The 128,099-nt window shown below is 45.9% G+C and overlaps 9 protein-coding genes and 1 long non-coding RNA gene across 27 annotated transcripts in view; 6 read left to right on the top strand and 4 right to left on the bottom strand.

The window, feature by feature from the left end:
- LOC107138725 (aspartyl aminopeptidase) overlaps window positions 1-7,483 on the top strand; it is an 11,961-nt gene extending 4,478 nt beyond the window's left edge. Inside the window, exons 9-15 of one of the 2 annotated variants that reach the window (XM_015481433.2) lie at window positions 261-338; window positions 1,273-1,356; window positions 2,375-2,535; window positions 2,876-2,915; window positions 3,021-3,122; window positions 6,835-7,002; window positions 7,338-7,483. In XM_015481433.2, coding sequence (XP_015336919.1) covers window positions 261-338; window positions 1,273-1,356; window positions 2,375-2,535; window positions 2,876-2,915; window positions 3,021-3,122; window positions 6,835-7,002; window positions 7,338-7,388 — 684 coding nt within the window. In that variant the 3' untranslated portion in view covers window positions 7,389-7,483. The remainder of the gene's footprint in view (window positions 1-260; window positions 339-1,272; window positions 1,357-2,374; window positions 2,536-2,875; window positions 2,916-3,020; window positions 3,123-6,834; window positions 7,003-7,337) is intronic. The other variant, XM_048808591.1, reaches the window with a different exon arrangement.
- A 32,198-nt stretch (window positions 7,484-39,681) lies between these two features.
- Window positions 39,682-77,457, top strand: Ptprn (protein tyrosine phosphatase receptor type N). The gene is made up of 23 exons (XM_015481429.2): window positions 39,682-39,885; window positions 60,343-60,393; window positions 60,605-60,718; window positions 64,703-64,799; window positions 65,770-66,028; window positions 66,113-66,467; window positions 66,871-67,005; window positions 67,601-67,635; window positions 68,276-68,550; window positions 68,746-68,832; window positions 69,174-69,253; window positions 69,448-69,512; window positions 70,127-70,345; window positions 70,786-70,986; window positions 71,086-71,233; window positions 71,396-71,469; window positions 71,699-71,776; window positions 71,886-72,005; window positions 73,025-73,191; window positions 75,579-75,632; window positions 76,243-76,307; window positions 76,513-76,586; window positions 76,814-77,457. Exons 1-23 carry the CDS (start codon window positions 39,780-39,782, stop codon window positions 76,883-76,885), a joined length of 2,931 nt encoding a protein of 976 aa, XP_015336915.2. The 5' UTR covers window positions 39,682-39,779; the 3' UTR covers window positions 76,886-77,457.
- LOC125618248 lies at window positions 43,638-45,609 on the top strand. Its single transcript, XR_007349509.1, has 2 exons — window positions 43,638-43,830; window positions 45,454-45,609. It is a non-coding gene; the product is annotated as an uncharacterized LOC125618248 (long non-coding RNA).
- A 1,540-nt stretch (window positions 77,458-78,997) lies between the features above and the next one.
- On the bottom strand, window positions 78,998-86,251 carry Dnajb2 (DnaJ heat shock protein family (Hsp40) member B2). Of its 3 annotated transcripts, XM_048808588.1 has the most exons (11): window positions 86,115-86,251; window positions 85,666-85,765; window positions 85,020-85,129; window positions 83,839-83,892; window positions 83,552-83,674; window positions 82,604-82,696; window positions 82,288-82,390; window positions 82,078-82,148; window positions 81,025-81,231; window positions 80,103-80,130; window positions 78,998-79,893 (listed from the first exon to the last, which is right to left on the bottom strand). In XM_048808588.1, exons 2-11 carry the CDS (start codon window positions 85,728-85,730, stop codon window positions 79,779-79,781), a joined length of 969 nt encoding a protein of 322 aa, XP_048664545.1. In that variant the 5' UTR covers window positions 85,731-85,765; window positions 86,115-86,251; the 3' UTR covers window positions 78,998-79,778. The 3 variants fall into 3 exon arrangements, with proteins under 3 accessions (XP_048664545.1, XP_015336918.1, XP_015336917.1); XM_015481432.2 differs by lacking the exon at window positions 80,103-80,130 and having other exon boundaries at window positions 86,115-86,250; XM_015481431.2 differs by lacking the exon at window positions 78,998-79,893 and having other exon boundaries at window positions 80,103-81,231.
- Window positions 86,252-93,064: 6,813 nt separating this feature from the next.
- On the bottom strand, window positions 93,065-97,859 carry LOC107138722 (tubulin alpha-1D chain). 3 transcript variants are annotated; one of them, XM_048808586.1, is made up of 4 exons: window positions 97,721-97,852; window positions 95,286-95,508; window positions 94,812-94,960; window positions 93,065-94,098 (listed from the first exon to the last, which is right to left on the bottom strand). In XM_048808586.1, exons 1-4 carry the CDS (start codon window positions 97,721-97,723, stop codon window positions 93,115-93,117), a joined length of 1,359 nt encoding a protein of 452 aa, XP_048664543.1. In that variant the 5' UTR covers window positions 97,724-97,852; the 3' UTR covers window positions 93,065-93,114. The 3 variants fall into 3 exon arrangements, with proteins under 3 accessions (XP_048664543.1, XP_015336914.2, XP_048664544.1); XM_015481428.2 differs by having other exon boundaries at window positions 97,676-97,738; XM_048808587.1 differs by lacking the exon at window positions 95,286-95,508 and having other exon boundaries at window positions 97,721-97,859.
- Window positions 97,860-104,209: 6,350 nt separating this feature from the next.
- LOC107138719 (tubulin alpha-4A chain) lies at window positions 104,210-107,900 on the top strand. Its single transcript, XM_015481421.2, has 4 exons — window positions 104,210-104,355; window positions 105,995-106,217; window positions 106,514-106,662; window positions 106,858-107,900. The coding sequence occupies exons 1-4, from the start codon at window positions 104,353-104,355 to the stop codon at window positions 107,827-107,829; spliced, it is 1,347 nt and encodes a 448-aa protein (XP_015336907.1). The 5' UTR covers window positions 104,210-104,352; the 3' UTR covers window positions 107,830-107,900.
- A 1,423-nt stretch (window positions 107,901-109,323) lies between these two features.
- On the bottom strand, window positions 109,324-113,126 carry Stk16 (serine/threonine kinase 16). Of its 4 annotated transcripts, none has more exons than XM_015481424.2 (8): window positions 112,675-113,126; window positions 112,122-112,361; window positions 111,354-111,573; window positions 110,962-111,095; window positions 110,671-110,791; window positions 110,452-110,547; window positions 109,906-110,027; window positions 109,324-109,793 (listed from the first exon to the last, which is right to left on the bottom strand). In XM_015481424.2, exons 2-8 carry the CDS (start codon window positions 112,205-112,207, stop codon window positions 109,655-109,657), a joined length of 918 nt encoding a protein of 305 aa, XP_015336910.1. In that variant the 5' UTR covers window positions 112,208-112,361; window positions 112,675-113,126; the 3' UTR covers window positions 109,324-109,654. The 4 variants fall into 4 exon arrangements, with proteins under 4 accessions (XP_015336910.1, XP_015336911.1, XP_048664547.1 ...); XM_015481425.2 differs by lacking the exon at window positions 112,675-113,126 and adding an exon at window positions 112,525-112,668; XM_048808590.1 differs by lacking the exon at window positions 109,906-110,027 and having other exon boundaries at window positions 110,452-110,567.
- On the top strand, window positions 112,794-123,233 carry Glb1l (galactosidase beta 1 like). 5 transcript variants are annotated; one of them, XM_015481420.2, is made up of 18 exons: window positions 112,794-112,844; window positions 113,514-113,609; window positions 114,165-114,303; window positions 114,442-114,608; window positions 114,849-114,999; window positions 115,176-115,236; window positions 119,762-119,856; window positions 119,952-120,126; window positions 120,215-120,273; window positions 120,376-120,497; window positions 120,589-120,629; window positions 120,829-120,947; window positions 121,240-121,314; window positions 121,433-121,522; window positions 121,657-121,770; window positions 122,076-122,207; window positions 122,426-122,641; window positions 122,825-123,233. In XM_015481420.2, exons 3-18 carry the CDS (start codon window positions 114,235-114,237, stop codon window positions 123,086-123,088), a joined length of 1,950 nt encoding a protein of 649 aa, XP_015336906.1. In that variant the 5' UTR covers window positions 112,794-112,844; window positions 113,514-113,609; window positions 114,165-114,234; the 3' UTR covers window positions 123,089-123,233. The 5 variants fall into 5 exon arrangements, with proteins under 5 accessions (XP_015336906.1, XP_048664542.1, XP_015336905.1 ...); XM_048808585.1 differs by having other exon boundaries at window positions 112,799-112,844; window positions 114,177-114,303; XM_015481419.2 differs by having other exon boundaries at window positions 112,824-112,960; window positions 114,177-114,303.
- Atg9a (autophagy related 9A) overlaps window positions 119,714-128,099 on the top strand; it is a 20,078-nt gene continuing 11,692 nt past the window's right edge. The window contains exon 1 of the mRNA XM_015481413.2: window positions 119,714-119,720. The gene's annotated coding sequence lies outside the window, so the exon portion shown is untranslated. The remainder of the gene's footprint in view (window positions 119,721-128,099) is intronic.
- The window catches only part of Ankzf1 (ankyrin repeat and zinc finger peptidyl tRNA hydrolase 1), a 7,794-nt gene continuing 2,888 nt past the window's right edge, over window positions 123,194-128,099 (bottom strand). For 4 of the 6 annotated variants that reach the window (XM_015481416.2, XM_015481414.2, XM_015481415.2 and 1 more), the window contains exons 3-14: window positions 127,713-127,825; window positions 127,383-127,485; window positions 127,086-127,273; window positions 126,562-126,674; window positions 126,323-126,470; window positions 125,848-126,076; window positions 125,496-125,657; window positions 124,507-124,990; window positions 124,237-124,348; window positions 123,937-124,104; window positions 123,722-123,807; window positions 123,194-123,521 (exon numbers count right to left, since the gene is read on the bottom strand). In XM_015481416.2, coding sequence (XP_015336902.1) covers window positions 123,398-123,521; window positions 123,722-123,807; window positions 123,937-124,104; window positions 124,237-124,348; window positions 124,507-124,990; window positions 125,496-125,657; window positions 125,848-126,076; window positions 126,323-126,470; window positions 126,562-126,674; window positions 127,086-127,273; window positions 127,383-127,485; window positions 127,713-127,825 — 2,030 coding nt within the window. In that variant the 3' untranslated portion in view covers window positions 123,194-123,397. Of the gene's footprint in view, window positions 123,808-123,936; window positions 124,105-124,236; window positions 124,349-124,506; window positions 124,991-125,495; window positions 125,658-125,847; window positions 126,077-126,322; window positions 126,471-126,561; window positions 126,675-127,085; window positions 127,274-127,382; window positions 127,486-127,712; window positions 127,826-128,099 lie in introns of all 6 variants that reach the window. The other 2 variants (XM_048808581.1, XM_048808583.1) reach the window with 2 other exon arrangements.

Here is a 128,099-nt window from a genome sequence, read left to right as displayed (position 1 = left end):
CCCCCACCCCTCCGACCATTTTTCCCTTTTCTTGTCCCACTAGAAGAGGTCAGGGAGTACAGCGCTTCCCTTCTAGGCAGCCCTGCCCTATCCTGCGTTCTCTGCTGAATCTGCATAGCAAGGAGAACAGTGCCCTAAGCTGGGGCCAGGGAATAGTTGCATAAGAACCTGAGGAGGCTGGCTCAGCTCAGGCCCTCGGGAGCAGAAGCCAGTGAGTCAGGGAGGAGACTTAGGTCAGGCTGCCTGTCCTGTGTGTCTAGGTCCTGGGTGGAGCCTACGATGAGTTCATCTTTGCCCCTCGGCTGGACAATCTGCACAGCTGCTTCTGTGCCCTGCAGGTGAGGAACTGGGGTATTCCAGGCACTCACACTCCACAACAGTTGGGGGGATGATCTCGAGCTCCAACAGGTGGTAAGAGAGGCCCTGGCCGTGCTCTCAGTCTGCTGAAGTAGACCACAGGGAGGGGCCCAAAGACTGTACCCCTGGCATCCTTACCCATGGCCCCTGTCCTTGCACTGGCCTGGAGTCAGGGGCTGAGGTAAGGGGAAGCTGAATAAATTCCTATTTAGGGTGCTGTGGTATCTTCTCCTAACTCTGTTTCTGCTGCTTTCCCTCAAGTTAATAACCCTTCCAGGCAATATCATCCGCCTCCTTCCACTTCCCCATCATGTTCCTGGCTTGAGCCCACTTAGCCTTCTCTCCATTACTTGGGATCTTGGTGGGGCTGTCTTTCTTCCTTCTGGTCTCCTTCATTTTACCTATCTTTATTTCATCCCAGTCAGGCCTCTTTCTTTCCTCTTGCCCTCACTCCTACCTCTGCCCTCTTCAACCCTTCCTTCTCTGCCCATCCTGTGACTGGAGACCAGAGGCAGATCTGCGGACTGCATCCGCTTCTGCAGCCAGACAGCCGGGGGTCATGATCACCCCTCCGGACTTCAGTTTGTTAACTGAGGCCGAGCAGTTTACGGGGTTTCCATGTGTTGTGAAGCTCAAAGTCACTATGATCTTACCTCCTTCTCTCTACCTTCGACATCCTCTTCCTGCCTTTTGTGGGGGAAGGGTGGGAGCACCCTGATGATGGTTTCTCCATCCTGGTTGGAAAGTTTGCCACCACTCCTTCTGCCAGGCCCTAAGAGAGGAGGCCAGTGGGAGTCTAACTCATTTCCCTCAGAGGGAACATGGACAACGGAGTGTCGCCTCCCAAATTCTGGTGGGCTAAGCTGGGGAAGAAGGAATGGCAAGAATGATGCACTTGTTTTCTTGCCCATCCAGGCCTTGATTGATTCCTGTGCAGCCCCTTCCTCCCTGGCCATGGAGCCCAACGTGCGCATGATCACACTCTATGATAATGAAGAGGTATGTGGAGAGCTTGAGGAAGGGCCCCTCTGTGGAGTCTTTGGCAGCCAGTTTGTGCCATACACCTATCTACCATGATCCAGGGCTATTCTGGAGACCTCAGAAATGGGGGTGGGGGTGCTGCCCATGATTCTTTAGCACTTGGTGTCCCCTACTGGCTCAGCAGATATCTGCTTCTTCCAGTGTGACCCATCTTCCACATCCCTCTGTGCCAATTGACAAGCTCATTACTCAACTGGGCTCATTCTGCTCAATTCATCCTTGCAGCCCAAGGAGTCAGTAAATAGTAGGTCTTTGTGCTGCATGTGTGTGTTAGGCTGCAATTGGAGATGCTGTAGTAGAAATTGACAGTGAGATAATTCTCTCCTATGTAACTGTCCAACAGTGTTAGCATTTCAGGACAGATCTCTGCCATCCCACACACCTGGCTTCCATATCAGGATTCAGGGTAGCAGTTTGAACTTTTACCATCATCTCTACATTGTTAGCAGGAAGGGAGGAGGGTAGAGAGGGGATGGATGCCTGTGCCCTGCAAGGTGGGCATTCATCACTGCTTATGAGCATGGAACTAGCATGGCCATATTAAGCTGCAAGGGAGGCTGGGAATGTCATTTGTAGCTAGGTAGTTAGATGCTTAGTTACAGCTTGGGTGTTCTGTTATAAAAGATAACTATGGATAGTTAGCAGTCTCTGTCATATGCATAAAGGGATGTTGATCACTGTGCTGGGGTGCCTCTGTTGAGCCCCAGATGTAAGTGGTAGGGGAGAGAGAAGTCAGTACAGAAAACCCATCAGTAAGTGCTATTTCTAGCCTATAAGTGACTGGAAACTAGTTTGGCCCCAGCCCACTATCAGGAATTCAGTAATGATCCAGGGTTGGAGACGTTGCTGAGGACCCCCTTAACCCACCCAGTAACTTAAGCAGGTCCTGGGCTAATGTGGATGTTGGACTTCTCTTGTTGGCCACCTGGCTCAGGCCCATGTCCAGACTCCCAGAGTCAGGTCTCTGTGTCCCCAGGTGGGCTCAGAGAGTGCCCAGGGAGCACAGTCTCTGCTGACAGAACTGGTGCTGCGACGGATCTCATCCTCATCCCAGCACCTGACAGCCTTCGAGGAAGCCATTCCCAAGTCCTTCATGATCAGTGCAGACATGGCCCATGCTGTGCATCCCAACTACATGTGAGTCTCCTGTACAGACAGTCCTCACACAGAGACCCAGGCTCAGCCCTGGATGTCCTGTCCCCCTCCCCTTCCCCTTCCTCATCCTCATTCTGCCTGGAGGTGCTCCAAGGGGGTCAAAGTCATTCGATGCCTAACCCAGGTGTGTTGAATAGGCTTTATTACAAACTCCTTTCCCTCTATGCTAGAGGCTGCATGGTAAGCTGTGTTTAGAGTGACTCTGAGGTCCTACTGAGTGAGATAGAAAGAATGATGTGATCCCTTCTCTGCCCCAGGAAGGGTGGTGGGTGTTGACAGGCCCACTGCTGTGCGCCATCCTGGCCCTTATTGTTTCTTACAGGGACAAGCATGAGGAGAACCACCGGCCTTTATTTCACAAGGTGAGATGCTCTCTTCTTTGAGATGCGGGGCCCTGGCTGGCCCTGGGCCTCATCTCATTCCTTCTGAGCATACCACCATCTCTGCTTCCCCCTGACTCTCCCCAGGGCCCTGTAATCAAGGTGAACAGCAAGCAGCGCTATTCCTCCAATGCAGTTTCAGAGGCTCTGATCCGAGAGGTGGCCAACAGTGTTGGGGTGCCCCTGCAGGTAAGGGCAGGCCCTGCCTGGGAAGGTGTGATGGAGGGAGCAGGGTAGGGACACAAGTCAGTGGGCCCCCAAAGAGCAGGGCTCTTGGTACATGGCTTTTGGTGGAGGGGTATCCCAGTACGTGGCAGAATGGGAGTTTTGGATACAGACCGTGCTGGCTTTGCTATGGAGCTAGCCTTGTGAATTTGGACTGGTCTCCTAGGCTGGCTGAGTCTCAGTTCCCACGTATAAAGTGGGGGTGATAATGATGCCTACTTTGTTAAATTTTTATGAGGCTTAAAGGTTCAGTATGCTTCTGGCACATTGTGGATTAGTCTTGCCTTTTTCCCCACAGCATCCTCACTTCCCGTGTCTCTCTTATACACCCTTACTTCCTCCTGGGGCTTGGGTAGCCTGAGACCCCAACTACTCATTTTCCCTCTTCCCTTAAATCATCCATCTAGTCCTTTTTTTCTCAGAGAGAGAGAGAGAGAGAGAGAGAGAGAGAGAGAGAGAGAGTGTGTGTGTGTATACATACACATATATTTCCATATATTTTTTATCTATCTGTGTGTCAGGGACCAAGCTCAGTGCAGGACAGTGACAAATATAGCAAGCAAGTTTCAGTGAAATCAGGACTAGGACCCTGGCATTCTGACTCCCAGCTCAGTGCTGCAGTGTCCCTACCCTGTCCCATGGAGAGCAGGTGATTTCATTCTCAGGAAGGCCTGTTAGAGGAAGTGATGTTCAACTACTAGGAAAAGCAGCTCTGGGTGGGTCTGGGGAAGAGCATCCAAGGCAGAGGGAGCAAGTTGAAAGTCGACAGGGGACAAAAATGAGCTTGGTCTAGTAGGAGAGAAAGCCAGGGGAGAGCAAGAGTAGTGGAGAGAAGCCCACCTCAGCTAGTCATGCAGGGCTTCAGGGGCTATGGAAGGGCATTTGGGTTTTATTCTAAGGCAGTGCAAAGACACTGGGAGATTTTTCTCTTGTAGCTTATGCAGAAGCAGGACATATATACTTTAGAAAATTAGAAAATATCAATTTTTCTTTTCCTTTTATGACTATCAGAATCATGAAGTTTCATTGATTTTTTTTGTGATCCAGTCCACTATAATTATAATATTTGATGTTCAAATTGTCAGAAACAATAATACGTGAATCCCCAGAGATCTATACATATTCTGCCAGTTGTTTTTCTATACATGAACTAACACACATTTTAAAAATGAAATTGTATTGGATCTATATTTGTTGCTACCTGTTTTCACTCCATATCTCTACCTTCCCATTTCGGTAAAGTTTTGTTTCAATCAATTTACTTCTCATCCTCAAAATATTCTTTACAACTGTTTGGTCCACCCTGGTTTCAAGTTCAAGACCAGGTATTATATATGGCTTATATGTCACTTAAATATTTTCTAATCTAGCATAGCCCCCTTACCCCCACCCCACCCTTATAAAAAAAATAATATTGGCTTGTTGAAGAAATCAAGCCGATTCATGAGGTGATACCTCATGTAATGTCTCACTTTCTGGATTTGTTTTTCTTGCTTCTTCATGTTGTCATGCTTATGCTTCTAAACCCTGAATTTTCTATAAACTGGAATTTATATCTAAAGACTTAATGATATCAAGACATCATGGCCACGTCCCCTTCATATTGTACCACACACATAATATCTGGGTTCACCCTGAGCGATACTAGGATTCACCACTGGACTGAGGGCACTCTCTAATCTTCCTGTCACACGGTGGTTTTCTTCCCCTGACTGTATAATAGTTGTATAAGCTGTGAGTTCCCCATCAGACAGCTAATGGTTTTAACACCAATTGACAATCCTTGTCTAAATCAATAATTACATTGGAATTTACTGAAAAATGACACACACACACACACACACACACCCATACCCCCACACACACATCCATACACACCCACCTTTCTTTCATCTCTGGAGCCCCTCTCCCTTATCAATTAGGGCTATTTGCTTATTGTGAAGTTTAATTCCTACTGAGAAGACAGGATAAATGCTCATTCTTTCCCACTAATAAGCTCTTTTCAAGGTGAGGTGTCATCCCAAATGTCACCTTCATGAATGGTGACAAGGGTTTCTTTTCCTTTTATGACTATCAGAATCATGAAGTTTCATTGATTTTTTTGTGATCCAGTCCACTATAATTATAATATTTGATGTTCAAATTGTCATAACTTTGACCAGTGGGAGCCTTTTCAATGTAACTCCTGTGCCCATCTGATATGACTCTTGAAATTTTCCTTACTTTTTTATTTTTAAAATACCTTTATTTTTATTTATTTATTTTTATGTAGTGCTGAGGATCAAACCCAGTGCCTCACACATGCTCCACCACTATGCTACAGCCCCAGCCCCATCCTTATTTCTTGACATAAGAAATTTTAGACTCTTGAGTTTGAGGATGTAGTTCAACAGTAGAGTACACGCTTAGCATACATGAAGTCCTGGGTTCAATCTCTAGCACACACACACAAAGGAAAAACAAAAAACTAAATAATAGGCTCATCTTGTGAAGTTAGCTCCCCTGACTTAGTTGCTTTGGGTGAAAAATGGTATTAGAGACTAAGGTCCGGGTGCGCACCAAGAGTTCATTGTTGGATGGAGGAAAGGAGATGGTTTTTTCTTTTCTTTCCTTCTTTCTTCTCTTTCATTTTATTTTTTGATATTGAGGATTGAACCCAAAGGTGCTTTACCACTGAACTACATCTCCAGTCCATTTTTAATTTTTTTTTATTTTGAGACAGAGTCTTGCTAGGTTGCTGAGGCTGGCTTTGAACATGCAGTCCTTCTGCCTCTGCCTCCCAAGTCCCTGGATTACAATATGCCACCGCATATGGCAAGGAGACAGTTCTTAGAGATCACTTCCATGAAAAGAGCTAGAAAAATAGATGTATTTTACAAGTCATAAGTTAATACTGTAATTCTTACTCAAAAATTAAAATAGCTATCACTTAGTGTATTGATCTTATAATTCTGTTCTCTCTTACGCTGAAAATCTTTTTTGGTTTATTTGTTTGAAATTTGGTCCCCCTATATTGCCCAGGCTGGTCTCAAACTCTTGGGCTCAAGCAGTCGTCCTGCTTTAGCCTCCTGAGTAGCTGGCACCACAGGCATGCACCTAACATACCTGGTTGAAATTTTCCTACTTGTGGTGATGGGGCTGTAACCCAGGCCCTCAGGCATAGTGTGTGCTCTATCCCTGAGCTACATTGCCAGCCTTCTGAATATGTTGGTGTATCTAGCATTATATTATGATTTCCTTATGTTTTCTTCTTTAACATATACGAAGAAAATAGTTTCAGAATGGTAACAGCTTATTTTTTAAATGCTAAAACTACTGAGTGATTTTTCTTTTGTGTGTGTGGGGGGTGATGGTATACATGAATGTGACAAGGATAGGTAGTTTTTAAATCCCCTGCCTGCTCTGTGGGGAATGGAATATGGGAGGTAAGATGATGGTAACTGAAGTGAGGGTGGTGGCAGTGCAAATAGAATGGGACCAATTCAGAATAGCTTGTCCTCTGGGGTCTGCCATTTAGTATTGGCTTTGTGATTTCACACTGGTAACTTTCATGCTCCAAGGGGCAGAAGTGAACCATCTCTCAGGCCCTTCCAACCCTGTAGTTCTAAGGTGGCTTCCTCCTTGGCCTTAGTGAGCATATAGTGCACATGGCTCACGACCTTCCTCCTCTCTCCAGGACTTCATGGTCCGCAATGACGTCTCCTGTGGTACCACCATTGGCCCTATCTTGGCTTCTCGGCTGGGGCTGCGGGTGCTGGACTTAGGCAGCCCCCAGCTGGCCATGCACTCCATCCGGGAGACAGCCTGCACCACAGGAGTGCTCCAGACCCTGACCCTCTTCAAGGTACTCCCACCCACAAGGTCTCTGGGCTCCTTCCCCTTCTAGTGCCTGGATTGGTTGCTGGGGCAGCAGCACTAAATGGCTGGCCTAGGTGATAGGGACTGGTTGCCATGGTGCTACCACATAGGGAAACAGTGTCCTCCTACTTCTCAAGGCTCAGGGACCCTGACCATTCCCTGAAGAAAACAAGGGGATGGGGAGTGGATGAGGTATGAGAAGGGACAGCTTTCAAGCACAGGTGAAGTCTCTTGCTGGGGCTAATGTTGTTAGGAGGTGAGGATGGGGTCCTCCATCTGGTCACTCACTAATTCCAAATCCCATGTTGCCTCTTGTTGTAGGGCTTCTTTGAGCTGTTCCCCACTCTGAGCCGTAAACTCGTAGTGGATTGAAGGCTCTTGACAAGACTTCTCTTCTACCCCTTTTACCAGAGAGAGAAAGTCTCAGCTGAGCTGAAGCTGGATTATTAAAGTGGATTTTTCACTCACGCTATGCTATGTTGTGCTTATTCAGAGACTGTAGGGGTAAGGGTTGAGCTTGGCATTGTTAGACCACGACGCAAGAAAAGACCACTGACTCCAATTAAAATCAAATTAAAGCAAGCTTATTATTTCGACCGGCCGGGCTGCCTTGCCCATCAAAATCGTGGGAGCCAAGGACAGCAGCGAGGCTTCTTTGTGGCCCAGTTTTATAGCCCAAAAAGTTACACAAAGGGGGGTTACAGATAACAACACTCTGAGGAGCATAACACAAGTTTACATTTTTGCTGGCCCCGGCATCAGAATTTATGGAGATCTTAGAGACTCAGAGAGTGTCGTTATCCGGCCAGGGAAGGCCAGAATTTATGAGGCGTCACTAAGGTTTAGGAAAGGGTTGTTATATGGTCAGGGAAAACCGGACATGGGTGAGTTCAGGGCACGGGCAGGCATTCCAATCAGCTTTACAACATCAACTAATGGCCAGGCCATACAGACATCCTGATATTTTTACAGAAAACAGAAATGAATCCTTCATAACTTGTGACAAGCTGGCTTCTGATCTAATGAGATAACTAGGCTAGGTATATCAGCATGAACCTCTGGGACCAGAGCACAGGGTGGCTTGGGATGCAGGTAGAGGAGGCCATGGCTCCTGGGAGCTGCTAAGAGTCCTGTTTAAAACCTCTTTTCTGTATCTTAGGCACATGCCTAAAGTAGTGGGTGAAGGCCAATGGGTCACAATTAGAAGGTCACTTCTCTTACCCCAGCCCTCCCGTCCCCTGGACTATGGCTTCAGTGCTCTCCCCTTCTTTCATTCCCAGGGTAGTCTGGGAGCACAGCTCTGCCCTCTAGGGTCTCTGGGATTAGCATTAGGCTTCTTCTGAGCTGCACTGGGCTGCCTAGGCTGTTCCCCACCCTCCCCAACCCCTTCCAGGAGCTGCAAGAAGTTCTAGGAACCTATGTTTATCATCCTTCTCCTCTTCTTAGTCCCTGCTATCACTTGACAGCACACTATCAGGAAAAAGGATTATCCCCAAAGAAATTAAGTCAAAGTCTGCTTATAAACCAACCCCCCTGGGCTGGGGTTGTGGCTCATAGGTAGAGCGCTAGCTTACCATGCCTGAGGCACTAGATTCGATCCTCAGCACCACACAAAAATAAAATAAAGATATTTTGTCCACCTATAACTAAAAATAAATATATTTTTAAAGAAACCAACCTCCCTCTGCCTCCCAAATAATTGTACTAACTTGTGTTCTTCTGATTTTTTTTGATACCTGTAAAAATTTTTATATAGGCCAGGCATAGTAGTACACACTTGTAATCCCAGCGGCTCAGGAGGCTGAGACAGGAAGACCTCAAGTTCAAAGCCAGTCTCAGCAACAAGGCCTTAAGCAATTCAGTGAGACCCTGTCTCTAATAAAATATAAAAAAGGGCTGGGGATATGGCTTAGTGGAAAAAGCAACACTGGGTTCAATCCCTGATTAAAAAAAAAAAAAATAAAAATGTTTTTTTCTATATAAATACGAACACTTAAGTTTTCTAAAATAATATGGTATGGAGATATTTTCATATCACTACATATGTGTTAGACAGTTTTTTTGGTGCTATGACAAAATACCTAAGAAAAATAAAAGGAAAGATTCACGTTGGCTCATGGTTTCAGAGGTTGCAGTCTCTCCTCTGCTGGCTCCGGTATTTTTAGCCAGAGGTGAGGCGGAACACCCTGGCAGAGAAGGGCATGGCAGAGGAGCTAAGGGCTGCTCATCTCATGGCAGCAAAGAAACCTAGGAAGGGTCCTGGGACAAAATACACCCTTCAAAGGCAGGTTCCCAGTGACCCACTTCCTCCAGCTGGGCCCTACCTCCTAACAGCCTAGTCAGCTGTGAACTCAATAGATAATCCACTGACGGGGTCACAGCCCTCATGACCCAATCACTTCCAAAAGCCCTACCTCTGAACACTGCTGCATTGGAGAATGAACCTTTGGGAACATTCCAGATCCAAACCATAGTAACATATGAGTTTAATTTAGCAATGGTGAAAAGAATTAAAATCCATCTAATTTCCTCAGTAAAAGCAAAAACAAAGTACACTATGAAACATCATTAGGGTGTGGCTGTTGAGATGCTAAACATGAAGAGATCATAATCACAGTGTTGAGTAGAGGTGATTGCAGCACTATCCATAGAGCATGTTGGGATTTGTGCAAAACCCACTGACCCACAAAATGTATCTTGTAAATATGCAAATATGCATGTAGATATATAGGGTAAACACCTGATAAAATGCGCAAAAACAAACTGCAGCGTGATTTTCTGGGCTGGGAGTGACAAAAGGGCCTTACCCTTTTTGTAGTTATTTCCTTTTGTACAGTAGAATGTGTTCATACATTACATATGAAATAAAATTTTTATCTTAAATCAATATCCTTATAATTGCTGCTCAGTATTGCCTTGTACAAAGGTACCATTACTCCTTCAGTCCTTAATGGACATTTTTTTCCTCCACTTGTTTACAATTCTAAACAACACTGGGATGATTATGTTTATACATACACCATTGTGCACTTTGCTTTCTTTTTTTCCTTGGGATAAAAGGGACTTAAGCAATCAAAGTTATGCACATTTGAAATATCAGTAACTATTGTCATTTTCCCTGAGAATTGGAAATCTTGGAATGAAGAATCAGCCCCAACACTTAGGCTCAGCACCCCCAAACCAGAATTTCCCATTACAAGGGGCCTTACACTTCTCAACGCACCTTCATACTGAGCTTTTTGGATTCTCACAGAGGTTTTTTTTAAGAGGTTAGGATTTGGCCATAGTAAATTTAACCTATTTAAGGAACTCCAAGAAGTTAGGTTGACTTGTGTAAAACAAGATCAGGCACACCACCATGCTTGCCTTTTCCATCCCACCAGCTACTTTGAAGGACAGCTAAACACTATCTTGGACTAGTCATATTCATTTATACCTATTTGGTTAGATCAGAAAACCCCAGTGAGACAGACGTGCATATTTTCCCATCATAAATTTTCTCTTTCATCCAGCAAACATTTATGGAGTCCTGGACCCGTTCCATCCCCAGTGGAATTATCCTTAATAAATAAAGATGAAACTGAATTTTTTTATTTAAATAAAAACAGAAATTTTTCAATCAGCAGACACTGAAGGATATTCTAAAGGTCAGAAGGCCTTTGACTCTGCACGTGAAGAAATCGATCTATCTTATTCTTAAGTAAGTTAAGGACATACATCACAAGTGCTAGGACAATCACTAAAATCATTTAAAAAGAGTATATAGATTCTGTGATGGTTTAAATTGTGATCTGCCCACCAAGGATGTTGAAATCCTAGTATATGTCAATGCCAACTTTATTTGGAAACAGGGTCTTTGCAAATGATTGAGTTAAGGTGGCATCATCAGAGTGGACCCTAATCCAAGTCGAATGTGTCCCTATAAAAATGGGAAATTTGGGCACAGACATGCACAGAGGGAAGATATGAGGACACATGGATTATGCCATGTAAAAACAGGAGTGGAGTGTGTTCAAACGAAGCAATGCAAAGCCTGCTGGCGAACCATCACCACCAGAAGCCAGAAAATGGCAAGGGAGAGTGTGCTCACGGGTTCAAAGGGAGCCTGGCCTTCTGACATTTTGATTTTCTTCTTTTAACCTCCATCACTGTGAGACAATACATTTCGGTTGTTTTAAGCATCCATTTTTCTAATACTTTGTTATAGCAGCCTGTTGAGAGCCACAGTTTAGTCGGAATGATGCCTGGCATTTTGCTAGAGGGAATGGTTGAAAGGTGACCCTGCTCCGGGATTAGGGCGGCTCAAGGATTAGGGCAGATCCTGGGGGCGGGAATAGGGCGGATCCTGCTGGGATTAGGGCGGATCCTGCTGTGGGCGCCCACTACTTTGGAGTTCCCGTTGAGTTCTCGCAGGGGTTCCCGGAGAATTGGCGTGGAGCCCAGTGGAGGGAGTGTATTCCTGGAAAGTGTGTAGAGTGCCGGTGAGAGTTCAGGAATAAAGAGTTGCTGTTTGAACCTACAAGGCTTTGTGGCAGCTTGGTTATTTGTGCCCAGCCAGACTGTGGCAGCAGCCTAAGAAAACTAATACTACTTCAAATTAACTGAGTGGAAAATGGAATAATAAAAAATAATCAGTCCATTCTGCAACTTCAAATGGTTTAGCAAAACCATATACATATATATGTGTGTGCAATATACATAAAGTAAAATTTGTTGACACAAGTTGAGAAGTACTGACTATAGGTGGGGACATTATGGGTGTTCATTGTACTCTTTCAATTTTTTTTCTATGGTTGAACACTTCTGTGCTAAAAGTATACGGATACATTTTAAAAATTCAAAGCAGAGAAGGGAAAAAATGAGAAAAAAAATGGGTAGGTGAAGCAAGAGAGAGCACTTAATAAAATGATCTACTGAGACCAAAATATATCTAGTTAAACATTAAGGATAGGTGGACTAATTATTCCCTAAAGCTGCTACTTAAAAAAAGAATAGGTAGGCCAGGCACAGGTGGCTCACACCTGTAATCCCAGCAATTCTGGCCGCTGAGGTAGGAAGATTGAAAGCTCAAGGCTCGGCAACTTAGCAAGACCCTGTCTCAAAAAATAAAAAGAACTGGGGATGTAGCTCCGTGGTAGAGTGTTCCTAGATTCCATAGAAAAATAGGTGGACTAAATATTTTAGTCAAAATAAAAATGTTGTCAGACTGAATAATTAAAAAATTCTGTTTTTATAAGAGATACACCCAAACCAAAAAGGTTGACAAAGCATCATTATGGATTTGTTTGATCTGTTTCTGGGGTGTAGGATTGGGGTTTAGGAGGTAGGATTGGTAAGAATATAACAGGAAGAGTGAAAGAGGAATCAAGAGAAGGAGGCTAGCAGGGGTACTCCTGGTGTAACCAGGCCTGCAGGGACCTTGGTGGTGGCCTTCCTGGACCTGGCTATTGTCTCTAGATGGAAGTGGGCCAGGAGAGCCATGCGTTGGTAGATGGGGGCCACAGCACAGTCTCCTGATCTGTTTCTGAATGTCATGAATCTCATATATGCAAACTTACAGATTTTTTTAACCTATTTTTTTTATCAACATACTACTTTGGAAATATCTCCATACTGTTGCATGTGGAAATATTTTTTTTCTCTTTTTATTACTGAATTCCCTCATGTGAATATACCACAATTTGCTTAGCCATTCTTCTACTGACAGGATTTGAGTTGTTTATAAAACCTGGATATTATGAATAAAGCACCTATAAACATTCTTAGACAAGTACATTTAGGGAAAAAAATTTATTCCTCACGGATATATATCTAGAAGTGAAATTGCCGGATCATAAGGTAAATGCATGCTTATCTTTCCAATTACTACACACTTTTACAAAGTGACTATACCATTTCATGCATGCACATCATTTCAGAATACAAGTCTTTTGTACGTGTATATTCAACATAAAAGTTGATAATAACAGGATGAATAGTCCAATAAAAAGTGGCAACATGTTTGAATGGCAGCTTCACATACAAGAACATCCAAATGGCTCAAAATTAGTCATCAGAAAATGTCTATTGGGGACTGGGGTTGTGGCTCAGTGGTAGAGCACTTGCCTAGCATGTGTGAGAAACTGGGTTCGATTCTCAGCTCCACATATTAATAAATAAAATAAAGGTCCATTGACAACTAAAAAATATTAAAAAGAAAATGCCTATTGGACTGGGGATGTAGCTCAATGGTAAAGTGCATGCCTAACATGGAGAATTATGCTAATAGAGTTTTAAAACTTTTATTTGTTTGCTTTTTATGTTTTTATTAGTGTATCATAGTTATACATAATAGAGGGGTTTATTTTGACGTATTTATAAATGCATCTAACATAATTTGCTCCTTTTCAATCTCTAGTACTTCACCTTTCCCTTCCCTCTTCCCTCTCCCAATCCTCTTCTTCTACTGGTTTCCTTCTAATTGTTTATTATTTATTTATTTATTTTTTAGTTGTAGTTGGACACAATGCCTTTATTTGATTTATTTATTTATTTATTTATTTATTTATGGTGCTGAGAATCGAACCCAGGGCTTCGCATGTGCTAGGTGAGTGCTCTACCACTGAGCCACAACCCCAACCCCTGTTTATTTGTTTTTAATTAGTGCATTAACATTATACATAAATTGAGAAAACATTCAACCCTCGACTTCCTATTTTCGTGTTGCCCTGTTTTACTTGTCCACTGGCCTAGAAGAAATCAGCACACCAGGTGCTGGACACCCCTTACTAGTTTTTCACAAACATGTATCCAGATAGTGGTTTGTAGAAATATGTAAACAAGGCCTCTGGCCTTGATCTGGGCTTCACAGAGATGTCTACATTTCTAAGATAAGAGAAGTTACCAATTAGGCTCCATGGCTGGCAGAGGGAGGAAAGAAAGGAGAGAAGAAGCTCTCCTCAGGTGCTGTCCTTGAGGATTAACTTGCCCAGAACAGTGAAAGAAAAAAAGCTGCTTTTATGTGAACTTCTGCAGACTGTGAACTTCTGAGCCCCTCCCCTTATAACTGGGTATAAAATTCTGAAACTATGTGAACTCAGGGTTCAGGGGATTGATTGATGACAGCAAAAGCTGTGCCCTCTGAACCTGGCTGCAGCCAAATAAAACTGTTTCCTGCTATCTGCCTTGCTTTTTCTGCCCCTACAACAGTGTAAACTGTTGAAGGTGTTTGTAGAAGACATTGTGGGTAACCTCCTGTACCCCTCACTTTTACCCCTTTAGTGCCCTCAATCCCACCGCCAACTGCACCTATCTGTAGTTCTTTGCCTAAGGGCCTCCTTTTGTTGTTTTCCACTCTGGAAAACATTTGGAAGTGCCGGAGCCAGCTCTAACCAGTGACTGGTTAGACTTGGTCTGAATCTCCCAGCTTCCTCACATCCTGGGTATGACAACTCTGAGATGTGTGGTTCACACTGGCTCCCAGAGTCTCTCCAGGAGAGAAGCTCCAGAGTTCAGCCTAGTAACACTTCCCTGTATTGTGATACAGCAAAAGGGAACCTTAGCAGTTTCAGAGCTGACAGGCTATGATTTTGCACACAGCAGCTCTGCATACTGACATTTAACCAGAGAGGCTTGCAGTGACTGTTAAAGATAACTGCAGCAGCAGAAGCAGGAAACAAAGCAATGAGAACAGAACAATGCCCCTTTGGGCTTTATGCAGTACAAGTCCCTAAGCTGTAAGAGCCAAGAGTTCCTAAGTTGTCACAAGCTTTTACCCATATAAGGAATGTAGACTGCACCCTCCAATAGAATTTTACCAACTCTCTTGCCTTGTTGTACCCCAAACTTGCTCATGTATAAAAGTTAAAGCCCTGCTGTGCTTGGAGCTCAGACTTTGGGAATTATCCCTCTGGGACAGTGCCACTAATAAAGTGTTGCTTCCAGATCTCAGTGTCCTGACTCTCATTTTTCACTACAGTATTGGTTACCTTTCCTTCCTAATTTCTTTTCCCCACTTCCCTACCAGTGTTTTCCTTTACTACCCAAGTAAAATTCTCCTGCTCAGACCAGGTCTGTTTTTGAGAGGTAGACAAAGATGTCTGATGGAACAGGTTTTGCCTTAGTTCAAAACCACGGATCTACAATACAAAGGCAACAAAAGGACCATAAGAATAAAGAGTCGGAAAGAAAAGAGAAAAACTTCCTTTTGATATGAACTATTATGTAGAAAAACCCAAAGATATATTATTCAAATTAATAAGAGAGTTTATCAAGACAGCTACTTGAAAAATCAATTCTATTTATATTTACCAGCAATGAATGGTTAGAAAATGACATTTTAAAAAGGTTTGCTTCTACCAAGCATAAAAATTAATTATCTGTGAATAAATATAAAAGATATGCAAGATCTCTACAGAGAATATTAGGTCCAAGTAATTTAAAAGGTAAGTTTTCTTCATGGATGTCAAACTCATAAAAATATTAATTATCTTCCAAATTGATATATAGATTCAATTCAATCCTAATAAAAATGTCAACAAGTTCTTTCTTCTTCTTTGCTTTTCATTTTTGTGACTCATACATAATACATACACACATACATATATTATATATTTAATATATGCATATATACATACGATATAGAAATGTTCAAGATGCTTTGGAATAAGTCAACTGTCCAGTCTTCTCTCAAAGCTTATTGCTAAGCTATAGTAATCAAGACAGTATAGTATTGGTTTAAAGATATAACCTGACCAATAGAACAGAACAGAGACACATGAATAGCTGACACTTGATTTATGAGAAAGTGGCAATTCAGGTAGTTTTTTTTAATAAAATGGCTATGAAAATTGGATATCTATATAGAAAATGAAACTGACTTAGTGTAGTAGCTCATGCCTATAATCTCAGGGAATTGGGAGACAGAGGCAGGAGAATCCCAAGTTCTAGGCCAGTCTAGGAAATTTAGTAAGAATCTGTCTCAAAATGAAAAATAAAAAGACTAGAGATATAGCTCAGTGGTAGAGTGTGGCCTTGGGTTCAGTCCCCCAACACCTCAAAAAAAATTTTATTGGGCTGGGGATATAGTTCACTTGGTACAGTGCTTGCCCAAGGCCCTGGGTTCAATCCCCAGCACCAAAAAAAAAAAAATTAACCATAATAAGACACCATTAAAACTCATCATAATAGGTAAAAGTTTTAAATCTGATCATACCAACTATTGTGAGGATGTGAGAAAATAGGGACTCTTATACGTGAGAGAAAATGTAGGTTGGCAAGAACTGGGGACATGAGTTTGGCATTATACCCATTTACCCAGGCATTCTGCTCTAAGTATACATCCTCTATAAATGCATTTGCATGTGCACCCAGAAATATGTGCAAAAAAATGTTCATAACATCACTGTTTTTAACAGTTCCAAACTGGAAACAACCCAAGTGTCCATAAATACCACAGTGGACACCAGTAGAGACACCAGTTTTGTGGGGCCTGACACACAACTTGGTGGAACCCTCTTTAAGTAGAAGAATAAAAAATGATAAATACAAAATTTAGTATGAAAGCAAATATTTGATTAAAATGAGACAAAGTATTTAAGGAAGAAGTAACACCCATTCTTCACAAACCCTTCAAAAAAGCAAAAGAGGATGGAACACTTCCCAGCTTATTCCATGAAACCAATATTATCTTAATACCACAAAGATGTCTTTGTCTGAACAAAGACATCTCAAGAAAAGAAAAATGAAGGAATTCATTACTTATGAATATCAACTCCAAAATTCTCAACAAAACTGAATCCAGCCACAGTAAAAAGGATTATACACCCTGACAAAGTGGGATTTGTCCCAGGAATGCAATGCTGGTTCAACATATAAAAATCAATCAGTATAATATATCATCAGTATAATAACCAGGAGTGGTGGCATACACCTATAATTCCAGCAACTCTGGAGGCTGAGGCAGGATGACCACAAGTCCAAGGCCAGCCTCAACAACTTAGGCCCTAAGCAACTTAGAGAGACCCTGTCTCAAAACAAGAAATAAAAAGATCCTGGGTGTAGCTTAGTGGTTAAGATCCCTGAGTTCAATCCCCAGCACCAATATATAGATATAAGCATATATACAATATACCATGTTAATAGAATAAAGGACACAACCACATGATCATCCTAATAGACATAGAAAAACACTTGACACAATCCAATACCTTTTCATGATAAAAATATTCAACAGTCAGAAATAGAGGGAAACTTCCTCAGCCCGAGAAAGGGCATCCATGAAAAACATACAACTAACATACTACTTAATGGTGAAAGATTGAAAGTGTTACCTCTAAGATCAGAAACAAGATAAGGATGGTACCTGCTCTTGCTACTTCTTCCAACATTATACTGGAAGTTCTATCTGTTAGGTCGGTGGCAACTTAGTGGCAACTTAGAACAAAGCAGCCCGCGCTGCTTTGAACATCAATCAGATGCCAGCGGAAATGCCTGTCAATCAGCCAGATCTCCTGACTAACGCCTGTCAATCAGCAGGACCCCCTGGTCAATCCTGGAGTTCAGCCAACTCCCCTGACCAACTCCAAGGGGGCAAGGGACCCTAGAGACACCTTTTCCTGTCCCAAGCCCTTCCCTTCCTGCTGTAAGCCCCATAAAAGTCCAGTCCGGTCGAGCTTCCACGCGGTTTCTCCTCAGACCCTTCCCCTGTCCCCTCTGTGGGTCTGATCGAGTTCCGCCCGGGAGTGATATCTCAGTAAAACCTGTTCAGCGGCCCTTTTAAATCTGCCTCCTTTGGTTGCTGCCTGCCCAGCCTGATCTTACACTATCCAGGGCAATCAGGCAAGAAAAAGGCATAACCGAATGAAAAACTATATCCTAACAAGTTACTTTTGCAAATCCTACAATTTTTTTAAATCACATAAATATATTGATGGGGTTTGTCTCAGAGCCTTCGAAGGGATCTGTGAAAATGAGGACCCTTACCAGAACAGGTGAGTCTATGTCTGCAGAAAGTAGACTAGTAGTTGCCTAGGGCTGGTAGGAGAGTTGGAGGTGGGTGGGAGCTTGATGGCCAAAAATATAAGGTTTCTTTGTGGGGGGTAATAAAGATATCCTAGGGGTTAGGGGTTTAGCTGAGTGGTAGAGCATTTGTGTAGCACACACAAGGCCTTGGGTTCAATCCCCAGCAGATAAAGCACACCCATACAGACACACACACACACAAATGCAAATGTTTTGAAGTTTAAGGGGAAAAAAAAGGACCTCTAAAATTGAAGTTTTATTAGTTTCTCAGTACACCCAACTCTGAATTGCAATCTGATTATATAAGACTATATAACAATTAAAATGAATGAAATATATTTGACATTGTGGGTGAGTCTTTAAAATATAATGTAGAATGAAATATGTCTGCAGAAAATAATGCAGAACTGTGTGTAGTGGGTTGAATAGTGTCCACCTGAAACATTAGAATGTGCCCTATTCTGGAAACAGTGTCTTTGCAGATGTAATTAGTAAGGGATCTTGAGACGAAACCATCCTGGATTTAGGGATGACTAGTATCTTTATAAAAGAACAGAGAGGGAGATTTGGACACCCAGAGACAGGGAAGAAAGACATGTGGGGATGGAGGCAGAGGGCGGGGTGAAGCTGCCACAAGCCAAGGAATACCAAGAGGCACCAGAAGCTGGGAGAGGCAAGAAAGGATCCTCCGTAAAGCCTTCGGAGGGTGCTTGGCTCTGCTGACACCCTGACTTCAGACTTCTGCCCTCCAGAATCATGGCAATACAAATGCTATTGTCTTAAGTCACCAAGCTTGTAATAATTTATTGTGACAACCCTAGAAAACAAATACACTATAATTACACTTCTATATACTGCACTCTAGAAATGTGTACTTATGTTTCAAAACAAGATAAGGAAGAATGTTATGACCATGAAATCAGGACAGTGATTAGTTCTGGGAGACAGGCATGGAAGGGAATAGCTTGGAAGGAACAGGAGGCATTTCCAGAATATTAGTGGGATTAGATTGCCTCGTATAAGGGAGGAAAAATATCTTTTCCTTCACTCTCATCTTAGGTTCATTACCTGGAACTCCTGTTACAAAAGACAATTAACAAGAAAAAGCATACTAATGTATTTAATGCGAGTTTTATGTGACACAGGGAAAGAAATGAAAATTTGAAGAAGCAGTTAAACTTGAGGGTTTTAATAGTAGTTTCAATGAACAGGGAGAGCTGTGAAAAGCTATGTTGGGGACATAAAGAACATGAACAAAAAACTTAGCAAATCCTGTTTATTCAGATTCTTCTTGCTGGGTCTTTGGAGATAAGAAAGCTCCTTTCCTCCAGGCACAGGGAGAACACCTTGCACATGAGGGCCTAATCACCTCCTTGAGAGAAGAGAGATACCAGAGAGACCACCCCCACCTGCTGTTCCCCAGATTCCTTCAGCTTAAAGCATGCAGGGAGCCAGAGTGTGGGGTATTGTGTCCTGAACAGTATGACATGGAGAGTATGATGTGGGTGCTCACACTCTAATAATCTGTTGAGCTATAATTTTATATTTCATCCACTTTGTTCATCTGCATTACTTTTCACAGAGGTTTTAAAAAAAAAAGTTAAGAGGAAATCAGATAGGCCTCTAAACACAAAAGCTGGCATCAGAAACATTTTAAACAGAAAGATAGGGTGGGGAGCAGCTTCTGAGATGATTGAATTAGTTTAAAAAAAAAAAAAAAAAGTCCTCTTCCTGCCCAATAAGGCCCAGAGGCCTGGGATCAGCCCTAGGCAGAGAAGAGAGGAGGTCAATAGGGCTCTCTAGCAGAATTCCCTTTCCCTGGCCTATCTCCCCTTCTCTCCCCCAGGCCTGCCTCCAGGGGCTGCTGCTCCCTAGGAACTCTCAACCTGTACAGAGGTGGAGCCTTCTCTACTCCCTCATTGCTCACCCCCAAGAAGAGTTGAAAAGTTCAAATAAAAATTAACAACAACAAAAGCCTTAGTAAAGGAGAGCCAAATGCAGATCCATTTACCCTGGAGGCAAAGGAGAGTTTGTCCCAGGCTCTGGGTCCAACCCATCCACATGCTACTCCAGGAACCAAGGGATTCTCTGGGTCTCTCCATTCCTGGCTTCAGGCTTTCCTCCACACAAGTAGGTAACATTTCTAAGCTTGTTGTGTACCAGCACACTTTCATACACATGAATGCAACATGCACAAGCTCATGCACACACATCCATAAACATGCATGTTCATACCACACATACTCACAGGCATGTATACATACATGCCCACATACACTCTCAATGCTTGGAAACAAAAAAATCACATACACATACCCACATATACAGCTGCATATGCATATTAACTTATCATGTACATACTGCAAATACACCTATATAAACACAGGCATATATACATTTAAATTCATATGCACATACTCATGGTCTATTTGACTAATAGAACATGGCAGAAAGGGTGGCATGTGACTTCCATGACTGGGTTATTTAAAACACCATGTGGTTTCTGCCTTGTTCTCTTTCTCTCTGGGGTTATTCACTCTGGAGGAAACCAGCTGTCATGAGGACACTTGATCAGCCATATGGGAAGATGTGACAAGGAACAAGGAACTGAGATTGAGAAACTGATGTGACTCCATTTTTGAGAAACCAGCTTCTACCTCAAGTCCTGTCTGAAAGGAGGGGGCGTGACCCTTGTCCTTGGAAAAACCCACAGAGCCCTCCTAGGCACATAGTCACCCCGACCTGAGATAGGGAAAATACCTGAAATGCCAGGTGACCCTCCCAGTAGTTTTGGTGATTGATAACAGGATTAGGCAACCCTGCAGTTTAACATATACACTCTTGCAACCCCTCGCAGCCTAAACCAATCAGTTCAAACATATCCACCACTTGAACTAACCAATCACCCCTACCCGACTTGTTCCTGCCAACGAATGTGCTAATCAATGTTAAGCGTTGTTATTTGATTTTCCCACGGTATAAAATGATTTGCTGTGTGATGTTGTGACACATAGAGTATCCCCCAAAACCTATAAAATCTCACTGAAAAAAGGACCGGGACTCACTCCTCAGGACCGCTGTGTAGGAAATGGTTGTGAGTCCAGCTTGCAATAAAGACTCTTGTGTGATTGCATTGGATTCAGCTCCTGGAGGTCTATTGGGGTCCCACGAATCTGGCATTACAAGACCTCCTACCAAAAGCTAGCACCAACTTATCAGGAGGGTAAGGTAAGCCATTTTGGAAGGAGATTCCCACAGCCCCAGTTGAGCCTTCAGATCATTGTGGCTTCTTGCTGCAGTCTGGCTGGGCACAAAATCACGAGCCACTCAAGCAGGAACAAACTTTATTTTTTGAAACTGCCGCCAATGTCCAGTACGCCCCCGGGAAGATTTTTCCATCCACCCACGCCGCCTCCTCCCGGAACCGCCAGAGAGAGCTCCTCCCCCGGAACTCCCTCCTACTGTACTTCCCCAACCAATGGGAACTCTCCAGGAGTCCAGTAGCAGGAGTCCAATATCCATATGAATGCAAATCTTAACATAATCATATCATCTCAATGGCTAGCTGGAGTCACCTTTCAACCAAAAATGCCATGCATCATATACTTGGCTCTTAGCAGCTTCTGTCCACATCTTGACTGCTGTTCCATGGTAGAACTTCAGCCAGAAGCACCCAGCTAAGCTAATCCTAGATTCCTGACCCTCAGAAACTATTAAGATGATAAATGTTTGTTATTCTTAAGCTGCTAAATTGGGGGAATTTGTTACACAGCAATAGAGCAGTAGAAAATGAATACAAATATATTGCATATACTCAGACACACAGACACACACACCATATCCATATACTCAAATACATCCCCCACGTACCCACAAGTCTACAGCTACACACACATATAAACAAACACAAATATACTTGCTTGCAATACACATCGATACGCAGGCATACATGTGCACACACATGCACGAGCCCTGAGAATCCACCCCCAAAGAGTCCCGAGACTCTTCCACATCTAGGTACCCCCTTGAGCTTCCCTCAGAGTCTTATACATCTCTGGGGAGATGTTATCCAGGAGATTCCTGCCAGGGTGATTATGTCCCTGAGGGAAGACTTGCTTCCTAACAGAAGGCCATGGCCTGGGTCTTGTAGACTCAACACCATGAAACCAACTCCCACTGGGTATCCAAGAAGAAGCACCAGAATGACAGTCCACCCTGGCCTCCGTGTCTCCCAGCCAAGACGACCCACAGACAGAAAGCTCCAGAGGAACCTGTGAGGCCAAGGCTTTGGTGGGTCAGATTCAAGGTGTGCCCTTCCCCATCAGGGTAGGCAGCTTCTGTTCTCTGGGAGTAGCTGGGCTGTCTCACCCCTTCTCCTTGCTGAGCTGTGGAGCAGGACTCCTGGGTTCTGCTCCTGATTCTCCACCAGGGCTCTTGCCCCTCTGGGTTTCACACATGCGTGGGACATGATGGAGGTGTTTGAATCCCTAGGACACTGAAGCTGAAGCGAAGCAGAATTTGACTCACAATGTGTTTGAACAACACAAGGCTATTTTCACGTCCATCATTTCAGTTCATGTGCCCAGTCACTTAATAAGGTGCCCACTTAAGGGATGAGAGAACAGAGGTAGAGATATCTGGTAGCCATCTCAGGACCCAAGTCTGATTCATTTATTCAACAAATACTTACTGAGCCAGATAATGAGGGTATGATAATAAAGTAAACACATGTCCCCATGGAACTTCCACGTGAGAGGGAAGACACAAACAAGTAAACAAGGGAATAAGTCAGTGTAAACACTAAGAGTCAAGAAGGCATTGACATGATAATGATTCATAGGGACAAGAAACTATCTGAGGAAGTAGAATTTTAATATAACAAACAGTGATAGAGTGGTGGAGAGAAGAAGGGGGAAAGATCTTCAGAAGAGCTCAGGTGTTCAAAGAATGGAAAGAAGGCTGGAACATGGAGAAGAAGACAGAGAGGAGACCAGGATGGAGAGGGAAGCAAGGCTAGACTGTGCTTGGATTTGTAGGTAGAGGTCCAAGATTTAGTGATAATTCAGAATTGTTAAGAAAATTCACAGCGGAGTGTAAAGCAAAGAAGTAACACGCTTTTAATTGATATTCCAGGAAGCATTGCCTGGTGCTTGATAGATTATAGTGAGGCAAGAGTCACACAACAAATATTCAACAAGTATTGGTTGAGCACCTACAGTATGCCAGACATGATTCTAGGCTCCTAGATGATCCCCCCAAGCTTCTAGTTATTCCGTAACTGTAAAGATGCCATCATAGTAACAGGTGAAAGATGGTGGCTTGTACAAAGGTGGTGGTACTTGGTCTGAAAAATATGGACTGATAGGAGAAAATTTTAGCAGGAAAAATCATTACAACTTGGAGGAAGTACCAATGACAGAAAAGGTAAGTTAACAAGAACTGTAAAAGCTAATAACACACACCAAGGGCCCATCACCTGCCATTTAATCATATATTTAAATGCTTCACAGTTTTGAATTTATTAATCCTAAGAACTCCTGGCACTAGACACTCAGACTCCTTAATACTATCAGCCCCAGCTTACAGATGAGGAAACTGGGGCACAGAGAAGCTAAAAAGCTGCCTTCAGATTGGTGGATATGACCCCGGGCAATCTCAGCTTAGCACAACACCTTAACAAGTAAGGGACTGTTTCTCAAGACTGACTCCCAGGTGCCATTGGCAATATGCAGTTCTTGACTGTATCAAGCCCCCTTCCCCTTCTTTAATCCTCGGTGATAAGAAGAGGATGTGGTAGAGGTAAGGCATGTGGATGTAGTGGAGCCTTGTCCGCTTGGGATTCTAGAGAGGAGTCCACTATTTTCAGGAGACAGGCCACTCTTAAAAGCAGTACTCTGACCCCAAGGCAGGGAAGAGCCAAAGTTGGGGCCTTGTCACCATCAACCTAGAGATTTTATCACCCCCTCTCTGGGTTCCAGCCAGGCAGGTGCAGTGGCCACAGTGAGTTGGGGGCCTCAGAGATGCGTCTTTGTGTTTTCCTCTGGGACTAATTCCCATGATGGGGAGGAGACCTGGGAGAAGGACCAACGGCATCTTGAGAGGCGTGGTGGTGGGGCAGTGGGTGCCCGAGGCTTGGAAACTCTGGAAAAAGTGTGCGGTAGGGAGAGAAAGTTAGAGGGCGTCTTGGAGGCAGAGGTTAAAACAGAAGAGGGGGTGGGAGGCAAGAGAAGCCAGTTTAAGCGAAGATTAGGGGTTCAGCAGCAGGAATGGAGGGGAACTTCAGAGTGTTCCAAGGGACCTGGAGCCCAGCCCTGAGGCCTTGGGAGAAGCAGACGTGCTGGGAAGCCACGACCAAGGCAGAAAGAGCCAGGCCCGCCTACATCCAGTTCTGACCTCGGGATGAGTCCTGACTGGGCCCAGGGCTTCCTCTTCAGCCTGGGAGCTGCACCTACTTGAGAGAGGGGCCAGGGGAATAGCAGTACAGGATGAGGCCAGAGTTCTAGACTTCACAATACCCACCATCCCCAGGAAGGACACGGGGATATCACACCTGTTCGGAGGTCTGGGACCTTTCACCTTCTTCCATCTCACCTGGCTTTGGAGTCAACTCCAGACCAAGCCCCCTCCATCCTGCCCTGGGTCTCAGCACTGGTGACAGCAGGGGTGGTGCCCTTGACCATTCAGTCCAGGGACCATTGTCTCAGATTCTACTCACTCCCAAAGCTCTGTCTCCTACAGTAGGGTGCTGGGGTGGTGCTCTCTCATTTCTCTTTTTGTTTATAAATTGTCTTTATTTTTTACAATTAATTTTCACTCATGTGAAGAGACACTGATTTTCCATTTATGTGTGGCAGTTTATTGCGGTACTGTGGATTGAACCCAGGCCCTTGTGCATGCTAGGCAAGTGTTCTACCACTGAGCTACATCCTCAGCCCTAAAAATAATTTTACTTTATATTACTTAGAGAGTAAATCAATAACAGCACAATGGCACAAGAAAAGCCAAAAAATCCTGTGGGCTGCCTGAAATTTGGGAAGAACTGTTAAGCTATAATGCTTGCGTTTATTTAAATAAAGTTATTAGTGATTTTTAAATAACACATTATTGAGATATAATTCATATATCAAATTGTTGTTACCATGCAGGAACAAGAGGCTAGTTCATGTTCCACGTATAGGAGTCAAATTGGCGGGAAAATAGGTTTATTCAAAGCCAAGTTTGAAGGAAGATAGAGGAGACTTTTCCGCCCCCTGTCAAATCATCTTCAGAGGATAAGGAAAACTTGAGTTTAAAGCTTGTTTGAAGAGGGAGGCATTGAAGAAAGGGGGCTGGTGTTGGCTGAATGAGGATTGACAGGGTTCCACTGAGTGCAGACCCTGGTGGAGAACCTTCTGGAAGAGTGGGATCAGAAGGAACAGTGCATTCCACACAGAGCCAGCCTAGCTCTGCTGCTACCCAGGTGTGACCTTAAACACATTTTTTAAGCTCTTCAAATTCTTCTCTGTATGGGTGAAATAGACGTGGTAATAATGCCCACTCTCCCCAGCTGCAAGGAGGATTAAAGACAATGTAGGAAAATGCCTGTCCGTGATTCCAGACTGAAGGTAACTTCTTCATTTTCCCACTGGAGGGCGCCCCCACTTTCTCTGTCTCTCACAGTCACCCTTTCATAGATTTCAGCAATTGTGGCGTGCAGGCGCTGGAGGCCCCCAGTGGCCTCTTGTTCTCTAAGAGCAAGCATAGGCACAGCCCTCGGAAAGAAATCTAATTCAGAGATTTCCAGTGTTTGAAAATACTTACGTGTTCTGTTTTGCTAACAGAATCTTAGGTAGAACACAACCCTAATCTCCACCTCACTCATGCTTACATATAGATGCACACACATAATATATGCATATGTGTGTATTTATATACAGTCAGTCCTCCATGTCTGCAGGGTCTGCATCTGTGGATTCCACTAACTGCAGATTGAACATAGGCCTACAATGGATTCTTTTATACAGAACATGTACTTTTTTTTCTTGCCATTATTCCCTAAATGGTATAATATAACAGCTATTTACATAGTATTTATACTGTATTAGATATTATATGTACTCTAGAGATGATTTAAAGTGCATAAAATCTATGCTATGCTAGATAAAGAACTTAAACATCCCTAGATTTTGGTATCTGTGGACAGGCCCTTCCACTCAGTCCCTTGAGGGTCCTGAGGGGTGACTGAATCTATCTATCTATATCTATCTATCTATCTATCTATCTATCTATCTATCTATCATCTATTCCTATCCATATATACATATCTGTATCTGTACTTGGAGAAAGAAAGAGTCACTCTCCTTAAATGACGCTCAGAGTCCCTCACAGTCAGCTCCACTTTGCTTGTCTCCATGGACATGAATAAGTCACCTGGGCAAGGCTCTCAGGCATCTCCTTGGGACCTCTGAGCCTTTTGGAGCCCAGATTAAAAACTGCCTACCTGGTACTCCCAGCCATCTTTATAGAAGGAAAATGAGGTCAAGTGTGGAGCCAGGATGGACTCTGGTCCCCTGACTCCCAGACTTTCCTCACCACAGCCTACCCTCCTCTCAGGACCCCAAGAGAGGCCTGGTTTGCACAGTAGACCCTTGTGCTCTAAGGAATGTCTGAGGAGTTAACATTTGAACTCAGACTTATATGACTAGAAGGCAGCCAAAGGAAGACCTGGAGCAAGAGTCCCAGGGCAAAGAGACTTTTTTTTTTTTTTTCAAGTACTGGGGATCAAATCCAGGGTCTCACACATGCCAGTCAAGTGTTCTAGCACCGAGCTATATCCCCACCCCTTTTTAAAAAAATTTTTGTTTTATTTTGAGATAGAGTCTCTCTCAATTGCCAAGGTTGGTTTTGACCTTGTCATCGTCCAGCCTGAGACTCCTGCGTCACTTACGTTACAGGTAAGCACAATTCAATACAATTGCTATCAGGTGAGATTCCAGGCACATTCCAGGAACAAACAGCATAGGCCCATGGTAGGAGATGGGCTTGGAGAGAAGTCCAGGGCTACTCAGGGCTTATGGCTCATGCACAGGAGGTTGGATTTTATTTAAAGTACACAGGGAAATCCCTTGGAAATTTTTAAGGATGGGAGCCAAACAACAGAATAAACATTTTATAAAGATACACTGATGCTTCCGGAAAATGGATTATGAAGTGGACAAGAGTGGAAATAGGAAACATATCTGGGGCTATTAAGTTGCCCAGGTGGGACCTGGATCTTGGACTGAGATGATGGCAGCATAACAGGGAAAGCTCCTATCTGGACTCCGTCTAGTGCAACCTGCTCCTTGGAGGTGCTCAGCCTCTTAGCCATTTCAGAGAAACTGGTCCCCATCCCTGTCACCATGGCAGCAGGGCTTCTTAGCTTAGATTGGTTGCTGAGCCACATTATTAGCTCTGTGACTGACCCATGATGGGAACTGGTTGCCATGGTTTTGTCAAATATGCAAACTAGGAACTGCCATTCTTCTCTAGGCTCAGGGGACCTGATCAGTCCCTAATGCATCTAATGGAAAAATCCTGGGGAGGAGGTGGGATTAGAGACAGCGGGTTAGGGAAGGGCCTGAGTCACTTGTTTCAGGAGTTATTCAGATCAAGACTGCTATTGAAATTTGTTCTGTATTTGGTGAGGGAGACCAAAGAGAAGGAGTAGTAACCCCTGCATTGGTATATTAATTGAAAACCCCTTGTTTCTTCCCATCTTAGGATTTCTTTGCTACCACACCTCTGAGTCACAACTTCATTGCTGTTTAAAACTGAATTGGAAGGTTCCCATCCCTCATACTTTCCCTGATGCTCTTGAGGAGGGCAATTGCAGGTCAACCCAAGTATGGATTATTGAAGTTGGTTTTCAAGCCAACTCTTTTCACAGATTTGTCTGGAGGCAGGATGGGTGGGCTTTGGGTGACCATAGCCTCCAAAGTAAGAGGGGCAGGTGCAAAACATAGGAAAGATGGGAATGAGGTACAAAGAGCACAGTCTCTGATTGCCTAAAGCCCTGGTTTCAGATGCCTTTCTCCTTCCTCTGGTCATTTCTAATGCAAGTGAATGGTACAATGGATTCACATCTGGAATGACAGCCAGACCACTACCTTCTTCAAATGCATCTTAACTGCTCTTCATTCCCCTTGTGGAAGAAAATCCTTTCGTCCAGACCCCAAGTCAGGCAGGCCAGGACCCTGCTCTGCCCCTACTAAGGTCCTTGGTACCCACTCAGCTCTAGGATCCCCTACAGGGCGGTCATACCAGCCCCAATCCAAGAATCCACAGAGAATTCTGCAACCACAAGTTATGCACATTTAATATTTGGTACCTTGATCAATTGTCTCTGGAGAAGAAGAGTACACTGAGGAATGAGAGACCAGTGCTCAGTCCAGCCAAACTCCAGCATGTTCCCTGCTTCTGTATTTCTCAAAGCATGGTCGTATTCAGCTCATCTGATCCTAACTAAAGGAAGCACATGGGTGTTTCCAGCCCACCCACTTATAGAATGTGGGGAAATTAAGAGACACTCTTTTGGTATACAAATACTGCCAATACATGTCCTCTCCCCTGCATTCTTACTAGTAAGGACATAGCTAAACATAATGTTCAACTAATCATATTTAATCATACCTGGTTCTCATCAACGATTTGGACCCTGACTGTGTCGTACCCTTTTCCCATGATATAGATTCTCTTTTATTCAGCATATATGTACTTCATTTTACTTGGACATTACAATACATGGTTCCTGCCTCAAGGTAAGTGAAGACCAGTTAGGAAAGAATGACACACATCCAGCACATCATGCAATAGCCACACAGATGCCCTGCCTCATATCCTGTAGTCTAACAAAAAGTTGGTACATGCTTAACACCTCCTACCTCAAGCCCTGAGAATGCCAGGAGAATCCATACAACTGGGCATCAAATGGTCCTCAAATATCTGGTATTTCACAGCACCAGAGGCAATACCTAACATGTTAGATTGACAGCCAGAGTCTCACTGAGGTTTCTTCTTCCTGCCCAGGAGGGTTTAAGCCACCCTAAAATTTAAAATCTCAAATAATTAGTGAATAACAAAACACAAATACTCAGAAATATATTTACAAAAGGCAAAGCTCCTGATTTGCCCTTTTGTAAATAAAATATATAAATATATATTCCATGGGTTCTGGAACTAGACAAAGACAAAATGGCTCCAGTAGTTTATTTGAAGGGGTACGTCAAAGTCACGGATAAAGTTTTAAGGGTAGAGTCTTGCTTGGTGATGTCTTACTGTCAGCACGTTGATTGACGTCTTGGCAGGTGACACCCATCTTGGGTGCTATGTAGGCTGTGGCAGAGTGGGATAGAGATTCACATTATCCCTGGGCAAATAACCAGAGGAAAGGTCCATTGGTCATTCCCAGATATCAGATGTCTCTATCCATGAGGCTTCCATGCACGGTGACCCACATGCAACCCATGGACAACTCCTGACAGTTAAGGACTAAGTTAGTGGATAAATATCCTTCTCTTGGTGAGATAAGGCAAGTTTTACATGGATCCTCAAAGATCCCAGCAAGATTGATTCCCAATGACCCACAGCAGTGACCTGCTCACCAACATTCTGCTTATTGGCTTTTCTCCTTCTTTTCTCTCACTGTCCCCTCCCTCCACTTGTACTTTCAAGGATAATCTGACACCTAGACCACCTGTACTGAATCTTCGCCTCAAGTTTCCTCTTAGATAAATCCAAATGAAAACACATGGTTTTCTATACTATTATGGTTTGGATGTGAGGTATCCCCCAAAAGCTCATGTATGGGATAGTGCATGAAGGCTTAGAGGAGAAATGATTAGGTTGTAAGAACCTTAATCCAATCAGTGAATCAATCCCCTGGTAGGGATTAACTGAGTAGTAACTGAAGGCAGGTAGGGTGTCTTTCTGTATTGTGATGAGACAGAAGTCTTGACTATAGTGACTCCATTTTGTTTAGTAACTCCATTTTGTGAAAGAGCCATGCCAACTAGAAAGGTCATGACTGGGGCAAGTTGTTTTTTTCCTTTTGTTGTGGAAACCCTCAAGAACTTGGAACTATCTATCTGGGCTTCTCTTTCTGTAACTGGAGTAACTGGGCTTATTCTGATTGGCTAAGCCTCCTGCCACCTGACTGCAATCTCCCACTTCTTTGACTTGGCTTGCTTGCATTGGCTAAAACCCCAAATGTCCCTTTTGTGGTTTTTGACTTAAATATGAGGCCAAACTGAAGGGTACATGCCACTCTGACCATCTTGCTTTTAGAGAGGAGAGTGTCTGCCGCTGGCCAGCAATAAAGGCTTAATTGGAATGGCAATGTGTGATCTGAGAGTTATTTGAGGGTCTCAGTATTGGTATAACAGTATATATTTTGTATCTGGTGAGTGGGGTCTCTCTCTCTCTCTGCTTTCTGATCATCATGTGAGCTGCCTCCGTCCACCACACTCTCCCATCACTATGTCCTGCCTCACCTTGAGCCCCAAGGAATGGAGCCTCCTGTCTATGGACTGAGACCTCTGAAACTGTGAGCCCCCAAATAAACTTTTCCTCCTCTACATTTGTGCTGTGTTTTCGTCACAGTGATGAAAAAGTTGACAAAACACTTCCCAACTCATTATATGAAGCCATAATTGCCTGGATACCAAATCAGGAGAAGACACCTCAAGGAAAGGAACCCGAAGACCAACCAACATCCCTTATGAGTGTGGGTGTAAAAACACAAAAATGGCTTTCTGCTTCATCAATTTTTCTCTTTTTCTGTTTTTGTTTGTTTTATTTTTGGTTCTGAGGATTCAATCCAAGGGTGCTTTACCACTGAGCTTCATCTCCACCTTTTTTTTTTTTTTTTTTTAATTTTGAGATAAAGTGTTTAGGCCCTCACTAAATTGCTGAGGCTGGCCTTGAACTTGTGATCCTCCTGTATCAGCTTCCCAAGCTGCTGGGATTACAGGCATACACCACTGCACCTGGATCTTTTTCTGTTTTCAATTATATTGATTATGTTTTTGTCTTTAGTTCTTTCCTCTGATGACTTTTCCAATGTAGGTATTTCATGTCCTACACTTCACTCTAAGCATTCCTTCAGCTGCTTCAGCTGCATTGCACAAGTTTAGATATGTTGTACTTTCATTTTTGTACAGTTCAAAATATTTTCTAATTTCTCTTAAAACTTCCCTTTTGACCCATGAGTATTTAGAACATTTTTTTAGTGGCCAAGTGTTTGGAGACTTCATTGTTACTGATTTTTAGTTTAGTTGTATTGTGGTTGTAAAACACTCTGCATAATTTCAATTATTTTAAATTTTACTAAGGTTTTTTTTTTTTTTTTTAACATCCAGGCTACCGGTAATGTCCCATCTTATATTTGAGGAAAATGTGTGTTCTGCTGTTTAGGGGGTGGAGTGTTCTATAAATACCAATTAGAATCAATTGTGCAATGGTGTGATTCAGTTCTTGTACATATTGCTACTTTTATACCTACTTGTTTGTTTGACTTCTGAGAGAAGAGTGTTAAGGTATCCAAATATAGTTGTGGACCTGTCTGTTTCTCCTTTCAATACTGTTTTTGTTTTTTGCATCATATATTTTGAAGCTCTGTTATTAAACACATTGAGAGCCATATGCATTCTTGATGAACTGACCCTTTTATCATTAGGCAATATTCCTCTTTATCCTTGGTAATTTTCTTTCTGCTAAAAGTTCATCTAGGATTAATATAACCACTTCGGTTTTCTTTGTGTTAGCATGACCCATCTTTCTCCATTTATATTATTATATTTGAAGTGAACCTTTTATACACAATACATTGATGGGTTATTATTATTCATTATTTTGCTATACTGGGGATTGATCCCAGAAGTACTCTACCACTGGGCTACACCCCTAACCCTTTTTATTTTATTTTGAGATAGGGTCTCTCTAGGTTGCCCAGCCTGGCCCTGAACTTTTACTGCTCCTGCCTCTCAGTCTTCTGAGTATCTGGGATTACAGGTATGCACCATCACACCTGGCCATTCTGTCCATCCCTGTCTTTTAATTGATGTGTTTAGGCCATGTACAATTATCAATATGTTTGGATTTACATCTATTGTATTATTCATTTTCTTTCTTTCTCTCTCTCTCTCTCTCTCTCTCTCTCTCTCTCTCTCTCTCTTTCTTTCTTTCTTTCTTTTAATTGAGACAGGGTCTTTCTGTATTGCACAGGCTAGCCTTGAACTCAAAATCCTCCTGCCTCAATCTCCTGGGTAGCTGGAATTATAGGCATGCACCACTGCACTTGGCTCTCTTTGAAATAGAATGAACAATTACAGGGCTGTGGGTGTAGCTCAATGGTACAGTACTTGACCAGCATGGGTGAGGTCCTGGATTCAATCCTTAGTGTTGCAAAAACAAATAAAAGCAATTACAAATATAGGCTGAAAGAAAACAAAGGGATTATTGAAATACCACAGGGACATTCTAAAACAGCATTTGCAGACAAGTTCATGTTGCTCAACATTGGCAGGCAGAAGGAATAGGAGGAAAGTAAATAAAAGTGAAGCTATCACAGAAAAGCCAACATTATATCAGCTAGGTTTTGTGAGAGATTATACATCATATATTAATGACCTCACCAATAATGATTCCCATTTGGGATTGACATTTCAAAAACTGTAAGTTTTATACACACACACACACATCTTTGTGTGTACATATGTATATATAAAACAAATATGCTGCCTGTTCTTTAATTTCTAAAACATACTTTTGCACACATTGATTGATTGAAATATATATAAACATTCTTTTATGAAAGGCAAGAATATCTACATTACCTCAACTTACACAAAAAGAAAACGGGTCCAAAATAGCATTAAGGGACTTCCTTAGTTAAAACTATAAAACTGTGTGTGTGTGTGTGTGTAAATCCTTTCACTCCCAATTCTTTTAGCTAAATTTTAAACAGATAATATCTGCTCTTATATTTCTCACTGATATTAAAGGCATCCATACCCTGTCACTCAAAACAAAGCTCCTTCTCCTTTATCAGTCCCCCACCTCTAATTATCAAGTGTTAACAAAACATCCTCCATTTCTCTGGAACAGATCTCTGCATTAGTTTCCTTTTGCAAGTATGTCTGATATGTGAGATTTTAATTGCGCTTTCACAGTTTTCTTTTCTTCAGCTCCAGGTCTGTTTGTTTTGTATTTTTTGTATCATGGTCATAGTGTTATTCTAAGTAGCATAAATATAGCTCTTAGTCTCTTTCCACTCAACAGCAACTGGTTTAAGCGTGCATATAAAGTTTGATAATGAGGCTTTATTGCTGACAATTCCTTTAAGATTATAACTGGATTTTTCTGGCTTGCTGAATCAGGATTATTAGTCTTGATTTCATGTCCCAGCCTATTCTGAATGTAATCCTAATCAAAGTCAGCTTTCTGGATTATCAGTTTGAGCTTATCCATCTCCACCTCCAGAATAGTTCTATTGTGCTTTTTACTACATCTTTGTGTAGATTTTTTTCAGTGGTTGCTCTAGGGATTATAAATATACACTTTTTTTTTTTTTTTTTGGACAGGGGATGAAACCCAAGGTCTCACTAAGTTGCGTAGGGCCTTGCTAAATTGCTAAGGCTGGCTTTGAACTTGAGTTTCTGGGATTACAGGAGTGTGCCACCACACCCAGCCACACCTAACTTTTTACAGTCTACTTATAATCACTATTTTGAAGTGATATCATTTGAAGTGAAATGCAGAAATCTTACCAGCATACAGTTCTCTTCAACACCCTCCATTAATGTTGCAGTTGTCAATTAGAATAAATTACATCTACATGCATTTAAAACTTTGTCAGATAGTGTTATAATTTTTGCTTTCAACCAACCATATTTCAAGTAACCCAAGAAGGGAAAAATATCTGTAATATTTATTCAGATACTGACCAATTCTGTTGGTCTTCCTTCATTCCTAATGTTTCTGCAAGCAATGAATTACCTTAGTTTTTATTTACCTGAGAACATTTTTGTTTCACCTTCATTCCTAAAATATGTTTTTTCTGTATATAGAATCCTGGGTTGACAGCTTCTTTCTTTCACCCCTTTAAAAATGTCATCCCACTTTCTTCTGGTCCTCATGGCTTGAAAAGAAAAATCCAGTCATTCAAACCACTGTTCTCTCTGAGTGCTGTGGCTCACACCTGTAATCCCTGCAGCTGCAGCAGGAAGATTGTTAGTTCAAAGCCAGTTTCAGCAATTTATCCAGGCCCTAAGCAGCTCAGCAGGATTCTCTCTCTAAATAAAATATAAGAAAAGGCTGGGGATGTGGCTCAGTGGTTAAGTGCCCCTGGGATCAATCCCTGATATCAAAAACAAAACAAAACAAATCACCGTTCTCCTCTAAGCAACGTGTTGTTTGAGATTTTGATTATGATAATCAAATCTTCTTTTGGTTCTAGGGAACAAACCTAAGGGTGCTTCACCACTGAGCTACATCCCCAGCCCTTTTTATTTTCATTTTAAGACAGGGTTTTACTAAGTTGTTGAAGCTGACCTCAAACTTGTGATCTTCCTGTCTTAGCCTCCCCAGTCACTGAGATTATGGGCATGTGCCACCACACCTGGCCGATGGAATCATTTCTATTGATCCATCACCACCAAGTGAATTGACTATTCTATTGTTCCAATTCTGTTTTTGAGCTCATTCACTGACTTTTTAAAAAAAATACCTTTATTTTATTTATTTTTATGCGGTGCTGAGGATGGAACCCAGTGCCTCACATATGGGAGACAAGTGCTCTACTGCTGAGCTATAACCCCAGCCCCCGTCCATTGACCTTTTATTTTAGTTGTTGTATTTTTTTTTAGTTCTCAAATGGGCACGTTAAAGGATCAAAAAGAATATCCAGTGATAAGCAGTAGGATTGGAGAAATAATCTCAAAACTGACCATACAGGGCTTTCCAGATAATAGTAAAGGGTCTAGAGCTTATGCAATGTGCGGAAGAAAATCACGGGGGATTTTACGGAAGGGAATAGAATATCTCATATAATTTTAAAAGCTACCATAACAATGTTGGAGAACATATGATATGGATGAGAATGGAATGGCTAGACCTGTGAGGAAGAATTGTATTGGTGTAAGGAACACTGAGGTGGCTTGAACTTAGCAACAGCAGTCCAGCTGAGCACCTCCAGTGGGCCATGCACTGTGCCAGAGCAGCCTGAGCCTCAGGGGACTCTAGATTCTCATATGTTAAACAAAACAAAACAAAACAAAAAACAAACACCTGCTTCTGAATCCTGTCACCATGGCAGCTGTGCTTCTTCTGCCTGAATTGGCAGTAGGGGTGACATCATTAGCATTAAATGACTGATTCCCACAGTGAAAACTGGTTACCATGGTGCTACTAAGCATGAAAACAAGAATCTGCCATTCTTATCCAGGCTCAGGGTCCTTGACTAGCTCTATACCTAAGGGAAAATTGGGAATTGGGGCTGTTGGTGTGGGGGTGGGGCAGGGGATTCAGGACGTGGGAGCCAAGGGGAGGCCAGCTGTCAGGAAATTGCTGAGTCACTGTGCCTCAAGATCTGCCCTAACCAAGACCACAGTTACAGCCTGCTCTGTACTGTGGAGGGGGAAACCCGGCATGTAAACACACAAATTCCAAACATCATTTTCCTTTCACGTTAGAGCTTCTCTGAGCTCTTTCCTCTAAGTAAAACTAACAGATCAAGGCCTCCCTATCTTTGCATCATCCCTCAGGGGACCATTCTAGGAAAAACTGCTATTGGATTTTTCGTGGAAACTCTTTGAACCTATCTGGAAGCAAAAGAGTGGGCCTCAGCCAGAGCCTCTGAAGTAAAATGTGTAAGACCAGTACAGATACAGAGGGGACATTTGAGGAGGGGAAAAGGAATAGCACATGTCCTTGGTACAAATGGAATCTAGGCGCCTGGGGTTGTAGCTCAGTGGTAAAGCGCTATGCTAGCTTTTCCGCAGATTGTAATTCCCAAATTTCTAGGAAATCTGCAAATCTTCACTCAAAAATCGTGAAATTCTGTAAATTTGCTCATTTATGAAAATAACCTTGTGCAATGTACTAACACATGTATTTTTTAGTAAGTTAAACAAAGGGAAATGCACAATTTTAAGACACCTATAATATAGGTTCCATTCCAAATGTTATCTATTGATAAGATAATTAGACAACATCAACCTAAGGATCCTGAGAATAGGCAGAGCACCATAAACTATCTTATGATTGCCAGACTGATGTCACCCCACACATCTTCCCATGGGAGTCTTTTATCCTGTGGGAAGAAATTTCCTCCCTGCGGACCCCAAGTTCAATAGAACCTCCTTGTCTTCTGAGGGTATTGCCCTCAGCACTGGAATCCCCATGCAATAAATGGCAAGAGTGAAGTATAGTGTCAGTGCTTGTGCACATATTTTGATAGATATTCTTCTGGCAGACTGAAAGTTTAGAAGGGAGAGAGGAACATACCTACTGTGCCTATCCCACCTGAAGGCCAACAGGAGCTTTATAATTCTCAAAGCAGGTTCATACTCACTTGCTCCTAGGCCTCAAATTTTTTCATAAACTAATTAGAAATAATGTGTCCATCTCTAGCAATCAGGAAATACAGATCAAAACACTAACATTTCATCTCACTCTGGTCAGAATGGCAATTATCAAGAACACAAATAATAATAAATTTTGGCAAGGCTGTGGAGTAAAATGAACAGCTATCCATTGTTAGTGGGACTGCAAATTAGTAAGCCACTCTGGAAGGCAGTATGGAGATGCCTCAAAAAAACTAGAAATGGAACCCCCACATGGCCCAGCTACCCCACTCCTTGGTATTTATAAAAAAAAAAAAAAAAAAACTAAAATCAGCATACCTTAGTGATATCCCCACTTTGATGTTTATAGTAGCACAATTCACAATAGCCAAATTATGGAATCAGCCCAGCTGTCCATCAATAGATGAATGGATCAAAAAAATATGGTATATATACATAATGGAGTTTTACTCAGCCATAAAGAAGAATGAAATAATGGCATTTTCTGGTAAATGGATGGAAATGGAGACCATAATGGTAAGTGAAAGAAACCAGACTCAGAAAATCAAGGTTTGATCGAGTTGTAGTTGAGCCTATAATCCCAGTGACTCAGGAAGCTGAGGCAGGAGGATTGCAAATGCAAAGCCAGCCTCAGCAACTTAGCAAGGACCTGTGCAATCAATTTAGGGAGACTCTGTCTCAATAAATAAAATAGGCTGGGGATATGGCTTAGTGGTTAAGTGCCACTGGGTTCAATGCCTGGTACCAAAAAGAAAAGAAAAATAAAAAAAAAAATCAATGATTGACTATTTTCTCTCATATGTGGAAGCTAGAGCAAAAGAAGGGAAAGAAAACAGGGTGTTGAGGAATTGAATATAATAAGTATATAAGGAAGGTAGGTGGAGTAGAAGAAATAGATCAAGAGTGAGGAAGAAAGGACTGGAAAGGGGAGGAAATATGGAATGAATTTAACAAATCACATTTTGTGCATATAAAAATGTGCTAAAGGGAATTTCCCCTTTATGTATATAGAAAGTACCTATCGAAAATCAATGAATAGGGCTGGGGCTAGGGCTCAGGGGTAGAACGCTTGCCTAGCAGGTGTGAGGCACTGGGTTAGATCCTCAGCACCACATAAAAAATAAATAAATAGAATAAAAAGTTATTTTTAAAAATCAATAAATAAACAAGTGAAAGGAGTATCTGTAGAGGAAAGAGAATATGAAGAGGGAACTGTAAAATGAATCGGACATAACTTTCCTACGTTCATATATGCATACATGGCCATGCAACGCTACCTCACGTATGATATGTTAAAATAATTCTACTGTCATGTATAACTAAAAAAAAGAAATTTAAAAAATTTTAAAATACATAGGGATGGAGGAGGTGAAGGAAAGTGGGGAGAATGGGGATAGAAATCAAATTCCATGTAGGTGTGATTTTGCCAAAGTGAACCCAGCTACTATGTATAACTATAATGCTCTAATAAAAAATAAAGATAATATGTCTAGCACACAATCACTGATAACCAGATAAATTTCCAATTTGTGGCAGGGCAAAACAGCTGTGTCAGATCCTCCTATTAACTCCAGACCAAATATAAAAATAAAAATAACTGTATGTAAGCATGGAGACCAACCAAAAGCAAGAAAAATGAGAGGGTCTATAATCCTTGAAAAAGGGAAGCCTCACCAGGTGAAGCCCATATTTGACAGGATTTCCCTCTAAAGATACTTCACAGTTCATACTGTAGTACACAGAGAAAGTGTACTACAGAAGTGACATTTTACTGGCTGAGAAGTAGAGTTGGGTGTACAAAAATGTCACAGAACCTGGAAATTGAGGTCGAAATTTGGGAAAATGACTGATCTACAGAGAGGGATTCCAAAATTTACTTACAAATTCTCCTCAAATCCTTATCAATCTTCTAAATGGCACATGTACAGGGTGAGATTTCAAAGAATCTAATACGAAAGCCAGATAGCTGAACAGGGATTTTTGTCAGCTGCCACAGTATTAGGGAGATCAAGTCTGGAGTTCAGAACCCATAAAATTAGAGGGCATTGGTAAACACCTTGGGGTTTCCTGTAGAATTCTGAAAGGACCACACCTAAGGTGAAATTACCATATCCCAAGACTGAAGGATATGGCTGAGGATTAAAAGCAGAACTGAAATACTCCTGTTCTGACCGGCTGTAGGATCAAGGCTTTCTACAAAAAAATTATTTTTCTGCCAGAACAAACAACCCTTTTTTAAGATAGATAATGTAATTCAGAGCGTTAACAATGTCAACCTAAAACGTCCAGAGTACAACAAAAAATTTATATTGAAATGCCAGTCCAGGGTTTAGAAAGCTCACACCTATCATACAAATACACATTGGAAGCAAGTGGTCAGTTAGCCAGTTAGTTATTGCAAGACCTCTATAAAATAGTACAGTGGTTTGGCAAAAGAGATGGCAAAAGATGTGGAAAAAAGTGGATGGATGTGCAATATATTTTGCAGGTCGGATCCATATGATTGCTAAAGGTTTTCAGATGGTTGAGGATAAAATAACGGTCAAGGATAACAAAAATATACTGAATTCGTTGAGGGTCTACTGTTCCGTCTCAGTTCATATTTATGACTCACAACAAACGCATGAGGTAGGCACAATTTCCCACCTACATCTTACATGCGATTGTTTTCTCTAACTTTGGACTGGTGCACTGGGAATAAAGGCGGTGGTCCTTGAGACCCAGTTTCTGTTAAAAAAAAAAAAAGAGTGGGGTGGGGTAGGGGAGCTGGGTTGTAGCTTCGTGGTAGAGCGCTTGCCTAGCTAGTGTGAGGCAGGGCGTTCGATCCTCAGCACCGCATAAAAAATAAGCAAATAGAATAAAGGTATTTTGTCCATCTACAACTTTTTAAAATAATTTTTAAAAAATTATAAAAAGGAACGGAACTGGAAATTCCAGAAGGTGCGCGGTGGAGGGAGGTGGTAAGGGGAAGGAGAAATTGGGTAGGCGTCTTCCAGGGCAGGGCCCGCTAGCGATTGGCCGAGTTGCCCAGGAGGGCTACGCACATCCTGCGTCTCTAACCGGTGGAAAGCGACAGACAGCCCCGCACTGTCCCTCTGCCGGCTGTCTCCACTTTGACTAGGACTTAGAGCGGGGGAGTGAGCGCGTAGATCCCGAGAGGATGCAGCGCCGGCTGTTGCCTGGGGGACCCGGGGGGCTCCACCTGCTCGTCTGCTTCTTGCTGTTGAACAGCTGTCCAGGGGGCTGCAGCGACATTAGTGGCCACGGTCAGGAGGAGACCTGGGGGGTGCGGGCAGGGCCAGAGCAATTCTGAGAAGAGGGTCAGGAGGCCTCAAGGCTAGGAAAATCAGGAGGAAAATAATGTGTTCGGGCTCATGAGAAGAGAGGAATGTATACAGAGAGCATCGCAGAAAGAGGTGGACTTGGATGTCTGTGGTGTCTGGTCCCAAGGGGAGCGGGCTCAAGGGAAGACTGGGAATTCGGGAGGAGGTCGGGAAGACAAATGGGTGAAAAGGCGGCTGCAGAAGAAGCCAGACTCGCTGAGGGGCCGGGGAAGAGATGGCCTGGGTTAGGTACTGGCAAGGGACCAGGAGGGCTGGTCTTCGGGTATGGGGTCCTGGCTCCAGAGAGAAGGCTACGTCGAGAGACGGACCAAGGCTCAGCGCAGGCCCACAGTCTAGTGACTGTGATCCGATTTCCAAAGAGGGAAGGGTGACGACGGGTAAATCAGGAGGGAGGGGAAGAAGAACATCCTTCTTCCTCCCACTCTGCTCTGCGCCATCGCGGGAGACGCAGCGCTGACTCACGCGGTTGGAGAGGGACTGCGCAGACTCCAGAATGCCCAGACCACGTGGGGGAGAGAGCAGCAAACTCCTAGTTTGGCGCCCACTCTTCCTGCCCGATCCTTGGGTTTAGAGATCTACGCACAAGACTCCCAAAGAGCGGTGGGAGGAGGCCTGGTGGCGGATGTGAGGAAGGGTGCTGGGGGAAGGACCGCCAAGCTCAGCTCCGCCTCCACACCAGGCTTCACCGCCTCTCCAGCACCACGGGCAGCGCCAGGCGCTCGCAGGGTCTCAGCGGGGCGTTTCCTGTCACCGCTGTAGGATCTCGGCCTCCGAGAATCGTCTCCCTTTCCTGAAGCTCTTTTGCTTCACAATGGAGTTCTGGAGGTTTCACTCCTTCCTGAGGCCAGGAAATTGTTATTAGGGCTCCATATGAAGAGGAAGAATTCCCTTTTCTAAGACATGCCTAGAAAGATTCATGATAATTCCATGATAGATTTGTTTTAAAAAGAAAGAAAAAAAGTCGGATGCAGTAGGGCAGGCCTGAAATTACCAGGGACTCAGGAGACTGAGGCAGAGGATCGGAAACTCGAGGCCAGCTTCTGCAACTGAATGAGACCCTATCTTAAAATAGATAGGTAGATAATAGATAGATAGACAGACAGACAGACTGTGGGTATAGCTCAACGGTAAAGCACCCCTGGGTTCAATCCCCAGTACACCCGCCCTCAGTGGACTTCCTATCCCATCTATCTGTGATAAGAAAGATGTGTTTGGCATTAGGGGCTGTATTTCTTCAAACCTACCTTTCCCTTATGCACAGTTCTAGCTTTCAGTAGAAGTATCCATACTCTCAATTCCTATACATACCAATATAGATGGCCCTCCGGGTCTGCGTGTCCTGCATGAGGGAGTGCTGCATCCTCTAATTCAACCAATTGTGAGTCAAAAATATTTGGAAAAAATGTGTCTGTACTGAACATGTACAGGTTTTTTTCTTGTTATTCCCTAAACAATACAGTAAACAATGATTCACATTTTGCTTAATATTATAAGTAATTGAGATGGTTTAAAATATACAGGAGAGTGTTCATAGATAATATGCAAATACTAAGCCATTTTCTATAAGGGACTTGAACATCTGTGGATTTTGTTGCGGGGGTGGTGGTCCTGGATCCAATTCCCTGAAGATACTGAGGTGATGATACTTTCTCTAAAAATTCCAAGCCTTCCCCCTAACCCTTCTAAAGCTTCCCTAAGAGGGAGCTCACCTTCTTCCAGTACTACACCATCCATCGATTGTCCATCCTAGGAGGTAGCTTTCTGAGCCTCTCCTCACCTGAACATCCACAGGCTGCTCTTTGCCTATAAGCTTGGTTCCTACGTGGAAGTTACACCAAGGGTGAATGAGGCCCAGGGACTGAAGAACAGGGCAGGTGGTGATGGGGGAAAGGAGAACTGGAAAAAAGAGGACCTGAAGAGGGGAAAGGGCCTGGTTCAGGAATGCCAGTGAAGAGAAACTAGCTACGTCTCTTCCACTGGGATTTGAGCCAAGCTGCTTGCTGATTCCACTATTTTGCCCTTAGATTGTAAGGGCCAAGTAGGAGCAGGACAGCCCTGGCCCGTCCAAGGATTTACTGCTTCAGTCTTCCGGCAGTTACAAGTCATACTCCACCAAATTGTACCTCAAGGTAAGTATAAGCCAAAGAGCCGAGGTTGGGGCCTGGTCAGATATGGGGTAAGCACTGAGGAGCTATCTGACCTGGGGACAGTTTCTCTTTGTCAAATGTCTCTACTTGAAACTGGAGTGGGGATGGATCTAGATGGATGAGCTACTTGCACTTGAACACTCTGGAATAGCCTAGCAGATGCTTCTAGAAGAAACTCCTGAGAGAGGCCTTAATCAAATTCCTGGGGACTCAACTCCCTGGCACTATCTGAGTTTTTCCTGAGCCAGAACTCAGCCAGAAGCACATGCACATACCTCAGCCTCTGTGTAGGAAGCAGGGAAAAGTATCTGACAAATAGAAGAGAGGGATAAAAGGGAGTTCCCTGGAGATAGATGCTGATCCTTCCTTAGAGCAGAATTTTGTGAATGGGGGAGGGGAAAGTCAGATAGAAAATCTGCCTTAAGTTCATATCACTACTGCTAATGCCTACTGTCCTTATCATGTCTCAGAGTAGTGGTTCTCAAAGTGCATCCCAGACCAGCAACACCAGCATCAATAGGGAACTCATCAGAAATATTAATTCTTGATTTCCATCCCAGACCTACTGAATCAGAAACTCTGAATTTTGAGAACAGGAATCTGAGTTTTAATAAGCCTTGAAAGATACTTTGATGCATCCTAAAGCTTGAGAATTACTGCCTCTGAGTTTTCTAAATACTCTTTACATTGCTAATTTCATTTAATCCTCACGGTAGCATCAAATGAATCAGCAAAGAAACTAATCAGAATTTTAATTGAATATTACATGCCAGGCATTAAGCTAAGCATCTTTTATACACCGTCTTATTTAATTTTCTCCACACGATGTGATCCCATGTATACTTGAGGGAAACCTCTCCATGATCCCTGTCAGTGTTCCAAGCGGCAACTCACTCCATCCTTTCACCCTGCAGGTCTGTTTTGGAAGGATGACACCACCCAGGATGTGATGACCCAAAAGATGAAGCACATCAGCCTACTCCACCCCCAAGATGCATGCATGAAGGATGGAAAGGCAGTTTTCCCCACTAAAACCACTGCAATGAGGTATGTGAGGCCTGTGGTTGGCCCTTGCTATCTGGCAGACACAGAGCAGGGAAGGAACAGGTCCTAAAATGGTGAGTAGGAGCTACCAGGAGTACTATGGGGTGAATGCTTCAGAAGTCTCTTTGGGGGCCATCAGGGAATAATCCCATGATACTTAGCTATGCCTGAAAAAGGGGGTTGGTGGGTTAGCAAGCCTCAGCCCACTGTCATTCTTGTGTCTTCTAGGGGCAAGCAAGAGGAAAAGCTTCAACTCTTATTTCCCAAGGTGAGATTCATGCATCTTCCCAGGAATTATGAATCCCTGACTTTGAACCCATTACTTTCCCCCTGGGATCCTCTAATCCTTTTCTGCCTCCTTTCTGACTCCTGCCTTCTTGCCTATAGAGCCCAGTGTCCAAGTTGAACAGAGATCAGTGTGTAACCTCCAAAGTGGTTCCAAAGGCCCTAAAACAAGAGGTGACCAATCCCATCAAGGTGTGGGACTCATTTTTTCTAAGGAAGTTGGAATCATCAAGGACTTGTTTAAATGAGAGTGGCAGGTGTGAAAGAGACATGGGGTATTGGGGTGATAACAACTAAGTGAAGAAAAAAAATTTTTTTCCTTTCCCTGACAAAGAATAATCCTGCTTTCCTGTATCTCTCACAGACTACCTATAAGACATCCATATGAGAGGTGAGGAATGAGACATGGTGCAGGTGCTGAGAACTTCTAAGGAGATGAACTACAAGACCATTCATCACCATTGAGTTTGTTGTTGTTGTTGTTGTTGGTGGTGGTGGTGGTGGTACTAGGGATTGAGCCCAGAGGTGTTTTACCACTGAGCAACATCCCCAGTCCTTTTTTACTTTAAGTTTCAAGACAGTGTCTTGCCAAGTTGTTGACAGTCTCACTAAGTTGTTGAGGTTTTGAACTTAACAATCCTCCTGCCTCAGCCGGAATTATAGGTGTAAGCCACCATAACTCACTTGGCCATTGAATTTACAATAGGCATTGAAATCTTCAGAGTTCTCAAAATTAGATAAGAGGGTCCTCCTTTTATCATATACTCCTTTGTATTCATCAAGTGATAGCAAAGCTCCTTTGGATAAGTGGGAAACATAGCCCTGAGGCTTCATATTCAGTCCCTGCCTTGCTCTACTCTGTGGCCTGGGCAAGTCACCTGAGTAAGGCTCGGAGATATCTCCTTGTCAAAGATCTTTAGGATCTTTGAACTCTTCAGAATCTATACTGGAAACCACTCATCTGGTATTCCCACCTATATTTATAGATGAGAAATTGGGGCCCAGGATGGTTACAAGACTTAGTCAAGATTGCATAATGTTCATGGCAGGGCCAGGACTGGACCCAGGTCTCATGATTTCCAGTTCTTTCCCCTACATAGGTCCTGCTCTTCCTCTCAAGGACTGTAGCAGGGGTGAGGCTGTTCCAAACATCAGACGCCTCCATATTGCTTTCTTTGGACTAAGACTTAAACTATCAGAAGGTGAAATCCAGAAGATATAAAGGAGAGACATCCCAGGCAGAAATCATTGCAACCACAGATGCCCTAAGACTAGAATACTAAGGTATATCAGAGGAACAGAGAAAAGTCACTATCATAAGATGAAGTTGGAGAAGAAGGCCCAGGACTGATCACTTGAGGTCTCATGAATCACAGTGAAAGGTTTGGATATTATTCTAAGTACAGTAGGAAGTTAACTGGGGTATTTTAAGGAGAGGAATATTGTAACCTTACATATGGTTTTAAAAGGCCACTCTAGTGATGTTGGAGAATCAGTGTTGAGAAGAGTAAGAATGAAAATGGAGAGGCCAGCTGACCTGGTCCAGGGAGATGGAGGTTGCTTGGACTTGGGTGGTCACAGTGGATCCAGGCACCATCCCTCCACTGGCCACACCCTTCATCTAGAGGCCACCTGCATTTCAGCCCTTCATGTTCTCCCAGGAAACCAGCTTCTACTCCCATAAAGTGGCAGCTGGGCTTCTTAAACCTGGATTGGTTGCCAGGGCAACATAATCAGAGATAAGTGACAAGGATCTACCTGTGGGGAATTGGTTGCCGTGGTACTTTCAAGAATGCAAACAAAGTGCTGCCATTCTTCTCCAGCCCCCAACCTGAGGGAGAATCACAGCAGGAAGAGGAACTATATGTGGGAGCCAAGGATCAAGCTGTCACTTGCTGGGCTGAGTCATTGCAAAAAAGAATTACTTAAATCCTACTTTATTGAAGCATTTGGAAAAGGAGGACATATGAAAGGGACTAACACTCCAGGTTAATCCCTGTTTCTTCTCTTTCAGGAATACTCTGGGCCACTTCCTACTGCAGGCCACAGCCTTGTTGCTGATTGAGACCTCATATGAAGCTTTCCTTCCTCAGTGCCCTCACCATTGCCCTTCAGAGGGACAGTTCTTTGATGACCCAAATATCATTAAATTATGTGATTCTTTCTGTGAGCTTGTCTTGAAGGAGAATTGGGGGGGGGGAGGTGGAACTGGCCAAAGACTCTCAAGAGAGAGAAGTGGGGGTAAGTCCTTGAGGCTGGTAGAAGGCTGGCTTCTGTCTGGTTTTCCTTCCATTGGTTATTCCTGAAATGCTAAGAGCCAAGTATATGATGCATGGCATTTTTGGTCAAAAGGTGACGCCAGCTAGCCATTGAGATGATATGATTATGTTAAGATTTGCATTCATATGGATATTGGACTCCTGCTGTTCACCTAGGCCGGCTACCGGACTCCTGGAGAGTTCCCATTGGTTGGGGAAGTACCGTAGGAGGGAGTTCCGGGGGAGGAGCTCTCTCTGCGGTCCGGGAGGACGCCGCGTGGGTGGAAAAAATCTTCCCGGGCGGTACCGGACATTGGCGGCAGTTTCAAAAAATAAACTTTGTTCCTGCTTGAGTGGCTCGTGATTTTGTGCCCAGCCAGACTGCGGCACTGAAATAGGGAAGGTGGGACACAGCTGGAATGACAGCCTTCCCCACTTACATCCTAGCCAAGATGTGTGGTCCGGTTGTCCAAGTTATGGGGAAATGGGCTCCATATTTGCCACCAGTCATCCTTCCATCCCTCATGCCACACAGGCCTAGACCTGCAGTCTTATGAAGATCTTCACCTCCAGCCCTGACAGAGCTTTCCCATCCATTCTGCCCCCAAGGGTTAACCGAGCAGTGCTGAGATCAAAGTATGTACACATTTAACATTTAAGGGTAATTGCTGGTTTGCTTCTGATAGTTTAACATCTTAAAAAGGAGTGGGAGGACTGGGGATGTGGTCCAGTGGTAGAGCATTTGTCTAGCATGTTCTAGGCCCTAGGTTCAATCCTCAGAATCAATCAATCAATTTTTTCAATAAAAGGGAGTGTAAGCCAGGCATAGAAGTTCATGCCTATAATTCCAGCTACTTGGGAGGCTGAGGCAGAAGGATTATAAATTTGAGGTCAACCTAGGCAACATAGAAAGACCATGTCTCAAAAGAGAAAAGGCTGGAGGTATAGCTCAGCAGTAAAGTGCCTCTGGGTTGAATCCCTAGTACCAAAGCAAAATAGAACAGAAAAGAGAGTGGGAAATCTGATGACCCATGCTCAGCCCAACCGAACACGAGAAGGTTCTATTTGCAGAGCTTTATTTTCCTCAAAGCACTTTTATATTCATTGGATACTCATAGATGTAAGCAAACAGGCAGGTATCAAGGTTGGACTGCTCTAAGGAATTGGGACATGGCCACACCACATCTCACCCAGTTAAACAATCCAGAGAAATTTACTGACTAGTTCTTGGTAACACAGAGTCTCAGTCATACCGCTGTGCCTACCCTCACTTCAAGGACATAGCTAAACCCAAAACTACTAGACCAGTCATATCCCTTTGTTCCCAGTTCTCATCAAATCAACTAACGATAGCCACTCATCCGTATTTCCCCCTTACAACTTTCTTTCTCATTCATTCTTGCATTTTGGTAAGCCTATGCTCCACTGTGCCTGATTCTATGAGTGTATTCGGTTCCTGTCCTCATAAAAAGATTGTTAAGAATAGTCAGGAAGGGCCATTTGGTCCTATCAGCCTGGTTCCATACTCTCACCTGGCTATACGCTCCACCACCAGCATGTGCCAGGTTCCCAGAGCCACATAGATGGCCACAGCAAAGACGCAGGACATCACCAACCAGCTGGAAGAAAAAGAAAACCAGAAGTTCCCTGTTTTTAAGGCTGTGTCCTTCAAGAGCCAGGTGGTGGCAGGCACAAACTTTTTCATCAAGGTGAACACTGGTGGTAAAAACTTCATGCACTTGTGGGTGTTCAGGAGTCTCCCCCATGAGAAAAGCCCTTGACCCTGCTCACCTACAAGACCAACAAGGCCAAGCACAACGAGCTGAACTACTCCTTTCTTTCTTTTTTCTTATTGCTCAAAGAAGCTTCATTGTTTTATTTAGTTTCTGACTCTGGGCTTGTGCTTTCAACACTTTCACAACAATTTTCTGTTCCTCAATAAAGAAAGCACTCTTGATCCTGTCGCGGACACATTTAGCACACATGGAACCATCATAGGCCCTGCTGACATGTTTTTTGTTTGTTTGTTTTAGACAATCCCAAAGGATTTTACGTCTCACAGCATGAACCCCTCAAAGTCTGCCTGGGCACACACCACATGCAGATTTTGGTGCTTTCCCAACTTTCTTTGTATAAAGGTAAACAATTATATTAGCAGGGGTTTGGGTCAGCCTGGTTTTGTTAGAGGCTGTATAGACACCGTCCCCAGAAGAGTGAACTGACCTATTTCCAGTGTTCATTCTGAAGAGGGCCCTTTGTCCACATTACAGATCCTTACAGGTACTCTCTGTTGTCTACAGCATGTGTTTGGGACCATGAAAGGAACGCCATCTCTGTGCTGTGCCATCGCGGGGAACAGGGACAGTACGGGATTAAGCAGCTCCTGTTACCTGGCGGTTCCAAGTTTCATTGTACAGATATTTTTTTTCTTTCCAATTAATGATCTTAATTACTTTCAAGGAGAACCATACATATCTATTTTAAAATATGTATATTTAATGCCTTTATTTTAAAGAAAAAGAAAGAATAGTCAGAAAGGGCTGGGGTTGGGATTCAGCAGTAGTGCACTTGCCTGCATGTGCAAGGCCCTGAGTTCAACCCCAAGTACCATCCCCCCAACACAGAAACCTCAAAGAATAATCAAAGAAGTTAACCATATATACCATAGTGCCATTCAGGTAATCACAGGGTGGAGTTTCCCTGCCTCATATCCCCCGGCTCACATCTCTCCATCCACAGCTGACGATGGACAGTGCTACCACCTCCCCATCTCATGCCCTGGAACACCCTGCTTCTCATCCTGCAAGTTTTCTAGAAAGCCAGGTGTGTGCCTCTCTATGCTCCAAACAACCCTGAAGTCCCTGGGTGCTGGGAGCCATTAGCCAAGTAGGTATGACAATTTCCTTGCCAGCGTACCCCATGTTGCTGACATTTTGCAGTGACATTGAATGTAGGTGACCTTGCTCAAGGACCAGGGCGGATTAGGGTGTTCCCGGTTTAAGATAATCGGGTTTAGGGCGTTCCCAGTTTAGGTTCCAGGTTTAAGGTTTAAGATTATTCCTGCTGGGAATAGGGCGTATCCTGCTGCCTGAGTTCCCCTTGAGTTCTCACGGGATTCAGACAGTATTCTTTGGGAGATAGAAGCCCAGTGGAGGTGGATTTGGGCAGAGAACGTGGATTTCCCCAGAACGTGATTATAGACGGCTGGTGTGAGTTTGGGAAAAAAGAGTTGCTGTTTGAATCTACAAGCTGTGTGGTGGCTCGTGATTGTGTGCCCAGCCAGACTGCGGCATTTATGCCCAGCCAGACTGCGGCACCTGGGATTTAATACCCCCAGAGGCAACTCTCAACCAGTAAAGAACAAAATTTAGTGCAATTGAATCACGTTGGACTGTTATCCAGCCCTCCACAGACAATTCTGAGGGGTATTCAATATGATTCTTCCAAGGGTCCACAGTGATACTCAGCCCCATTGCCCACTGCTGTAACCTGTTCAACCTCACACTTAATTTCATTGACTTTTCTTCTTTCTTTGCCTCAAAGGAAAGTGATTTCTGGGATCATCTCCCACACAAATTACCTGAATCCAACTTCTTATTTATTTTGGCTCAACCCAAACTAAACCTATTACATGCTAGACACTCTTCTAGACACTGGGGATACAGTTTTGGAATAAGGCAAAATGTTCACTGCCATGGAGTTTATTTATAAATCATTTTCTAACCATCTGTTATCAGGGAAAAATTCCAGCAATTTATCCGGCCCGGGGAGCATTCAGGTTCTTGTCTTATCAATTTCCTCAGTGCCATGGTGCTTTACCCCATTCTGTCAACTATTTGTACCAGCAATTCAGTCCTAATTGTGTTTCCCAAATGTGCCCAGAGGGTGTATGCTCCAGGGGCCCAGTATATGCCATTCTCTCTACATTACAAGTGCCCCCTCCCCAACAAACTTTGTCAATCTTATCCTAAAAATCTAAGTTCTCCTCTGTGACCTCTAAATGGCCTTCCCCACATCTCCATCACTGGAGCAAAGTGACAGTTTGCCATCTACAAGGCATGGAGAGGGACTTGGAACAGATTCTCCCTGTCTGCCCTGCTGACCCCTTGATTTCATATTGCCAGCATCCAGAACTGTGAGATCACAAATTTCTGTGGCTTAAGCTCAGTCTATGGCATTTTATTAAGGCAGCCCTAGAAAACTAATACAAGTGACTGGATTTCGTTGGAGAGAATTTAGATATATTCTACCTGGGAGAATAATGGTGCCACTGTACTCATGGTAGGTCTGGAACCTGAGGCTTTGCATTTTAAAGAAATTTTAGATGATACTGATACTATTAGTCCAAGGACTACACTTTGAGAACCACCATCTTAGAAAAAAATGCACACATAGGTACACAGAAGACATGTATAAAGATGTTCAAAACTGTGTTATACACAATAGTCCCAAACTGGAAGCCTATATATATCTATCAACAGTAAAAGAGAGGACCAGGTGATACAGCACTTGCTTAGCATGTGCAAGACCAGGGGTTCGATGGCTTCATAAAATTGGATAAAAAAACATTTTAAAAAGAATACATAGTATATAATCCCATTTATATACAGATTTAAAATAGGCAAACTACCTCTTCTGGACCATATTCAGGAGTTTGGGGACTGAATAAAAATCTCTTTTTGGCCTTTATCCAGTTTTTTCCATTCAAGAAGAGATGCCACAGAGAATAAACATGGCAACACCCTGAGGTGCAGCACGACCCAGACAGCACTGCTGAATACATGAATTAGTCTTTGACAAGGGGTTGTTGTTCCATTAATTTAGGCAAGTCATTTGACTTGGAAGAAATATGATGCAAATAGGTCACATGTTCTAGTTGGTATCAGGTGGGATGAGTCAAACTAAATTAAATGAATAACTACTAAACTTGAATTGACAGCAATGAAAAAAAATGCTGTTATCTTAAAACCATCAAAGCCCCAGAACCTTGGAGGTTGGCACTGTAAATCTTAGAAAAAACAATCAATTGGATGATGTGTCATAGTTTTCTCTTCCCAGTAGGAATTCAGCCTTTTCCCTAGGTCCCAGTGCTAAGGCATTCATAGATATGGAGCTCCTTAATTGGATGGCAATGTGGCCTCAAGTATACCCAGTGGATCTTCCACCAAGTCTTCCCCAAAAGGATCCACAGCCATTTACAAAGTTAATCATACAGGGGCAAAGGATATACACAAACGCTTCAGGCTACTAGAAACCTGTTCTGAATGGAGATTCATCCACAAAAATATAAGATACCACTCTGAACACCATCAAGGTGAGAATCTATGGATGTCAGGTAGTAAATGGAGTTGTGGTCACAGTCTGCCTTATGATAGTTTACTTGAATTGTGGACCCATCCTGTAGTCATGTCCTGTCTCCGAATGTATGGTGGGAATAGACATACTTAGTAGTTGGCAGAATCTCGTCTTTGATTATCTTACCTGTGAAATAAGGGTTATTTTAGCAGAAATCCCCACTGAAAGTACCTGGAACTACCTCCCTGATATGGTTGGATATGGCTTTTCCCCCAGAAGTTTTTGTGAAAGAGAGTTAGTCCCCATTTTGGTGGCGTTAAGGTGATGTAACCTTAAAGAAGTGGAGACTAGTGTCAGATAATTATGTCATTGGGGTTCAACACTCATGAATGGATTAATGCTGTTCCTTGGGAGTCAGGTTTAGTAGGAGTGGATTGGTTCCTACAAGAACAAGTTGTTATAAAAAGAACAAGCCTGGCCCCTGCCTGGTCTCTTGCATCCTCTCTTCCCATGTGAACACTTCCATATATACTTCCACCGTTGGGCTGCCATCCACTCAGAGGTCTTCCTTGGAGCCAAGCTGGTACAAGTTCTTTAACCTCTTGAACTATATAGGTCTGTTTTCTTTATAAAGTACCCAGCCTTGGGTATTTTGTAATAGCAATACAAAATGGACTATAACATTCTCCCTTCCAAAAATATGCACCAAAAGCAGTACTGCATCCTAGAGGAATTTCAGAAATTAATACCACTATCAAGGACTTGAGGGCTGGGATTGTAGCTTAGTGGCAGAGCGCTTGCCTAGCATGTTTAAAGCACTGGGTTCAATCCTTAGCACCACGTATAAAATAAACCAGTAAAATAAAGGCATTCTGTCCTCTACAAGTACAAAAAAAATTCTTTTTTTAAAAAAAAGAACTTGAAAGATACAGAGGTAACTATTCTTGTCACATCCTCATTTAATTTGCCCATATATGCTTTGAAATAGACAGATGAATCTTGGAGAATAATTATAGATTATAATAACCTTGGCTAGTGCAAACTGGAAATATGCTGTAAAAATAAAAGATACACTGATTTTGATTTCAAAAACTTATTATGAAAAAAGAAATGCAAAATATCTCAAGAAGTTCTTATACTGAGAATACACTGAACTAATATTTTGATATTTTGATATTATTTGGGTTAAATATAACATTTAAATTAATTTCAACTATTTCTTCATACTTTTTAAATGAGTTATTAGAAAAATTAAAATTACATGTATAATTACAACTATAGTTCCATTAGACAACACTGATTTAGAAAACATTCTTTCTTTCTCATTTTTATTAGGAAAAACAGAAGCACTTTGCACTCATATGACAGAGAAAAACACCATGTCCCAAAAATGTCTTTTTTGAAGTCTATATCAACCCTCCTGTTCTCTGTAAAATTGTGATCTGGAAAGATTGCTTTTACTTTGATATCTAAAATGGGTTGAATGTTTGTGTCACCCCACCCCTGACAAATTCATATGTTGAAATCCAAACTATGTATTAGGAAGTGAGCCTTTGGGAGGTAGATGGGTCCTGAGGGACTAGTGCCTTTATGAAAGATCTAAAAGGCTCTCTTTCCATTCTGTGAGAATAACAACAAGAAGTTGTCTGTCTGCAACCTGGAAGGGAGCCCTCACCAAAATCTCAACCAGCTGGTACCCTGATCCTGGACTTCCAGGCTCTGGAACTGTAAGAAACAAAATTCTATTACTTAGATGCCTTTTAATTTATAGTAATTTTCATAGCAGCCTGAAGTAAGACAATATCCCACATAAAATGACACTGGTTCATTACTTTGATGATATTGTGCTAACTGGATATGCTAAGCAGGATGTAGCGAGGACTCTAGATACCATGAGACACATGCATAGAAGAAGAACTTCAGGGAATTTCAGAGTCCTGCCACATTAATGAAGTTTCTAGAGGTCCAGTTGTCTGTGACATGTTGAGATCCCTCTCTAAAGTGAGATACATTGAGTGGGGGTGTACTTCAGTGGTAAAGTGTTTGCCCTGGGTTTGAACCCCGGTATCATAATCAATCAGTAAAGTGAAATAAGTTACTTCATGTTAGACAATTATCACGATTAAAAAGAGAAACAATACTCTTTGGAAAAGAGAGGTCCTCAGTGGTATTTGAGGAAATATATAGCACATTTGTGCTCAGACTGATTTACCAGTAAACCAACACACTTTTCATGTGGCCTGAAGCAAGAAAATGTTTGCAGTGGTTCCAAGTTTTAATGCAACCAGTATTTTTATTTAATTATTATGAATCAGTGATCCCAGTAGTATTGGAAGTGTCTACAGCAGACCAAGATGTTATATGAATCCTCTGGCAAAACCTAGTCAGATTATTATAGTGTACTCCTAATATTTTGGAGTGAGAGCATTCCTCTTTATTCTACCAGCTGTTCTCCATTTGAAAATCAGCTCCTAGTTTTCTACCATGCTCTTGTTTTAGACTAAACACCTGGTAATGGGACAATGAGTAATTAAGAACTTGGTATTATCTGACCCACAAGTCATAGAATTGGAGGTTCATCACAGCCTTCCCTTATTAAATGGAAATGGTACATATGAGAGGGGGCCCAAGAAGATATGGATGGAACAAGTTGCATGAGCAGGTAACTCAGACTCCTACTGCTTCATCACCTCTCCCACAATCTTATTTATGGCCTCCTGGGGAATTTCTTATGACCAGATGACAGGGGAAGAAACAACACAGGCCTAATTTAGAGACATCTGCACAAAATGCAGGCATCAGCCAGAAGTAGAAGACTGCTATATTATGGCCCAGTGCAGAAGTGTCTGTGAATTACATTGATGAAGAGAAATCTTCTTTGTGGGAATTTTTGTTGATATATCTGGCTTTCTACTTAGAACTGAAGAAGAGAAGATCTCTGAGGCATGGATCTATACTGTACATAGCTTATGGCTAATAGGTTGGTTGACTGATCAGGGATTTGAATAGAACACATTTGAAGATCTGCAACAACAAGGTCTTGGATGGATCACTGGGAATGGACCCAGAGTATGACTACTGTCATGATTTCCTGAGTAAATGACCATCAGAGGTGCAGAGTGTGGAGAAGACTGTCAATAGTCAAAAGTATAAAATTATCTGTTTTGCACATACCAGTCATCTTTCCCCAGCAACTCTGGTACTTTCTTAATGAGCCCATGTACTAATGGATATGGTGTCAGGGGTTAACAACATGACTTCCCTCCCCAAGAATTATCTGGTTATAGCTACCCCTGGATACTAATTTGCCAACAGCAGAGAACAATGTTGATTTCCCAAAATTGCATATAAGCAACCTGGTAATATATTTTCATCCTGAATTCATTCCACCAGGAAAAGGAATAGGGGATTTATATTCTAGATATGGATTTGTCTTTCCTGTACATAGTACTAACTTATCATTAGTGAATTTACAGAATGTTTTTATCATCCCTAAGAAAAGCAAGAAGTGAAAGTCAAAGTGGCCCCTCTCACTATAATACCTCAGAACCTCTGAAGGAATGCTTGCAGCCCGTCTCTTGAATGATGACTTTTCAAGATCCTACTGCCCAAGGGAAAAAGGCTTTCACCACATTCATGGTAATATTAAATTGGAAGCTGAGATTAACTAACACCTGGCCACTTGGTGTTCCTCATATCACCAAACCCACAGGCTGATAGGGATGCCATTATATTAACCACAGTAATTGACTCCAATTACCAGGTTGGGAAGCTGTGTTACTGCTATAAAATGAAGGCAAAGATGATTACTACCGAAACCAAAGGAATTCACTTGGGCTCTACATTTTCTTTCCCCATAGTACTGGCTCAATAGAAAATTGTGGAAACCAAATAAAGTTAGAGATGTCAAATATCAGATCTTGCAGAAATAAGGATTTATTTCTCAGCCCACTAGTTTAAAAATCCCATCTAGTCCCTTTGACCAGGGTAAGAAGACCATAATAACCCAAGACCAGGGGTAATCAAAATTTCACCAACAGTTAGTGATACACTCTTAGGTTATAACACCATAGTGAAAAACAAAGAAACTCAGTCCACAAAAGAATGGATAATGGTTACCCTCAGAAAAAGGCCATGTCTGGGGAACCAATCAGGCTTCTAGGGTGCTGGAAAAGTTCTAGAGCTTGACCTGAGTCACATGGGGTTTTGTGGTAATGTATTAAGCTTTTGTTTGTTTGTTTTGCACATTCATCTTTTATTTTTCACAATTTACAAAGTTTCAAAAAGTGGAAAAAATGGGGTAAAGTGACAAAGATGGCAGAGGGAATTTTCAAGAGTGAAAAGAAGACTTCCCTGAGTATATGTGAGAGTTTTAAAGGGTTTTGAATAAAACTTGTAGAGCCCTTTTTCTAAAGGAAAAGTGACCTGTCTCTTCAACAAGACAATGCCAAATAAAACTCAAAAGTAAAATTTTATGAAAAATGAAAAACAGCATCCTAAAATATCAAACAAACTGAAACAAACCTAATTACATGTCAAATTGGTAGTTGTGACTGGTCAAACAAAAGAGTCTTTTCAAATGACTTTAGAACACAGTATTTTGACACTATATCCGTAGGGGTTACATTTAATGACAAAGACAAACTGCCAAAAAACTTAAGCATTCACTGATTAGTAGAGTAACATTTGTATGGTTAGGTGTAAATCATTGCATATTGTAGGATTAAACATACAAGAGTTATGTTAAAGTCAGTAGGAACCCAAATCTTCAGTGTAGGATTAAAAAAAATTCATAAAAAATCCAGAGTTCATTAAGAATCATGGTGAAATTTTGTAAATATGTGTGTGTGTGTGCACGTGCACACACACACATGCGTGTCTGTGTGTCTATCTGTGTCTATGTCTTAATATTCCATCTCTGGTCTTTGAAAGGGACTGGAAGCAGCAGTCCCTCACCCCATCCACCCAGATTATGGTTTCTAAAATCAGCCCTTAATAAAATCTATAATGTCTCTTTGGAGGAATGGCTGCTTTCATGTCCGGACAGGGAATAAAAAAAATATGAACCTGATGCATTTTGGAGTGGCAAAAATCAAGGTGGATTTTAATGATTAATGGGAAGTTTCAAAAGGACATCAGAGCAGGGCATGGTGGCACACACCTGTATGTCCAGTGACTTGGGAGGCTGAAGCAGGAGGATCACAAGTTCCAGGCTAGCCTCAGCAATTTAGTGAAACTCAGTCTCAAAATAAAAAATAAAAAAGGGATGGGGAGAAAAGGACTTAAAAACAGTATACTACAGGAACACAGCCACATCAGTTTACTGCAGCACAATTCACAATAGCTAAACTGTGGAACCAACCTAGATGCCCTTCAGTAGATGAATGGATAAAGAAAATGCAGGTAAATGGATGGAGTTGGAGAATATAATGCTAAGTGAAGTTAGCTAATCCCAAAAAACCAAAAGCCGAATGTTTTATCTGATATAAGGAGGCTAATTTATAGTGGGATTGGGAGGGGGGAGCATGGGAAGATTAAACAACTCTAGACAGGGCAAAGGGGAGGGAGGGGGAAGGAGGGGGTAAGAGGGTAAAAAAATGGTGAAGTGAGATGGACATTACTACCCTAAGTACATATATGAAGAAGACACAAATGTGTGAATATACATTGTATACAAGCAGAGATATGAAAAATTGAGCCCTATATATGTTATATGAATTGTAATGCATTCTGCTGTCATATATAACAAATTAGAATTTTTAAAAAAGATTTAAGGAAAAAAAAAGGGCTTGGGAGATAGCTTAGAGAGCATCCCTCGATTCAATTCCTATACCAAAAAAAAAAAAGGAGCCATATTAAAAGACCTTTCACTGGCTTATTCTAGTATAATTTTAATATTGAAAATAATTGCTGTGATTGATTCATATCAAATACATAAATAATAATATTCAATAAAAAATCATGAAAGTATTTTTTAAAACTTACTATCCACTCTTAGGGGTAACTATTATAGCAACTTATTACTCTGAAAATGGGTGAAAAGTAAAAGCTAAGAATATGTTCTACATTTCCAGTTGGGATTACATTTCAGATAAGTTAAGCCTAGTTAATAATGCCAATCCCTTTATGAAATATCAGCTAATAAATGTAAAAGGAAGGAAAGAGTAAGAAAAATCACTATTTTGCTACCTCTGGTGAAATAATTTAGTCAAAACTGATCAACTAGGTGAAAAAGTTGATGGGGAACTAGATATTCTCATGTGAAACTATTATCCCATGGATTATATGCTTGTTACGTTAGGAAAACATAATTTAATAGAGATCTGGCTGGTTCTACCTCAAATCAGTGATCAATTTCAGCATCACTAATAGTGGGACAGGCAGACAACATGCACCTTTGGAAACGATGCAACTGAAGGTGTTTTTCTTAAAAAAAAAAAAAGTGTTTAACCTGATCCAATCAAGGTTTCAGATGTAACTTCTAGTTTACAGAAAATCCAGGGGATATGAATGTTATACACATGGGGAATATAGGGAAATAAGCCATGAAGAAACAATCAAACCAATTAAAAGGTGAGGAGTTCTAAAGAAAAAGTGACCTGTCTCTTCAATAAGACAGTGTCAAAAATGTGGGAGGGGATCAGTATCAATGCTAATTTAAAGAGAATTAAGAAACGTATCTAACCAGGCGAAGTGGCACATGCCTGTGATCCCAGTGATTCATGAGGCTAAGACAGGAGGATCGAAAGTTCTAGACTAGCCTCAGTAAATTAGCAAGGCCATAAAAAACTCAGTGAAAACCTGTCTCAAAATTTAAAAGTTGGGGAGCAGGGCTAGAGATGTAGCTCAGTGATGAAGCCCTTCTGTATTCAATCCCAGTATAAAAGTGAGAGAGAGGGAAAGAGAAAGAAGGAAGAGGAGGAGTAGGAGGAGGAAAGAAAAGAAAGAAATCTAGATGCAATTATGGCCTTTGATTGACTCCCATTTTGAGCAAAATAGCTGAAAAAGGAATTTTGGAGAAATAGTTTGAGAAATTTAAATGTGATTGAGTATTAAATAATATTAAGAGAGTTACTGTGGTTATGTGAGAAAATGTCCTTGTTTCCTAGAGATACATATTGAAATATTTATAATGGAATTATGATGTCTATAATTTGCTTAAATACTAAGAAGAAGCAAATATGGCAAAATGCCAATAACCGTTAAGTCTAGATGAGATGGTATGAGTATTCACTATGCACACATCTCTCTCTCTCTCTCTCTCTCTCTCTCTCTCTCTCTCTCTCTCTCTCTCTCTTTCTCATATTTTACTAGAAAGCAAGACAGTAAAATGATCAAATTTGAACCCTAGAAAGCTCACTCCCTAGCTTATTGGGAGATAAGAATGGAAGCAGAAGACCAGTGGGATGATTACTGCAAAATCCACCATGAGTGAGAACAGAGGTCTAGGTAGGGTAGTCAGGGGGAAGAGAGGTGAGCTGATATGAGATACACTTTGCCATACTAACCATAAAATTGCTGATAGGCTCCAGATGGAAGAGTCAGAGAGTCAACACTAATAACAAAAATTACTACCTACAGGGGTGCAGATAGATAGGAAAATAACTTCTGATGCTCTATAGCACAGAAAGATGACTACGGTTGACAAACTAATTAACTATTTCAAAGTAAACTAAGAGAAGATTCTGAATGTTCCTAATACAAGGAAATAATAAATGTTTAAGGTGAGCTGGGGTTGTGGCTCAGTGGTAGCGTGCTTGCACGTGGGGGGCACTGGGTTCGATCCCCAGCACCACGTGAAACTAAATAAATAAAATCAAGGTATAAAAAATGTTTAAGGTGATAGGTATGATCATTAACCGCTGTGTACATGTATTGAAATGTCACACTGTAGTCCATAAATATGTTCAATTACTATTTATCAATTAAAAGTAAATAAATGTTTTAAAACAAAGGAAAAAGTTCAAAAGACAATAAATACATTGTAAGCATTGTAAGGAGAGAAAAAAAGATAATATTTTATGTTGTATTCAGTACGTGCCGGTCCAGTCCTTGTTCCCAGTGATCCACATGAATTTAATTCATATAATTCTCACCGTCACATTGTGAAGTACTTACTAGTATTAGCCTCTCTGATTTACGCTGCTTGAGCACAGACAGATAAGCAACTTGCCCAAGGTTATACCCCTAGTAGGTGGCACCATTGGAATTGGAATCCAAGCACGCACGCCTAACCATCCCTGGCCTTAAGAATGACGCCAGAACCATTAATAAAGACACACGTAAGAGTTCCTTTCTATTCACTTTTATGCTCCTCGTTTTAGGATTTATATTCCCAGACCCACGTAGCTTCCCTGGCCCCCACAGAACTATAACCCATTTCGCCAATCTTGGGCGCAAGAGAGAGAGGTGGATGTGGTCCTTGAAGAGGAGCATAGTTAGGTCAAAAGGGGATAAGCCAAGTGGGAACTCTACTATTTGGTGGAGGAGGTGAAGGTTGCTTAGGTACCCCGCTAAGACAGGGCTCTTACGTCACGTATGACGCAAATAAGCGTAAGAGNCTGACTCACGGGCCGGGGGTGGGGGTGGGAAGGTGGCGCATGGGGGAAGGGGCGCAGCCTCGCCATCTGGCCCTCTCTTTCCCCACCCGGGCTTGGAGACCAACGCAGGGGTTCTTCCTGTGACGCTGTGGGTTAACAAGATGGAGCGGAGGGGTCAGGTCCTCTGGAGACTCCTCTCCCGTCAACCCCTCCCTCTCCCGCAATTCCCTCCTGACAAGCCCTTCCGCAGCTCCAGGCTTCAGCACCACGGACAGCGCAGCGGCACGGGTCTGGAACCGCTAGCCAGGAACACTCTGACCCTCTCCCTCCACGCGGGGGAGGTGCATTAGACTTTCCGCCTTGTCTGAGTTCCAGGCTATTAAACTTAGGAGGCTTTCGAAGATTTGGGGAAGTAAATTTTCCTTCTGGATTTGGCCAAAAACTCTCCCATAGTAATTTTATGAAAACAATATGATCCTCTAACACGACTGTCCCCGCCCCCGCCCTTGCCTTGGGCAAGTTGCTTTTCTGTCTGTGCTCAAGCAGCGTAAAGCAGAAAGGCTGCTGCTTCTCAACTCTCAGTAAAGCGACTGGAGGCTCTTAAGGATTCGGACTTTAAAATCCGGAGCCGGATCTCATGCTTTCTTCTGTTCAGGATTCTAGGCCTCTTCCCTACTCTCCTCCCAGATTAAAGGCTTTCTTAGAATGAAAGAATGGGCCCCGTCTGGTTTTCCTGTTTCCCTGCCTTTCCATCCATCCTACCATTCTGTGTGGGGGTGTCTGAGCTTCTGCTTACCTGTCCCTCTACAGGCTGTCTATTTGATCGTAGACTCTGCTCTCACCTCGAAGTATGCATTCAGGGTGAGTAAGACCCAGGCATAGGACTCACAAGACAGAGAGGTACAACAAAAAACAAGTGGGAGTCCCAGAAGGGAGGAGAGGGACAGTCTTGGGATAAGGAGCCCTGACCTTAAGGAACAAGAGAGAAGGTGGAGAAAGTGCTATTCATTGGCAACCTGGACTTTGATAGGTCTCTTGTTCAAGATTTCTGATACCACTTTTGTCCTCTTAGATGGCTTGTTTGGACAGTGCCAGGTGGGAGTGGGGCAGGCACGGCCCCTTTTGCAAGTCACCTCCCCAGTTCTCCAACGCTTACAAGGTGTGCTCCGACAGCTCATGTCTCAAGGTAAGATCTGGATGCACTGGAGGAGAGAGATTCAAGCTTGGTTAGATATGAGTGGGGAAGTAAGGGACCACCTGACCCAAAGACTTCTCTTTCTGAAATATTCTTGTCATGCCAACTTCTGGAAACTCACCTTCCTAGATCTTGCTGGAGAAGGGGACAAGAAAAGGATGTGATAAAATCCTAAAGACTGGCTGTTCACATCTGAACTCTGGACTCTAAAAGCACTGGAAGAAGCCAGCATCTGTCTCTTTAGGTCCAGTTTTACTCCCTGGGACTGTCTGAGTGTTCTCCACAGATTCTAAGGTCCTTAGGCAAGAGAACACCCCACTCATTCAATTCATTCATTCAGCACGTATCTATTGAGTATTTACTATGTGGGGGGGGGGCAGGATGGGGGCATAGTTCTAGATGTTGGGGATGTAACAGGGAATAAAACAAAGATCTCTGTCTATTGGGGTTTGTGTTTGGGGGGAAGAAACACTATATTAGTTAGAAAATAAATAGTATTCTAGAAGGTAATAAATGGATATTAGGGTAGGCTAGAAAGTGCCATAGAACATTACAGCAGAATAAAGGGACCTGAAATGGTGAATTAGAAAGCTGCACTATACATTTTTGAATATATGTAAATTTTGAACAGACTGTAAGGAGAAGGGAGAGTTTGCCAGGAGGTTATTCAAGGAAAGAGTGTTTCAGGCAGACCAAACAGCTAGGTCAAAAGCCCTAAGGCAGGAGCAAATTTTAGGAACACCATGGATGCCACTATAACTGATAGAAAAGTGACGGAAAGGAAAAATAGAAGTCACATTTGGGTAAGAAATGGGGGAAGGAATGTAGTCATTGTAGGGACTCAAGGGAATGTATGGCATTGGTTCCACTCTGAGTACAAGAGAAAACCATTGCAGGGTTTTAGCACAGTTGTGCATGATCTAACTTCTATTTTAAAAGGATTATTCTTGCTTCTGTGTTGAGAATACACAGAATGTAGAGAGAGTCAAGGTTTGAAGCAGGAAGTCCAGTGAAAGCTGCCATAATAACTCGGGTAAGAGATGAGTGTAGTTTGGACTAGGGCGATGATAAAATACTAGATATGGCTGTAAAAAGAGAAGTCAGAAATGACATCCACATTGTATTGCCCAGACAACTGAATCAGTGGAGATGTCATTAACTATGATGGGGGAAATTTCACACACACACACAAAAAAAAAAACTTTAGGTAAAGTTGGGGGATGTTTAGTTTTTGATATGTTGAGTTTAACATGTCTGTGCAGGTAGGATGGAATTCAAACCTGTGAGATAGGATTTTGAGAGAGAGGACCAGAATAGAGTTATAAATTTGGGATTCTTTGGCATAGAGATGGCAAATATATCTATAAGGTAGATGGCTTAACCAAAGGATTGAGTATATATGAAGAAGAAGACTAAGGATAAAGCCCTGGAGAATTCTTTTTTTGTGTGTGAGAGTGGAGTGTACAGGGATTGAACTCAGGGGTACTCTGTGACTGAACCACATCCCCAGCCATATTTTGTATTTTTTAAATATCTTTATTTATTTATTTTTATGTGGTCTGAGGATTGAACCCAGTACCTCACATGTGTGAGGCAGGTGCTCTACCACTGAGCTACAGCCCCAGCCCCCCTATTTTGTATTTTATTTAGAGAGAGAGTGTCACTGAGTTGCTTAGTGCCTCATTTTTGCTGAGGCTGGCTTTGAACTCAAGATCCTCCTGCCTCAGCCTCCCGAGCCACTGGAATTACAGGCGGGCACTGCACCTGGCAAGCTCTGGAGAATTCTAATAACCTTTTCCCTGAATTACATCATGAAGTGTCCCATAATACAAGGCCCGAATTCTGAAGGGAGAGGGAAGATGGAAGGAGGGAGTAGTCTCAATGTTCCCATTCATAGTTTAAATATATGACACATTTTGATTAAACTTAAAACATTTGATATTCTAGTGCAAATATAAATGGCAAATTAGAAAGCTGCAGTGTACATTTTTGAATATATGTAAATTTTGAACAGACTGTAAGGAGAAAGAAGAGTTTGCCAGGACTTTAAGGCCAAAAATACATTCTCCAAGTCAACTGCTCTGTGTGTATGGCTCTGCAGGTCCAGTCCTCAGACTCAGACGGCTGTATCATCTGGAATCTGTTAGGACCTAGGTGGATGGCCAGTTTCCAGGCAGACTTTGTTAACTGTTAGAGTCCAACATGTACAACATGGGGGTACTGTGACCCAGACTCAACCACAGAAGGAAAGAGACTTTGAAGCTGAGCTTATTTAGGTTAAGAAAGAAGGAGGAGGAAGAGGGTGAAAGGGGAGGAGGAGGAGGAGAAGGAGAAGAAGAGACTTAGAATCGGAAGCTAGTGAGGTAGGAGGAGTGTTCAATGTCCCAGATGCCAAGTGAAAATCTACCAAAGAGGGAGAGATCAACATTGTCAAATGATGATGACAGGTTAAGAAAAATGAGATCTGGGAACTGGCCATTGGATTTAGATAAGCATAATTCACTGCTGACAATTCACTTTGACGAAGTAGTAGTAAAATCCTGAATAGAGGGGCTGGGGCTGGGGCTTAGTGGTAGAGCGCTTGCCTTGCACACGTGAGGCACGGGATTCGAGGCCCAGCACCACATATAAATAAATAAATAAATAAATGAAATAAAGGTATTGTGTTCATCTACAACTAAAAAAAACTAAAAAAAAATTTAAAAATAAAATAAAATCCTGAATAGAGTAGATTGAGAGGGAATGGGAGGAAAGAAATTGGATAGAGTGTTATAGATAAGTCTTTCAAGGAATCTTGCTACAAAGAAATGGGATCATAACTGAAGGGAAATGTGATGCTAAATAGTAGTTTTTTTAGATGGAAAAATATTGCATCATGTTTTTATGCTGATGGCAACAATTCAGTAGAAAATGGAGAAGAGGATGATGTAGGAAATAGGGGAGAATTTCGGGAGGGGTGTTCTTGAGTAGGTAAGAGGGAACAGAATCTAGTGCTCAACTGGAAGAATTAAGTTTAAATAGGAGCACAGGTAGTTAATCAAATATTAAAAGGCAAGAAGGCAGATAGAGATGTTGGTAGATCCCAGAATATTTGTGAAGAGCACCACAGATTATAAACCCAGAACATGGAAGAAAAAATGGGGGTAGAGAGTGGGAGATTATTCTTTAAGAATGGGTGGCTGGTCTTTCCTGAGAGCAGAGTTTCATGGGGTTAAAGGGTCAAACAGAAGATCTGCTTCAGGGTAAGATGATGATTATAACAAATATGAGAATGATAATGATGACAACCCTGATGAGGAGAGGATGTAGAGGTTTAAAGCAAGTGTCCACTGATTTAGAGTTTTCTAAGCACTTTCATTTCCATGGTCACACTTGATCCTCACAATCACATTGTGAGCTATGTGATATTCCCATATGGAAACTGAGGTTCAGGAAAATAATAATAATAGCTATAATAATAGCGTTGTTGCAAGTTCATTATGTGACAGGCACTATTCTATTTAATATATGTTATTTTAGTTAATACAAAAATCTTAGGAGAGGGCCAGGATTGTGGCTCAGGGGTAACGTGCTTGCCTAGCATGCGTGAGGCACTGGGTTCAGTTCTCAGCACCACATACAAATAAATAAAATAAAGGTCCATCAACAACTAAAAATTATATATATATATATATATATCTTAGGTGGTATAAATGCCCATCTTATGGAGGAGAGAATTGAGATAATTGAGGCTCAGCAATCTTCCCAAAATCACTGAATTTCTCAGTGGCAGAGGCAGATTCAAACCCAAGCAGTCTGACTGCAAAAGCTGGACCTGAGGGTGAGAAAAAGCAGCTCATATCACCCTGTGGGTCTCCAGCCTCCTCCACTGCCTCTCTGCTCTGCCAAACTCAATGCACTGCAGTGTAGGTGTTGTGCTTTTTGTGACTGGGCCCCCAGACTCCTCACCCACTCTCACCTATCATTGCCCAACAGGATTATCCTGGCATGATGACCTCACACAGTATGTGATCTCCCAGGAAATGGAGCGCATCCCCAGGCTTCGCCCCCCAGAGCCCCGGCCAAGGGACAGGTAGGCAGCCTTTCTCAGCAACCTTAGTGTATTGAGGCTGGAGGTGTGTGGTCTTCTTGATGGTGAAAAGGGAGGGGAAGGGAAGAAGAGGGTACCTAGGTCATCAGACTGAAACACAGATAAAAGAGATTCAGGAATGGTCACTCTCTGACATGCTCACATGCCTAGTAGGAGCTGGGTGCACCCTGGGGATCAAAAAAAAAGTATTAAAAATACACTCAAAAACATTATTTGGAAGTGTTAGACCCTGTCTCAAAAAAAAAAAAAAAAATTAGAAGGGCTGGGGTTGTAGTTCAGCAATAGAGTGCCCTTGCTTTCTATCCCTAGTACCACCAAAAAAGTCATTATTTGATATTTTATAAGACTCATAAAAGAGTTATCTTAGGTAGATTAGAATTTTGTTGAAGTCACTTAACATTCAGTTTCATCACTATGTGGAATTGTTTATGGCAGGAGCTATCACCATTTTTCCATGGCTAGGACCTCTAAGGCAGTGTCCAGACCCAGCAAAGCGGAAGAAAAGCAATGAGGTTCACTGAGCTCAGAAGAAAGCATGCGGCAGGGGTGGGGGTGACAGGGCAGTCTTGAATGTTTGAACATACACAAGGAGAACCAGCACACAAGGACAACTAGGCACACTGCAGCCACAGTTCATCTTTAGAGGCTCAAGCTGCTTTTCCTGCTCCCATTCTGCCCTCGTCCAATCCTAGCCATATGCTTCCCTGGCGCCAGCAGCTCTGTTTGGGGACCTAGACATGCTTACCAAGGAGGCAGATACCTCAACCCAGGCTTGTCTCTCTGACTTTCCCCATGTCCTTCTGGTGCATCTCCTGTCCCCTGAGGTCACCTCATTTCTTAAGAGGTCAGGCTTACTCTACTTGTCTGACCCCCTGCCCCCATCTCTTCCTCGTAAGCTCTCTATCCCCTTGCTGCATAAACCATCACACACACACTTTGCTTTCCTCCCCAGATCTGGCTTGGTGCCCAGGAGACCTGGTCCTGCTGGGGAGCTGCTTTCACAGGGCACCCCCACTGGTTCTTCCCCTGCTGCCCAGGGGCTTCCTCGACCTCCCATGGGTGGGGGTGGAGCTGGGGCAGGCTCCCCACTGTCCCCTCTGCAGGCTGAGTTGCTGCCTCCTCTCTTGGAGCATCTTCTGCTGCCCCCACAGGCTCCCCACCCTGCCCTGAGTTATGAACCTACCTTGTTGCAGCCCTACCTGTTCCACCAGGTGAGCCCTTGACTCTGGCCCTTCCCCACCTTCCATCCCTCCGTTCTGACTTTTTCCCTTACTGGTATCTCTGAATTTCCTCAGTTTGGCTCCCGTGATGGCTCCCGGAGCCCAGAGAGCTCATCAGGAATGGTCAGTGTTGGCCCCCTGCCCAAGGCCGAAGCTCCTCCCCTCTTCAGCAGAACTGCATCCAAGGGCATGTTTGGGGCCCATTCTGGTCACTCCTATGGGGACCTTCCTGGGCCCTCACCTGCTCAGCTTTTCCAGGATTCAGCATTGCTTTACCTGGCCCAGGACTTGCCAGTGCCCAACAGGGCTAGGACACCAAGGCTACCAGAGCAAGGGGGCAGCAGTCGGGCAGAAGACTCTTCAGAGGGGTATGAGCAGGAAGGACGAGTGGATCGTGGGGAGAAGCCTCCTTCCCCAGCAGTGCAGCCAGGTAACAGACCTCAGCATCCACCTCCCTGACTAAGGAAGCTGCTTTGGGAGAACCATGGGGTGCCTTCCTGACTACCCATGCATCTGTTGAAGTGTCCCCAAAATCATCCATACATTTAACTCGTGTCTACTGACAAAGTGATCTCTGTAGGCACTAGCAGAGATGGGAGTACTGTGGGGTGCGAACTGGATAATAATCTTCAGATGAAGAACTGAAATGCCCATAGAGGGCCTGGAGTTTGGTATTGGCTCCAGAGAGGTCTTTTCCCCAAAGTGTGTACAAGGGCTGGGAAGGGGATGGTATCAGTGTCCTATTATTTAAGAAAAATCACTTAAATGTGCTAGTCCACCCTCCCAGTCAGTTCATTCCATCATCTGCCCTAAGCTCTGTGTCTGGCCCCCAGCGGATATAGCCCTGCAGAGACTGGCCGCTGTCTTGGCGGGCTATGGAGTGGAGCTGCGTCAACTGACCCCTGAGCAGCTTTCCACGCTCTCGACCCTGCTGCAGCTGCTTCCCAAGGCCACAGGAAGAAATCCAGGTGAGTGTCCAAGCAGAGAGACCAGCGACTCCCAAATCCAAGGAGGCTTCTAGCCTCACCTGTCAAGACCACAGGGAGAAGCCCAAAGGGAAAGAGTCAGAGTCAAGGTCAGGGGAAGGGAGATTTTTTTTGAGACACAGAGTAATTTCCAGCAAACAGCAGAGAGCAAGTGGTAGGGTGATGAAATGAGGAGTTTGATCAAGAAAAGACTAAAGGGTGGAAGTAATGGAAGAGAAGATATGGGCAGGGGGACTGGGGGAGACATGAAGAAGGGTGGGTCAATGCTAATGAGGACACGAGGAGTGCGTGGCCTGTGAGTAGAGGCCAAAAATTGATGGGTAGAGGGAGAACTGAACAAAGAATAGCTTAGAGAGATATGGCCAATGATGAATGGAGAAGTTAAGAAAGCAGTGCCTTATAAGGCAGAACCAAAGAGGAATGAGGCCATCAATGGAGTCTTGGTCACTAAAACAAGATCAAGGCCACGGCAGATAGAACAGGCTCAGGGGCTCCAGCCCCTTCTCCCACCTGTGTTGTTGTGTAGATGTTGTTCTTGGCCCTTTTTCGCAGACTCTTGTTTTTCCTATCTCTACAGGAGGGATTGTAAATGTTGGAGCTGATGTCAAGAAAGTAAGTTCCCAGCACCTCCCTGACCTGTAAATGTCCCATGGCAGTACACTCCCTTGTTGAAACCTAAATCTCAGAATCAGGACTTAGAATCTGTATCCTCCAGTCCCTCATCTTGGGCCCAGAGAGCTCACATTGTCTGTAGTTTTATATCAAGCTGTTGGCAGAGCTGGAATTAAAAACCAGAATTCTTGATTCATTCCTCTTTCACTAAAATCCTTTCAGACTATTCTCTGGGGATTCCTGCAGCAAGAGAAGAGTTGAGAGAAGGCAGGCTCCTGACCATCTGTAGCTGGAGGAGCTCTGTTCTCTCCATTTTAGGTGTCAGACTTCCAAGATATTGTAGCTGAACAAAAAGTCTTAAAAACATTGCCTGCCGTTCATCTTCTAACCTCACCCCAGCTTTTCTGGCTCCAGAAGTTCCTCCCACTCCTCCAACTCCATCCCATGGATAATTACAGATCATGTTTACTCATTCAATCTTTTATTCATTCATTCATCCACTTGGCTCACATTTCTGGATGCGCTGCACCAGGCCCTGGCTTAAGCTCCACTGTGGAAAGCTCAGAGTCCAGGGTGTGGCCCCCCTCCCACACACCCCTCCACTGTAGGTAGTCCACACCTTCATTCTCTCTTCTAACAGACAATGGAGGAGCAGGTGCAGGGTGGAGACAGAGCAGAACCTCCACCCCCCACCCCCTTCCTGCCTGGGTACCCCACTGCCAGCCCTATCTCCAATAAAGACCAGCAGCTGCTGAGCCCTGCCTCCTCTGAGTCCCCCAAAGCTGTGAGTCTCCCCGCTACACCTGTCCTGCTGGAGAAGAAAAGTTCATTGGGCCAAATCCAGCCCACAGTGGTGGGACAACCTTTAGCTCGGCCATCAGCAGAGGAGTATGGCTACATCGTCACTGACCAGAAGTAAGGGCTCCAGCTCAGAGAAACCTTTCAGTCCCTTGGGGTTGGGCTGGCCCATCTGGCGGGAAGCAAAAGCAGAAATCCAAATGTGAAAGACAGGGAGGTGGAAGCAGCTCTGCATCCTTGGAGGTGGCTTGTTTTAAGACAGTGACTGAGAATATCCCCACTTTCCTTCCTCTGCCTGCTACCCGCCTCCAGACCCCTGAGCCTGGCTGCAGGAGTGAAGCTGCTGGAGATCCTGGCTGAGCATGTGCACATGTCCTCAGGCAGCTTCATCAACATCAGGTGGGGCGGCTATCTTAATGGGGCAGTGGCAGGGGTCTAGAAGACAGCTTGAGCCCTGCAGTGGCTGGAGGAAAGGAAGACAAGTTCTGGGGTCAGACTCAGGGGAGGAAAGGAAGACAAGTTCTGGGGTCAGAGATGCTCCCAGCTGTACTGAAGGTACAGCCACACCTATCCTTGCTGCTGATTCCATTCATTATCTGCCTGCCATCAGACACCACTGTGGGGGCATCCCTGACCTGCTCCAGCCCCATCCTTTAATGGGGAGAGAGCCAGAGTTGGCCTCTCTGTTAGAGCCTGGTGTCTAGGGTAGGTGAGGCAGTAACATAGCACCTACTTGGCAGTGTGGTGGGACCGGCCCTCACCTTCCGCATCCGGCACAATGAACAGAACCTGTCTTTGGCGGATGTGACCCAGCAAGCTGGTAAATACCACCCACAACCTCAAGCCCAGGCTTGACCCTCGACCCAGTCCTAATATCCAGTCCCGGGGCTGATGCTCCCTTTAAATATTCCCGGCCCACATGCCATCTAGGCCCTACCTGCCACCTGGCATAGTATGACATGGGATGGAGACCATATAGGACTGGAGAGAGCCTGACCTGTGTCCTCTCTGCAGGGCTGGTGAAGTCTGAACTGGAAGCACAGACAGGGCTCCAGATCTTACAGACAGGAGTGGGACAGGTAGGCACTATCCCAGGGGGCTGATGTTGTCCACAAGAGATGGAGGCAAACTTGACAGTACAACTGAGCAGAAACCTCATTTATCTGGCTGGCCAGCCCCCCACCCCCCTTTTGCCAACCAGCCCTTCCCCGTGCATTTCCTTTTATGGCCAGCAGATGGCCCCAGTGGCCCCTCCTCCCTGTGGGACCATCCTTTTAAAGAAAGGCCTATGCTTGGAAGAACTGAGATGCCCTTGGTCTCCTGCAACAAAGTCTCTCAATTCTAAGGGGAAACTTGGCACAGAAGAAACACAATACTCAAAATATGTTTGTAGTCAACATCTAACACTTATGCCTCACACTCCAGTATTCCATTCTGCTAGTTCCTTCCCCACTTCTTCCTGTCTGTCTTTATATGGAAATCTTTCTGAAGGAAGTCACCCCCAGTGTCTCTGGCACTTGAGTTGTCTGATGGGGATGAGAAGGAGCACCTGAGCCATTCTGACCTCACAGCTTTGCCCCAGGAAATGTCCTAGCAAGGATCAGGACAGGGGCATGGGTGACAAGCAGCACCTAAGTCCACCCCCCAACACACACCACTTCCTCCCTTCCTGATTCTGACTTTGTTCCTACAGAGGGAGGAGGCAGCCGCAGTCCTTCCCCGACCAGCCCACAGCACCTCTCCCATGCGTTCAGTGCTGCTTACTCTGGTGGCCCTGGCAGGTGTTGCTGGGCTACTAGTGGCTTTGGCAGTGGCTCTGTGTATGCGCCAGCACTCGAGACAGCGGGACAAGGAGCGCCTGGCAGCCCTGGGGCCTGAGGGAGCCCATGGTGACACTACTTTTGAGTACCAGGTATGCAATCCCAGAAGGTTGTCAAGGGGAGGAAGAGCAAGGGGCTGAGGAGTCTGGGTCTTGCTTGGAGTGAAGGTGGGAGTGCAATGGCGAGCGAGTTGTCATCCCTAGGAATGTCCAGGCAGAGACTGAAGAGGGTCCAGCAGGTGTTGTGAGGGAATTTCTGAATGAATGGGAATTCCCACATGGAGCAGATATTTCCAGAAGTTCATTCCAATGCTATGATTCTGAGGGTCTAGGATTTCACCCTGTAATATCTGAGGTTGTTATAAACCACACGCAAGCAGAAAACTCTGACAAGGATGAGGGCCAGGGTAGAAGATTCTACCTCAGAGGAGCTGGGTTCAAGGGTGTGCCTAGAGACCTAGACTTGAACCTAGGCCCCTGTTGAAAGGCTTCAGAGGACCCGTAGGCCTCACCTGATTCTTCTTCCTCTGCAGGACCTATGTCGCCAGCACATGGCCACAAAGTCCCTGTTCAACCGGGCAGAGGGTCCACCAGAGCCTTCGAGAGTGAGCAGTGTGTCCTCCCAGTTCAGTGATGCGGCTCAGGCCAGCCCCAGCTCCCACAGCAGCACACCATCCTGGTGCGAGGAGCCTGCCCAGGCCAACATGGACATCTCCACGGGACACATGATTCTGGTCAGGACAGGGCTTGGGTCCTGAAAGGGGAGGGAACAGGATGGTGGGAGAATTAGGACTGGCGGTGTAGGCCAGAGCCTCGCTGTGGTGCCCCTGCAGGCATACATGGAGGACCACCTGCGGAACCGGGACCGCCTGGCCAAGGAGTGGCAAGCCCTGTGTGCCTACCAAGCAGAGCCGAACACCTGCGCCACTGCCCAGGGAGAGGGCAACATCAAAAAGAACCGCCATCCGGACTTCCTGCCCTGTAAGTGAGCCCTGACTAGCCTGGCCCCCGCTCTCTGCTGGGACCTCTGGAGGGCTGTGAGGAAAGTGCTGGGCTCCTACTCCTGGCTTAGGCTGAGTGGCAGAGGTGCCAGGACCCCAGTGACCAGAGGGTCATCTGGGGTGGGATGTCGGGTCTGTGCAGATGATCATGCCCGCATCAAGCTGAAGGTGGAGAGCAGCCCTTCTCGAAGTGATTACATCAACGCCAGCCCCATTGTGAGTGGCCCTGACTCCATCCTCCTCCTCTGCCCCATTTGTGTCCTGCCTTTCTTGACTTCATTCTCTGTGGTCACCTCCCACCTCACCCAAGTCCCTGGAATTGTGGGGTTGATATTCTAGTATGGAAATAAGGGCTTCTCTGTCTTCCCTGGCCCGGTCTCTTTGACCAAGCCTCTCCATAGTAGCAGTGCCCATTCTGGCTCTTGATGTATCTTCCTGCCCTCAGATTGAACATGACCCGCGGATGCCAGCCTACATAGCTACACAGGGTCCGCTGTCCCATACCATCGCTGACTTCTGGCAGGTGGGCTCTTGGAATGACCTCTAGGGATCAGGGGACTTTGTGGTCAGTAAGGGCCAGTCATGTTACAGTGGGGGGTTAGAGTGCAGTTTATTTGGGTCTCTGTCCACAGATGGTATGGGAGAGTGGCTGCACTGTCATCGTCATGCTGACTCCACTGGTGGAGGATGGTGTCAAGCAGTGTGACCGCTACTGGCCAGATGAGGGCTCCTCTCTGTATCACGTATATGAGGTCAGCAGGGTCCCCACACCAAGGAGAAGACAAGAGTGGAGTGGGGCAGATGAATGATGGCCTGCCTAGTCATTCATGTATTTATATGAATATATGTGCATAGACACATATATGTACATATATATATATATGCACACACATACCTACATATACATATATGTCTGCCTGTATGTCCTGTCTAGGGTCAAAAAAGTGTTTATAGGGACTTAGAATAAAAGTATAGAAATAAAACCACTGAAACTGAGATAAGAAGCTAAGAGCCATGATTATGTGAGACAGAGAAAATAAGTATACCCAAAATCAGAGAGTAAGACCTACTTTAATTGAGTAACTGAGCTCTGAGTTTCCCAATGGCCAAAGCAAAGAAAGAAATATCACCAGTCACACATGTTGCTTATGTAAAATAGAAAAAAAAAAGTGTTCTCATTGGGCGAGAAGATAGATAGGTATGGGGGGAGGAGACAGAGACAAAGCAGGGGAAGGCAGTAGAGATTCCAGACAAATGGGAGACAGTGATCCCCTGTAAGACAAGGGATCTTAAGAACACAATAGAAGTTGCTCATGGCCAGATAATCCCGGATAGTACTTTTTTCATTATCAATGAGCACTCTATAGTCTTTGTTCTTTATAAGCCTTTTGTCGGTCCTGCTCATGGGTAAAGGAAAAAATTGAATAGAAATATTATGAAATTTCATCGAAGTTTGTGATCGACTAGCAAACTTTGGAAGACCTGTGAGAAGGAGCAAGGAGAGGCTCCAACCTCTAGAAGTTCATAGTAATAGTTGTTCTGGGTGGAAAAGTCACCAGTTGTCCTGAGCAGTAGACAAACGACATAGGCTGCCAGGGTTCTTGAGGACAGCTGGGACAGGTGGGGCGGTGTGGAGTGGTGCATTGCCTGAAGAATTTCTGGAGCGAGGTGGGGACCCCCCCCCCACCCCGAGGCCCGGGTTGCGAGGGATGCGTGCGCAGCCTGGAGGCGGGAGCGTTCCTGCGGCGCTCAGGTCCCACGGTCCGGGCAGGTGAACCTGGTGTCGGAGCACATCTGGTGCGAAGACTTCCTGGTGCGGAGCTTCTACCTGAAGAACGTGCAGACCCAGGAGACGCGGACGCTCACGCAGTTCCACTTCCTCAGCTGGCCGGCAGAGGGCACTCCGGCCTCCACCCGGCCGCTGCTGGACTTCCGCAGGTGAAAAGCTCGACGAGGGGCTGGACTCCCTCGTGTCCCCTTCGCCCTCCAGCTCCTCCTGGTGCCCCAGGTCTAATTTGGAGCCTCGGCCCTTGACCCCTGCCGCCCGCCCACCACCCTCTCGCCCAAAGCCATCCCCAGCCCGTGACTGGTCTCAGTCTGGCCAGCTGTGTGCTTCTCCCACCCTCTCTTTCTCCCTGCCTCTCTGTGGCTGCCTCCTAATTTCCCAGCTTTCCTGCAAAAGGGCAGACGTTGTTTGTAGCTGCCCTCCCTGTCTCCGCTCCTCCACTGGGCTTTGCTTCCTGCCCTGCCACCCTGCAAATTTCTCCCACCTTCCTTCTTTCCATCCCTCCCTCGTGGCCACTATCCATTCTGTGATCTGCAGCTAGTATTCTCACTCTAGATGCATAGTTACAAGGGGAGCCGAAAAGCAGCTGAAAGCCAAGAGCAAGAGTACAGAAAGGACTGAGACTGTCAGACGGAGGGCAGTAGGGTGTCTGCCTTGGGAACTCCTTGGAGCAGGGGCAGAAGCTAACTGAGGAGGGCTGGGGTCGTAGTTCGGTGGTAGAGCACTTGCCTTAGCATGTGTGAGGTCCTGGGTTCAATCCCCAGAATGGGGGAGAGGGAGAGAAGCTGAGGGACTCAATTTGTTGTGACACTGGAACCAAGACCAGGCCAGAACTCCAGCGTCCCCTGCCCTTCCCCAGCCAGGCAGGTGGCTGGGAAACAGGGCCTCTCTGCCCTGCAGTTATTGTGTGTTGCCTGTCTCTTGCCAGGCTGGCCTGGGTCTCTGGGCAGAGAATCAGAGCTAGGGTGGGGACCTGGGTATCCTTTTTGAACATGAGGACAACTAGAGTCCCTGGATGGGAGCATATCTAAAAAGCAATGCCAGGGTGTTGGAGCTATTTCCATTTTTGACCTTTAAAAATCCTGATCAGGCTGAGGGTGTAGCTCAGCTGTGGAGTGCTTGCATAGCATGTGTGAGGCTCTGGGTTGCATCCCAGCACTGCCAAAAAAGTTAAAAATCCTGATAGGACCTTACATCGATCTGTTTTAGGGCTGCATATATAAGCTAAAGGTTTGTAAGCTAGGCTAGAATTATGCAAATTCGGTTGGAATGAGACATCCAGAACAAATTAATCATTTTGGTGAAGGCCCACCAGAGGGAAGGCAAATTAATAAAGGAAGTCCTAGAAAGTGACCCTGGGCAAGTTTCTTGGCCTCCCTCTATTCTCTTACCTGTGAAATGAGGCTGATGACACATACTTTAGGGGACTATTACAAGATTTCATAGGATCAAACATGTAAAAATCTAGTTGTACAAAGCAAGGACTCAGTTAATTCCAGATACTATTTATGATCATTATTATGAACCAGCTGAAAACAATCATTGTGACCCCCATTCAACCCCAGCCTTCTGATGCACCCACCAGTATGCTAGAAAGCCACATGGACTCCTGTAAAACCATTCAAAGTCCCCTGGTCCCTTAGCTGGAGGATCACTAAGTCCCAAGTTCCTCCTGAAACAATCTGACCCCTAAGAAGTTCCTCCCTATCCTGAGGGTATTAGGAGTCTGCCAGTGACTCTCAAAGACAGAAGGTTATAAGGGATGATGGAAGGTTAGATAAGGCCACTGAGGGAGGGAGAAACCCCTGCTCTTTGCTGAACTGTGGTCAAGGGTAGAGAGAAGCATCCAAAGTCCAAGTGGACCCTAAGTCTGAATATAACCCAGACATAGAATGCCCGGGCAGAGGTGAGGTTGATTCAGGGAGACAGGCGGCAACCCAGTGTTCAGAGATGAGTGGTTTTCCTCCCTTGGCCAGAGGAAGTGTGTGCCCAGTGTGACCTGATGTCACCGCTGGTGATGACCATTAGGAGTCTGAATGAGGAGGGGTGTGGTCTGGGTATTTGTAGAGGATGAGCAGAATAATGCCCTAGAAGTTACCCCTTGGATTCTGGCAGAGGCAGCTATTAATGTTATTGTGTGTTGTCATGATTAGTAGCTATCATTTATTGAGCACCCACTGTGTGCCATATCTTGCACTTAGTCCTTTACATAGATTTCTTATGTCATAAGAACCCTAAGGAAAAGATTACTATTATTATATCACCCACTTTACAGGTAAGAAATTTGAGGTTCAAAGAGGTTAAATCCAGGAACATAGCTTGGGCACATAGCTCTTAAGTGACAAGTCAACCCCAGTGCCACCCACACAAATTCTTGATTCTTTGCCTCCAGCCCTGACTTCTTTCTCCAACCCTCTTCCCACTGCCCTGGCCATGGGGTGGGGTGGGAGGAGGCAGACGATAAGGCCAACAGGTATGTTCTGGGCTCCCTTCCTCACTGCTGGTGCCCAGTGGTGCTCACAGCCATTTCTCATTGCAGGAAGGTGAACAAGTGCTACCGGGGCCGCTCCTGCCCCATCATCGTGCATTGCAGGTTGGTGGGGACAAAAAGTGCAGGGCAGCCCAGGCTTGGAGAGTCCCCAGGCTGGAGTCTTCCTGAGTCCCATCCTTCTTTGGCCTTGCTCCCTCTGTACATCTCCCATGCACATTGCCGGCCCGTCCCCTGAAGACTGGCACACTCTAGTCCACAGACTAAATCTGGCACAGCCTGTTTTTAGTCTTTTTGTTTAGTGGCCCGTGAGCTAAGAATGGTTGAAGGGGAAAAAAAAGAATGTGACAGAGACTCTCTGTGACCCTTTCCACAGAAAGTTGGCCAAACAAAAGCCTGGCCCCTGGTTAGGGAGGGCTGTTCCCCCCACCCGCTTGGTGTCTCCTCCACAGGACTGACCTATGGCTCTCCTTTTGGGTTGTCCCAGTGCCCAGGGATACCCCACAGTTCACAGGCTCCCCTCTCTTGGCCCAAGCCCCAGGGCCCAGGCACTATGACCTTTCTCTCATCCGTGGCTCACTAGCGCCCTCCCCGGGCCCACCCTAATGGATCAACCAGTGTTGTCTCCAACCCAAACTTCCAGGCCTCCTCCACCCCTCTCCCCCATTCTGCTGGGCCCCTCTGCTAAGCCTGTCAACAATTCCTCCTGTTACAGTGATGGTGCAGGGAGGACTGGCACCTACATCCTCATTGACATGGTACTGAACCGCATGGCAAAAGGTAAGGACCATCCCCACAGTGCTCGAAGCTCTAGGGCGGTGGCTTGAGGCTCCCCAGCACCAGGTGCCTGGGAGCTTATGGAGGAGCAGTCTGTCAGGCTTTGCCCCATCCTCCATGCCACCCCCCACCTCTGGATGCCCCGGGATTTCTTTGCCCTAGCCTCCTGTGGACACCCCTGCAGCCTGGTGTTCTACCCTTTTTCCAGGAGTGAAAGAGATTGACATTGCTGCCACCCTGGAACATGTCCGTGACCAGCGACCTGGCCTTGTCCGCTCTAAGGTGACTGTGCCTTCCTGCCCTGACTCTAGCTGCCACCCTTCCCTAGCAGCCATGTCAGCCACCCTGGGGACAGCAGCAGCAGCCTGCTTCTCCCTTCTACCTCTGGACTTCCCTAGGAGGCTCTCCTCCCAAGAAACCTGCCCAGTACCCCCATCTGTGGAAAACCCCTCAGGGCAAAAACATAGACCAGTTCTCCCCATGACTCTCCTGTCATTGCCCTTCCCCAGGACCAGTTTGAATTTGCCCTGACAGCTGTGGCAGAGGAGGTGAACGCCATCCTCAAGGCCCTACCCCAGTGAGACTCCCACGCCCCCTAGTGGGCAGCCCAGCCTCCGTTCCTTCTGCCTGTGTGAGCGTCTATCTGTATATCTACTCCTCAGCCCTAGCCCACCACCTTGGTCCCTCTGGGCCCACCCAGCCCTTCCAAGAGCAGTGTGCAAGGGAGGAGAAGTGGGAAGGGCAGGCCTGTCCAGCTTCACACATGCCAGAGTTGGGGTAGCTCCTGGGGGAGCTGGCAGTGGCCAGGAGGAGAGGAGAGGCCGTGGGCAGCAAGCCTACCCAGAGCCTTCTCCTGCCTGAATTCCCTGGCCCCTCTTTGTGGTTCTGGATGCTCCCGACACCTCCGTGTATTTCCCTGGCCTGCTGTGTGGACAGAGCAGGGTGGGGTGCACCAGCTTTCCCAGCCCTGCTACTGCTGGCCTGCCACCTTGACCCCCACAAGGGGACTCTCCTCCCTGCCCCCAGGTCTCCTCTCTCTACCCTCCCGCCATGTGCCAATCAACCTCTCTCCCTCTGGCACAAGAGAGCATTTCTAGAAAAATCTACTTTTGTATCAATGTGAATAAAGTTAGTGTTGTCTGTGCAGCTGCAACCCTGACTCCTTCGTGTTTCTGTTTGCTCTGCTTCCAGACCAGCCTCAGCCCTGGTCCCAGCTGAGCCCTTTCCATCTCTCCTTAGAGGATGGGACACTGCAGCCTGGAGGCTCGCTTCCCTCCGTCTGATCAGTGGTGTGTTAGGCGTACATAACCACCAGGCAGTCCTTGTTTACCCTGTTTCTAGGTGGCTGGCAGTCTCCAAGGTGTCTCACATTTATTAACTTGATCTTCACAAGCCACCACGCAGGATTAGCCTCTTTCGAAGATGAAGAGGCTGCAGCATGGCCCTGGCCCAGGTGGTACATCCTTGTAAGTGGTAGAGTTAGGACCAGACCCAGCAGCTTGATTTCCCTGCTGCCTTCCCTCTTAAGTCTGGGCAGCTGTTTTGGGCACTTTGTCCTGGGGAATAACTTTCATATGGTGCAGGACTGAGGTTAGGCCCTGTGGAGGTCACTCTATAGCAAACTCTGACACTGGTGCCAGGAAGACCTCTTTACCTGGGGGGGTGGGGCGAGGGGGGATTCTTCTCCCTTTCTGTCCCACCCCAGCTTCCAGGTACCTCCCTTATGAGGCATTCCTTCTCCCAGCAGTCCTCACCTGTGTGCCAAGAGGTGCCCTTGGACAATGATGGTGGACACAGAGCCTGAGGCCTGGGCCACATAGGAGTTAGGACCACTTACCCATGTAGAGGCTCAGTCTCCCAGAGCAAATACCATCTGCCAGAGTGGGAAGTGAAGGGACCAGCCAGCACAACACAGGCCCCTGCTGTCCGTCCACTCTGCCAAGGTACAATCCAATGTGCTCAACATCTCAGGGCGGAAGCAGGGAAAACAGCCACTTTCAAAAACTTCTGGCAGACTCTTTCAGAATAGAGGCTACTTCTTTAAGAAAATACATCATAGGCCCTTCGGCTATCAAAGTTAAAGCTAAGAGCCTCTCCCAGAATGCATGGAGGCGGGTCCCACTGCCCTGCACCACAATGCAAAGGTGCTTATGCCATGGCTGGAGAATGGGGAGGGTAGCCAGCTCTCTGCTCCCTGGACCCAGGTGGCTTGGGGCCTGAGCTCTGCATGGGAGGACTCTTACTCTTCTAGACACCCTGGCTCACACCTCTGCTGTGAGGCAAGGACCCTGCTGAGAGGCTTAGTAAAGGGACCTGGAGGTCTGGCTTAAAGTTTTCACCAAAGTCCTCGGCTTCCTGAGGCTCTCATGCTTCCAGTCTTAACTTAATCTGGTCCTAACTGTGCCTGTGCTGTGCAGTATTGGTGGGTGGCTCCCTTGTAAGAGGAATATCCACCATGGGGAAAACTGATTGTGGGACCTCAAGAGGAAAGGGCCAAGAATGTAAGCATTTCTCAGGGCCCCACCACAAACTGGGGAGGGCAATTTGGTCAACCTGGAGGAGACTTCTGCTGCCAACTGGCAAGGCTGGCACCTGCAGCTGTTTGGGCAAAAAGGAGGTGAGGCCTGAGGTGTCACCCATTCGTCCCACAGGGTTCCTCATGAGCCACCTAGGAAAGAAGGAACACAGCATACTACCAAGCTCTCAAAACAGCTTTATTGACTTCCAGTTTCCCTCCTGTCTTGAGCTCAGCCCAGCTGGCTTTGATAGGTCTCTGAGGCTCAGTGCTACAAGGGCTGATGACACCCCACTCCAGCAGTCCCCTCCCTAGCCTTGGGCTCCCCAGGCAGGGAGGAGGAGAGGCAGCTCATCTGTGATGTTGGAGAGAAAGAATGGGTAGCAGGGTCAGAGGCCAAAGAAAGCCATTCAAGCAGCAGCATGCCTGGCGTTCCTGTCACATGCTGCTAGGGTGGCCTCCCCTTCCAAGCTCTGCCAGCCCACGCCCATCAGCCTTCCATGGCCATGCCCTGCTTCCTCAGTCTGCTGCCCCCCTGGCTTGTTCCTCAGACCCCAGTCTGCCTGCAGAAAAAGAACCTCTTTCAGACATTGCAGGTCCTTGACCTGCCCACTCTGACCCCGGGGCCAGCAAGGTGTCAGAGGAACTGAGGCTCAGGTCATTCCCCCTTCATCCACATTCTAGCCTGCCAGGAACAAATCAAAAGACAAGATCTCCCAGTCTAGAGCGAGTGACAAGCTGGCCAGCGCCAGAACTACATACTCCAAGAAGCACAGATCTGTAACCATGCACCACCTCCCCTGGCTATGTTGAGCAGGAAGGTGGTCGGGTGCACTGCATTCTAGGACTAGTAGTCCCCAAGAGACAGCAGCAAACACTCAGGTTAGAGAGTTCACAGGCTAAGACTACTGATGCCTCCCACCCGACCCCCACCCACTACCCAGGCCCCAGTTCTACACTTAGGATGGGTGAGGGAGAGGAATGGAGTGTCCCCTCCCAATGCTTGGGGGAGGATGCTGTCCTGTTGGAACTGTGCAGCGACTGTGGATCCTGGACATCCAGCTCAGAACACATCTGGGGAGAGAGCGGGGGCGGGTAACAGGAGAGAGGGTCAGCAGCAAGCTGTGGAGGATGGAGCCAAGCATGCACACCTGGGCTGGCCCTGTGGCCTTTCCCTGAGCCCTGATGCATGGTGGGAAAGTAGTATGGGATCCAGTCCCCACCTAGGCCTCCCCCTGGGTCACCTGGCCCTACCCCACCTCTCCAGGGTTAGCCAGCCTCACCTCTGCCTAGTCCCAGGGCCGGGGCAGGCTGAGGCAGCAAGAGGAAGGGAGGAGGAGTGGACTCCGGTTCCAAATCTGGATGGCTGAGAGGCTCCCGCCCCACCCCGCTAGCCTCCCCAGAAGACCTCATGGCCCCAATGGCCCCAGCATCTTCCTGGGCACACTGAGGCTTCTCGGGGAAGGAAGAAGAAGAGAGTCCTAGCCAGACGGCAGTGAAAGCAAGCGATGTGGCCCGCAGGGAGTTGCAGAAAGCAGAGTAGGAGAAAGGAGAGCAGCACAGAAGGGAAGCACAGAGACAGTCAGAGCTCAACACTGCACAGAAACCAGCGGGGGCTGCAGCTGGACACGGAGCGGAGACGCCGCTCAGCCTGCACTGCTCCCCAGGGTAGCTGCCAACTCGGCTCAGAGCACCCCAGGCCAAGTCCTCCTTCCTTGACACAGTTGGCAACACAGGTGGCAGAAAACCTGGGCACAAAAGGCCCAACCCAAACTACTAATGCCACTCAGAAACTCCCCATTCAGCAAGTGAATCTGGGCTCATCCTCAGCCCCTTCCACAGCCCTGATGCCCCGACCCTGGGCTTCACCCAGGGACCTATCAGCCCCAGGCTGAGCAAATAAATTCCAAATCCACAACACCAGAGTGCAGCAGGCCTGGGAGGGAAATGTGGAGGGACATGGGCTGCTTTAACTCAGGCCATGCTCTACTCAGCTCTCCTGACAGCCGGACCTCAAGTCAAGACCTGAGTCAAGTCAGGCTGGGCCTGGTGTTCAAAGGATGTGGCAGCGAGAGGCCTTCTCCTCTGGAGACGGGCTACGTTTGGTTGCCTCACCCTTTGCACCCTCATGGGTCCCCCCCACACCCAGATCTTGGTGCTGGACCTTGGGTTGCCCCTGCCGTTGTTGCTGCACCCCCCGCCCACCTGCCGGCTTCTGCCCAGCTGCTTCCATCTCTGACAGACTGTAGGCCATGGCAAGCTGCAGGTCCTCATCATCCTCAGAGAGGTCACTCTCAGAGGGACGTGATACAGGGGTTGGCCGGACCTGCATGCCCCCCGACCTGGAGGTGACTGACTGTTGCTGCTCCCGACGGCTCAGCTCCAAGCCCAAGGCCAGGTCATCTGGGACACCTGCAAGAGTCACCACCAACATGAGGTTCCAGACTCGGGGCCCATCCCTTCACATGGTGAGGACTGGGCACCATGCATCAGCCCCTAGGGCTCGCCTTGAGCAAGTTATGAAACTTCCCTGGGCCTCCCTTTTCTCACCTATGCAATGGGAATGCAATCAAGCCTACATATGCAAATCATTCCAGTGATTAATTAAGACAACAAGCATGGGGTTACAATGGGGAGGAGGGGAGCAGGGTTGGTGGCGTCTGCTCTGGGAATCCTGCACCCAGAGTTTGGTTACTGGTTCCTTTTATCCCTTGCTTGATAGGAAGGAATCTTGCACAAGGAGCTACTTGAAAGTCAGGGTCATTAACCATGCTGTGACTTGGTCTCCTCAAATAAAATTAGGCAAATACCACCTGCTCTGCTTGTTCTCATGGATGCTTTAAGAATACAGGAGAGGGCTGGGGTTGTAGCTCAGTGGTATAGTGCTTGTCTAAGCACGTGTGAAGCACTAGGTTTGATCCTCAGCACTACAAATGAAATAAAAGTATTGTGTTCATCTACAACTAAAAATATTTTTTTAAAAAATACAGGAGATACTGGATATGTGCTAATGCTTTAAAACTATAAAGTTCTCTGTAAATGTAAGGCACTCCACTAATGTGATAGTGATTAGCTGTATTGCTGAGATCTGTTTACTCTTTCCCCCTCTCATGGCCATCTCTGATCCTGAAAATCTGGCCTGTGGCTGACATTAGGGCCCAGCCCACACAGGAGTTCAGAGAAGAGCCATATGGGGAGGGGGCTGTAGGGGCTGAGCTGATCTTCCTGCAAGTTCTGGGTGGTGGAGCCACTCCTCACCATTGATGGAGACTGACTTCAGCTGCCCATCCTCCTCCACTTCTACCCGTTCCTGCCCGTTCTCCATGATTCTGTGGGAGACAGCACAATTCTGGTAGAGACTCTGGCCACCACAGTGAACAGGGCAGATTTTCTATGGTATACACAGCTCTCACCTCCACCCCTCAATCTCAGACCTCTCACCCACATGGCCCTAGAAGGAGCTCTCACCTGCGTGTTGTGATGCGGCGTCCTTGAACAAAAGTGGTGGATGTGGAAACAGAGCGAAAAGCACCAGCCCCAGGACTGAAGGAGAAAGACGAGGAGGAGAAATCTGGCATTGGGATGAAGGAGGCAGAGGAGAAGCTGTTAGGGGAGGCTATGCCCTGACTGCCACAAAAACACCAAAGGCCAAGGACCTCAGGCCTCTCATACAGCTGCCCAGAAGCAGGACTCTACATACAGGGCACAGGCTTGAAAAAGTGACAAGATGAGGTAGAGATTCCAAGACTCAGAGCTTCCAAAAGTGCGAAGAGACAACACTTACCAGAGTGCCCAGGGAAGGAAGAAGAGAAGGTAAAGAAGGGGCCCGAGTGTCGAGTGCCTCGACTCTGAAGCTCTGAGAAGGGGCCCAGGTCATCTGCAATAAGAAAGCAGATCAACCGTTACTAGGGAGCAGATTTCCCCCCAAAGTGTGTGAACTTAGCTTATAAATCTAGAAATACAAACTGCTAAGCAACTGGGTACTTTTCTGATTTTTTGTTGTTTTTGGCTGAACTTCTTCACAAAATAAGTTCCTTTTGAAGGTAGTATATGAAAATCCTCACTGGTTAGTTCTGTTCTTCCTTTGTTCCTTCCAGAACAACCAGTTCTGGAAGGAATGAAGGAAGAAAGGAAAGAAGGAAGGGAGAAACATAAAAGGAAGGGCAGATGGCTCCTTCCACATAGGCAATTAAGGATGATGTGATGATAGGCAGGAACGGCAGGGAGTCCTGGCTTTTGCCATTTGCTGTGTGACTCTTAAGCAAGCTATCTGTGCCTCAGTTTATCAATTTTTATTTCTTTCTTTTTAGTTTATACATCTTTAAATGGGGATTAAAATTACTCACCTCTAAGGTGGTTCAGAAGAGAACTGGGGATATAAAATACTTGACATTAATCTTTCAAAACCTAGTATATGTTGTTATGGGTAATGCTACTATTATTGTCACATGATACTTTGAGTCTTGCTCTCATGGCTGTTATTGTGGAAGTCTAACAATGTGTTACTGTTGTTGTCATTTAATAAGACCAGTCTGTAAAGTGTCACTAGTGGGTCACATGAGTTCTGGCATGTGTAAGGTTCTGTCCCAGCTCTCACTGGACACACACCCACTGCACAAGATCTTTTGCCTGTGGAATTCAGCTTCTCAGTCTCCTAAGGGCCTCCCAGCTGACAGAGGTCAGGCCTGAAAGGGGAAGCTGAGCCATTCTGAGCACATCTGGGTCCACTCACCAAAAAGTTCTGCAAAAGGGTCTCCACTCCCGAAGAACTCACGGAAGACTTCTTCAGGACTTCGGAAGGTAAAGGTGAAGCCAGGCCCACCACCACCACTTTCTGCCCGAGAGGGACCAGATGCTAGAGGAGACACAGCATGAGAGGGAAGCTTAGGGTGTGTGTCTCACCTCAAGACAAAGATGCCACCAATGGCATGGCCAGGAGCCTCACAGAAAGCTTTTCATGGCAGGAGTCTGCCCTCCCCCTTCCTCCCTGACCCACTTCCATCCCCAGGTCCCGCCTACCTGCCCCAGTCAGCCCTTCTCGGCCGTAGCGGTCGTAGATCTCCCGCTTATGCTCTGAAAAAAGAGACCTGATTACTTCTCCCTCCCTCTGGGATGATGGCCCACCCTTCCAAGCTAGCATAGCCCTCAAAAGATTGCCCAGAGACTGAAGTTTTGGGGAGCAGAGTGCAGGAGGGTATTCAGGGCACACAGGCTATGGGTTTAGCCCTTGGCACAGCTGGTGCCTCATCTGTAAAATGGACAATAGCTACTACCTCCTAGGGCTATTGCAAGGATTAAATGAAATAATTTATGTAAACTGCTTAGCACCACACTTGACACATAACGAGCGCTCAATAAATGTTGGGTAGGAGCTGGGGGTATAGCTCAGTGGTACAGCGCTTGCCTAGCACCCTGGGTTCAATCTTCAGCAATGCAAAAAATAAACATCAGCTAATTATCACTATGTAATTATTAGTCAGAACTTAGCCTGAATGTCAATTCCTTAGAGAAACCTTCTGAGACCACCATAACAAACCCAGGTGCCCATTATTCCCTACCACAGCACCCTGCTACTCTCCTTCAAAATGCTCTTCACAAGCTACAACTCTGTGATTATTATCTATCTTTGCTGACCTCAGGACAAGGGCAATGCCTGCTTGTCCGCCCCAGTACCCAATTAGTGCCTGTCACTGTAAAATTCTAATCAATAGTTTTCGAATGAATGAATAAAAGACAGATTCAGGGTCAGGAGTGTAGCTCAATTGTTGAGTACTTGCCTAGCATGTGCAAGGACCTGGGTTTTATCCCCAGCACCACAGAACAAAACATAAAAGGCACACCTGGACTCATTCCAGCTCTGTGAGACCCTGAGCAAGTTTTTTCACCTCTCTCAGCCATGAAATGGGAGTAAGAAAACCTGCCTCACAGGTTGCCCGAGAGGACCCATGGAAATTATCAAGGCCTGGCACGGAGGAGGCTCAAATACATTGGTCACCTGTCCTGCTCCCTTCCCAGGTCAGGACCCATGCCACTCTCCAGACAGTAGGGAGGAGACAAAGCTCTTCCTATGGAAGGGGGCACTTAAATGCCAAGTTTGAAAAATGGAGGCAGGTGGCAGAGGGATGGCTTTGGGAAGGAATCTGATGGGCATGAGTAGAGAGAAAGGATGTGCTGGGCCCTGTCCTGACCCAGGGCCTTACTGTCAGACAGCACTTCATAGGCCTCAGCCACCTCCTTAAATTTCTTTTCAGCAAACTCTTTATTATCCGGGTTCTTGTCTGGGTGCCACTGTAGAGCCTTCCGACGATACCTGCAGGAAGTGGGTGCAAGGGGAGGGTCAGGCTCTTCCCACCAGGGAACTGAAGCACCCATCCATTCTCCTTTAGCCCACCACTGTCCTTTCACAGCTTGTACCCCAGCCCACCCCAGCTGCAGAGGCTGCTCTGTTCCCATCTTTTCATGGAGCTCTTCTCTCTCCCTTCTGTGCCAGGGCTGGATCCACATGATGAGTAGATATTAATGCCAGAGTGAGAATGCCCCTGCCCTGACCCTAACTGGACCAGCACAGAACACTGACCCTCCTCCTAGAGTCTGGGCATCTTTGAGCTGCATGTGGAGAAAGCCCACATCTAGAGGAGGGGAGTGGAAGGGACGGAAGGGAGGCACTGGAGAAGGACCCACAGTGTAGCTTCCAGCACGACTTGGTCTTTCTCTGAACTTCCTCCTTCTATTCTTGCAGGGGTCTCCTTGCTCCTGCAGGTATCACTCTGAAAGGCCCCATGGCACTGGGGGTGGGGGGTGGGGCAGGGAGTGGGAGGTTTTCTGATGCACAGTGGAGGCACTTACGCCTTCTTGATGTCATCAGCGGATGCACTTCGCGGCACATCTAGAATCTCGTAGTAGGATGCCATGGCAACTCGTCAGTCGTCAGGCAGGCCTCTCCGGGCTGCAGGAAAGAAGGAGTCAGGCAAAGGGTACCAGCAGCCCCTCCCTATGGCGGAGACCCCCGGGGAAGGGAGGCTCTCGGAGGTGGCAGCGGAGCCCGCGGGGCGGTGCTTGCAGCCGGCAGCGAGACTCCTTCCGCAGCCTAATCTGCCCCCGCAAGCCGGTGCCCAGGGCTATCTGGATGCGCAGGCCCGGGGAGCCCTATCAGAGCCCCCTAAATTCAGCACCCCGGGTCGGGCCCCCGCCTTACGCGGGCCGGCAGCACCTCGGTGCCGGAGTCCCGCCCCAGCCCCCCGCCGGGAACCGTCTGGCACGGGCGGCACGGCTCGCGGCTGCTGCGTAGGACGCACCCGGCCCAGCTGTGCGACAAGCATGCGTCAGCTGCACGGAAACTACTAGAGACTGGGAGAAGGCCGGCTCCACCCGTCACACCGAAGGGAGGGCGACGGCAGGGGCTGCTGGGAGATGGGGGCGGAGCTTGCTATTTTGGGCAAGCACAGCGGCTACGTCATCCCCAGGTGCGACCTGGGAAGCTGAGGCTAGCGCAGTCCATCCAGGCGTGATGCACTCGCGCAAACCGAGGCAGAAGCAGCCCACGAGCAAGGTGCTTGGCCCTGGTCCGGATGTCTCTCGGCTGTAACACTCTGTAATCCATTGGAACTCACCCGGAGGTCACGGCTGCCTCCAAGACCCACCGACTCGCCTAACTCCTCCCCTTCTTCGGATCCCTGTTCCAAGCCCTGGCCTTCAAAAGAGCCTGCCCTAACATTCCTTGAGTAGGTCAGACCTGCCTTTTACAGCGTCTCGCGGCATTTCCCTCAGCACGCTTGTCAGAGCCACAAATTAGCATTTATTGGTTTGCTTATTTGATTCACAGTCACCTCCCCCACTAGAATGTAAATTCCACAGGGCAGAGATTGTGTCCTTTTTTTCACTAGTAAATAGGGCAGTAGTCAGTGTTCCAAAAGATCCGTTGGATAATTAAATAATCAACAGATGCAAATCCCTTGGTGACAGTTTGACACATTTGGGAGAGGTGAGGTTATAGGAGACAGTAAAAAGAAACTCCCCAGATTCAAGGTTTTTCTTCTCAAACCGATGTTGGAATAGCCCTGTTCCACCTCAAAAATGATTCTCGGGTTCAGGCCTTATGAGAAAGTTAGAGAACCTTCCAGAAATGGCTCTTACTAGGTACTATACAGCCAATCCACAAGCATTAGTTGCAGATCTTCTACATACTAGATGCTGCCAGCATGTATAAAGAAGAACACTTGGAGCATAGCTTTGTGGTAGAGCACTTGCGCAGCATGCATGATGCCCTGAGTTCCATACCCAGCACTGAAAAAAGAAAGAAAGAAAAAATAAAAGAAATAGAGGAAGAGGGAGAGGAAAGGAGAAGGAAGACTAAAACTTGATATGATAACAGCCTATCCCCAGGGCTTTTGGAAACAGACCTGGGTTTGCAACCTGACACTGCTCTGTGACTTAAGGAAACCTCTGTGGGCTCACTTTTTTCTCTTTTAAATATAGGTAATGCCTAGGGTTGTTTGAAAGTCAAATGGGTCACAGTACCTATTCTGTATCATTAGTACAACCATCTCTGTCATCACAGTTGGCTCAAGGAGTAACTGTTGATAAGTCCAGAAAAGTGTTTCCAGATGGGTGACCCAGGAATGCTTCATCAAAGATAAGGGCTTGAGCTGGACATGAGGGAAGAAGGTGGTGTGCATTTGTCCAGTTTTCCTGGCTGTCCATCACCAGAACCTCCTGCTTACATTTGGGGAATTCCCATCTACATTTGGGGAATTTCCATTGCACAGTCCCTGCCACATGGCCATCTGCCACAAAAGCACCAGGGCTTGCTCTCTCAGACTTCCCAGCTCTAACAGTGGGAAGGGCACGCAAAAGATATAAGGTCTGCCAAGCAGGTGCTGTAACTGGGACTTTAAATCTGGAACAAGTCACCAAACAGCAGGTGTAGGTAGATGACAATCCATTTCTGCCTGGTGGTGACTGCCATGGGGCCTGCAGTGGCCTCTAGTGTCTGGAGAAGAAACTGTCAGCCTCAATTATCTGTTGTAAGAGAGGCATGGGCACTGAAGTTGGTGGAGGGGCAAGTATCTCCTACACAGGTGGCCAAGCTTGCCCTGGTGCTTGCCTGTTTGCTGAGCCTTGTTTTCAAGCTCTTGCATTGATTCTGTGTGCTACTATATTTATGGAGGCAGGGAAGGGGTGTTGTTTTGTTGCTTTTATAAATTTACCAGAGTTCCTTTCTGCTGTTTACAACAGGAGTCTTGACTGATCCAAAGACTGAGGACTCAGATTTTGTATAAGAGCAAAATGTAGGCTGGGTCACTTGAAAATCTTCCAAGCCATTGTCTTTATCTTCTTACTTCTCTCACCTCTACAGACATTTGCCTAGCACCTCCCATATATGTGAGATGATACAAGGGTAGAAATTCAAAAGGTTTTAGTTCCTGTCCCTGTGCTCAGGGAGATGAAAATCTAGTTAGAACATAGTCAAAGGACATAGACAAATGACAACCAAGAGAAATTATATTGAATGCATCTAGCAAACAAAGGGTTAATTTCCTTTGTCCACAAATTCAACAAATTAATAAGAAAAAAACAAACTGCAATCTTTTTCAATGCTGGGGATGGAACCCAGGGCCTCACACATGCTGGGCAAGTGCTGTATCCCTGAGCTGCATCCTCAGGTCTCCACTGTAATTTTGAAAATGGGCAAAGGGCACAGACAACTCACAGAAGAGGAAGCACTAGCTTCAAAATACATGAAAAGATGCTCAATCTCATTCATAACAAAAGAATTATAAGCAAAAACTGCTGCCAGTGACAAAGGCCTGTAATCCCAGGGGCTCTAGAGGCTGAGGCAGGAAGATTGCAAGTTAAAGTCATCTCAGCAATTTAGCAAGGCACTAAGCAACTCAGCCAGACCCTGTGTCAAAATAAAATACAAGAAAAGGGCTGTGGATGCGGATTAGTGGCCAAGCCACCCTAGGTCCAATCCGTGGTACTAAAATAAACCAAACAGTGCAACGAAATACCTTACTTTACTTTTTTTTTTTGTGTGTGTGTGTGGTACCAGGGATTGAGCCCAGGGTCACTCTACCACAAAGCTATATCCCCAGCCTTTGTATTATTTTTTTTTAATTTTGAGATAGGGTCTTGCTAAATTGCAGAGGCTGGCCTCCAACTTTGAATCTTCCTGCCTCAGCCTTTAGAGTCACTAGGATTACAGGCAAGTACTACCACATCCAGCTACTTATTGAATGATTGACAAGGATCAAAGAGTATAAATACATCATATGAGCAAGGCTCAGATGTTCTCGTATGTTGGTAGTGGGAAGGCAGGTAATTTGGTATAATTTCTGTTAACTTTTTTTCCTGGTCACTTTGTGGTGCTGGGAATTGAACTCGGGGCCTTGTGCATGCTACACAGGTGCTTTACCACTGAGCCATGTCTCTAGGCTTTGGTATGCTTTCTAAAGAGCAATATGGGGTACAACAAAATTAAAAGTGTGTGGTCTTTGATCCAGCAATTCCAATTCTAAGAATTTATGGTTGTATATAGGTGCAAAGAAGTATGTTCAAGATTGCAGCATTCTTTTTATTAGGATAAGATTAGAAATAACCTAAACACTTATTATTAGCAAACTGTTTAAAATGACAATGGTAAACTGTGTGATGGAATATTTTCAAAAGCATGAGGCATCATTACATGTACTGATAAAGACCATCTTCTAGATTGTTAAATGAAAAAACAAGATGTAGAACACAGTGTATATTAAATGTTATATATACACATGAGAGGTATTTATATGTCTCTAAAAGAAAACACTATCAAAAAAGTTAACAGTGGTGTCTTCCAAGAGGAGAACAAGACAAAGGAGATTTATCTTTGCAGTTCACAGATTTCTTTGGTACCTTTTGAATCCTGAAGGATGTGCACATAATGTCTATTCAAATACATATAAAATTTAAAACCCTAGTTTGGGAACTAGGACATTAATAAGAAGCCACATGCTACTGTACAAGGCAGCCCATGCCAAGGGCCAAATGAGTGGTGGAGACAGATGGTAGGGGCTGGCAGAATCCAGAGGAGGGAGAGGTCCTGGGGGTTGCATGGGTTCCGGATGGCTGTGACCTAAGCTGGAATGAATTGCAACAGTGAGGTGGGGAGGGGAAGGTGGCAGTCCAGAAGGAAATGGTGAGGACGAAGCTCCAGAGGCACGCATGTTCTTGACACAGCAGAGGTGAGGGAATAAATCTGTTGGGTGGGATCCAATGCTGGGAAGCTGCCTCTTGTGTCTGTCTGCAGGAGGTAATTGTATCCTGGCTTTAGAAGTATCAGGGATGAAAGCATTCCCCTGCATTGAGAGAGTCCCCAGGAGCCAGGCTGGGTGGCGCTCCCAGCTGCCACCTCCCCATACCACACCCAGTCTAACCCAGGCTTGCCAGTGCCTGCCAGCATGCATACACTGGGATGACTTTCGGAGTCTGACAAGAAGAGATAGCCATACAAATGCCAGGGGTGGGTTGGCTGATACAGTAGACAGGAGGGGAGATTGGCTGCCTCTCTGATACCAAGCCATATTGGCAGATGACAGTCCCAGCTTTCTCTCAGCCGTCCCTCCTGGTCTCTCCCAGGCCCTTACCCCACCTCCTATGAGATGTCAGAGGACCCTTTCCAAAGGATACCAAAAGCCCTGCTACCTGTCCCCAGAGAAGCATCTGTCCTAATTTAGGCCCAGAAACTTGGCTCCTGCCCCCTCCCTTGATGCCCTCCCCACCCCCAGATCCTGGGCAGGGCAGAGTCAAGCATCATTCCCTCCCTGCCCTGGAGGTGCCTGAGTCACTGTCTGGGCATCAGGCACCTGGCAGACCAGAGGAACCACTGTGGGCAGGAGGGAAGACATCTGAGGGAAGGTAGGCAGCAGCACAAGCTTTAGCTTGGTCTGATCTGAGTTTGAATTCCTCCTCCTTGCATTTACTAGCTGAGTAAACTTGGGTAAGTCACATCACTTCTTTGAGCTTTAGTCCCCACCTCTATTCAAGTAACAAGTTCCTTCAACAATACTGAGTGTCTAATATTATCAATGAGGAACAAGGCCTTGCTCCCATGGAGTCCCCCTTTTGATAACATAGTAACTGTACCTATTTCAGAATGCAACAAGACAGTATGGACTCAGGGCCTTGTGCATACTGGGTGCTCAACAGATGGCAGCAATTTCTTGGGGTTTGAAGGACTCCCAAAGTAACCTTCCTTTCCATCCCAAATTTGAAGCTGGGTGAGGGAAAGACACAGGAGTCAGATGGAGATTTTAAAATCGGCATTTTTTTTTTTTTTGTAGTTGTAGATTTGTAGATGGACAGCATGTCTATATTTTATTTGTGTATTTTTTTATGTGGTGCTGACGATAGAACTCAGTGCCTCCCACGTGTAAGACAAGCGCTCTGCCACTGAGCTACAGCCCCAGTCCACTAAAAATCAGCTCTTTTAGTAGAGAAAAAAATGGATTGAGGGTATAGCTGTGTTATTCAGCCAAAATGGGTTTCCAAATATGCTCTCTGAATTAAATTACCCCCACCTCACTACATGACACACAACTGCAGCCTCTCTGTTCTGAGAACAGAGCCCCTTAAGTGTAAATCCTGGAAGAAGAGTTGAGGACACTTTCTGCCTCTGAGTAACTCCCAGAGAGAAAGGAAGCCACTGGGCTGGACATGCCCATTTTCTCCTCTAAATCCCTCACCATCCTGTTGCTTTCACTCCATTTTCTATTACTAGAAAGTACTTGTTGGGACAAAAATGACAAGGACAGGAGAGCAAGGAGCTACTCCTTGAATGGCATCCTGGTGCCGGGCCTCATGGCAGTCGGTGTTGGTGATTCACCTGCTTTCTCCATTTCCCCACCTTCCCTACCCTGCTCTGTACCTCACAGGGCTGCATGACCTTTGTCCCCCTTGCCAAATGGCGTCTAGTTTTAGCCAATGGAAACCACTGGCTGGAAATTGAAGATGGGAAGAAGGAAGAAGCCAGTACCCCTGCTGTGGTTCCAGTTCCCACCTGGCAGTCCCAGATTCAAGACCCTGGTATTATATCTCATCTGTTGCTTCCTCTACCTGAGAGACGACAGTACCTTCCTGATGTCACTAATTTTGAAGTCATCCTCCTAGCCTTCCATCTTTGGGAGGTGGCACCAAGCCTGGGACAAGGAAGCTGAAGGTGACACTGAGAATTGAATATCCACTTGTTAGGGTGACATGCGGATGACTCTAGTTCCAACATCACCAATGGTTAAACCATCCCTCAACCCAGAAGGTGATCCAAGAAGTCCATATGAGAAGACCTAAGGACCACCATCGGGCTGGAAGTAGGGACTTGAAACTGTACTTGCATAACACATAGCATAGGATTAAGAAAAGGTCACTTGTTTTATTTTATTTATTTATTTGTAGTACTGTGGATTGAACCCAGGAGGCTTTAGCACTGAGATCCCTAGCCCTTTTCATTTTGAGATGGGGTGTTCCTAAATTGCCCAGACTGGACTCAAACTTGTGATCCTCTCACCTTAGCCTCCTGAGGTACTGAGATTACAGGTATGCACCACCACACCTGGCTGGTCACATGTCTTATGAAAAGTGATGAGTGTTGATGGAGATTATCAGAGGTTAGCCCTTCTACTAGCCATTTCCTCTTTGTTGGTGCTACTTTGTTACTGCCTGACTGCCAACTTCTGGACTCTCTGTACATTGACCTCCTCCTGGCAAAGGCCTCCAGACTGAGCTGCAGCCATGTCTGACTGCTCTTCTGCATCGCTCTGGGCCTTCCAGTGGCCCAGCTTCTGTTGAAGCCCTGGGTGGACTTCATATTGCATGCTCCACAGCACCATGTCTTCCCCCAGGGTTTCCTATTGACTCTGCAGCCCAAGTATGTACAGCCCAGAAGTACAGGGAACTTGATATTTGATGTGGTGAAGATTTAACTCACAGAAAAAAGAAAGCAATTCATAACCTCCTCCACCCTCACCTGCCCGCTCCCCTAAGGATGGCCTGAGATGTCATTTACATCACTGCATCTTCTCTAGGCCAGGTTTGCCCTCCTTTCCTGCCACACTCCCCACGGCCCCCATTCTGCTCACTGGAATTATAGTCTAGTGAAATCTAAAATCAGATCTGCCTTCAGGGGAGCCCAGGCTAAAACATCAGCCTTCCTTTCTCTCTTGAAGGAGAAACCCCCCCCTCCCTTGTGGTTTTTCCCAAGAGAAAAAGACATTTATGAGACAATAAGGCCACAGTACTTTATTTAGGACAGATACAGAGGATCTTCTAATATTCGTCTCCTTCCTCCTCCTCTCCCTCCCCTTCCAGGCTGTCCATTCCCACCTCCTCGTAATCCTTCTCCAGGGCAGCCATATCCTCTCGAGCCTCAGAGAACTCACCCTCTTCCATGCCCTCACCCACATACCAGTGCACAAACGCCCTCTTGGCATACATCAGGTCGAACTTGTGGTCCAGGCGGGCCCAGGCCTCGGCGATGGCGGTCGTGTTGCTCAGCATGCACACAGCACGCTGCACCTTGGCCAGGTCACCCCCAGGCACCACAGTGGGAGGCTGATAGTTGATGCCAACCTTGAAGCCTGTGGGGCACCAGTCCACAAACTGGATGCTGCGCTTGGTCTTGATGGCAGCAATGGCAGCATTGACATCTTTGGGCACCACGTCTCCACGGTACAGCAGGCAGCAGGCCATGTACTTGCCATGCCGGGGGTCACACTTCACCATCTGGTTGGCAGGCTCAAAGCAGGCATTGGTGATTTCTGCCACTGACAGCTGCTCGTGGTAGGCCTTCTCTGCAGAGATGACTGGCGCATAGGTGGCCAGGGGGAAGTGGATGCGCGGGTAGGGCACCAGGTTGGTCTGGAACTCCGTCAGGTCCACGTTGAGGGCCCCATCAAAACGCAGGGAAGCTGTGATGGAGGACACGATTTGGCTGATGAGGCGGTTGAGGTTGGTGTAGGTTGGGCGCTCGATGTCCAGGTTGCGGCGGCAGATGTCATAGATGGCCTCGTTGTCCACCATGAAGGCACAGTCTGAGTGCTCCAGGGTGGTGTGGGTGGTCAGGATGGAGTTGTAGGGCTCCACCACAGCTGTGGACACCTGAGGGGCTGGGTAGATGGAGAACTCCAGCTTGGATTTCTTGCCATAGTCCACAGAGAGCCGCTCCATCAGGAGGGAGGTGAAGCCAGAGCCGGTGCCCCCTCCAAAGCTGTGGAAGATGAGGAATCCTTGCAGCCCTGTGCACTGGTCAGCCTGTCCAGTGAAGAAGAAGAGAAATGTGGGGTATAATGCACCGTTGACAAATGGGAAAGACCAATCTGTGCTGTTTCAAAATCCACAAAAGCTTCATGAAATCCTTGGAAGACTTTTCCAAAACCACGAGAGATCCATGTGGAGAGGCTTCCCTCTTTCTCCTCTTTATCCCTCTTCCTTTCTACAGTCTCCTGAGGCCTTTCACACACAGCTCTCTTGAATCTTGTGACATAGTCATTTTTTGTCATAACTTGCCAGTACACCCAGCTTCACACCCATGTCCCCTGACTTAACTTCAGATGTTTCTGGAGGGCTTTTCTAATGAATCAATAATTCAGGACCATCCTTGGAGGAAGCCAAAGCAAATCACAGAGCCTTGGGATAACATTCTTTTAATCCATGATTTTCATGATGATATTCTGGGAATGCTTATGGGTCTCCATAACTTGGCCAGGCAACCCACCGACAAGTTGCATTAGGGGTCATTGCCTAGCACTGGGCCAGTCACTATGGAAAATAAAGAAGACCCCAGCTCCAGGCTGGAACTACCGTTGGCCTCCACTGATCAGAGCAGGGGCCTTCCTCATTAGTCCAAGTCCTTTTGTTTAGGAGGCTCTCCCAGGGGATGAAGCTGTCCTTCCCTAGTCTGGTCTCCAGAGCGTTTCACATCAGGGATCCAGATTCACCTGCCCTGGCCCTCAGCCATTCCTTACCAGCTTCCGAATCCGGTCTAACACCAGGTCAATGAGCTCCTTTCCAATGGTGTAGTGGCCTCGGGCATAGTTATTGGCAGCATCTTCCTTGCCTGTGATGAGCTGCTCTGGGTGGAAGAGCTGGCGGTAGGTGCCTGTGCGAACTTCATCTGCAAGGGGTAGAGTTTTAGGTTCCACCTCCTTTACAGTCCAACTCCCAAGTCCCAGGGTACTCATAGGGAATGGGGTGGGGTCCCAGATTCTACCCTAGAATCCAGAAGAGCTGCATCCAGGCTGCTGAGATTACCCTCCCTGAACATGCTTTCCCATGACATGGAAAAGGATGTGAGGTGGCCTTGGAACTCAGGATCTGAGTGACAATGATTCTGTAGATCTGAAGTTCTAATTGGCTACAGCAACTGGGAGGCTATAACCATTAACTCCAGTCCTCTCCAGTGGTGGAATAAGCTATGGTAGGGACTGATCATCACTCACCAATCACTGTGGGCTCCAGGTCCACAAAGACTGCCCGGGGCACATGTTTTCCAGCCCCAGTTTCACTGAAGAAGGTATTGAAGGAGTCATCTCCTCCCCCAATGGTCTTGTCACTGGGCATCTGCCCATCTGGTTGGATTCCATGTTCTAAGCAGTAGAGCTCCCAGCAGGCATTGCCAATCTGCACACCAGCCTGCCCCACATGGACTGAGATGCACTCACGCTGAATGGGCAAAGGGCAGAGAACAACCTTAGGAGTGTATGGTGCCTGGACACCATTCTTCCCTATCTTCCTTGAATGGTTCTCTGGCTGAGAACCAAGTTCCTGGACTCTGCTACCCTTGCCCCACCTCCCATATCTACACATTTATTGGTGGCATTTAAGACCACCAGGCACTAGTTGTGGGGTTAAAACTCTCAAAGGAAGCAGATGTGGGCAGATTGAAGATTATACAGCCTTGCTCAGTGACTAAGCTTCTCAATAAGGAACATGGACCGGATCAGATGAGTCTGGCAGAGCATGATAGTCAGTCCACCCATGTTCAGAAAGAAATGAGAAGCCACTGGTAAGGAAAGCAAGGGAAAACATGAACACTAAATTTGATACTCTCTGGCAGAGTGGGGAGTGAGTGCAATTGGAGAGGGAATCTATGCTCAAGCTTGGTGTTCATTACATTATGTTATTCTTTATATATTTTTGCATATCTGGAATATTTCATAATTTTAATGAGGATGCTTTCTCCTTAAATTTAACACATCACTGACTTTTAAAATATGAAATAAGGACCTTGACTTAGGATTTTCAGATGACAGGAATGAATTAATAAGTAATCTGGATCCCAGCCTTATGAATTCTCCACTTGTCTTGAGCAAGAATCTTAAGCTCCTTGTTGGCATGCTGCCCTGTAAAATGGGGATGATAACAAAAACTGACTCCTAGAAAGAAAGAGGTTTGAATGGAAGGACTCATGCAGACTGCCTGGCCCATTGCCTGACACATGCTATGGTATGCCATTATATTTTAAGTTCCCACCCCCAATTCCTGGTTTCATGATAAAAGAAGGGAATAAGTTGATGTAGGGATTCAATGACTCTGAAATGTCCCAGGTTCCAGAGAGAAGGCTGACTCAGTCGCCTGTCACTAGTAAGACTAGCATGGCTACTGCACCTTTGAGGCTGCCCAGACTTTGTCCACAAAACCAAACACCACCCTGGCCCTCAAAACTGCCAGTATACACAAGGTGTCTCTTAGGGAACAAGGCTTCATACTCTGGGGCAGCAGGTTTGGGACAAAGAACTCAGTCTCTGGAGTTACACAGACCTGGCTTCTCTGATGGCCTCTGACAAGTTACTTCATCTCAGCTTCCTAGTTCCTTTTCCTTTTTTTTTTTTTTTTTTTTTTCGGTACTGGGGATTGAACCCAGGGGCACTTGACCACTGAGCCACATCCCTAGCCCTATTTTGTATTTTATTTAGAGTCAGAATGTCACTGAGTTGCTTAGTGCCTTACTTTTGAGAGGCCAGCTTTGAACTCACAATCCTCCTGCCTCAGCCTCCTGAGCAGCTGGGGTTACAGGCATGCGCCACCATGCCCAGCTTCCTTTTTCTTGATAATAAAAATGGGACCATCTCCCACCTTGCAGGCTTTGATGTGTTTTTTAGGGCCTGTTTAATAAGCACAAGTTAGATGTCAGGCACTGCGTTATTCCCTCCTCATACATTAACTCCTTTAATCCCCACAGCAATAGCCTTGGGTGGGTACTTTTATTATTCTCATTTCACAAATGAGGAACTGACCCTCAGGAAAATTAAGCAACCTGTTTAAGGTCAAGAGTGAAAGTAGCATCTTCAGAGTACAGACATCCTGGCTCTTAACTGCTCTTCTACCCTGCGTGGCAGGGAGACTATTGCAGATATCAAACGTGCCCCATGCACAGCACAGCAGCTCCAGATAGATGGAGCACCTCCCTCTTCTCCCTCCCTCTCCCATTGATCTGTAGCTGAAATATGGAGCTGAACAAAGGCACAGGTGGCAGAACTAAGAGAGAATCCTGAAAACAGCAGCTTCTGTGGAGAACATGTCACCACAGCAAAGAAAGGGAACCAGAGCCCAAAAGGGAATCTATGGCAAGACCCAGGGTTTGGAGATTCAGCCAATATGGAAAGTACCTATGCTTTCTTCTCAAGTCCTGCTTACCCCATGCTCCTCACCCCTAAATTCAGAGCCCTTCAGCAACCCTGCTCCTGAACAAGGCTCAGATGCAACCCTGGAAACTGTTGTCCTTTCTTTCCTCACCCTTGTATATACCAGCACACTTAGGGGCCACACTCATACCCAGAAGTCTCATTCTATCTCCACGCTTCACCTCAAGCTATAGCCCAGGGGATACCTGGACTCCCAAAGTTCCCTCACAGCAGCCATCTGCCCTGCTCACCATGTTGCCTGGCTGGGGGCTGCCTGGGGTCCTCTGTCTGTGTGGCTTCTGCTTGGTAGAAGGCAGGGAGGATCTGTGAGAAACCCAGGGCTGCGGCCTCCTTATACTCTCTGGTTGCTCTCATGGGGGAGTGTTGTTAGAAACGGCCCCAGGAGGGCTGGCCTGTTGACTTGGTTACAGCACAGTAGGCAGGCACTGAGCCTGGGCCCAAACAGGAGCCAGCTAGGGTGAGCAGAGGAGGGGCCAGCACTGGGAACCCCGCACAGGTATCCAGGTCCCTGAGTACCTGGGTCCGTTGCCAGTCACTTTATTCCTTTTCTGATTACAGCCCAGCTCTCACAGGTTGGAGAGGATTTAGAAATTAAGCCCCCAGAACTCGAACACCACCACTGCCTCCCTTCCCCCAGGACTAGTGAGACCTGAGGTAGTGTGGGTGGGACTAGGAAGATAGCTGCAGTCATCCAGAAATAATGAGTCCTTAGGCAGGAGATCAAGACTGGGACATTCTGGGTGCAAAGTCCGAATATCATAGAACATAGAGAACTAGGGTCAAATAGGGAACCCTGTGCCGAATACCTACTAGCTCATAACTTCTTTTGGCCTCAGTTTTCTTATCTGTAAGACTGTGAGTTTTAGGAGTTTAGGGAACAGCAGCAATCCCAGACTAAGCACCTCAAAGGAGATAAACTCTCTCAGGTGCTTAGTCTGGGATTGCTGCTATTCCCTACAGGCAAAGCAAGATGAGTCTCGAGGCTGTTCTTAAATGTTTCCCTAAGTGTACTGCAAGTCATGGCTACACTAGCCTAGCCCTTATGTCCCCTCAGGAGACTCTGTATTGCCTTGGGAAAAATTCTGAAATAAAAAACGTCAATCTCTAGCATGTACCTCCTGCTTTATACACTGCTCCCCCAACCCTGTGCTCGGGATTGAACCCAGGACTGGTGCCTGCTAGGCCAGTGCCTACTACTTTATAGTTCTTAAGGCAGCTTTGTACCTTACCTTCTTTGAGTCTCTCAACAACTTTGTGAGGTAGGCAAGGTGGTCCTCTTATTCCCATAATGAAGAAAAGGAAATTGAAGTCTCGGTGTCTGCCCAAGGTCACATGGGGGTTCATTATCAGTGAAATTAAGATTCATCTGAGACTCTGGCTGTGCTTTCCTTTCCACATAGCAGAGCACTCACTACCCTACAGCTCAGAAAAAAAAAAAAAAGCCATTCTTGTTAAGGCAGGGTATAGCAGACCTCCCCAGGAACCTGGCCTGCCCTTGTCCCCACTTCTTTCCTGACAGGGGCTTGATTTTTTTTTTTTTAAGTATTCACCCTTCTATTCACTGTTCAAGAAAAATGGCTTCCTCCAAATGCATGGGTAAGTGGAGATCAGTGGAAACCATTCATGGTTATTCTGTTCCTTCCTTCCAGCGACTGGAGACACAAGGAGATGTCTGCTAGGGTGCTTTTTCTGTCTTCCTTTCCTTCTTTCATCCCTTCCCCTTCCCCTTCCCCTTCCACCCCTATTTCACCACTGTCTGTCTGTCTCCCTCTCTCCCTCTGTTTTTCTTTTCTACTTCAGTGGGTGCTTTAAAGAAAGGCTTTTCTTTCTGATAAGAAGAAATGTGGGAAGAAACCCCCCTTAAGAAAGTATCCTATGAGACCATGATACTTAGAGCTGCTGCAGTCATCTTTATGATCACACAGGAAAATACCACCAGCCCTTGAGGATGCAAGAGCAGACAGCTGGAAATACCGGAGGTATTGGTGACATCACTGAACCAACTCTGGGACTGCCCTACACTCCAATTTGTAATGGGATAATGAATATCCTCCTTGTTTAAGCCATGGTTATTTATGTTATCCATTGTTTGCAGCCAAAAAAATAAAAATAAAAACCCTCTTATAAAGATGAGGGTAGCAATGGAGAGAAGAATATGATGCTGGGTTTTAACTTAGCACTTGGGTGCAGGGCGATGTTGTTCACTCAGACTGGGATGTCCAGAACAGAAGAGGGTTTGGCAGGAAGCAGGTGAGGGTAGGAAATTGAGAGCTCCACTGTGAATATGCTGTTTGAGATGTCTAATGGGCTCTCGAGTGGGGATATCAAGAAGGCAAACAGACATATGAGTCTGAAGTTCAGAGAGAAGTCCAAAATGGGTTACGCATCTGAGAGTCATCAGGATATCTGTGACATCCATCTTTGTTTGTTTTTGTGGTCCTTGGGATTGGACCCAGGGCCTTTCATGTCCTAGGCAAGTGCTGTGTCACTGAGACACCCCCAGATATATCCATTTCTTTTTATCCTTTTCTTTCACTGCTGCATGAGAATTTATACACTTTGGTTCTACTTTTTCCCCCCCTTTATACTGGGGATTAAACCCAGAGACACTTAACCACTGAGTTACATCCCCAGCCCTTCCTTTATTTTTTATTTCGAGACAGGGTCTCGCTAATTTGCTTAGGGTCTCATTAGGTATTTAGGCTGGCTTTGAACTTTTGACCCTTCTGCCTTAGCCTCCAACATTGCTGGGATTACAGGCATGTACCACCATACCCAGCAGTTCTATTTCTTTTTGAATAATTCTAGAAGTGTTACAATAACTTTTTATTATGGACATTTAAACACATAACCCAAAGTGAAAGTAATACAATAAAATTCTATATACTTATTGCTGAGATTCAACAAGTACTCCTTCAGGGAGAAAATTTTTAAAAGAAAATAAGAATACTTGGGATTGGGCTGTGGGAATCTCTGTTTAAGGTAAGCTACCAGAGATCACCAAGAAGGAGTGTCCAGTGGCTGGGGCTGAAGCTCAGTGGCAGAATACTTGCCTAGCATGTATGAGGCACTGGGTTTGATCCTTAGCACCATATAAAAATAAACAAATTTTAAAAAGGCATTCTGTCCATCTATAACTACAAAAAAGGAGGAGGAGAAGGAGGAAGAGGAGGAGGAGGAGGAGGAGAGGTCATGACAAAAACAAGGAGCCATGAATAAAGAATTTCAGGGGCTAGGGTTGTAGCTCAGTGGTAGAATGCCTGCCTCACACACATGATACTCAGTACCACATAAAAAAATAAATTTTTGATACTCACATACATGATACTCAGGACCACATAAAAAATAAATAAAAATTGTATCTATCTACAACTAAAAAAAAATTTAAAAAAAAAGAATTTCAAGGAAAAAGGATGTTCTACCATGTCAAACAATGTTGTGAGAAGCTAAGATAAAGATGTAGACACATTCTTTGGAGATTTGGTAAGATTGAGATCACTAAAGACCCTGGATAGAACATCTGAGTGGAGCATGTGAGCCAAGGCTTCTGGCAAGTGTTGAGGAGTGAAGATGGTGACAGTAGGGACACCCACTCTCAATGGTTATTATATAAGAAGGAGGACGACTGGTAGAAGTTCCAATCAGGACAAACTTAAGGTTGCACAAAACTACAGCTCCACCTGTCCAAGATGGAGGTGGTGAAGACAGTTTAAACTTCAAGAACCTTGCTGCTCTGATCCAAGGTGAAAATGAGACTATGGGAAGGGGTTAGAAATGATGGAGGTAACAGCAGGTTAGGAAAGAGGGAGAGAGAACCAATGGATATCCACATGGAGTAGATGGACTGAGATGTGATTTGATGGGAAGAGTGAAGAAACACTCTACATTCTGTACATGCACGTGAATGTCTAAACAGTTTGGACCATTACCTTCATGGTCACAGAGCTTGTGGCCCTAATTCAAGAGATCTGTATACATCCTGAGAGGACAAACCCACACCCACACCGAAACCCACAACCCCCCCCCACACACACAAACATACATACACAATCAGAAGCAGCATCAGCATTCTACTCACATGCCTTGTACATTTCTTCCTGCCGCCTGTTTCTCCATTTTCCCAGCTAGAGGGGACTGCTTAGGGGTTGTAAACTCCTAGCTCAGGAGTCAGGGTAATATAAACCAGTGTAATGTGGGTTGAGTGTTTATCATTTTCAGTGTCCGAGAGGTATCAAAAGTGAAAAGGACTGGTGAATTGGATAGGGTAGGAGTTTATCTCCTACCCTAAGAAGATAACCACTATCAACTCCATTTGTTACTGTACTGGTTTCCTATTGCTGCTGCAATGAATTACTACATACTTAGTGCCTAAAACAACAAAAATTTATTATGTTACAGTGATGAAGATCAAAAGTCCAAAATAGGTCTATGGAGTTAAAATAAGGGTGTTAGAAGGGAAGATTCTAGGGAAGACTCTGTCCCTTGCCTTCCATCTTCTACCATGGCCCATCTTTAAAGCCAACAATCATGTCATTCCAGTCTCTGCATCTGACCTCTTCTGATTCTGACCGTTATGCTTCTCTCTTTAACTAATAAGGACACTTGTGAACAGTGGGTCCACCAGGATGCTTTAAACTAATCTCACCATCTCAAGATTCTCACCTTCATCTCATCTGCAAAATATCTCTTCCTATAAGGAAACATAGTAACAGGTTCCAGGAATTAGTATGTGTCTTGGAAGTGGGGTGCACCATTCTGCTATTGCAGTTGATAAATGGGAATGCAGGTTTGGTAGGACCAGAGGCTCCAGTTCTTTTCAAGATAGGCTGGACATCAGGGATTTGATATGAATACAGAAAAAAGTTAACACAGTTGGCCTGAGACTGATGTCCTTAGAAAGAAGGGTGGTTCATTGTGCTTTTCTTCTAGGAGTCTGGAATTTTGGTATATGCTAGACAGAGGTGTTTCTGTAACAAAACCTTTTTAAAAAAATCTTGACTACTGAGTCTCTACTGGGTTTCCTTAGGCAGAATCATTGCAGGAAGATGTTACTGCATTTATATTTTGGAGGAAGAATATGCTTTGTGTGAGCCTGATGGGAGAGAGAGGACACAGATTCCTGACTCTGTCTGCATCTTTCCTTTATGATCCAGTTGTTCATCCTTACTACATTGCTGTAATAAACTTTTGCTGTGAGCACAACTATACATGGGGTCCTGTGAGTTCTTCCAGTGAATATCCTAACATGAGGGTGGTTTAGGGTATCCTTCAACACAGTAATTCCTGATCTTCTCCTATTCTAAATGCTATGGTGATTAACAACATAAAGGCCAGAAAAAAACTTTTCTAAGTTGCCAAGCTTCAACTTCTGTCTTCTTAAAGTTCTATCCTCATTTTAGCCCTACCATAGGTCAAACATATTAAGAGTTTTGCCTGAGATAATGCAGGTCTCACTGTGTTCATTCTGCTGGGATGGAGTACAGAAGGAGGAAAGAGGGTGAAGGAGAGCCTGCAAGATCTGTGTCCCGTGATCACCAATCCTCTGCAGAGGTCATGACCCCATTTCCCAAGGAGCCCTCCTATGAGCCCTTGTTGGCTTTTTTTTTTTTTTTTTATGAAGAAGACTTCTTTTCCCAACTAGATGGCAAGTCCACTGCGAAGACAGACTTTGTCATATTTCACTGTATTCTTTTCTACGCCTTGCCTAAGTCAAATGCCAATTAACTATTTTGTTGATAGAAAGTTTCTGTCACTAGTTATGGGATTGTGTTGCATTGTCAGACAGCCCTGGCCCTGGGAAAACAGGATAGGAAGAAAGGCAGTAATCGTTTGTCCTGGAAGATGGATTCTTAAGAACCAGCACATGTACCCATGTGCTTGAGGAAATTCCCCAATGGTGAGAGACAGAAAAATGTAATGCAAGTCAGGGAAAGCAGAAATCACTTGAAAAGACGTGACCTTGTAAAAATGGAAATGAAGTGTACAAAGTAGGAATGGCTTCTGCTGAAAATGCTAAGGTATCAGTGAGATTAAGTCACTTGCCCAAGGTCACACAGCACAATCTGAATAAGATTCCAGGTCCAGAGGGCTTCAGGTCCAGCGCTCCAGGATTCTGGAGGCCACAGTGATTGCTCACCAATAGTGACCACGCTAATGAAGGGGCCACTGATCAGCTGGCGGCCGGAAAGCCTCAGGAGATTCCCCAGGGTCGATCCTCGCTGACAGGATGCGGGTTCGGTGCTGCGGGAAAGTCCAAGGACTGGGTACCCTGGGACTCAGGCTGTGCAGCTCCAATCCTGGGCCTCCCATAAGTGTGGGCCAAGGCCCGTCGTCACCACCGGGACCAGCAGGCGGCGTGCGACTAGAAGGGGTACAGCTGAAAGGAGCCTCCAGGGAGGCGGGGCGGAAAGGGCCTTGGCGATTTTGATTGCCGTCTGCAGCCAGGAAGATTTCACCCCTTACACCTAAGTCAGAACAGCTGAACGAGCGGCGCCCTCATGACGCAGGTGCAAGCGAGACGCGCAGTGTCACCGCACCCTGCATCCCTGCGCGTGTTCTCTGGAGCCTGGGGTGTCAGCTTAGAACGGGAATCGAAGGGTTAAAGTTTGGGCGCTAGTTCTAACCCAAATCTGACAGGTGAGGTACCCAGGAATGGCAAGGGGCGGGCACCCGGCGTAGTCCCACCTTCGGGACCGCCTACCCTATGAGGGCGTGGCCTCTGGGTCACCCAGCCCCTAGTGGGCGAGCGGAACTCGCAGGCCCCGCCCCCTGCCTATAAGAGCGGTGCGGCACTGCAGCTAGCGCAGTTCTCACTGAGACCCGTCACCCCGACTCTACGTGAGACGCACCACCCGGACTCACCATGGTGAGTGGGCCTCGCCGGGATTGCGCCCGTCCTGTCCCCTAATTGTCTTTCTCCTTCTAGGCAACTTTCCTCCAGGGATACTTGGGACCCTACGCCCAGCGTTCCGGGTCTCAAGGAGGTACAAGGGTTTTGCACTATCCCCAGCCCCCCTCCGGGGGTGACTTTGGCCTGGTGTGTTGACCACCGGGGGGCGGCCGGGTGGGATTCTCCACTAGCAGAGAGGAGCCCTCCTAGCAATGCCCTCCTGTCTCCCCAATCGTTTGTGCCCCAATCCTCCTGAAGGGAGCCAAAAGGTCCTTTCCACCGTGACCCGCTTGGCTGCCCCTGCCCCCAATCCCCCCCNCCCCCACCCCATCCCCAGTCGCTGCAACTGACAGAACACGTGCTTGGCTCAAGAAGGTGGAAGGGGTCAAGTTACTTGGTGCCGCATCCCCTTTTCCTACCTGGGTGCATCCTCGCACCCACAACCCCCTCCGGTGACTCAGCACCCCGCTTCTGAGCCGGGAGGGGTGGCGGGAATGGGGTTCGGCCTCTTGAGGCGAGCCAGCCTCTCTCCTGCGGGTGCGCTGAGGACTGGCAGAGACAGCTGGCATTGAGCGACAGCCCAGACAGAGGCCAGGTTGGGGGGAGGGGAAAGCTGTGTGTGTGTGGGGGGGTGGTATTTATAGCCTAGGAGCGGGGGCCGAAACTCAATCCTCACTAGGAAGTAACTGGAAAGACTCCTGCGGGAAAGCGGATGTAGGGCCTGGGTACAGGATGGCGCTCACCCTGCGTGGGGCAAGGCGGGTTACCTCTGGGGCCTCACCACAGGTTCCGCTTCCTTTTCTGGGTATCTGGAAACTGTCACCCCGCCATTTCGTTGTGGAAGGGAGGTGCGCGAATTTGGTGCTGCAAGGGTTAAATTTCGGACACTTAATGGCAATACCTAAGGCATCCAATGCCCCAGTGCCCACAACCCTAATTGCCCGCCCTTACTGTCTATGCTCACCAGCATTATCGCTGCTATTTACGTGCGGGCTGTCGCGGTGGATGAAGGTGGTGAAGACATGCAGAGTGCGGGGGTGGATGTGGGGAGAGGAGCCAGATGGGATTGATCCCCAAGGCCAGATGGGATTTAAAGGTGGGGAGAGAGGGCATTTTGATGACTAGGGTGGTCAGCTGATCCAAAGGCTGAAAGACCTCTGCTTCCACCATAAAGAAGGGGAAAGAAAGGGTTATAGGAAATTCAAGTTCCTCCCGAAAGCAAAATATTAAGTGGGGAGGCCTCTGGCTAACTCTGGAAAACCTGGAGAAGCGGGTTATGGTTAGCAGGGATTGGGAGAAGCTGCAGCCTCTGCTGGTCTCATGCACATGCCCTTTCTGTCCTCAGTGTCCTGTCAATGTGACAGGGTCATGCTGAGCCATAGCTCTCACTTCACAAATTTCCCACTGTGAAAGAGACTCAGGAGTTGCCTGCCCTCCCTGGTACCTCCAACTAGGGAGTCCTATGTAGGAGATCCTGGGGAGGCTGCCAGCCTAAGCCTCCCTTCTTGCCAACTGAATCATCCCAGCTGGTTATAGGATGGGAGAGAGGAACATGAGGTGAGGACTCGTGGATGTGGCATTTACGATGTGCCTACCCCTCTCTTTATCCCTCTAGCGTGAATGTATCTCAGTCCATGTGGGGCAAGCAGGTGTCCAGATGGGCAATGCCTGCTGGGAGCTCTACTGCCTGGAACATGGGATTCAGCCTGATGGCCAAATGCCCAGTGACAAGACTATTGGTGGAGGGGACGACTCCTTCACCACCTTCTTCTGTGAAACTGGTGCTGGAAAACATGTGCCCAGGGCCGTTTTTGTGGACCTGGAGCCAACTGTAATTGGTGAGTAGAGGGGGCAAATTTGAGGAAAGTGAAGAGTAACTGAGAGAGGGTGTCTAGAGTTGACTTTCCTGGTCCTGAAAACTCCTATCCCTATTTGAAGCTAAAGAAGGCAAGCTGACCTCAGGCAGGCGGGGCTGTAGCAGGTCTGAGTTTCTCTCACACTATGGTATCTCAGGCTGGCAGAAGGATGAGCTAGCTCTTCTCTATATCTGGCCACAACTACCACCCAAGGGGAAGGTCCCTGCAGAATGCAGCCTTGTGGTTTTGTTCCAACAATGTGGTTTATCCCTTTCCAGATGAGATCCGAAATGGCCCATACCGACAGCTCTTCCACCCAGAGCAGCTCATCACTGGGAAAGAGGATGCTGCTAACAACTATGCCCGTGGTCACTACACCATTGGCAAGGAAATCATTGACCCTGTCCTCGACCGGATCCGCAAGCTGGTAAGAATTTGTCATGGAAGGGAGGGAGTTTTTTTCATCCATTTCAGAAAATATGTGTTGCAGAATGTGAGCTTCTATGGAATACAGATTGGTCTTTTCCTTAACTTCTCAAGATACTTTAGGGTACATATAGCTACAAGAGAGAGTTCCTTGGGTCCTTCCCCTACTTATACTGCTCTCTTTCTTGCCTTCCAGTCTGACCAGTGCACAGGACTTCAAGGCTTCCTGGTATTCCACAGCTTTGGAGGGGGCACCGGCTCTGGCTTCACCTCCCTCCTGATGGAGCGGCTCTCTGTGGACTATGGCAAGAAATCCAAGCTGGAGTTCTCCATCTACCCAGCCCCTCAGGTGTCCACAGCTGTGGTGGAGCCCTACAACTCCATCCTGACCACCCACACCACCCTGGAGCACTCAGACTGTGCCTTCATGGTGGACAACGAGGCCATCTATGACATCTGCCGCCGCAACCTGGACATCGAGCGCCCAACCTACACCAACCTCAACCGCCTCATCAGCCAAATCGTGTCCTCCATCACAGCTTCCCTGCGTTTTGATGGGGCCCTCAACGTGGACCTGACGGAGTTCCAGACCAACCTGGTGCCCTACCCGCGCATCCACTTCCCCCTGGCCACCTATGCGCCAGTCATCTCTGCAGAGAAGGCCTACCACGAGCAGCTGTCAGTGGCAGAAATCACCAATGCCTGCTTTGAGCCTGCCAACCAGATGGTGAAGTGTGACCCCCGGCATGGCAAGTACATGGCCTGCTGCCTGCTGTACCGTGGAGACGTGGTGCCCAAAGATGTCAATGCTGCCATTGCTGCCATCAAGACCAAGCGCAGCATCCAGTTTGTGGACTGGTGCCCCACAGGCTTCAAGGTTGGCATCAACTATCAGCCTCCCACTGTGGTGCCTGGGGGTGACCTGGCCAAGGTGCAGCGTGCTGTGTGCATGCTGAGCAACACGACCGCCATCGCCGAGGCCTGGGCCCGCCTGGACCACAAGTTCGACCTGATGTATGCCAAGAGGGCGTTTGTGCACTGGTATGTGGGTGAGGGCATGGAAGAGGGTGAGTTCTCTGAGGCTCGAGAGGATATGGCTGCCCTGGAGAAGGATTACGAGGAGGTGGGCATCGACTCCTATGAGGATGAGGATGAAGGAGAAGAATAGAACAGCTGTCTGGAGCCTCCTTACTATGTTTATTGCAAAATCCTTTCAAAATAAAGTTTCCTTGCACGGTTTCTTGTCCCCTCTGTGAATACTTGAGCTTCTGCTGCCTTCCCCTGTGTGCTGCTGCTGCTACTGCTGCCACTGCTGCCCTCACTATTTGCTGCTCATGACACTTTTCCCTTCCATGGCTGAAGGTGAGACTTGCCAAGGGGCCCTTTCCAGGCCCAGGAATCATGACCCCAGGGACCCTGATATTAGGTCCTAGGGGGATCCAAAAATAGGGAGGAAATGACGACCAAATCCCCCTGGACCTGTCTATCCTGTCACAAACTATTGAAGGATATGAGTCTTCACTTCCTTACAAGTAGGAGTTTAAATCCAGTAGTTTCTGTGTTGGAGAATGGACTGCCACCCTATTATTCCTGCTGCTTCTGCATCCACCAACTCTGGAAGCAAGACTTGGGCAAGGCTTTGCTGTGCATTATTAGAGTTTGGGAATGGGGCTGAGCTGGCCCGAAGTTCCCAGGCATGGAGTCACATCATAAGCTTGGGGGGTGGGAGGGAACAAGGGCGATTTGGAGTTGTTTTTGCCATTGCACTTCTCAGCAGCTTTGCATAGCTTACTGTCTGTCTTGCTTTGCTGGAGCTAGGGCTGTGCCATTAAAAGTCAGGTCGTCTCCCTGTTTGTGCTTTCTTTCAGCCTCGGCCTAACACTAGCTGGTGGGAGCCTCCTGCCAGGGCCCTGGGGGAAAATTCAAACTTTGCTAATAGGCACCCCAGGACCCACACGTCAGTATGTGGCGGTGGGCATGGTGGGGGAGGAAGCTTCAATCTCAGGAGCAGGAGATGCCAACCTGCCCTTGCCGCCTCTCCCTGGTGATTCAGGGACACTGTGCCCTTCCCTGGGGAACAGGTTTTAAGCCCAGCTAAGGGCAGGGCCCCTGTTTACTCAGCAGACCAGACAGGAAGTGGCTGCTGAATACTGCCACACCACACTAGTCTCATTAATTATTAACTACTACGTGTGAGCTAGGAAAATCAGGGAGATGTGGCCAAAATGGTTGCCAGCTCCACTCCCCTTGCCCCAGGCTGAGGATGGGAGACCAGTTATGTAGCTGTCTGAAAGCTTCCCCAGGTGTCTCCACCCAGAGGCTCTTGGCCTGGCAAACCGGCTGGGCTACTTTAACTAAGTAACCCACCCCTGGGAGTGAAAGAAGAAAAGAAATAGTTGAGTGTGCTTTTAGGGGTGCTGATCCCAGTTCTTAGCAAAGGCAGAAACTAGCTCAAGTCAGAGCTTTAATTTTACGACTAAAACAAGCTAGGAAAAAAACTACCCACATATCAGAAAAGGACACTTGCCTCCTGTTAAATAATACAGAAACACCTTTGCTGACTACACCATTACCTCTTTCCAGGCTGTTCCCTTGGAACTGGGCAACCGGACTCTGGGCCCCTTGCAACTCTTCTCTGCCTCTAGACACACTGGGAATAAGATCCACACCAACCTGTTTTCACTTTATTTTCCTGTTTATACATTCTCCTGCTTCCAGATTTGAAAGCAGAACATGATGTGAGCCCAGCAGTCCAGCTCAGAGTTGTGCGCCATATTTTTCTCTGTTTCACTTTCTCCCCCAGCCTCACCACCGGTCAGGCCCCTTGCCTATGTACTGAGGTAAAAGAGCAGAGAGAAGACTGAGATAACGATCCTCATCCCTGGTACCCAACTGTCAAGAGCAGCCCTGGATAGAAAGGAAGAACTTCCAATGAGGAATAAGAGCCTCTTTCCAAGGCACATGGAGCCATCTTAATGTGGCCACTGGTTAGTTCAGATTTGAGTGGTGTGCTGGCCTGGAGCTGGGGGTTGCATTGCCTCCAATTGACTGAGGAGGAGAGGAATGTGAGGGCGTTGCTGCAGGTCCACAGTCATCATGGAGGCCAGCAGCTGTCGAAGTGCTGAAGAATGCCTGTGGAGGGAGGAGGGCAAGGTGAAGGGAGGGCATCTAGCCCCCTTGCTAAGGTCCAACTCAGCTTACCCTGGGGAAGTCTGAAATGCTTGGTGTTCCTCTAAGTGCTCACCTGGGGCTTTGTGGGATGCTGAGTTGGTTCTGCACAGCAAGGGCCACACTGTCACCTTTCTGAAACACCATGTCATAAGGGCCTTCCCCAAACATCATGGCATAAAGCACACAACCTAGGGACTGAGCACAATGTGGTTAGTCCCTGGAAGGGAACTGATGGAAGTGACATCTCTCCCCTTCTGTGGTGAAAAAAGACTACAAAAGCTAAAAAGAATATTCCAACCTGAGCCAGTGGCACTCCCAGGGCCCAGAGAAACTGCCAGTTAGCCAGAGGCCTCTGCAGTCCTTGCTGAGATACTGCCTTCAGCACTGATAACGAGCAGTAACTACCCAGCTCAGTGTGAGGGATTATACCACTTCCTGAGCAACTGAGTATAGTATCAGTGACAGTTACCAAGAAGGAAATTGAGGGGTATGGAGACATACTGTGGTTCCTGGGGCTTCATGCAACAGAAACCAAACACTTTCTACTGCCCCTCCCCACTCCACAGCAGGTACAGAGTTGCACCCCTCCCACCCAGAGTCCCACCCAGTTGCTTCTCACCCAGACATCAGTCCGTTCATCGATGACACAGTGGCTCTGCACAGAGAAGAGCTCCGGGGCCCGGTAGGAGATGGTGCACCGCTGGGCTGCCCAGTCCTGGAACAGTGGTCCCAGAGCTCAAAAGTGGGGCACAGGCCACAGTAATGTGACTGAATTTGGGCATGCACCACAAGGAATTGGGAATGGGAAACAGGTGGGCAAAGGAACCTAGAGACTTACCTGTAGGGTCAGAGCCTGGCGGGAACCCTCCACTTGGATACATGCTTGATTCATGGAACCCAAGTCCATTAAAACTGGCTGTCCCTCATCTCCAAGCAAGATATTGGTGGGCTTCAGGTCCCTGGAGTGAAGTGAAAATGACCAATAAGCATTCCTGGACAGGAAGACTTGGAATCCCAGGGAGCAAAAATATCAAGGGGGCTTTCCTTGGGAGGAGAGTGGAGACCTCCTGGTTGTCTTAGTGAGGTTCTTCCTCTTAGCTCAGCATGTACCTGGGGCTCTCCCACTGACCTGTGGGCATAACCTTTGGTATGAATGGCCTCAAGGCCTCTGCAGATACCCAACAGCAGCCGAAGGATTTGATCCTCAGTCAGGAAGTTGCCTTTGTCTTTCAGCCTTTCTATCTCATTCCATAGCGTACCTCTCTGCAACACAAGTTTCCTCAGTTGAGATTTTCTGAAGTCTCTGTTCCCTGGGCCTAATCCCTGTCCTGTGTGTCAAAGCCCACCAATCCTTTCATCACACATACCTTGAAACCCACAGTCCCACTTAGACTCCTTTAAACTCCAAATCCAAAGTGGTCAAACCCTGGACATGGCTCCTGTTTCCCAACATGCTTGACTGCTCACAGTCTTCAGTAGGTATCTGCTGCAACCCCCTCCATAACCAAGAGACTTTCTGACCTTGAAGAAAGGTAGCAGCAGCCAGGCCTCATGCTTAGCACCCCGCTCTCTCAGACAGTAAGCCACGAGGCGAAGAATGTTGGGGTGGTGGAAGAGGCGATGCATGTCTGCTTCCCGCTGAGCCTCCTCCCGGTCCTGCTGCTCGTGACACAGGATTCGCTTCAGGGCGTAGAAGTGTCCGTCATGTAACCCCTCCACTAGGTCCACATAGCTGAACCCACTGTGGGCCAAAGGGGTCAGTGAAGGACCATGATCATTTCCCACACAGCTTGGACCCAGAGGAATTCCCTTGGGGAGGGGTGCCTCTCTCATTGCGTAGAAACCCTCCCAAGATGTGGCTCTAAGAGAAGTGTGAGAGTTCCTCAGGAGCAGGAACACAAAAATTGTTAAGGTCCTGTGTTCCTAACAATGTTCTGCACATGATAGAAGCTCAATAAATATAAAGTAATAGCCAACATGTATATCAAGTTCTTATGAACTGGGTGGGACACCTATATACATTATCTAATTTAATCCTCACAATTACCACAGTGAGGTATGATAATCATGTCCTTTAGGTAGATGAAGAAACCATGGATCACCAGGGTCACACAAGGTGGATCTAGAAGGCCTGGGTCCAGAATCCACTTTCTTGACCCATTCAGCTAAGGCTCAGTCAGATGAGGTAGATAGGGATAAAATCCTTGTGCCCCTATCATGTGCAGACCCTATGTAGTCCCTCAGTGACCATAACCCTGGGGGCAAGCTAAGTGATTTCCAAACACTCACCCCTCCCCCAGTTTCTGGATGAAGAGGTAACGCTTATTGTCAATGATGACAGTTCCACGAGAGCAGACACACAGGGCGTGTCCCATAATGTCTCAGTCATCCTTCTCAAGGACAGACTTTGGCTGCCAAAAGGTTCGTCCAGAGTGAATGGGCTCTTCTAGGTGATGGCCTGGGGGCCCAGCGGATCATGCTGGAAAGAAATCGACCGCAGGTCGCGGGTCCGGCATAATCCAGATGGCCCTGAAGTACAATTGCGGACAGCTCAGGCCCAGGTCTTGGAACTTAGATTCCCGTCTAAAGAAAACAGACCCTGGCGACAGCAGCTCCAGAAGGCTGAGTCAGGTGCCCTAAAGCCTCTGGCCACGCAGCGACTACCAGGTCGCTTCCTCCAACCCCGGCCCACCTTTGGACGGATCCCGCTCCCAAGCTCTTGGGGCCGCAAAGGCAAGGCACAGGGTAGCTCCCGAGGAAGTGCGAGGCTCGGGTCCACCTCCGGCAGAGCCCACCCCGGGCTGCGGAGCCCAGGGTCTGCCAGCCGCGACTCCCCACTGACCTGGCTCGGGCCGGAGCGAAGCACCAGGGACCGGAAGTAACGATTACATCATCAGTCCGCGCCGGAGTAACGGTCCACCGTATCTTAGCAACTGCTGAGCATCCGGAGGATGTGAGGGCGCGGAGCTGAAAGGCCCCGGACCGCACAGACCGACGGGTCCCAGGACCCGGGTGAGGGTTCTCCACTTGGCCTTCAGTAGGGGTCAAGACACAGGCACTTGCGCCAAAGGGGGGCAAAGCTGGGCTCTGCCCGAGGCCCCCAGGACCTCCATCTCCCAATGTCGGAGGTAGGGGGCCTCACACCTCCGCGCGCTGGGGGAGAATGTGGCCTACTATGTATGGTTCAGCCCAGAGAGGGATCCAGGGAGGGGCGGGTGCTGGTGGCCCGACCCCCTGGAGTTCTTGTCCTGTCCAACCTTAAGGACTGTGGCATGTATCCTACTACCCTAGAGTCAGTGATTAAGAGCTCAGACTGGAAGCAGACAGTTTCTAAATCCAGTCCTAATAGCCTCCTATCTGCATGACCTCTGGCAAATGACAACCTCTCAGATCCTCACTTTTCCCTAGCTGTAAAACAGATATAATGATACCTAAGGTTAAGTGTATGAACTATGAGGTCAAACTGCATAATCCAATCCCAATTCTACTAAACTAGTTGCATGACCTTGGATGGGCTACTTATTTCCATCCTCCAGTTTCTTCATCTGTAAAATGAAAATAATTATTTCACGGAGTTGTTTGAAATATAAAGTGCTTAGCCCAATATCTGATACATAGTCCTCAAGTATCAATAAAGAGCAATAATAATCATTGCTTATTACCCTGGTTCTCACACCTCAGGTTTGGAACTGTGAGGCAGAAGGAATAGAAATTCACAAAGTACAAGCCTTGGCACCAAGCAGTTGTTTGTGACATCTCTTGTCTAGACAAGCAGGGGTAAGTTGGAGAGTGCCCTTCCGAAGAAATTATAATGGCTCTATTTGCTCAATATGGTCTTTTGCTGAAACAGGGCTCTCTACGGGAATGGTCCGTCTTGTAACTTTCGGTTCCCTGCTTCCACATCCCTGGTCACCATGGAGATTTTCCTAATGGGTTCCTTGATTCTGACATCCATTAATCTAGATTTAACTTGTTATATGTCAAGCCCTGTGCCAGACACCGAGGATCCAACGACAAGACACTCCTGCTCTCAGGGAACTCGGTCCAATAAAGCAGTGCTTCTCAATCTTGACTATGTTTAGGATAGCCTGGGAATCTTGTTAAAATACAAATTCTGATTCTATAGGTCTAAGGTAGGACCTGAGATTCTGCATTTCTAACAAGCTCTCAGGTGACGCTGATTAAGCTGGTTCGTGAACTGCACTTAGAGTAGTAAGATGTAGAGGATTTTTACAAACTAATAGAGTAGTGGGTGGCTGGCTGCAGGCGGGGTACAAAGTCCCGGGTAACCTCCTGGAAACTTGAGGTGGTCTCCGCCCCTTGCTTGCTGAGGTTCCCTCCCAGGAGTCCAACACGTGACGGTCGGACCGACGGATCAGACTAGAGGAGCCCCGTGAGCGTCATGGCTCCCGAGAAGCCGCTCTGCCTTCCCTTCCTGATGCTGCCGCTCCTGACGTTGTTGCTGCAGCAGGTAAGATGAGAGGGTTGACTGACGGATGAAAGTCAACCACCAAGCGGCCAGCAGGGCTAGTTTCATTTTCCTCCGCTTTTGGCTGACGCTGACCCTCACTCCAAACGTCTGCTGAGCACAGGATTTTCCCCTTTGCAGGCAGACCCTCGGTCGTTCGTAGTGGATCGGGAACGTGGCCTGTTCCTCTTGGACGGGACCCCGTTCCGATACGTGTCTGGCAGCTTGCACTACTTCCGGGTACCGCGGATACTGTGGGCGGACCGGCTTTTCAAGATGCGATTGAGCGGCCTCAACGCCGTACAGTTGTAAGAAGTGCTCGCGAGAGCTACATGGGGCGGGGGCGGGATTTACTTTTCCTACCGGTTCCTTCAGATGGGTCCTGGCCTGAAGACTGGCTGAAAAGAGGCTAGAACTCCCAGACTCCTAAACCAAGGGGCGGGCCAGGACCTGCTTCCTAGTGCTGCTGGAGATTCCTGCCCGCCTGAGCCCCTAGTCCTCCCTGGCATCTCCCCATCTCGGGCCCTGTTAACCTCTTACTTTCTCAGTTACGTGCCCTGGAACTTTCATGAGCCAGAGCCTGGAGTCTATAACTTTAATGGCAGCCGCGACCTCTTTACCTTTCTGAACGAGGCAGCTATAGCAAACCTGTTGGTCATACTGAGACCAGGACCTTACATCTGTGCAGAGTGGGAGATGGTGAGTTAGTTGGAGGAGGGACAGAACAAAAGCTTTCCATGTGTTTCTAGGCTAGTCCCCTCTGCCCTCACTGTAGGGGCATGTCCAGCATTATATTCAACTCTCTCCTTTCTTACCTCCCCACTACACCCCAGGACAGCAAAACCTACATGCTTTTTTGTCTTTGTTTGTCTCAGGGGGGTCTCCCATCTTGGTTGCTTCGGAATCCTAAAATTAATCTGAGAACCTCAGATCCAGGTGAGTTGAGACAAAAGATTTAACACAGAAAAAAATCAAACAAAAAGGCGGATCATTTGCGTGCCTCATACAGAAGAGACCATCCTTAACTTGGAGATTATTCATTCAAATATTGTTTCCTTCATGCCCAGCAGGACACTAGAAACTGGCACCAGACAGACCTAGTCCCTGTGTAATAGAGGTTATAACATAGTGGAACAGACAGATCAAAAAACAAACAAACAACAAAAAAAAAACATTCACCATTTGTAGATAAGGTTATTAGCTATAAACAAGGAGTTAAAGACAGTGGGTAACAGATTTTTCTTATTTGCAGGGTAGTCAGAAAAGGTTTTTCTGAGAAGGGATCATTTTAGTTGACTTCTAGGGAAGGGAAAGCACTGGTCTTTGTATAAGAGCGAGGCAAGAATATTCATGTCTGAGGAAGGTAGATCAGCATGGTGGAGTACAGTGGGGTGAGGGAGATAGTTATATGACATGATATTGAAGACGAGACAGATAATTGGTGTAAGTCCTTATAGGACTTATGTGGGGTTCTTAGTTTATTCTCAGTAGACAGTCACGTTAAAAAAAATTAGCAAGGGATATGACATGACTTGATTTTTTTGCTTGTTTGTTGTACCTGGGATTGAACCCAGGGGTGCTTTACCACTGAGCCACATCCTTTTTATTTTTGAGACAGGGCCTCACTAAATTGCTGAGGCTGAATTCAAACTTGCTATCCTCCTGCCTCAGCCTCCTGAGTTACTGAGATTACAAATGTGTGCCACCAAGCCCAGCAGATCTGATTTGTTTTAACATTACTTAGTCTGGATGTGTAGAGTGGATTGAGGGGAGCAAGGGTGGAGAAATCAATGGAGATATTACTGTAGTTAGAACAGAGAAGAGAGTTCCTGGATTAAGATGACTGTGGTGGAAATGTAAAGAAAGCAGAATTGAGATACACTGTGGATACAGAAATCTGTGCCTGGTTGAAATCCACTTCTTTTGTATCCCATGATATCCACTTATCTGGTCTCTGCCCTTGGTTCCCAAGGCAGTGACCACTCAATCTTACTCTCTTGTTGACAGATTTTGATTGGAACAGGATGGGTGGGGCAGTGTGAGTAGGAATGAAGCATTTGGCCAATTAAAGTGGTGATGCTATTTCCTGACACAGGGAAGGTAGAGGAGACTAGGGGAACAACTTAAGATGCCAGAGAGCTTTATGCCAAACCCAATTGTCTATAAATATATTTAAAATGATAAATTATTAATGAAACACCAACATGCAGTCCATTTTGCTCAAGAAAACCAGCAACTGGCTGAAAATTTGTTTTCCCTTTTCATTTTAAAATACATACCTGCCTTAACCTTCAGAGGATTGATATAGAGTTTTGAATTATACTTCAAACAAAAAAAGGATAAATATTGAAATAATTAAACATCTTTTATCCATTGTGAAATCCATGATTTCCTCATCCCCTTGACCAATGAATGGCCCTCAGCACAGTTGGTTGCTCTGTCCTTTGAAATACACTTATTTTTGGTACTGAGGATTGAACCCAGGGCACTTTACCACTGAGCTACATCCCCAGTCCTTTTTATATTTTGAAACAGGGTTGCTGAGGCTTGCCTCAAACTTGTGATCCTCCTGTCTTGGTCTCCTAACTTGCTGGGATTACAGGTGAATATTTACTGTATCTCCCATGATACCCACTTATCTGGTCTGTGCCCCTGCTTCCCAAAGCAGTGACCACTTAGTCTTAATCTCTTGCTTGTCCTTTTCTGTTTTCCTTTACTACAAATGCTGTAGTGTACACAGCTATCCTTGGATGCATTTCTTTTCTCTATTATCATTCCCTAGGTGATTGCATTCATTTGTATGATGGGATTAAAATCCATCTGATAGCTGATGATCCTGAAATATGTATCTCCATAGCCAGGACCTTTCCCATGATTTCAACACATACATTCAACTGCCTATGTGCAGTCTCCATTGAGGCAAATAAAAGGCATAATGATACAATCTCTTGGTAGTGTTTTCCAAACCAGCTTTCTTAGTCTTTTTATTTCAGTTAATGGCAACTCTACTTTCCAACTAAGCAGCATAAACACTGTGGTAAATCCTTCATGCTAGTCTTTCCTGCACATCTCACATTTAATCCATCAGAAAGTCCTGTCAATTTTACCCTCAACAACATTGAATTTAACTGCTTTCTCACCACCTCTGCCATTCCCTGGTCCAGAGGATCTCTCCTCAGCTGGCTTATCTTATAGCTTCCCAAGTGACTTCCTTTGTTCGCCCTCTCTCCCATATAGTCATTTCTCAATCCAGTGGCCAGTGTGATTCTATTAAAATAGATGTTTAAATACACATCATGAGATTTCTCTGCTTAACCTCTACAATAAAATTTCATCTCATTCAGAATATAAATCATGTATTTCTTAAAATGATTTACTAGGTCCTATGTAATTGGCCCCAGTCATGTCCTTCATCTGACCCTCTTCTTGTTCATGCTGCCTCAACCTCCCTGTCCTCATTGCTGTTCTTCAGACCCACCAGCCTTGGGTTGTGAGGCCTCTGCCTGAGGTCTTCCCTTGATCTCCCTGCTGAAATCACCTCAGCGGTGCTTCCTGGCCACTCTTTAAATTTTAAGTTCTCCCACTCCATTATTTTAGACCTTCTTTCCTGCTTTAGTTCTTGTTCTTGGCACTATATATTCCCTTATTTATTTCCTTAATTTATGGTCTGCCTACATCACTAGAAATTCCACAAGGGCAGATGTTTTGTCTGTTTTGTTCCTTTATGTATCCCTGGAACAGTGCTTTGTGCATACTCAGCACCCATAAATACTTGTTGAATATGTGAATGTGATTTAATATATGCTTGGATTAAAATATGTAGTACAAATTTGGCTTCCTTTATATGACACATAAAGTGTAATTAAATGGTTTAAGAATGGAACAATATCCTCCAAAATGTCTTTCATTGAATCCACCTTTGAGAGTCCCTGTCTTTTGCTTTGTCCTCAATGATAGGGATGCAACATTGAAGGAACCCTCCAGATAAGGTTCCTATTCACTAGTTGGGAAATTAGCAAGAAACAATCACAGACATAAATGTTCAATCATAATTTGTCAAGTTACTTAGAAGTATGAGATAATGTGAGAGTGTTTTAACAGGAGATCTATCCTGATCTGGGATATCAGAGGCTTTCTTGAGGACATTGATTGCACACACCTGTAATCCCAGCGACTTGAGGGTGGAGTGAGAGCATCGGAAATTTCAAGGCCAGCCTGGGCAACCTAGGAAGACCCTGTCTCAAAAACTTAGAAAGGCTGGGAATATAGTTCATGGTAGAATGAACCCGAGTTCGGTCCCCAGTACCAGAAGAAAAAATATTGAAACATGAGTTGGAGTTGGTTAGGTAAAGGAGGGTGGAGGAAAAAGTGTCAGGCAGAGGAAACACTGTGCATGAAGATCTTCAGGGTGAATCACAAAAATAACAAGCAGGAGTTGAGAATTTTAAGGCACAATGCCTAGTATAATGATCTTCCAATTACCAACTTAAAAAAATCATTTGACTGGAAGGTGCAAGTCAGATGCTCTACATTGTGAATTCCCATGCTACTTCACAGAAATCTCAGGCATAAGTGGATTACGTAATAATAGTTCCAGGGGCTGGGGATGTGGCTCAAACAATAGCGCGCTTGCTGGCATGTGTGCGGCCCGGGTTCAATCCTCAGCACCACATACAAACAAAGATGTTGTGTCCGCCAATAACTAAAAAAAAATAATAATAATAGTTCCATACTGTGTATTTAGCCTTTTTCATCCATGTGTTTGTTTCCTTTTTGTTTTGGTTTGGGGGTACTGGGGATTGAACTCAGGGGCACTCAACCACTGAGCCACATCCCCAGCCCCATTGTATTTTATTTAGAGACAGGATCTCATTGAGTTGCTTAGCACCTCATCGTTGCTGAAGCTGGCTTTGAACTCAGGATCCTCCTGTCTCAGCCTCCCGAGCCACTGGGATTACAGGCCTGCGCCACCACGCCTGGCTCATCCATGTATTTTTTTTTTTTAATATATATTTTTTAGTTGTAGTTGGACACAATACCTTTATTTTATTTATTTATTTTTATGTGGTGCTGATGATCGAACTCAGCGCCTCGCATGTGCTAGGCGAACACTCTACTGCTGAGCCACAACCCCAGCCCCTCATCCATGTATTTTTAAGAAACAATACTCTATACCCATCATGTGCAAGGTCCTGGGTTCAATCCCCAGAACCATGAAAACAAACACATGTACTTTAAAGTTTCCTATGTTTTACTTCCATTGACATGCAAATATATACGTGCTTAGGGTTGAGAGTTCTAAGAGTCACTACTTCCCAGAGTTTTTTTGGGGGGGGCAAGTGGGATGGAACCTGCAGCCTAGAGTAAGGGCAGCACTGAAGTTGTTAGCAGGGATGCTGGGGATGGGGGCCATGGAGATGGTGGTGGCCCCTAATGAGCAGAGTGCCTCTCCTTCCTTTAGACTTCCTTGCTGCAGTGGACTCCTGGTTCAAGGTCTTGCTGCCCAAGATATATCCATTTCTCTACCACAATGGGGGCAACATCATTAGCATTCAGGTACAAGTGGGAAGTTGACTGGGCACGGGGAAGAAGGTGTAAGGTGTTTTTAACCTTCTCAACCACATAGTTCCCATTTCCCTTTCCCCTGGCAGGTTGAGAATGAATATGGTAGCTACTGGGCCTGCGACTTCAACTACATGAGACACTTGGCTGGGCTCTTCCGTGCGCTACTAGGAGACAAGATCTTGCTCTTCACCACAGATGGGCCTGATGGACTCAAATGTGGCACCCTCAAGGGACTGTTTGCTACTATAGACTTTGGGCCAGGTCTCCTGAACAAGGGTTTGCAGTGGAGTCTGGGGAAGGGGTGCCTTTTCTGTACTGTTCATCTTTTACCCTTGCTTCCTTCCTGCAGCTGACAACATGACCAAAATCTTTGCCCTGCTTCAGAAGTATGAACCCAATGGGCCATTGGTGAGGGACCAGAGGGAATGGGAATCAAAGCAAGAATCATGGATGGTAATAGGTCCAGCTTGGTTTTCACCTCTTTCATGGCTTTTTCACTTCATATTCTAGGTGAACTCTGAATACTACACAGGCTGGCTGGATTACTGGGGTCAGAATCACTCCACACAGTCCATTGAACCTATAGCTAAAGGACTAGAAAACATGCTCAAGTTGGGAGCCAGTGTGAACATGTAACTGAAGACAATATGAACCTATTACTGGGAGATGGGGATGAAAGTTAAGATTCAGTGGGTCAGCTTTTACCCCCTCCCCCCAATTCAGGTACATGTTCCATGGAGGCACCAACTTTGGATACTGGAATGGTGAGTACAGATTGTCCCCTGGGACAGAAACAGGGAGGTAACAAGGAATTAGAATCTAAGGGCTGGATAGACTAGGATGCCTAGAAATTGGATATGCCACCACTGCCCGCTCTGATGGCAAAATTCTCTGCATGAAGCTCTTTGCTTAGTGCCTATCCTCTGAATGAAAGATATGTTAATTAAATTGGTTCAACCCTAGGTGCTGATGAGAAGGGACGCTTCCTTCCAATAACTACCAGCTATGACTACGATGCACCCATATCTGAAGCAGGGGACACCACACCTAAGCTTTTTGCTCTTCGAAATGTCATTGGCAAGGTGCCCTTTTATTAATCGGGGAGAAGGTCGTGCCCAAATTGTAATGGGATCCTCCTATAAACTGGTGGTGGTTTTCTGGGCCACAGAGCTGAGTGTCCCATGGAAGCATTTCCCAATCACTCAAATGGTACCACTTGACTTACACATGAGTGAACATTATAGTGTCTAAATTAGAGAGTCTTTATGACCAAAGCCCTTCCCTGGGTCCCAAGTTAAGAACCTTGTTCTAGGGTCTTGGAATAGGGGCTGTTTCTGTGGTTTTCCTATGGCTCCTGAGAGAATTTGGGCTCAGTTCCAGGAAGTTCCCTTGGGACCTTTACCTCCCCCCAGCCACAAGATGATGCTTGGACCTTTAACTATGCACCTGGTAAGTTCCTCCCTGTCTTTTCTGATTCTATACCTTTACTTTCTAAATATCTACCTTATCCTGCCCTTGATCCAGAAACCTCCCTCTTATTCTGATTCTTGCCTCTTAATTTTAACAGGATGGGGATTTGCTGGGTTTTCTAGATTTTCTGTGCCCCCAGGGGCCTATCCATTCAGTCATGCCATTGACCTTTGAGGCTGTGAAGCAGGTAAGACATATATCTACATCTGGTGGGAACAGCAAACTCTCACCAGCTATAGTGAAAAGTTCCTCCTAGCAACAATTTCCCTTTAATGTCCTTTCTTATCTCAATTTATCTTAAACTCATTCTTCCATATCCAGGACCATGGCTATATGCTGTACCGGACCTATCTTTCTTATTCCATTTTTGAGCCAACACCATTATGGGTGCCAAATAATGGAGTCCATGACCGTGCCTATGTGATGTTGGATGGGGTGAGAAACTAATTCCAGGTTAACTTGTGAGATCCAATTTCCCCCTTTCCCCAGCACCCTATAGCCTTAAGTTTTCATCTTTACCCTTTCCTACTGCCTGCTCACATCTATAGAGGGTACAGAATTATAACCTGGGATGAGGAAGAACTTGATTAAGGATGGAGTTCCAGAATGGTGGTGGGTAATTCACAGTTGGCTACATTTTCCTTACTCTTCAAATAAGTGTTCTAATGTGGTTCTCTATGCAGTGGCCAAGAACTAAATGCTGAGCCCTTCCTTTCATAGATCCTGTCTCTTATCCACAGGTGATCCAGGGTGTTCTGGAAAGAAATACGGATAACAAACTATATTTGATGGGGAAAGTAGGGACCAAACTGGATATCTTGCTAGAGAACATGGGAAGGCTCAGTTTTGGGTCTAACCACAGTGACTTCAAGGTGAGTTAGTTTTGTTTCCCAGTACACTTATTGACCAACTCCTCTGGAATGACCAGAGTCTAACGGAAGGTAAGGTACAGCCAGGTCTTTAAGAGTCAGAGAAATAGTGGCTTGTGGGGACCTGAATTTGGCCACTAGTTACATCCTAGAGCTTGATTAGGGACAGTAAATAAATTTACAGGCTTAGTAAATAATGACTTTTCCTTTGCCTCCCACAGGGCCTGTTAGAGCCACCAATTCTGGGGCAAACAATCCTTACCCAGTGGATGATTTTCCCTCTGAAAGTAGATCATTTTGTAAAGTGGTGGTATACGTTCAAGTTGCCAAAAAGACCACAGCCTAAAGATCCTTCTGGCCCCACCTTCTACTCCACAATGTTTCCAATTTTAGGCTCAGCTGGGGACACATTTCTCTATCTACCTGGATGGACAAAGGTATTGCTAATGGTGGTGGTTGGTGGAGGATGTCTTTCCCAATATCACCCAACCAGACCCTAAAGAAAAACTATGAAAGGAGGGGGAGCAGAAATTATTATTTTGATGAGAAACCCCAAAGAGGATGATTCTATCCCTTGGAGAGCTGATCTTTGCTTTTCTCACTCTCTTATTACCAAACAGGGCCAAGTCTGGATCAATGGGTTTAATTTGGGCCGGTACTGGACAAAGTTGGGGCCACAACACACCCTCTACGTGCCAAGACCCCTGCTGTTACCTAGGGGAGCTGTCAACACAATCACCTTGCTGGAGCTAGAAAACGTCCCTTTACAGCCCCAAATCCAGTTCTTGGATAGGCCTATCCTTAACAGCACTGTACACAGGACACTTTCCCTCTCACCTGATGTACAAAATGACTCTGAACTAATGGAGTTAAGTGGGCACTGAAAGAAAGATAACTCTTGGACCTGGGACATGGAGTGGGCAGAATCCTTTGGTGCTGGCCATGGTAACCAAAGGCCAGAAGGCCTCTGAATGTAAGTACAAGAACAGTTTTCTTGCCAAACTTTTTATTAAAATTCCAGAGACAGTACCAGCTCCATACACTTCTGTGACCCTATCTTTGCCCTGGTTCCTGAGTATCCCTCACCCTATTCTTCCAAATACTCTCTGGCTTCATGGGGAAGAAGAAACCTAGGGCTGGAGTCAATATGCCCTCTCAGGGCCTACATTTGGCCCAGGTGAAGCTGTAGGAGGTCAGGAAGAGGGCTTCCCAGCCTGACAGCGATGGTCCTGGAGGCAACATGTGGAGCAGAAAGTGAAGTCAAGGTAATGAAAGGGAATGAGGCCTTGGAGGGAAGTCCCACAACTCCAGCAGCGTCTGAACAAGAGGAAGAAAAATGGCAGGACAGGTTCCCCAGAAACTTTCCATTCCAAGCTTTTTGCAACTCTCAGAGGTTCCCAGAGTATCTCAAATCCCCTCAGCAACCCCTCTGAAAACCATGTAGACCATCATTCCACTTGCCCCAAATAGTCCCTACAACATTAGAGTCCACTCTGACTCAAACCCTAGCCCCATACCGAGCATTGATAACTCCAGAGTCAGGGATTGGAGGAGCAGGGGCTCCCAATTGGGCAGCAAATCGGCGCTCTGCAGCCAGAGCTCTCTGAAAAACACAAAGTCACATTGCAAACAAGACCCAGCAGTGAACAGCATGCCTGAGAAACAAGAGCTGCACTATGGGGAGTGGGTGAGAGCTCTAAGGAAGTCTCGCTATAGAAGAGCCTGGCCTCACCTTCTCTCTGTCACTGAGGGCAGCAAACCTCCACTGCTCTTCTTGCTCTCGCTCTTCCTGCTCTCGCTGCTTCCGCTGCTGTTCCTCCCGTTGCCGCCGGGCTGCCTTCTGCTCCCTTTTCCGTGTGGCCTGCCGTGCCTCCATTTCTGGTGTCAGTGGCCCTGGTACCTGGGGGATTTTCCAGAAGATATTAAGTAAGACCCACAAAAGCTATCCTTGGTTAAAAGTGCAAAGGAGTAGAAAGGACCTGGCTAGGACCTATGACACCTTCCCACTCTGCATCTCCTTCTTCTAGCTGACCTGAGCCTTCTTGTAATCATAGGCATCTGGATTCTTCTCCATGAACCTTCGGAACTCATTACGTGTTGATCTGTCAGCTGCTACCATATAAGGTGGGCGGGCTTGGGAGTCCCTATGTACAAAAAAACACAAAATGGGTTCAACTTGCCTCCTGTCTTTCTCAATATCACCCAACCAGACTCTAAGGTTATATTGTCAACTAAAGAATGCAACATGAGCCACCAAATTATCTTCTCTATACCCAAAATGGCTCAGAGTGGAGACACTTACTGCACAGTGGGGTTGCAACCTGCCTCCAGCAGCAGATGAACCACTGAGCCTCTTCCAGCTGCAGCTGCTGCATGCAGGAGAGTGAAGCCACCAGAGCCCAAGGGGGCATTGAGTAAGGACCTAACTCTAGGGTCTGTAGGCTCAGCAGCTAGCTGGAGCTTCAGCATTCCAATGTCTCCAGCTCGGCAAGCAGCTAGAAGCACATTCCATAGCTCTGACTGATCAGGGTTCTTGGCCTTATCCACCAAAGGCCTCAAGGGGGCTTCAACTGTCTGGTCTGACAGAGAGAAGGGCTCATTTTCTTGAGGTTTCTGGAGAAGAGTTGTATGTGCCCCAGTCTCCTGGTCTCGACTTCTCTCTTTATTCCGTTTTCTTCTTCTCCGCTTAGGCAATACTTCAAACTCTCGAAGATCCAGTGTCTCCCGAGTTAATTCCACTAGCTCCAATTCTACCCGGGAGCCATCTTCTCCCTCTGACCCTGAACCTAGGGAGAAATATGACAGGTTAGATCCATCTAAGGAATAAGCAGAGAGTGAGCTGGTTCAGATGCATTTATGTCTATAAAGAAATGATCCAGACTGTCCTAAAATGAAATTTCTATCTTGTCCCGGAACTATTCCTATGAGCAGTCCTAGGATTGTGCACAGAAGAAAACATGGCAGCAATCCTTGCCCCAAACCAGCAGCATCCAGCCAGGCAGACAAATAATGTGAGACTTGTGCAACACACTGAAATATCTACTCCATGATAAGATTTTCTAAGTACCAGGGATATATATCCATGAACAAAAGAGATAACAGGAGATCTGGAAAAGTCAAGTAAACATGCCACAGTGATTGCTATGACACACCTTACTTTATACAGATACTGGGGTGTATATGGATAGGTATATGTGGTGTAAAAACCGGAGATGGGTCAATTAAAAGTGATTTTGCCACTGTATTTCAAAGACAGACACACAAATAGACTTGATAACTGCCAGATGGTACCTATACCCTGGTTGGATAATTCCTCCATCTTCCCTAGTGCCTCATTTTCATCACTGGGGACCTTTCTTCTTTCTTCCTCAGCAGCCTTCTTCCTCTCCTCTTTCACAGTCTTCCAGTATTTCTGAGGTGAGTACAATCTGATTGTCTCCTGAGGGCTGTCTTCTGCCATAAAACACAAAATCTTTCTCAAACTTAGTTGAGGAAAAGCCAGCCCAGGTTTCTCAGTGAAAACATACCTGGGCTATAGTTCCAGGGTTAGAAAAATCCTCTGGATGCCCACAAGAGAACCAAGGCTTGAGCTGTAGAGTACTGAAAGGTCTAAGAAGCCTAAAGATTGGAACTGGAGGCTTACCATAGACATGCAAGGTGGTCAGCTTAAGAAACACACGCTGGACCTCATGGAATGTGGGTCTGCGGGTGGTGAGGGGGATAACCCAAAGTCGGGGATCCTCCCTCTGCAGAGGTGCCCCATGGCCTCCAAAGAAGAAGGAACGGCCAGAGCGGGGGGCACGCAGCAGGATTGTCTCAGCCTCCTCAAGTGCCTTGGCCCAGGCTGGCCCTGCCAGCAGATCCCGAACATCCTAGAGAAGAGAGTAACTCCACTTGGCCTATATTCACTTACTATTTTTAAATCTTCATCCAAAGATTTAAAAAGGAGGAAGAACTAAGGTTCCTGGAGACCCTTATTCTATTTTGTCTACCCAGAAATAATGAAAACTGGAAGGATATGAGAATCCCAAACCTCTCTACTGTAACATTTAGCAAGTTGAAATGAGAAGCAAAAAGAGTGATTAGTGGACCAACAAATCTGGGAGGTCTAAACTCACTGTATACAGTGTGGCTTCATTGTAGCGCCTCAGATTGGCTCCAGCAGAGCGTGTTGGCCCACCCTGGGCATCTCGAAGCCCCTGGGCTGTGCCCCGCTTGGCCCGCACGGTGTAGCGGTGAAAGGTTTTGTGTATCACCACTTCTTTTCTGTAGACAGCATAGACTCAGTACTGGAGAACAGCTGGTGCTCCCAGGTTAGCAGGATCTATTCCAGCCTTGCCCCATGCAGGACCCTCACCCTTGAAAAATGGCACCAGCAAAGTGCCCAGCTGCAGCCAGGAGCACCACGGAGCACCTGGGACCTCCATTTTGCAGGTTCTGTAACAGCAGTTCTGCCTCTTCTGGGGGAACCTGCATGATATATGAAGCAGAACATAGTTTTATTCATCAAGGACAAGAAATCAAATGCTAATGCTAAGTGCTTCACAATAAATTATTACCTCATTTATTACAACCACCTTGAGCCTTGTTTCCATTTTATAAAGAAGGACATCTCAAGTTTGGAGAGGTAGTGGTAGATATACCACTTGGATAAGTGGTATATCCACAATTCAAACAGACTGATCTGTTTCCAAACTGAATTCTGTAATACTTGACCCTAGCACAATTCAGGCCAGTTTCAATTAAAGACTGTTGTCCATGTGATACCCAAGCCCAAAAAGAAGGATGTGGGAAGAAGTGATACACTAACCAGCTAAGGAGAAAACTAAGCTGAGCATACAAAAAGTTGGGGTTGACCACATAACTTGTGCAGACACTTGCCTTGTGAGGGCCTAGAACACAACGGTAGGCATAAAGAAATTGGCCATGGGCATTTTGGAAAAGAACTCGATGGGCATGGAAGCCTGGGGATTGGTTGGGCTTCTCAAATTCAGCCCTCTCCTTGCTCAGTGTCTGCAAGTCCTCTTCGCTATCTGAATCTTCTGATCCTGAGATGCTGGAAAGATCTCCTAAAGACAGACAACATGGGACATAAAAGTTTGGTACCCCATTTCTAACCTTTCTTCAAACTCCTTATGGCCTTCTTACACCCCATGTCCTGCTCCCACCAGGCATCACCTGTGGAGCTCTGCTTTTCAAAGTCCAGGGCAGACAGGAGAGGCTTGTTCTTGAGACGTTGCTTTAGGTTAAAGCGATGCCAGTCAAGCTTATAATGTTCTCTCTGGTACAAAGGCAAAACGGGAGGCAGGTGGTAGAACATGGCCCAGCCTGGCCCTATGTACTAGCCAAGACCACTCATGAAACTCCAGAAGTGGGACCAGGTAACACCAACTGCTTCAGTGGTAAAGCACAGACCTTTAATAACTTAAGGCAAATTAAATGTCTACTTCTCCCCCCCCCCACCTCTACTTTTGTTCCTAACATCCAGCCCTATATCCTGGCTTTTACCTGTTCCTGGTGGTTCTGGAAGGTCTGGTCACAGGATGAACAAAATAATTTCTCTGAAATATCCACAGGACCATGGAGTCCTTTTCTTTCTGGGCTTGTTCTCTCCCCTGAACCTAAATAAGGGAAGGGTAATTGAACTTCTAAGGGGCTCAAATTCATAATGCCTGGATTTAGTCAATATCTGATATCCCAACAGTAAGACACAAAAGAAAGAGATGGGCACACGCCTGTAATCCCAGCAGCTTGGGAGGCTGAGGCAGGAGGATTGCAGGTTCATAGCCAGCCTCAGCAACTTGACAAGGCCCTGAGCAACTCAGCAAGACTCTATCTCAAAATAAAATGTAAAAAAGGGCTAGGGATGTGACTCAGTGGTAACACCACCCCCCC

The sequence above is a fragment of the Marmota marmota genome, unplaced genomic scaffold (genome assembly GCF_001458135.2).
Source record: "Marmota marmota marmota unplaced genomic scaffold, marMar, whole genome shotgun sequence".
NCBI lineage: Eukaryota > Metazoa > Chordata > Mammalia > Rodentia > Sciuridae > Marmota > Marmota marmota.
Note: the sequence above shows the minus strand (reverse complement) of the source record. Positions and strands in the feature narration are given on the sequence as shown.

What these genes read in the sequence shown, in the direction of transcription:
- Ptprn (XM_015481429.2), top strand. Translation starts at nt 39,780, where the DNA reads ATGCAGCGCCGGCTGTTGCCTGGGGGACCCGGGGGGCTCCACCTGCTC. An exon ending in CCTCGAAGTATGCATTCAGG is followed by an intron (nt 60,394 to 60,604) that starts GTGAGTAAGACC and finishes TTGTCCTCTTAG; the next exon opens with ATGGCTTGTTTGGACAGTGC. An exon ending in CCATCGCTGACTTCTGGCAG is followed by an intron (nt 71,777 to 71,885) that starts GTGGGCTCTTGG and finishes CTCTGTCCACAG; the next exon opens with ATGGTATGGGAGAGTGGCTG.
- Dnajb2 (XM_015481431.2), bottom strand. Translation starts at nt 85,730, where the DNA reads ATGGCATCCTACTACGAGATTCTAGATGTGCCGCGAAGTGCATCCGCT. An exon ending in CCCTTTTGCAGAACTTTTTG is followed by an intron (nt 82,697 to 83,551) that starts GTGAGTGGACCC and finishes TTCTTATTGCAG; the next exon opens with ATGACCTGGGCCCCTTCTCA. An exon ending in CGCCGCATCACAACACGCAG is followed by an intron (nt 82,149 to 82,287) that starts GTGAGAGCTCCT and finishes TGTCTCCCACAG; the next exon opens with AATCATGGAGAACGGGCAGG.
- LOC107138722 (XM_015481428.2), bottom strand. Translation starts at nt 97,723, where the DNA reads ATGGTGAGCAGGGCAGATGGCTGCTGTGAGGGAACTTTGGGAGTCCAG. An exon ending in CCTGGAGCCCACAGTGATTG is followed by an intron (nt 94,961 to 95,285) that starts GTGAGTGATGAT and finishes TACCCCTTGCAG; the next exon opens with ATGAAGTTCGCACAGGCACC. An exon ending in TAGACCGGATTCGGAAGCTG is followed by an intron (nt 94,099 to 94,811) that starts GTAAGGAATGGC and finishes TTCACTGGACAG; the next exon opens with GCTGACCAGTGCACAGGGCT.
- LOC107138719 (XM_015481421.2), top strand. An exon ending in CCTGGAGCCAACTGTAATTG is followed by an intron (nt 106,218 to 106,513) that starts GTGAGTAGAGGG and finishes ATCCCTTTCCAG; the next exon opens with ATGAGATCCGAAATGGCCCA. An exon ending in TCGACCGGATCCGCAAGCTG is followed by an intron (nt 106,663 to 106,857) that starts GTAAGAATTTGT and finishes CTTGCCTTCCAG; the next exon opens with TCTGACCAGTGCACAGGACT.
- Stk16 (XM_015481424.2), bottom strand. Translation starts at nt 112,207, where the DNA reads ATGGGACACGCCCTGTGTGTCTGCTCTCGTGGAACTGTCATCATTGAC. An exon ending in ACCAAAGGTTATGCCCACAG is followed by an intron (nt 110,792 to 110,961) that starts GTCAGTGGGAGA and finishes ACTTCACTCCAG; the next exon opens with GGACCTGAAGCCCACCAATA. An exon ending in ATGAACGGACTGATGTCTGG is followed by an intron (nt 110,028 to 110,451) that starts GTGAGAAGCAAC and finishes CATTGTGCTCAG; the next exon opens with TCCCTAGGTTGTGTGCTTTA.
- Glb1l (XM_015481420.2), top strand. Translation starts at nt 114,235, where the DNA reads ATGGCTCCCGAGAAGCCGCTCTGCCTTCCCTTCCTGATGCTGCCGCTC. An exon ending in TCTGTGCAGAGTGGGAGATG is followed by an intron (nt 115,000 to 115,175) that starts GTGAGTTAGTTG and finishes TGTTTGTCTCAG; the next exon opens with GGGGGTCTCCCATCTTGGTT. An exon ending in ATGAACCCAATGGGCCATTG is followed by an intron (nt 120,274 to 120,375) that starts GTGAGGGACCAG and finishes TTCATATTCTAG; the next exon opens with GTGAACTCTGAATACTACAC.